At 38.9% G+C, this 144,179-nt stretch overlaps 3 protein-coding genes across 8 annotated transcripts; all 3 read left to right on the forward strand.

Moving 5' to 3' along the window:
• Positions 1-17,589: 17,589 nt before the first annotated feature.
• Positions 17,590-62,896, forward strand: LOC109687195 (TRPM8 channel-associated factor 1). Of its 5 annotated transcripts, none has more exons than XM_074061436.1 (10): positions 17,592-17,742; positions 32,096-32,237; positions 39,150-39,783; positions 51,479-52,473; positions 52,745-52,842; positions 53,779-53,992; positions 54,295-54,534; positions 55,555-55,892; positions 57,297-57,547; positions 60,320-62,896. In XM_074061436.1, exons 3-10 carry the CDS (start codon positions 39,164-39,166, stop codon positions 60,327-60,329), a joined length of 2,766 nt encoding a protein of 921 aa, XP_073917537.1. In that variant the 5' UTR covers positions 17,592-17,742; positions 32,096-32,237; positions 39,150-39,163; the 3' UTR covers positions 60,330-62,896. The 5 variants fall into 5 exon arrangements, with proteins under 5 accessions (XP_073917532.1, XP_073917537.1, XP_073917546.1 ...); XM_074061445.1 differs by having other exon boundaries at positions 17,599-17,742; positions 32,045-32,237; XM_074061431.1 differs by lacking the exon at positions 32,096-32,237 and having other exon boundaries at positions 17,590-17,742.
• An 11,690-nt stretch (positions 62,897-74,586) lies between these two features.
• On the forward strand, positions 74,587-92,698 carry LOC109687194 (TRPM8 channel-associated factor 2). 2 transcript variants are annotated; one of them, XM_020164991.2, is made up of 8 exons: positions 74,587-74,657; positions 76,678-77,314; positions 85,236-86,227; positions 86,797-86,894; positions 87,839-88,052; positions 88,354-88,593; positions 89,612-89,949; positions 91,274-92,698. In XM_020164991.2, the coding sequence occupies exons 2-8, from the start codon at positions 76,692-76,694 to the stop codon at positions 91,526-91,528; spliced, it is 2,760 nt and encodes a 919-aa protein (XP_020020580.1). In that variant the 5' UTR covers positions 74,587-74,657; positions 76,678-76,691; the 3' UTR covers positions 91,529-92,698. The 2 variants fall into 2 exon arrangements, with proteins under 2 accessions (XP_020020580.1, XP_020020581.1); XM_020164992.2 differs by having other exon boundaries at positions 74,622-74,657; positions 76,681-77,314.
• Positions 92,699-111,244: 18,546 nt separating this feature from the next.
• On the forward strand, positions 111,245-124,717 carry LOC109679143 (TRPM8 channel-associated factor 3-like). Its single transcript, XM_074055258.1, has 7 exons — positions 111,245-111,867; positions 116,251-117,218; positions 118,043-118,140; positions 118,844-119,057; positions 119,377-119,616; positions 120,566-120,903; positions 122,721-124,717. The coding sequence occupies exons 1-7, from the start codon at positions 111,245-111,247 to the stop codon at positions 122,967-122,969; spliced, it is 2,730 nt and encodes a 909-aa protein (XP_073911359.1). The 3' UTR covers positions 122,970-124,717.
• Positions 124,718-144,179: the final 19,462 nt, after the last annotated feature.

The following is a 144,179-nucleotide window of genomic DNA, read 5'->3' on the forward strand; positions in this document are numbered from 1 at the left end:
AAGGCATGAAAAAAAGATGACATGTCATGATTTATCCATTAATTTTTTGCCCAGCATCTATATGTTCCTTTTATGTTAGAGGCATCCTCTGTTAGGAGAGACCAAAATGTTCCCAGCATCCCTTGCAGTCTCTGTTCCCTGGTGCTTTCCTGCCAGAATTTGGCATAAAAACTAGGGACACAGAGATGGAGTAACAGCTCAGAATTAAATTTGGCAAAGCTGCAACTTGAGGCAGGAGAGAGTTCAGTTTCCAGAATCAGTAGTGGCAACAGTTCTAGGAATGTGCAGTATACTAGGAGTTATCAGTCCACCACACTCTTTGGGCCCAGAAGACACTACAGTGATGCCTTCATGGAACCAATGATGTAGAATGATTTTTAAACATTTTTTTCAACACTGGTCAATGTCAAGCCTGATTTTTAAGATAATATGGGCTATTTAGTACTCTTTAACAAATGGATTTTCTGCTTCAATTACTCAGTGTTTGCATCTGTTGCCTGCAACTGTGAATCCCAGATGGTGGTGATTTATGGAAACTTGGAAAATAACATGAGTGGTGTAATGAGGTTGTTTTTCTTTTCATTTTCCTGTTTATAACTGTCAAAATGGATGTGGGGGAAGGCAGGAATCAGTTTTTGGTTGTTCATCTGATTTTTTTAATAGCTTGGCCCAGGCTATCCCCACAAGGAGAAAACCTTCAGAGAATGCTTGAAGAATTGAGCCCTTGAAACTTCCAGGCATCAGGATCAACTCCCTTTGCTGCACTGCCCATTTGCATCAGCTTTGCCCTATAAAAAGATGACTCATTGCAGATAAGCAGGGCAAGGACTTCAAGGCTGCCAGCAATTGCCTCTCTGGACAGTTTTCAAAGCCAGGCCCCTGTCTCTGTCAGTCAATTTTCCTAGCTGAAGCACTTAGACCTAATTTTAAAAGATACATTTGGGTTGCTTTTCTAGCTACCTTTATTCTCTGGAGAATTCTCAGAATTTCCCTTCTTCTCAATTCCCTCAATCTTTTTGCTGCACTGTCCTGAAACCCAAAGGGAAGCTTCTTAGCTTTGTGGAGGCATACTATGTCTAAAAACACTAATGCATCCATCCAGTTCTTTCCAGTCCTAAAAGCTATTGGGTTTTCTTCCCATTTCTTTTTTTAAAGAAATGAAATGTAGAACCTTTCCTTTGGATTTTTTTCTGACCCCATATGACAAAAAGTTTCTTGGCATTTAAGAACAATGCTTCTCAAAAGTATTAGTAACCAATGACTTCTGAAATTTTTTCACAATAGTACTTCTGTGAGAGATCTATCTAAAATTTTGGTTCCTTCTATATAACAAAGAATTCTAATATACTATTCAGATAGTATTTTAACATTAGCAGATTCAATTTTATTTCCCTAATTTCAAGAACAGAAACTCATGACAGTGAATATACATAGCTTATATTAATGATATACCACAATTATAAGCAATAAACTAAAAGGCTATAATATGAAAATTCTACATCCCTGTGATGGGTGTCAGGGATATTTTTTCCTGAAAAATGAACTTGTGATCTGACATCTAAAATATAAGCAGTAAACTTGGTGTTGTATATAGTGTGGGGTGTGGGGAAGCACTTGAGAATGAAGGAATGAGAATGAACTTGATTTCTGATCAAGGCCGGAGCCTCTGTAGTCCTTGCCGTGAGAAGGTTTGCCAAGCTGTGTGCTACCCAATGAGCATGGATATGTGGGTTAAATCAGAATTTGTAGGTGATCAATATTTTTTACTTTTAATGACCAAAAGGACATGATTATTTGTGCCTAGTGAAAACTGGATTGTTGAATACAGGAGTGAATGTGGGGCCATGCAGGTAGGTGTGATGGTCCGTGGGATGTGTTAGTAGATTGGACTATAAGGTAAGGCAGTGGGATGGAGAGAAGTGAATGGATTTGAAATCTGTTTAGAAGGTGGAATTGATATTAATTATGCATCAACCTAAAGGTCATCAGCAAATTATCTTCTTGAATTCTTTCCCAGCTTTTATCTTGGATAATGCTGTGCACACTTGTTACCCTAGTGGTTTTCCCTCAACTCTTATCACCTTCCTCTCACTCCTCCAGCTCTTGCTGTTCCTGGTGATGGGTAGCACTCCTTCGTTCAAGTGCCTCTGAACTGGAGGATCCTTAAACTGAGAGCTCTTCCACAGGTTGACTCCATGTAGCTCATTCCATACCTTTTTCCTAAACATCACCTTCCCAGACAGAAGGTCAATCAAAATCATCCTTACCTGCTGAAAATCTGATTTTCCTAATTTCCTTTATTTTTATAGACTTCATCTTCAACCCACCTTAAAACTTACATATACTTACTTCAATTTTTATTGTGCTTATCTGTCTCTTTAAAAGAGAATGTGAGTTCCATGGGAAATGGATTTTAGTTTGTTTTATTGACTGCTCTATCACTAGGTACTTAAAATGTCCATTGCATAGATAAGTGCAAAATAAACAGTTGATTAAAGAATGACTAAATGAAGGGAAAATGTCCTTTTTCTTTATTATCCCCGATGTCCTGGGAATGAGACTGTCTAATACTAAAAATCTTTTTTTACCTGCATATCTCCTCTAAACTGTGTTTACTTGGTGTGCTTGTTTTCATATTTCTGATCTTCACACATGTTGAAGATAAGTGCCAACATTTTCTCAAGCAGAAAACAAACTCAAATTTTACAACATTGTTTTCACTTTGCTAAATCCTTTAATTCAAAAATTGAGGAATTTAGTAATAATGTTTTATACCCTATAAGAAAAATTAAGGTCAAAATGTAAGTCCATTCATGAATGAATTAATTCAAGGCTGTGTTTTAAATGTGCATATGCTGGATACTACATAGTGAGCTATATCATTTTGCTTGTTTTTGTTTTGTTTTGAGGTTGTTTTGTTGGTATGGGATTTGAACTTGGGGTCTGTCACTTGTTAGGTTATCATTCTACCAACTGAGCCACAGCCACAGCCTTTTTTGTTTTAGTTATTCTTTTGATGGGGGTCTCTTGTTGCCCACAGCCAACCTCAGACCTACATTCTCCTGCAGACCTGGGATTACAAGGGCAAGTTTAGTTGATTTGTTGAGATGGGATCTCTCTAACTTTTTCGCCTGGCTGGCCTCGAACTGCTGTCCTTCTGATCTCTACTTCTTGGATAGTTATGACTGTAGTTGTAAGCCACCATGCCCAGTTCTTCATCTTGTTTTTGAGTCACAACACAAGATGGTTTACATCATAACACATTTGAAAGATTAGTTCTAGACTCTGAAACCTAAAGTTTAAATATTCACCATATAACTAATTATTTGCCTATCTATGACTATTTTGAACATTTTAACCTAATGTTCATCAGTAGCTTGAGGATTAATATTAGCTAAATGTTTCCTGCTACTGCACATTATTTATAAAAATGAGTAATGTATGGATTAAATGTATGGATTTTGGCTGTTCAGCACTGTGAGTTTTGACATTGTGCAGAACTATATATTCTCAATCCAATACAAGATGCAAACATTTCCAGCTCCCAAAACTCCCCTTGGGCCTCAAACCCCTTTCCTGCAATACTTCCATGTGGCAACAACTTTCTGATTCTTACCACAATAGATACTAATCTTCCTAATTTGATAATTCATACAAATGGAAAATATGACATGCATTTTGGCCTCCCTTTACTCTGTCAATGCAAGATTTTAAAAACCTATCCCATGTCATTGTATTAGTGATTTGTTCCTTTTCATTGCCACATATTGTTTTATTTTAAGAGCATACCGTACATTATTTATCTTTTTCCTGAGGAAGACTGTATAAATATATAAATAAATTAGGCACAGACATTTTTGTTTGAGTCTCTATGTAGACAAATGCTTTCATTTATTTTGCATAAAATTTAGAGTGAAATTGCTGACTCCTAGAATATATGCATGTATCTATGTACATATAAATTTTCATGTCCAGATAGAGATGAGAATTCATTCATAAGAACCTGGTTAAGTACATTACAACAGGCTGGTGCCATTTTACACTCACATCAGGAATATTCAAAAGTTACAGGTATTGCTCACACCTGCAACCATGTGAAGATATTGTTGGTCTTTTTCCATCAGCAATTCTCATGAATGGAGATTGCATCTCATTGTGATTTTAATTTGTATTTCAATTTGTATGTGAAATAGCTCTCCTTGTTGTACTTCTTGGTTATTTTTAATGTATTCTTTCTTTTTTTTTTTATTTCCCCCCTGCCCCCACCCCCTCCCTTTAATTTCTTTTATTATTCATATGTGCATACAAGGCTTGGGTCATTTCTCCCCCCTTCCCCCACCCCCTCCCTTACCACCCACTCCGCCCCCTCCCTCTCCCCTCTACCCCCTCAATACCCAGCAGAAACTATTTTGCCCTTATTTCTAATTTTGTTGTAGAGAGAGTATAAGCCATAATAGGAAGGAACAAAGGTTTTGGCTGGTAGAGATAAGGATAGCTATCCAGGGCATTGACTCACATTGATTTCCTGTGCATATGTGTTACCTTCTAGGTTAATTCTTTTTGGTCTAACCTTTTCTCTAGTTCCTGGTCCCCTTTTCCTATTGGCCTCAGTTGCTTTTAAGGTATCTGCTTTAGTTTCTCTGTGCTAAGGGCAACAAATGATAGCTAGTTTTTTAGGTGTCTTACCTATCCTCACCCCTCCCTTGTGTGCTCTCGCTTTTATCATGTGCTCAAAGTCCAATCCCCTTGTTGTGTTTGCCCTTGATCTAATGTCCACATATGAGGGAGAACATATGATTTTTGGTCTTTTGGGCCAGGCTAACCTCACTCAGAATGATGTTCTCCAATTCCATCCATTTACCAGCGAATGATAACATTTCGTTCTTCTTCATGGCTGCATAAAATTCCATTGTGTATAGATACCACATTTTCTTAATCCATTCATCAGTGGTAGGGCATCTTGGCTATTTCCATAACTTGGCTATTGTGAATAGTGCCGCAATAAACATGGGTGTGCAGGTGCCTCTAGAGTAACCTGTGTCACAGTCTTTTGAGTATATCCCCAAGAGTGCCATTGCTGGATCAAATGGTAGATCAATGTCTAGCTTTTTAAGTAGCCTCCAAATTTTTTTCCAGAGTGGTTGTACTAGTTCACATTCCCACCAACAGTGTAAGAGGGTTCCTTTCTCCCCGCATCCTCACCAACACCTGTTGTTGGGCCCACCCCCTCCCTTACCACCCACTCCACCTCCTCCCTCTCCCCCCTACCCCCTCAATACCCAGCAAAAACTATTTTGCTCTTATCTTTAATTTTGTTGTAGAGAGAGTATAAGCCATAATAGGAAGGAACAAGGGTTTTTGCTAGTTGAGATAAGGATAGCTATCCAAGGAATTGACTCACATTAATTTCCTGTGCGTGTGTGTTACCTTCTAGGTTAATTCTTCTTGATCTACCCTTTTCTCTAGTTCCTGGTCCCCTTTTCCTATTGGCCTCAGTTGCTTTTAAGGTATCTGCTTTAGTTTCTCTGCATTAAGGGCAACAAATGCTAGCTAATTTTTTAGGTGTCTTACCTATCCTCACCCCTCCCTTGTGTGTTAAAGCTTTTATCATGTGCTCAAAGTCCAATCCCATTGCTGCGTTTGCCCTTGATCTAATGTCCACATATGAGGGAGAACATATGATTTTTGGTCTTTTGGGCCAGGCTAACCTCACTCAGAATGATGTTCTCCAATTCCATCCATTTACCAGCCAATGATAACATTTCGTTCTTCTTCATGGCTGCATAAAATTCCATTGTGTATAGATACCCATTTTCTTAATCCATTCGTCAGTAGTGGGGCATCTTGGCTGTTTCCATAACTTGGCTATTGTGAATAGTGCCGCAGTAAACATGGGTGTGCAGGTGCCTCTGGAGTAACCTGTGTCACAGTCTTTTGGGTATATCCCCAAGAGTGGTATTGCTGGATCAAATGGTAGATCAATGTCCAGCTTTTTAAGTAGCCTCCAAATTTTTTTCCAGAGTGGTTGTACAAGTTTACATTCCCACCAACAGTGTAAGAGGGTTCCTTTTTCCCCGCATCCTCGCCAACACCTGTTGTTTGTGGTGTTGCTAATGATGGCTATTCTAACAGGGGTGAGGTGGAATCTTAGCGTGGTTTTAATTTGCATTTCCTTTATTGCTAGAGATGGTGAGCATTTTTTCATGTGTTTTTTGGCCATTTGAATTTCTTCTTTTGAGAAAGTTCTGTTTAGTTCACTTGCCCATTTTTTTATTGGTTCATTAGTTTTGGAAGAATTTAGTTTTTTAAGTTCCCTATATATTCTGGTTATCAGTCCTTTGTCTGATGTATAGCTGGCAAATATTTTCTCCCACTCTGTGGGTGGTCTCTTCAGTTTAGAGACCATTTCTTTTGATGAACAGAAGCTTTTTAGTTTTATGAGGTCCCATTTATCTATGCTACCTCTTAGTTGCTGTGCTGCTGGGGTTTCATTGAGAAAGTTCTTACCTATACCTACTAACTCCAGAGTTTTTCCTACTCTTTCCTGTATCAACTTCAGAGTTTGTGGTCTGATATTAAGATCCTTGATCCATTTTGAGTTAATCTTGGTATAGGGTGATATACGTGGATCTAGTTTCAGTTTTTTGCAGACTGCTAACCAGTTTTCCCAGCAGTTTTTGTTGAAGAGGCTGCTATTTCTCCATTGTATATTTTTAGCTCCTTTGTCAAAGACAAGTTGGTTATAGTTTTGTGGCTTCATATCTGGGTCCTGTATTCTGTTCCACTGGTCTTCATGTCTGTTTTTGTGCCAGTACCATGCTGTTTTTATTGTTATTGCTTTGTAATATAGTTTGAAATCAGGTATTGTGATACCTCCTGCATTGTTCTTTTGACTGAGTATTGCCTTGGCTATTCATGGCTTCCTGTGCTTCCATATAAATTTCATGGTAGATTTTTCGATCTCTTTAATGAATGTCATTGGAATTTTGATGGGAATTGCATTAAACATGTAGATTACTTTTGGGTGTATAGACATTTTTACTATGTTGATTCTACCAATCCATGAGCATGGGAGATCTCTCCACTTTCTATAGTCTTCCTCAATCTCTTTCTTCAGAAGTGTATAGTTTTCCTTGTAGAGGTCTTTCACATCTTTTGTTAGGTTTACACCTATGTACTTGTACTTGTACTTCTTGGTTATTTTTATGTATTCTTTCATAAAATGTTTGTTAAAACCTTATTTTTATTGGGTTTTCTTGTTGTTGTTGTTGTTTTGCTTTTTTGCATTGATTTGTTGGGGTTATACTTTATGGATATGTCTACATTTTGTTGTTCAAATAGGTAGTTATAAATCTATACATACATATATCACAAATATTTTTCTACCACTGCAACTTTACAGTTCTCTTTCTTTACAGTCTTTTTGAATGAGCAGAAGTTTTAAATTCCGATGAAGTATCAACTTAATAATTTCTCTCTCTCCTTTTCTTTTGTGGTACTGGGGTTTGAACTTAAGGCTTTGATCTTTCTAGGTAGGAGCTTTACCACTTGAGCCATTCCACCAGTCCAACAATGTCTCTTTTTAATCACACTTCATACATCCTTTCTATAAAGTGTTTCTGCCCACCCATCTTAAAGATATTCTCCCATGTTTTATTACAAAAGTGTCATAATTTTTGCTTATCTTTAGACCTACAACCAAATTCCAAATAAATTATTTGTGTGTGGTATCATGAAATAAATTTTCTTTTTTTTTTTTTTCAGTACTGGGGAACAACTTTTAGGGCCTTAAGTTTGCTAGGAAAGCATTGTACCACTTGAGCCATGTCCCCACCCACAACTGTTTTTTCAAAATGTTTTCCTTTCCCCATTTAATTGCTTTGAAAGCTTTGTTGGAAATCTATTGCCAGTATACATACAGGTGTATCTATTTAAGGACCTTTTAGAAATACCACACTTTCTTTTTTTTGTTCATTTATTCATATGTGCATACATTGTTTGGGCCATCTCTCCCCCTCACTCCCCACCCCCTCCCTTTCCCCCCTCCCCCCTCACTTCCAGGCAGAACCTATTCTGCCCTCTTCTCCAATTTTGAACATTTTCTTGATTATTGTAACTTTATAGGACGTCCAAAAGGCATATAACACCAAGCCTCCAATTTATGATTCCTTTTCAAGTGAGTTTTTGTAATTACAAACACTTGCAAAATACTTGAGGCCAGAAAGAAACCATCTAAAAGACTTAGAGGGAATAAAATTCCATACAGTCATCCCTGGTGTCTAAAGGGGACTAGTTCCAAAATCCCAGGGATACTAAAATGTACAAATGCTCAATTCCCTTATACAAAATGGCATAGTATTTGCCTATGTAACCTACACACATCCTCCTGCTTGCTTTAAATCATCTCTAAATTACTTATAATACTTAATGTAATATAAATGCCATGTAAGTATTTGTTATTTTGCCTTATTTAGGGAACAATCACAAGAAAAGTCTGTATGTGTTCAATACAGATACATTTTTTCCAAATATCTTCAAGTCACAAATGATTGAAATCCTTGAATGTGGAAGTCTATAGATACTGAGGACTGACTTTACTGCAAAGAACCAGAAGCCATGCCTGCTCCAATCAGTCAGACCAGAAAGATTATAATTTGTGAGCAACTGCATAGAATACTCAGAGAATCCTGAGGAATTAGCCCTAGAGTAAATGCTACTTTAGTCTTACCTAACAAATCTGAAAAGCAAGACCTAAAATAATCAAACTAATTCCAAATAATTTAATTGCCTCCCAGAACAAAGCTGATGGCTATTTAGAGGGCTACAGAAATATCCAACGCTCAAAACAATAAAATTCATAGAGTTGGCAACCATGTGTAAAAAGAGCAGGAAAATATGACCAATTTTAATAAGTAAAGAGAAGGGTAGTGATATCATATAACACAGGGAATAGCACTACAGGCTCTGCCATAACTCACAAGACAGGAAATGCTTTTAAAAACAATGCCTCACTTAGCTTGTGGCCTGGATATCCACCAAAAACCATTATGCACAAATTAAAAATAGCATGCTAAAAGAACCAGTAGTAATGTGGAGTAATACTTCTGCTCTAAGTATTAAAATGTTTTAAAAAATATTTTAGGAACTGAGAGCGGGACTCGGGAGGATCTATGGCTCATGGCTAGCCTTGGCAAATAACTTCACGAGATCCCATCTCAACCCATGCTTTAAATTGTTTATTTTCTGTCTCTTCTTAATAAAGCAGGGACTTCTGCTTACTCATTTATATGGTGCTTTCTTAGTGCCCAGAGCACATCCTTGTACAAAATGCACAAAAATTACATGTTTGCAGCTTGAAATGTAGCTCAGTAGCAGAGTCCAGCATGCATGAAGTCCTGGTTCCAATAACTAGTTCTGAAAAATAAAAAAAAAATGTGTTTTTAGGAGTGTGTGTGGCTATTACAGGTAATATGGAGAATCTTGTGATGGGAACAGTTTGATATTTTATGGTTGTTACACAAATCAAAATACATGATAACATGATGTAAAACTGCACCTGCATAAATAATACAAATGATTACATTGAAAATTATGAAATCCATATAAGCTCTGCAGCTTACACCAGTGTCTTTTTCTTGATTGTGACATTTTCTATAATTACTCAAGGTATTACAACTAGGGAAAACTAGGTGAAGGTACATAGGACTTCCCTACACATTTTTTTGGCAACTTCCTGTAAAATTGCAAAATCCAAAAATTCAAATTTAAAAATTTTTGTAAGTTTTGAGTAAATTAATAAGCAATTTGCAGCTCTTTTTTTAATCTAAAGGAAGAAATAAATATTTAGTAACGTTAGCAGTTTTCTTTGACGCACATAAAGAAGAGATTTACTTTTACCTTTCTGTTTAAATTCTTAATGGAAAAACTTGAAAGTTGGAATATTTCATTTGTTCCCTTATTATTCCTTTAGTTATTCATCTAGTCTCCTACCACAGGAAGAGGCCTTCGGATAATCCATGATATTTAAAGGCACAGACTCTTCAACAGCAGCATGTGAACTGAGCCTCTCTCTCATTTGCACTAAGGTGAGAGAAAGTCTATGGAAGGCAGTGAACCATGTGGATAATTAAAGAAATTGCTTCAAATTTTCTGATAATAACAGCCTATCCAGAATGCATTTGTAAAATGCCTGCCTCCCTTCTGCTGTTGCAGTAGGCTATTCCGTCTTGCTTAGGATTTAAAGCTCACTGAAAAAAACAGATTTGTGTTGTTTCATAGCTACTTCGCCAAAAGGAAATATTTTCTCCTTGTTCCACCCACCTGAAGCAGAAAGAGATGCTTTGTGGGCATGTGACAGCATGGGCTCCCCAGGCCATTGCAAAACCCAGACTCATTACTAACTTTTCCCATTCTTAGAAGGCAGCTCAGCTTTTAAAATTGTGTTTATTTCTTTTATTGTAAAACAACCTCCTTCCTTTGTCTTTGTGCTTCTTTACCTAATGGCTACTTTGTTTTAATTTTAAGTCTTTTGTAAGAAGTAACTTCCAAGGATGTCTCTGATAGCCTTCCATGGAGAAGACCAAGTCAGAACCAATGCTTAAGAAATAATTCCATCAAGAAAAGCACATTTAAGCAAGACTAAGAGATTTCTAAGTGGTTTCAAAATTTCTCCTCTCTACTCTAAGAATTTGAGCTTTTATGCTTATAAATTTCACCTACAAACATCAAAAGTAGTCAACAGTTTATCTAAGCCTGAAGAAATAACCTTCTGCACAATAGGAGATATGTTAAAGTGAGATGTGGGAAACTTATGTTGCAATGCTCCTATACGTAAATTAGGAATGAGTAATACTGTATATCAAAAACAATAATGTTCTAATAATCAAATAAAGGAGACCAATATGACACAAAAACTGTGCATCTGCATTAAAGCCAAGTTGGTGGCCTTAGTGATCCCACTGCCACCACATTGAAAATATGAGTTTATGGGGCTACTGGGTACTAGCATGCACTAAATTAAAGGAGCATTGGAGAACTAATGAGAAGTTATTGATAATGAAACAACTTGTCAATTTCTTGGCAGACACCACTTTCATAAAGTAATGAGCACACACAGCATTAGTCATGGGATAAAGTGAGGTCACTTGACACCCAATAGAATGGAAAGCTCAACAACACTTCTAGGAGACTCCTACAAAAAACATAACCCAAAACCAGTCAAGGAAACACCAAGAATATCCAAACTAAGGATCTGCAGTCTTCAAAAGTGCTTAGGTCACCAAAGTCAAGGACAGACTAACAAACTGTTTCAGACTGAAGACTAAAGAGACAGAGCAGCAGGACGCTGGTGGCTCACTCCTATAATTCTAGCTACCCAGGAGGCAGAGATTAGGAGGATCGTGATTCAAAGCCAGCCCAGGCAAATAGATCACAAGGCCACATCTTGAAAACATCCATCACACTAAAAAAAGGCTGGTGGAATGTTTCAAGGTGTAGGCCTTGAACTCAAGCCCCAGTACCATACACATGCACACACACACACACACACACACACACACACAAAAGAGACAGAGCAACCAAACATAACATGCGAACTGGACTAATTACTATTGTCATAAATGCCATTATTGAGACAGTTGATAAAATTCATTTGGGGTCTGAAAATAGATGGTAAGTCTTATTGTGATAGTTTTACTGTGTTTATGAAAGAGAATTTCCTCAATGCTCAATGGTGAGAGGGGAATTATTTTAACAACTTACTCTCAAATTTGAGGATGGGGAGCATTCTCTGCACTTCAAATTCCTCTATAATTTTGGCAGTTTTAATAGTTTTGATTGCTTCTGTACAGTCCCATTTTACAGACCTATTTGTTCTATATGTTTCTAATAAAATGGTCATTGATTTTTTCTCCCCATTCTAAAGCATCTATTCCTAGATGGTTTCTCATAACCAAGGTAAAAAAAACCTGCTGTCTTCTAGGCAGAGGGTAAACTGTGATAGAGTCTTTATTGAATTTGTGCAGAAAAGTGGGCCTTAATCTCCTGCCTTCTTAGTTGCATTTCTCATAAAGACAACAATTTTAGCTACTATAACTGAACATAATTCAGCTGTAAATCAAAATTTTAAATTAAATTCAGAAACAAATCTAACTATAGCTAAAATTTCTATAGAGATATTGCTGTGAAACTCAATTTTAAATAACAATTGTAATTGAAACTGGCATTCAATTTGCAAATGAATAGAAATTCCATGTGAATTTACTTATTTATTATTTTTCTTTTTTTGGTGATACTGGAGTTTGAACTCAGGGCTTTGCACTTGTTAGACAGGTGCTCTGTCACTTGAGAATGTCTTCAGTTTATTCCAAGTGAATCTGTAGGATATAATCCAAATGAACAACCTGTGTGTGAATGCGTCTGTGTGTGTACATACATACCTATACGTATATAAAGAGACTAATTATGAGGAATTGACTCATGATATTATGGATGCTGGCAAATCCCAAGATCTTCAGGGTAAGTCAACAAGTTAGAGACCCAGAGAGCTAATGGCTTAGTTCCAACCAGAGTACAAAGGCCAAGAACCAGGAGAGCTGATGATGTAGGACTAGTCTGAAGGCCAGCAGGATCAAGACCCAGGAATAGCCTTTGTTTCAATCCAAGTCTAAAGGCAGAATAAAAGCTGAGGTCCCAGTTAGAAAGCAGTTGGACAGGAAGGACTTCCTTACTCAGTGGAAAGCCATCATTTTTGTTTCATCCATCATTAGGTAGGGCCATCTGCTCTCATCCAAAAATGTCCTTACAGAAACAGCCAGATTAATTCCTTACCAAATATCTGGGTGCTACATAGTCTATCAAGTTGATAAATAACATCAGCCATTGCAGAGGTTATGTAGCAGACAAAGCTGACCCTTAGAAAGCATAGCACACTAGCTTCCTCCCCAGAGTGAGATCAAACATCATTGTCTGAACGCAAAATGCTAGTGCACTGGAGCCCAGTGTTCCCCAGCAGACTACCTCTCTCACCTTGGGGAGCACTGGCCTTGTACCACCAGTTGGACAACTGGGTCTACTACACCCCTCCCAGAGCCAAAGACTGTAGTGTGAGCACCTGCCAAGGAGAACCTCTAATGTTAAAAGCCCACAGAGACACACAATCCCTGATCTATAAACTTCTTTCAGGGGGGAGTCCCCAAAAGGTGTATCAAGTGTTCTTGTGACTCTGCCTTCCCTTTCTCAACTCAAGTTGCCACACTGCAGGAATCCCTTTCGCCCCTCCAGGAGGATAGTATGTGGGACATCGCTATAAATTCAAACAGCTACAAAGGTCAGACAGTAATGTAAATGAGTGAAGAGGGCCTAGTGTGACTGTTAGGAGGTTCTGCAGAGCGTGATAAATAGAATACTCTTCTAAAGCAAGCCTTTGATTGTTGTGCCATGAAAATGCAGGTCCTCTGGTCCTCCATTTTCAGAGGATTCAAGAAAAGCTGGGAGTTTGGATCCCTATGTAAAGCCTTCTGATTTCTTAAGTGCTGAAAATTAAAAAGATTTAGACTAAACACAGGGCTAGGGACCACACCTAGACCATGGTTCATAACAAGTCTTGTAGGTAAATTTGGAAAAGTCTTTCTGCTTCTTCATGCAGTATGTATTACTCTCAGCTGAAAAGTTGGCATGAATAAAACAAAAATGATTTTGTTATTTTTCTTATAGCAACTTAATTCTGATGCTGAAATTTTATCCCACTGAGTTAACAGAAAATTCTACCATAGTCTACACCATTCCTTCTGAGGTCTGCCAGCCCCTTGGGGTACCACAAGACATGCCTGTTACCATTCTCCTAGGGGCCACAAACCTCATTCTTCATCTCTGAATTCTCTTCTCTCTGCCTTGCTGGTTTTCCAAGGTTCTCTCTCTCTCTCACCTCCCTGTCTTAGCTCCTTTAATAACCTATTTAGTGGCTCAGGGTTTGATTAAAGCCTACCTTCTCCAGGATGTTGGCAGGAACAGCTGCATAATTGGAGAGCCTACCGCAAAATTAACATAGAGCCTCTTGTTCATAACTTATTAGAATTTTCTAGATGATACCAGCAGAGGAGTAAACTGAGCTTGGAGTCCTAGGTATGGGACTTCCTGAGTATGGTGCCCTGTGTGACTATATTGATCACACATTTGGGAAGTTGACCTTACACTTTGCTTCCCTCATTAGTAAAATAACTGAGGCAAAAATTTTCAAATCTTAGCTACCTGAGAGGTAAGGGATGGAAAATGAACCGCACTGCAAAATTTAGTTCATAGCTGGAAAAATTCCCTTACAGCATTTTCAAGAGGGTCCAGGTACAGAGTTCCTAAACTGTAGGCGAGACTACAAACTGCAAATTTCTTAAAACTGGGAGGGGCTTGCAGACTACACATACAGGCAGGTCACCAAAGGTGGCTCTAGAATTCATCCCCAACCCTCCCCAGGAGGAAGAGGCCAGATAGGTCTTTAATCTCTATCTCTGTCTATTGATTTGTCTCCCCTACCACCACCACCACCACTATTCTCACACACTCTTTTTCTTTTTTTTTTGTTGTTTGTTTGTTTGTTTTTTATTTTTTTTAATTTTTTTTTCATTTTTCTTTTATTATTCATATGTGCATACAAGGCTTGGTTCATTTCTCCCCCCTGCCCCCACCCCCTCCCTTACCACCCACTCCACCCCCTCCCGCTCCCCCCCTCAATACCCAGCAGAAACTATTTTGCCCTTAACTCTAATTTTGTTGTAGAGAGAGTATAAGCAATAATAGGAAGGAACAAGGGGTTTTGCTGGTTGAGATAAGGATAGCTATACAGGGCATTGACTCACATTGATTTCCTGTGAGTGTCACACACTCTTTTTCATGGCAGCGTTCTAGGAAGTGCAGTTACCTCAGGTCACCAAACCCGAACATTCTTGGCATCCCAATCCAGCATGAGTTGCAGGGGAACATGAACAGCCATGAGACTCTTTGCCCTGGCCTCATTTACTCTTTGGTTTTCCAAGCTGTGGTCCTCTCCTCACTTCCTTGGAGTCTAATCTCCCTCAGAACTCCCGTAACAATCTGGCTCAGGGTCAGAGGATGTAGCTTGCTTCTCAAAGGTTTCTAGAAGTGAGCTAGCTGAACGAAGTGTGGGAGGAGACCTATAGATGTAGATGGGTGTTTAAGAATTGCCCACAGTTCAACAGACCTGGGGCTCCTTGCAGCTGATCTCTCTCTCTCTCTCCTCTCTGTCATTTTCTCTGCCAAGACAACTGCATTTCTCTCATGTCATTCCCCTCCTCCTCTCAGATGCTGATAAACATCAGGACACATGCCTGCTGGCTGGCTCCTCTCTCCCCAGATACATACATCACCATTTTTAGTTGTTTTTGCTGTGCAATTGGCCACAGAGTCTCAGACTAAAATGTCTCATCCAGTCTTTTTTTCTGTAGAGAAAGGAACACCAAAATGCAAGCAGCAGAAATGGTTCACACAGGCAGAGTTGGAGTGTGACCTTGAAATTCAGAAGTGTTCTTTCCATACAAAATCCCTGCCTGAAATCACTGGGCAGGCCTCTACTCTAGAGGGCTCATGCCATGCATATATGTGTGTGTGTGTGTGTGTGTGTGTGTGTGTGTGTGTGTGTGTGTGTGTGTGTGTGTGTGTTTGGTGTGTAGTGGCAGGTGGGAGGTTTGATAAAGCCAGTGTGGCTTGTGAACCTTCCCCAACCACAAGTGAGCATCCATGAGTGAGCACCCACAGACTACACTGTCCTCTGCCAGCAAGGCCCCTGCCAAGCCCAGTACAGCATTTCCTCCTCCCTCCTTCTTCCAGACTCATGGCGCAGGCCTCCTCTCTCTCCCCAGGATCCATTCCTCCTTTCACATCACCCACAAGCTCTTTACTGACTGGCTCTGGGCCTGGCAAGAAAGCAGGGGAGATGGAAGCCAGTCCAGGCTCCAAACTTCCTACTGACAGCCCTGGGAGTTGAGAAAGACCTTTCTTACACATTATCTCCTGTGTTACAATTCTGAAAAGCAGCAGACTTTTAAGTGGTAAGTGGAAAAGACAAGTATTTTGTTGATAAAATCTTCTCCCACTACACTTTCTACCTGTAAGGCACCAAATTATCTAAGAGAGGAAGATGAACAACACAAATGACAGAAGGTGAGCAAAATTACCTGAGGGAAGTAACTATTAAAAATGAAGCAGGACTTTGAATTGGGGGAAAAGGCCTGTTGGATTCAGGGCAGAAAGGGATCAGGTCACACTCAAAAGAGAATGGGAAAGGTTTGCTGTTGACAGAGATGTCAGTCCCTTGAAGAAAGACAGAACCAGCAGTGACTGTGAGGTGACCTATAATTCAGACTTGTAGTACAGTGAGCCACTGAAGAGACTCGTGGAGCAATCTAGAAAGATCTGTTCATCTCTGTTCATAGGGGACATTCAGTGTTTGCCATGTGCCAGGTACTGCTTAAATGCTTTACCTATATTAAGACATTTAATTCTCATCACAATCCTGTGAGTAGAGATGATCACCAGTCAGGATGTACATGAGGACAAGGAGACAGGGGCCAGCAAACTCTCTGTGATAGGCAGAAACATGACCCTGACTTTCGGAATTGATGAATATGCAATGTTACAAGGCAAGGAAAAATTAAGGATGCTTCTGAACTGACCTTGAGCTGAGAGATTAGTCTGGATCACCTGGATAGGCCCAAGATCCTTCTAGGTAACAGAGGGTGACAGGAGATTCCCACCACACGCCAAAGTTGGAGTGATGAGCTTGTGGCTCGAAGATGAAGGAAAGGGTGCCAAGTCAGGCAGATTCTGAAAAATGGAGAAGTGAACAATAAATTCTCCCCTAGAACTTCTAGGGAGGAATACAGGTCTGCCTCCACCTTGATGACCCACTGAGACCTGTGCTGGACTTGTTATGTACAGAACTGTGTGATACCAACTTTGTTGTGATGTAAATATGTGGTGATTTGTTACAGTAGCCATAACAAATTCATACACTCCCCAGCTTGGAAATAGAGCATATGGCAACTTCAAAGTCCACGCTTTGTACCAGATTCACCTTTCAACCTTTAAATACCTCACTGCTTTGCTAAACTTATAACACAATTGTATGCACTGTTTTAGGCCAATTCAGGGGCTGTGAATTTAAGAATAAATAGCTAACTTCTTCACTATTAGACCTACCTCTTATTTAAGCACAGAAAAAAGTGTTTCTTTATAAAAATGTAATCACAGTCTCCATTTTAGGGCAACTTGATTTTTTAAATGAAAATACATATGTGCATTTGCCGTGGAGTCAACAGTCGTGTACTATTTTTTATAAAAATCTGCTCACAGTGGTATGGATTAAAATAAAAACCCACACAACTAATCGCCCCGCTGCACCCTCGGAGGTGGAGGAAGGCCTTCTGGATTTCCATCCTAGATCTGGGGCCGCAGACATCCCGGGCAGAAACTGACACAAAGCAGGGCCTCTGCAGTCTGGCACCCCGGCCGAACTCCGCCCACATCCCGGGATAGCCAATCGGATCCCGACACCGCCCCTTTCTCGCCCCCACCCCCTTCTCAGCCTCAGACCCAGTCCCCCCGCCTGGACTCCACCGCCCGCAGCCCCTTCTAGGGTGAGAAGCTCCTTCTTCCCTTGGGAACCACTGGTGCTCCCTCCTAGCTGGTCTTTCCTGCCCCGAACCCGCGCTGCAGGGACTAGCGGGGCAAAGGGTGAGTGGGGACAGCAGTGGGGTCTAGACCTGGAAAGGCCCGCAGTGACAAAGGCCACAGCCCGGAGGGAGGGGTGCCCCGGGTGCAGAGAGGGGCGAGATGTGAATGTCCAGGGAGAGGGTGGAGATCGGTGTGGGGCTCTGTGAGTGCCCGAGGGTGGCAGAGATGTTCTACGGAGGTCGCCTTCTTTTCTGTCCCTTTCCTGATTTCTACCGCAGCTTGATATCTACTTCATTCTCGCTGCATTGTTACGCCTTTCTGCTAGCCTGGATGCGGACGGCCCTTTTTTCCTTGTGGTTTGTTTTGTGCTCCTCAAGGAGCCATTGGGATTTGATCAGAGGATGCTATGTTATCTCACCTGCGAAAGGCTTGATACTGAACTCTTATAGGGTAGCTGCTCTCTGCTTAGCCCCTTCCCCCACACCCAGGTAAAATTCTTCTCCCCTCAGTGCTGTGGGCACCCAGAGCTCTGAGTGTGTTTGCACTGGGGGAGGGAGATGCGGGTAGGGTGGTGCTGAGAGTGGGTGCACGGGAGAACATTAGCTTGGAATGTGTTCCGTCCCAAGCAGCAAGTGCTGGAGTATACAGTTCCCAGATAAACAGCCCACAGCTGGCCGCTGAGTTGGCCCAACCTGCAACGCAGGGAGGGAGAAGGCCTTAAGGACAGTATAGGAGAAAAAAGATCTTTGCCAATTGGAAAATCATCGAAACTTGGAAGAAGCACAGCTGTAACTAGACATAAAGAACAGAATGTCTCTGTCTACAGGCTGAGCAGCCAGCCGTCTGTCCATCCTTTCCTCCTCCAAACTATTTGCCAATTGATTGCATTTCTACACTTTGCTTTCTTTTTCTTTTTCTTTAAAAAATGCAAAACAGTATGCATCTATGAACAGGCTGAAGAATAATGAAATGAATGCCTGACAAATTACAGATCAAGAAATAGGGTTTTGCAGTACCTTTGGGGAAGAGGGACCGCCCCCTCTGCCTTCCGGAAGACATGACATCTGTCACGATTTTTGTTTTAATCATTCCCTTGCTTTTCTTTATAGTTTTACATTCTCGTGTATATTCCAAAAACATATATATGTGTTGGTTTTCCTCATTTTTATTTTCATATTATGAATATTATCCTGTATATACTTAAATATTTGAGATTCATTCTTGTCGACACTTCTTTCATTTACATTGTTTGTGTTTTAATATACTATAATTGACTCATTCTGCTGCAGATGGACATTTGGATTGTTTCCAGTTTGGGAGGCATATTATTTGTCTACAGCTACATGACAAATTTTCCCAACATCTAGCAGCTTAAAGCCAAAAAAAACAAAAAAAAAATTTTAATGATAAAACAAGCCAAGCAAAACAAACCCTGTTATCTCACTGCTATCTCATGGTTTTGCAGATCTGAAATCCAGTGGTGGATTAGTTGTGCTTCTGACCCAAGGTTGTCACAGGCTGTAGTTAAGGAATCAAGGTGTTGGCTCCAGCCAGTCATCTCCAGGCCAGGAGTGGGGGCTGGGGACTTCTTCCAAGCTGACTCATGGGGCTATGGTAGGCTTTGGGGCCTCCCTGACTTCAGCTGGACACATCCAGTCACAGGGCTTTCCCATAAGGCCCTTTAGAGAGGCCCACCACAACATGGCAGCTTGCTGTTCCCCAGAGTGAAGGCTCCCAGAGAGAAAGACAGAAACCAGACTCTTTTTGTCGCCTAATCTCAAAAGCAACATACCATCATTTTTGTCATTTTTTGTTCAGTAGACTTGAATCACTAGGAAGGGATTTCACAAGGGCATAAGCACCCAAGGGAGTGACTCCAGGACCATTTTAAAAGCTGAGCTAGCCTTTGATAATGGTGGTCTCTAACTTTCATGTACATGTGTGCAGGAGTTTCCTTAGAGTGTGAAAATAAAATAGAATTACTGGGTTAGAAGATTTGTATGTATGACCCAAAATAAATTTTTCCTCCTGTTTAAAATAAAGTGTGCATATTGGATTTCATTAGGTCATTAGGTCATTTCCAAGCTGCTTCCAGTGTTGAACCAGTTTGTGCTCCATCCAGCAAGGGATGAGAGCCTTGCTGCTCTATATTCTTACCATAATTTGGTCTTGTCAAATTTTCTTTTCAGTCAATCTAGCAGGTATGAAATAGCATTCCACTGTGATTTTAATTAGCATTTCCACACAATTAAAGAGGCTGGCTATCTTTTATATGGGTTGACCAAGTATGGTGTTTTCTGTCTGAATTTCTATTTCCGGTTTTACACTCATGTTCATATTAAATTGTTTGTCTTTTTCACATTGACTCACTGGAGTGCTTTCTTTATATAACCTGGATACAAACCAGTCCTTTACTAGCTATATGTACTGCAAATCTCTGCTTCCAGTTTGCTTCTGAGGTTTTCTCTTTCTGTATCTGTCTCAATGAGCGTATGTTAGGAATTTTAATTTCAAGCTACCAGTACTTTCTTTGATAATTTGTCTTGTTTGAGAATTGTGTCTTTAAGATCATAAATTAATTTTACTATATTGTCTTCAATGGCTTCTAATGGCTGCTAATGGATTTGCATTTGGTAAGTCATCTTACTCTACCTGGTAATTGATTTTTATATTGTTTATTCTGTATGGATACTCAGCCATTGAAGAACCTGTGATCTGCACAAATCAAGGATTCTACATGTATGTGAATTTAAGCTCCTATTCTCATTATCTAACAATGCACCAGTACTAAATAATTTTAACTACTGTAGCTTTTAAATAAGGCCTGAAATCTGGTAGGAAAACGTCAGCCACCTGTTTATTCTTTTTCAAGAGTATTTCTTGGAACTTTGACCCTCCATATAAATATCTAAATAAATGTTTCAATTTCTCCAAACCAAAAACAAGCAAGGAAATAAACATGTTGGAATTTTCATTGATACTGCATTAACTCTATGACCCAGTCTCCTTTTGTGCTACAGTAATAGAATATCTTAGTCTGGGTAGTTTATAATGAAGACATTTATTGGCTCACAGTTCTGGAGGAACAGAAATCTAAGATACAGGGGCCAACATCTGCTGAGGGCATTATTGCCTCATCCTATGGCAAAATGGCAACGAGAGAATGAGAGAGCAAAAGGTACTTCAAGTTGCTTGCTCTTTTATAGCAAACCCACTCCTATGATAATGGCATTGGTTCTTTCATTTCACCTTTTATTAGACCTCACTTTTCAACACTGTTATATTGGAGATTAAATTTCCAACACATGGTTTTGGGGACACATTCAAATATAGTGCTCTGTAAACAACCTGGGAAGAAATGATTTCTTGAAGATACTGAGTCATCCTATCTGTGAACTTAGTATATGATGCTATTTACTTAGGTCATCTTTAATGTTTTGAACTATTTTCATTGTTTTCCTTTTACTTGTTTTTTGTTGAATTGATCTTTAAGTGTATTACATTTATACTGTTATTGTAAATTTTTTTTATAAAACTAATAGCTTATTTTTGCTGGCATAGGAATCTGATTGCCTCTTATATATTATTTGTCATTAAATTTGATAGAATTAAACATTCCAAATTTACCTGTAGATTCTTGCATATTTTCTACATAGGCAATTATATTATCTGAAAGTAATGACAATTTTTTTCTTCTTTTTAAGTTCTTACACCTTTAATTTCTTTTTTCTTGTCTTACTGTATTGGCTGGGACCCCTAGTATGATCCTAAATAAAAGAAGACAAGGGATTTAACAAAGAAAAATATTTTACCATATAGACTTTAAACATAGCATTTTCTATAGATATTTTGTAAATTATGTGTTTTCCATGAGAAGGAAGTTCATTTTGTCTTTCAGCAAGCACTTTTATCATGAGTGGATATCTTATCAAAAGCTTCTGTAGCTATTGAAAGTAAATAATAATGTTTTCCTTTAAATATATTAATATGTCAAAGCATAGCATTTAAGTTCTAACAGTAAACCAGTTTGTTTCTTAGAATAAAGCCTCTGTGTTATATATTTAATAACTTTTATGTGTAGATATCGTTATAAAGACAAACATATATTTGCATCTAACTGTGTGAGTTGATGTTAGTCTCTAATTATTCTTCTCTAAACTATCTCACTAGTATGGGTATAGTCATAAAACAACATGTGTAGAATTCTTTCATTTGGTATTTTATGGAAGAATTTGTACAAGAATAGAATTTATCTGGTCCTTGAATACTTCTTCAAATAACCTGCAAACCCTCCAGGACTGGAGATTTTATTTTTTAAATTTTTTTTGTTTTATTATTCATATGTGCATACAAGGCTTGAGTCATTTCTCCCGCCTGCCCCCACCCCCTCCCTTACCACCCACTCCGCCCCCTCCCTCTCCCCCCCCTCAATACCCAGCAGAAACTATTTTGCCCTTATTTCTAATTTTGTTGAAGAGAGAGTATAAGCAATAATAGGAAGGAACAAGGGTTTTTGCTAGTTGAGATAAGGATAGCTATACAGGGCATTGACTCACATTGATTTCCTGTGCATGTGTGTTACCTTCTAGGTTAATTCTTTTTGATCTAACCTTTTCTCTAGTTCCTGGTCCTCTTCTCCTATTGGCCTCAGTTGCTTTTAAGGTATCTGCTTTAGTTTCTCTGAGTTAAGGACAACAAATGCTAGCTAGTTTTTTAGGTGTCTTACCTATCCTCACCCCTTCCTGTGTGCTCTCGCTTTTATCATGTGCTCATAGTCCAATCCCCTTGTTGTGTTTGCCCTTGATCTAATGTTTACATATGAGGGAGAACATATGATTTTTGGTCTTTTGGGCCAGGCTAACCTCACTCAGAATGATGTTCTCCAATTCCATCCATTTACCAGTAAATGATAACATTTCGTTCTTCTTCATGGCTGCATAAAATTCCATTGTGTATAGATACCACATTTTCTTAATCCATTTGTCAGTGGTGGGGCATCTTGGCTGTTTCCATAACTTGGCTATTGTGAATAGTGCCGCAATAAACATGGATGTGCAGGTGCCTCTGGAGTAACCTGTGTCACAAGGACTGGAGATTTTAAACTTATTGGTTCAATTACATTAATGATTATTAGACCAGTTAAGTTTTCTTACATAGTCAATTTTGGCAAATTTTGTATGTGCATGTAGCTATGTGTGTGTGTTTACTATATGCAAAATATTCTTCACAATTAACAGAATAAAATTGTTCATAATCTCCTGTCATTATCCGTTTAAATCTTTCCATTATCTTCTTGCTATGACTCTTTTCATTAACTATATGTACATATTTTCTTTCACTTTTTTGCTTTGATTAATTTTCACAGAACTTGATCTACTTTCTTTGCTTTTGTATACATATGCATACATATATAACTTTGTATTTTTTCTCATTGGTATATACTTATTTTACTACTTCCTTCTTTCTTTGCATTTTTAAGCTCTTACATTATATACTTAGCTCATTAATTTTGGCCTTTTCTTCCTACATAAGGTTTGAAAGTTTGGTCAATGCTTTTTAGCTAGATCCCAAAAGTTTTGAGATGAATATTTTTATTATGCAGCTTTAAGTGTTTATAATCAACATCATTGCTTTTGTTTGAGCCATGAATTTCTTTTAGAAATGCGCCTTTTAATTTCTTTGACCAAATGAAGTTTCTTTTGTTATCTTGTTGAAAATGTAGCCTAACTAATTTATATTGGAGTCAAAGTATACTTGAAAGCAATTCCTTTGAATTTATTGAAGCTGGCTTTAAAACTTTGTTTTCTTTTCATACTTGAAAAGAATGTGTAGTGTCTCATTATATGATGTTCTATTATACTTTTAAATAAGTGCATTAGATTTACAATCCAATAGTACTTTTTTTTGTCAATATTTTGTCTTCTAGAACTATCACTTACAGAAATAGGTATGTGAAAATTCCCCAGTACGTTGATGGGTTTGGCAATTTCTCATTGCAGATCTGTATATTTTTGCTTTATTAATATGTCATAATGTGGGGATCCTATGTTAGGGGTACTTATTAATACTTTTGTTTTAAATTTTTAGTTTATTTAGACAGTAAATCAAAGTTTCTTTGGAATAAACACTCATTTCTATTAGACATACATCTAAAAAGACTGAGTAGATAATTGCCAACAGTTTTGAAAATGGCTATCACAGTTTGCCTACTCACCAGAAATGTAAGTTCCAGTAGCTTCAGATCCTTGTCAACTATAGATATTGTCACATTAATTACTTTTAGCCATCCTCAGTGGATATAGATGTCTTATGGAGGTTATACATTGTTATGATGACTAATTACATGAAGCATCTTTTCATTTTCTCTACTGGCTATTTGAATATCGTCAGTCATGAAGAGCATGCTCACACTTTTTGTCCATTTGAGGCTAGGCTTTTCAATCAGTTTTGAGAGAGTTTTTAAATTATACTTTAGATACTCATGCTCATTCTTTGGCATATTGATGAATTGCAGATATCCTTTTCCAAACTGTGACTTACCTTTTCATTTAATTAATGATTTCTTCTAATAAGAATATCTGATTAACTTACTTAATTTCATGATATCAATTTTATAGCTAAATCAAAAACACTTAGTTTTAAGAATTGAGTCCTATTTAAGAAAAAATTTTGCCTACCTAGTGAAATTTACTCAAAGATTAGTTGTTTTATTATTCATATTTAAGCTTGTATTTTATCTCAAATTACTTTTTGTGTATGATCTGATATATAGGTCACCGTTCATTTCTTCCACACAGTACCTAATCAATCAAGTTTTTTTTTAATTAAACAGGTATCTGGACACTATTGCATTATATTAGGTACTTTATTGTAAATCAGGTAACTGTATAAATATGAATTTGTTTTAGACTCCATTCCTTTTGTGTATCACTGAATTTGAGTTGCTGTTATTTTGTCTGGGACTTTTGAACATGTTTATTTGCTAATAGTTTGATTAGGATTATTGATTCTATGCTTATTGAGAAATATCAGTCTCTAGTTTTTGTTCTTGTATTGTACATACCAGATTTTGGTGTCAAAATTATGCAAGAAATTCTTCTCTTGAATATTTTTATGATATTAGTATTATATTTGTTTCCCATGTTTTGAAAGTTATTTCAGAAATCCTTCTGGGTCTGGATCTTTTTTGGGAATGTTTTTATTTTGAGTAAATTTCTTTAATAGATATTTTATATTTTATATTCTTCTGTGTCACTTGGTTTCTTCTCTGATTCAAGGGTTGTTTAGAAATATATTCTTTAATTTCTAAACACGTGGGAATTTTTTAATTATTATTATTTATTTCTATTTTAATCCTATTATGATGCAAATTTTTGAATTTCTTGAGACTTCTCTATTCCCAATATATGATCTTTTGGGGAAAATGTTTATTTTGCCCTTAGATTATGTAGTGTGTGGTTTAATATGTATATGCACCATATATATTCGTAGGGTCAAAGTCATTAATTATGTTAGTGGAATCATTTATCTTCTCACTGATTTTTACACTTGTTTTATGAGAATACCAAGAAACATGTATTTAAATCTTCAACTATATTTGTGAATTCATCAATTACTTCTTTTATTACTCTAAACTTTGAATTATGTTAGTAAGGATACAAATTTAGGATTGTCCTGTTGATTTATGGAATTAATCCTTGTATCATTATGAAGTATTTTTTATCGCTATCCAGTAGCACTTGTTGCAGTAATGTTTACCTGCTATTAATGTAGTCTCATGGACTAGCTTTTGGTTATTATTTGCATAGTGTATTTTTCCAACCTTTCCCTTTTTGTTATTGGTCATCTTTTGTCACCATAACGCATACTTTTTAAATTTTTTTGGTGGTACTGTAGTTTGAACCCAGGACCTTGTGCTCATGTGCTCTACCACTTGAGCCATGTCCTTTGCTCTTTTGCATTTTTTTACAAATAGGAACTCATGCTTTCTGGCCTGGGCCAGCTTCAAACTGCGACCTCCTATCTATGGCTCCCACATAGATGGAGTTACAGGCTTGAGATAATCAACTTATAAAGAAAAAAGTTTTGACTCACGGCGTTGAAGGTTTCAGTCCATGATTGATTAAACTCGTAACTTTTGGGTCTATGGTAAGGCAAGGCAGCACATCAGACATCATGTAGAAGAGCAAAGCCCTTCACCACATAGCCAGGATAAGAAATAGAAAGAGGAAGGGCATGGGTTCCATTGTCCCCTTCCCACAGTGACAGAAGCCTCCCACTAGGCCTCACCCCTTAAAGTTTCCACTGTCTCCCAACAGCACTCTAAGGAATAAGCCTTTACCATATGAGCCTTTGGGGGACATTTTATAACACCTTTTATATTTAGAGTATTTCTTTTTTAAAGAGAATTTTTAATCCATTTGCATTTAATTAGATTGTTGATTATTTGGTGTCTTAGTCAGTTCAGTCTACTATAACAAAGAAGCCATAGAACGGATAGCCTAAAACATGGACATTTATTTCTTATGATTCTGGAGGCTGGGAGATTCAAAATAAAAATGCCAACAGATCCGTGTCTGGTGAAGGCCAGCTTCCTGGTTGGTTGACAGCCACTTTCTCACTGCTTATCTCCACATGGCCAGGAGAGAAATTTTCAGTCTCTTTCTCTTATAAGGACACTACTCCAATCACAGGTGCTCCACTCTTAGACATCGTCTAAACCTAAGTCTCTGCCTCCCAACAACTCTGCTTCCTCTGGATGTTAAGGTTTCAGCATATGAATTTTGGAGGACCCCAAACATGTAGTCCATTACAATTAGGCCTAATTTGTTAAGTTGCACATTATTTTCTCTTCATTCAATATCTTTGTTTTTTTTTTCTTGCTTTCCTTTAAATCAACCATTTTACTTTTTGTCTATATTGTTTTTTGAAATCTTAAAATTTTTATTATTTTAATGGTTATTATACATATTACAATTTGCCTTGTTGGCTTATTACAATCTGCCTTGAGTTATTACTTTTACCTATTCTAAAGCAAAACTTTAAAATAGTTTACTCCTATGTCATGAATTTTCTTAAGTGTCAACTGTGTATACAAGAACGTAAGCCTCATTACTATGTTCTCAGAACAGTACAGCTACTGAAAGGAATTCTTAATTGTTTAGTCTTTGGGGCACTATTTCTTGAAAGACATCTTGGGATATCTTCTTGTGCATAGCATTGGCATCACTCAATAGCATAACATAAATTTGTACAAAGATTTTTAGGTCATTTCTCTGGGATTTCTTCATGTCTGAGAAATTTCCTGTGTAGTTCCTCTTGATTTGCTAGTTTTAAACTAGTAAGATTAGCACTTTCTGTTTAGCCTCAACTACTCTGTACTATGAATGGAAAATGTCCAGAAAAGAAAAGGTCAAGGTGAAACGTGGAGATCATGCCTGTGTTTTGTCTCTCGAGGCTTATGAGTCCTCAAGACCTCATCAAAAGTCTGTAATTGTTTGCTTTTCAGAGACTTCAGTTGCTTCCTATATTTTTCCAGGTTTTATCCTCTGAGAAGGATTGAACTGGAAGTCTCTCACCATCATGTGTTACATCTCAGATTATTTATCTCAGATCATCTTCTTTCTTAAGATACATCCTTTAGAATTGCCTTCAATGCAGGTCTTTTGATAAATTATCAGTAGTTGTTGGTTTGAAAATGGCATTTATTAAACATAATAAAATAGTTTGCTGGATATGGAATTCCAGATTGCTGAATTTTTATTTTCTCATTTATGTTTAAAATATTATCTTATTGTCTTTTCTTTCTGCTAAAAAGGCAGTGGGAAGTATAGCCATCAATTATTTGTAGGTGAACTCTTCTTTTCTTCTCTTAGGACTACTTCTGTTTCTAACCCCAATGTTAGTGTCCTCTGTTCTTGAGTTCACTGTGACATACCTAAAAAAGTACTTTTTAAAATTTATTGTGTTTCAGTTTGTTAGGCTTCCTTCATCTGAGGATTAGGGTTTTTTCAAGAAAATTTTTAGTAATTATTTTTGCCAATAATAATTCTTCTATACTTTTTCTTTTATATTGAGTTAGAGATCAGGTCAGACATATGTCATATATTTTTACTGTACTCTCCATATCTTCTATGTTTGTTCATACTTTTCATTCTTTTTCAGTTTTTAGACTGAATAATGAGTTATTTAATCTTCTGTTTATTTAATCTCTCCAATGAGTTTTCATTTTGAATGATTCTGCTTTAGCTATTGTATTTTTTTATTTCTTGTACTGTTTGAAAAGTTCATAAATGTATGTATTTACCGTTCAAGTTTCTAATTTTCTGTTTTATTTCCCAAATGTGTTAAACATGTTATTTTATATTTTATGCTAGAAATTCTAATAGCTGAATTTTGCCTGATTCTGATATCTTATGTTTGGGATGATTCTCATTCATAAAACTTTGTGTCCTGAATGTTGTTTGATTTTTATAATTACTGATGTGAACTGCTCCTGTCACTTTTCTGTAGAAATGTTTCAAGTTAAATTATTTGTTTAGGGTTTTTCAATCCATAGAAGTAGTATGGATTCAGATTGTAAACCTGTATAGGTAACTTACTTGTGGTTAGTTAGTGATTCTCACAGATTTTTTTCCTCCCTTTACCCTCCAGCAAGGTTAAGACAGGCAAGTTGCACTGATTTCTTCTGTGTTGAGCAATTTATTTCTTATTTACCTTACCTTGTCGGAGTATCCCTTTAATGGCTGAATTTATGCAGAGGTGTCCTTTTAAATCATGTATGAGCCTGGTCTCAATATCCTGGGCTATTAACTCCATAGAGTCACTCCCCCTGCATTCTCCAGGGTTTTGCAGAACACCATGATGAAAGCTAGTTATCGTGCTTGCTTCTCTTCTTCTTGGTTTTAATTTGGTTTTGGCTTTGCAAATTCCTTCTTTTCATATCACCCCCTTGATTCTTTTATTATCTTATATAGTTTCATCAGTAGTTTGATTAAGATTATCTAGAACTAAAATACTATTTAACCGCTTATTAACTTGTGACATCTGTGTGGGAATTCAAACATCAATAAATCATAAATGTACAGCTTTATGAATTTTTACAAACTTTTGAATCAGTACCTCAATTTATTTACAAACAAAACAAACAAACAAAAACCACCAGCAATAATCTTGAAGTCTATATGGACTAGTCACTATCTTGCTTAAGGGTAAGTATCATTCTGAGTTTCAATCTCAAAAGTTAGTTTTACTTTTTTTAAATTTATGAATGTGTTGGTCAGGTTTTTGTTGTTATTGTTGCTATGACAAATGCCTGAGTGGTACTATTTAAATGAAGAAGAGTTTGATTTAATGCACAGTTTCAGGGGTTTCCTTGGTGAGCTTACTCCTTTGCTGTGAGCCTGAGGCAAAGCTGAAACACCAGGGTGGAAGGGCATATGGAGGGAGAAAGCTCCTCCCTCATGGCAGCCTGGAAGCAAAGGGTGGCAGAAAGGAAGGGTTGGGGATAATGGCACTCTGCCAGTGACTTCCTTTCTCCCACCTCCTAGTAGCCCATTCAGGTTGAAGTCATCAATGGGTTAATACATTGATGAGATTAGCACCCTCATGATCCAGTCCCCTCTCAATAACACCACCAACTGGAAACCAATCCTTCAATAAATGGACCTTTTGTGTCTTCATATTCAGACCAAAACAATGTAAAGATAATCCTACAGTATGTAATCTTTCATTTCTGTCTTCTTTCACACCATGACATATTGGAGAGATTCAGCTACATTGTGTATAACATAAATCAGTCATTCTCACTGCTTTACAATATTCATGTGAATATACCAGAATTTATTTAAACATTCTTCTATTGATAGTGCCCACACAGTACAGAACTGGGGAGCATAGCATTAGGATAACTTCTGGTTTGAGATTATTATAGATGTTGCTGCGTGTCTTTTAGTGAGCATGTGTGTGCATTCTGTTATGTGCAGAAGTAAGAATGGGATTGCTGAAGTATATTTTTTTAATTTCAAAATACTTTTAGTATTTTTAAATAAAAAAGGTCTAAAAAGAATAACTGTCAACCTTCTCCCACTTTCTAAAATAGCCAGTATGTCCTTATTTTTTTCCGTATTTAAACAAAAATATGCTAGTTACCAGAGGCTCATACCTATAATCTTAGCTACTTGTGAGACTGAAATCATGAGGATCAGAGTTCTAGGCCAGCACAAGCAAATAGTTCACAAGACTCCATCTGCAAAATAACCAGAACAAAATGGACTGAAGGCATGATTCAGCAATAGAATGCCTGCTTTGCAAGCATGAAGCCCTCAGTTCAAACCCTACCCCATACACAAAAAAACTCATAAAATATACATGATAGCATTTTTCCCCGTAAAAGTAAAATCATAAATTTCTCACTGACAATGGGTATTGCGAGTATGCCTTGAGGTATGAATTGAGCTGATCATCTTAAAGAACCGTGGAATCTTTTGGAGTAAGGGTTATTAATAAGTAGTCTACTCATTCACATGCTGCTGAGTACGTCCTATCTTAGTGTCTCAAAAGTTCTTTCAAGGCTTTCAGGATTTTATGGCAGTCTCCCTTACTCAGGGCTACTGAGTATAGCAAACTGGAAAAAAAACAAAGAAACTCAAGGGGAAGTAGAAATAATAAAGGATGTAGGACTTAATATTATGTCTGAGACAGAAATGAGGAAGAACCAACTCACATACTGAGGAAAGAATTGGGAGAGAACAAAACAGCAACAAAACAAAAGGCTTAAAGAAGGAAAGTCCAAAGAAAAAAGCATAAAGGAAGGGAGAAAATGTACAGCAGAGGAAACTTGTGATCAGTTTTCTACAACCAGCTACTGTTGGTTGAGGAATGATCCTAGGGACCTTTCTTAGCCCCACATTCATTTCTCCTATCCATTCTTCTACTATGGAGCAACCCTTTATAACCTAGGTAAAGCAGGTAGTTGAAAGAGAAATAAAGCACAGTACTTGACCTATTTTTCCTATAATTTGGGGAGTTGTAATGAAACTCTTAAGTAAAGCAGAACATCTCATTTTCTCCCTTTTAACCACTCAATCCACCTTCCCCTGGAGGTCCAATCTGAGCACTTTTTGTGGTAAGTGAGAAAGACTTACAACTGTCTCTTCCTGGGGAAGAGTTTGGACTCAGAACACCTTCTCCTTAGATACAGGGTAAAGAAAACAAAAGCAATGATGAGTGGGGAAGAATTACAGGGGATCCACAAATCTCTTTCAAGTCTTTACAGCCAGCCACTAAAAAACACAAGTGGCTCCATACAATCACTACCTTGAGCTCACCAAGCTACATAGATGAAATTCAAGGCAGGACCAGGTCAGGTCCTGCCTACAAGGTTAGATGTTGGATCCTACCCTTGACTAAAATGTGTCAGGACCAGGAGTAAAATTCAAGGCCATGCCTCTAAACAGACAGGGAGAAATCACAGTCATAGACAAGTCACTGTATCTGTTTAAGAGGATTTTAATCTAGATTTTTTTAGTTGGTTAATTTTTATTATAAATAATAAAATGTTAATGAAGTATACAAGGGAAAAATACTTATAAGTAAACCACCTATAATTAATGTTTGCATAAATACTATAGCAATCCACTTTCCTATCTGAAGTAACTGATTCTAATACTTTGATATATGGCTTCTATATAATCTCTCTGTTTATATAAGTATATAAAATGTTTTTTAAATTTTGCACATAAGCCAAAATTCTATTTTAATATCACATTAAATATTAAAATAAAATATAAATACATGATATATGACATACTTTGTGAGATATATACACACACACATATAAACATATATATCACTAATGTTATATAACATTGGTGAGGGAGAGAAAGGGAAAGCAAAAGAGTGCCCAACTACTGGTCAATATATATGGATTTAACCCACCCTGGAAAATCATTGTGTATTATCTTATGTAAAGATCCATCACAGATCAGCGTGGTGGTGGGCCTATAATACCAGAATTTGGGAAACTAAGGCAGGAAGATCTCGAGTTATAGGCCAGCCTGGGCTCCAGAATGAAATATATATATATATACACATATGTATATGCATATGTATAAAGATACTTATATATATATATAACTATCATCTTTACTTATCAAGCGTCTTTGGTTTAAAAAAAAAGTGTCACTTCTTACTTTAAAAAAAATATTGTCTGGTTACACTCCTAGGACGGGCCTGGGTCTCCATTCCGGGTTTGGGGCACATTTGGAGGCAGAAACTGACACAAAGCAGTGCCTCTGGCCCTGGGGATGGGGGGTGGGGGGCGAGGGGGTGCGGTCGGCTAAGCCCCGCCCCCTCTCCACAGCGGCCAATGGGCTCCCAGGACGAACCTCTCCTCTCTCCTTCTGCACTGCAGCTCGCCTCCCTCTACAAACCTCCCACCTAACTCCACCGCTATTCTCCAAATCCCTGGGCCTTCTGCCGGGTGTCCTTGTCACACCCCTACGGAGGACTCCCTTCCTCCTCCCAAGTACGCGGAGTGTGGAAATTGCCCAAAGGTGAGTCTTGTCCACAGAAGGTCTCTAGAACCCAAACAGGCCCAGGCGCCTCCCCCGAGCCCGCGGTGGCTCTGTGGTCCGGTGGGAGAGCAAGGGACCCCGCCGAGGTGCCCCCGAGACGCTGCCAAAGACGCCCGGGTCTTGGCCAGAGGCTGCTTGGGCCCAGGAGGCATATGTTTTTAAAGAGAGCGTTCCCTGAGGTTTCCTGCTGTTTCTACCTTTTTCTACAATACTGGCTCTTACTTGTTCCGTGCTGAATTTCATCTCCCGGGCCCTCACCACCAAACATCTAGTACATTTCTGCCTCTTTCAGGCATTTTTCTTCATGAAATTTTCAAAGCTAAGTAACAAAATCATTCAGTTTATCAAATGCCGACATTTTATCACGTTTGCTTTAGCACTCTCTCTCTCTCTCCCCCTCTCTCTCAACTCTCCTCTCCTCTCCTTCCCACACCCTGCCTTCTCTCATAAGTAATAAACAATTCAAACCTTTTTCTGCACCTAGTCTCACGCTCCCATCCTCAAAGGTAAGTTAGCTTGTATCCTTTTTGTCCTTTATTGTGTATGTTTATGTAATATATGCGTTTTTATTCCAAATTTAACATTTTTCTCCCAATGGAACCCTTAAGAGGCTTTAACCTGCAGTACTATTAGTCCTGACATTGACCATCAGAATGGGCTTAGTGAGCAGTCTGCGGCCTCGTTTAGCTGAGAAGTCCGGAGAAGCCAGGCTATCTTTGCTTGGTAGGATTCTGAATCCAGGTTTTCTTGGTCGTGTCCTTCTCAGCCCCTCTACCTAAACCCATATAGCCCTGTTGGTTGATGCTTTTATGATTCAGTTTGGAGGAAGGGCATTGGGGAAAGGAAGTGTGGCTTGTGTTTGAACCAAAACCCCAGTTAGGACTGAAAGGTGTTCATCTTCCTGAAATACGATATACAAAATCTTAGATTGATTTCAATATTTATTTTATTTAACACTCACACAATGTTACTGTACAGCAGGAATTGATCTGAGAATCAATATTGCTCCCATCTAATTTAAGCTTTGCATCTGTAATAAAGCTATTAGTTCATTGTCCCATTTTATAGGAAATAAAACTGAGGTGCAGATGAGTTAAATAAATTGTTCAAAGTTACACAACTGGTAAAGTGTAGCAATGAGATTTGAATCCAGCCCATCCTGCATTTCACGTGCTAGTGATAGCTCCTGTAACAAGGTGAAGTCACCACACAGCACTGGAACAGGCAATTTATAGAGGGAGGAGTAACTGTGAACTGATTATTATTTGTTTGAAATATGTCATTTTGAAATTACAAGAGCCATACATACAACAGTGCAATTAATACAGTTATATAAAGAGTTGTTCCTCCTCTTCTGCTCAGATTAAACAAGACTGGCAGGTGGGAATGCCTTTACCCTTCTCTCCACCATAATATGTACACAAGCTTTCTCCACCGCCACCACCACCACCACACGCTCCCTTACAAAAACGATAGCTTATCCATCAATTTCTACAGTTCATATTTTTTCCCTCGGCAATAAATAAAGGCTCATTTCCCCCAACACTAAAATAGAGATTTAAAATTTTCAAAGAACCGAATAATAGTCCACAGAATATATGTCCCATGATTTGTTCAGCCTTTTCCTTACTAGTAAGTAGACATGAATTAGCGTTTATGCCCTTAATAAAACACCTATCCTCAGTGCTAGGATGGGACCTCAGGGCTTCCCTAATCCACCGCAATGCCTAGCCGCTAGGGACAGCGACACAAAGAAGCGCTGTCCCCAGCCAAGCACCGCCCCTCGAGCTCCCACTCCAGCCGGGAGGAAGTGGGGAGGAGGAGACTGCTCGGGAAACCCCTCCTCTCCTCTGGCTCGGGTCCCTCCCCGCTCCGGGCTCAAAGCTCGCAGCTCGGCGGCTGGTCAGTGCTCTGCAGGGAAGCCCCTTCCCCGCCAGACTGTGCGTCGCTCGCAGCGGTACGCCCTGTCCCCTCCCAGCTGCCCGGTGGAAATTGCAGGGAAACCTGGTGAGTGGCCCCCTCCGAAATCATCGCGGGCTGGAGAAGGGGCCGCTGGTGGTGGACTCGGCCCAGTGTTGGGGGCGGGCGTGGCGGGAAGGCGGGGGGCCCGGGGGCCCTGGCGACCTGCGGTAGCCGGCGCGCCTCGAGCCTCACCGTGCCCACATCTGGGCCAGGGGCTCCCGTGGCACTGTGTGACCGTGATTTTTCTCTGCTCCGGTGCTGCATCCCCCAGTGTCGCATTGCTCCTGCTTTTCAGGTTCTTGCATTGATGTTTGCGTGTGCTTGCTTTGTGTGGTCGTGTTCCAGACAGGCCTGACCTCGAGAGGCGGCGTGTAATCCACGGCTTTAGTAGATGAGAAAGCCATAGCCCAGGGAGGGGGCTGGGCTTGCTCAGGGTCACACAGGTAGCTGGTGACCAAGCATCACTTCTGTTCCACTACCCTCTGATCTTTGAAAATAGGGTCTCTGGGACTAAGATCCCTCATTCACTTGCACTGTCCGCTGGAGACTGGCGTGTGAGAGAGTGGAGGTGGAGGAAGGGGCAGTGGGCTGCATACCCCTACTTCATACAAGAGCTCGGTGCCAGCACCCTGGAGAATTCGCTGCCAACCAAGCAAAGCTTTTCCCTCCCATCCCCCCAGCCCCTGGCCCCAGCCCCTCCTCTGACGTCACCCACAGCTCTTTACTGACTGGCTCAGAGCAGTGGAGGAAAGGAGGGGAGAGGGGAGCCAGTCCAGGCTCCAAGCTTCCTACTGACAGCCCCTGAGAATTTGGGACGACCTTTCTCACACACTGCCCATTTGGTAACCCTCTTAGGCAACCTAACAAAGTGCTAGGAGGAGACAGCACCTGGACTTGAAAAAAAGCAAAAAATAGATCTCTTCAATCCTGGGCAAGGGCTCCTTAATTATATTGTTCTCCTGAGAGTGAGCCAATGGGAGAAATGACAAATATGAGCAAGAAAAAGACAGAAAGCTCCAGGGAACACATGATTTGAGGAGTATAGTAACATAGAAATAAGAGAATTAAAAAAACAAAGTTTTGAATCCTTACTTCTGTGGGCAAAGGGAGAGGTGAGTGAACAGGGGGCTTCCAAGATATTAGAAAAGGTTTGGGTTCTTGGTTTTTTGTTATTTTAATCTGAGTGGGTAAGTAAATGGGAGTTTGTTTAATGTTTTAAGTTCTTATTTTACTGTCTGTATCCTTCCATGTGCATTACACATTGTTTAAGATGCATGAATTAAACCATTTTTCAAGTTAAAATTAAAGAAGTAATATGTAGAGGGAATGTCTTGGTTTGAATGCAAAAGAAAGGGTTGAATCAGTCCCAATTCTGATTGTAGAAGTTGGTGGCCATTGGACAAGATACTGGATGCACAAAGGAAAAGAAACAAAGGGTTCATGGAAAAATTATGAAGATGAGAATTGGAGATCTGTGTTTTCAGGGTCAGCCTGGCTATTTGCTGAAGGTGTGGTCTTAGGTTTGCCCTTACCTACACATCCATCATTCAATCATCCATCATAAAATACCTATTATTTCTCCTGGGAAATGCAAAAAATAAAATGCATTCTCTAACCTGACTTTCTTTAAGTCTCAGGATCTGATTGTAGCAAGTTCAAAGGGACCACAGGTGGGAACAGGGGAGAAAAAGTAGGAACCACAATTCAAAGGACGCAGATTTGTTTGAAGACAAAGAAAACATTTTACCTCTTCTCTCCCCAATGTAATTAAGGTTAGCATGTTGAAATATGGCCTCCATAGATTTTCTATGCATATGAAGACTGGTATTAACAGATGCTTACGTATGCTTAGTGCCTAAGCATGTGGACTCCTGCAACATATTTCCTGGATCTGGATCCAAAATCCACCACTTACCACCAATGTGACCTTCAGCAAGTAGCAAATATTTTGGCCAGAAATTTGGTGGTTGTTGGTTTTTTTTTAAATCCATTAAATGGGGATAGTGATAATATATATCACATAGGTTTATGGTCAGGAATAAATGACATAAATCATGTATTATAATGCAAAAGCATCAGTAAGTCTGTATTGCTAACACTAATACTACTACCGTTATTGCTACTTTTATTGCCATTATCTTTATCCACATAAAAAATGGGCTCATCCACACTTGGTGAAAGCATGAGCTGAGAGAAGGGTCTAATGGGCAGTTCCTTAGGGAATGTGTGTGGGTGGCTGGAGACATGCCATAGGATGTCATGCTGGGTACAGTGGAGTGTCTGGGTGATATGTGGAATTTAGATAAGTGTGGGATTGGGTTAAAGATCCTAAACCCACAAGAGTTGAAAATGATAGTAGGAAACATTCCTTGTCTTTGATCTGTGTCTAGGCTTTAATTTACCTCTTTCCATTTCTAGTTCCTTACACATATACCTTTAATGTTGCTACATTATATCTGTAAGTAAGGTTTTAGAAGAGCAATGGCTTAGTCTAAGGAGAAGCACATCTTTGAAACCAAATTATCAGGTTACTTTTGAAAGAATGCAGATAGTTTCGGTCCTTAGATTATGACAGTGTCCCCATAGCCTAATAGCATTGGACATCATTAGCCACCTTCACAGTCTTCTTCATCTTCACCTTCTTTTCTGTCTCCTCCTCTTCCTCCTAGTTAATCTTTTTGACAATCTTATGGGCAACATACGTTGTTTTCCATGGCCTTAGTAGTGACATTGGGCATTGTTTTTATAGAAGTGGCCATTGAAATTTCCTTCTCTGTGTATGTCCTCACTTAGAAGAGTAGGATTTCCATAGATAGAAAGATGGGAGAGGGAAAGGGACAGAAAGAGAAGGAAGTAGGTCCTGACCCCAGCTGCCCAGACATCTGAAAGCTGCAGGGAGAGAGGGAGCAGGGGATAAAGCTGGAAAGTTTAAGTTGCTGCTCACCCTTGAGCCTTTCAGACCAGAAGGATGGAGTTAAGATTTTACCCTGTGGGTTTCTCTTTAAGGGCAATAATATGATAAGAGTGGATTTAGAAGAATAAAGGTAGGAACAGACTCTGGTGACTTGGAAACTGGATTGGTTTAGTTCAGACATGAATTATTAAAGACCTAAACTAGGTTGATGGCAGTGCGATTAGAAATTGTGAACAAGTACATCGGCAGGACTTGTGACCAGATGGATATGGGAAAAATAGGAGGAGGGGACATACTGTGATTCTGTACACTTTAACGTCCTGGTAATTTGTAGAGACCAGAACGGACAGGGAAGTTGAGATAAACTTCCCATTAGTCAACTATTGGCTGTATCTTCTCAGTATTCTCTCGCGTGGGTAGGTAGTTAATGCAATTTATCCTGATAGAGATATTTTTTAATTTAGGGCTTCTTTGGTCTTAGGGACTAGCTATAATTGGCCATGTGTTCTTTCAGTGGGGTCTTAAGCTTATTATTTACTCAGGAACAGGATTTTTCCATTAATTGCTGTGGAAGGCATGTTTTCTCTATCAAGGACTTTTTCAAGGGCCACAGAGATATTTAAGAAACCAATATAATTATTAGCACCAGTATTAGCATTAGTCTTAGTATCAGCTGCAAAATAGGAAAATTATAAATTCACAATCAATAGATGCTCACACCAATGTTTGTAAAACCTAACATTAGATTAGATTTTTTTACTTTGCAAAAATTCCTTATTATTTAAAATACTTAAAAGATTTACTCTTTTGTGTTATTTATTTATTATTTATTTATTGTAGCACTGAACCCAGGGCCTCTCACTTGCTAGGCTAGTGCTCTACCATTTCAGCTCCTAGCCCTTAGCAATTTACTCTTAACTGAGTAAGTATAAGCATATATGTGTATGTGTGTGTACATGTAATTAAATACTGATGAAAGATTTTGGAACTCACGGTGAAGAAGAAGCAAAGGATATTTGTGAGTTCACAGAGAGACATACCTTCTCAGCTGTAACCCAGGTGCCAGTAAGACTTTGCTATCATTTCCTAGCTTCTTACCTTGTTCTGGTTGTGTGGGACTTGGATTGAAGCCACAGACAGCTTCCACTTTTCTCTTACTCAGCCTGTGACTTTGACCAAAAAACCGTCTCTTGGACATCTCTTAGTCTCTTAGTCTGCTCAGATTGAATTTCAAAGTGCTCCAAGTTGAGATTAATAAGACCACTGTGGGGTGTAAGAAGGCTGGGACAAGTGTCACCTGTTACACATTGTATTAGTTTCCAGGCTGCCACACCATATGATCAAAACTAGAGAGGCTTTAAACAATAGAATTTTATTCACTCACAGTCTGGAGGCTTAGAATTTCAAAATCCAAGTTTCAACAATGCTGGTTTACTCTGGAGATTCAGAGGCAGGATATATTCCATGCTTCTCTTAGCTTCTGGTTTTGCCAGCAGTTCTTGGTGCTCTTTGACTTATAGACACATTATCCTGTTTTCTGCCTCCATGTTCTGATAGCAATTTTCCTGAATGTCTCTGTCTCTCTGTATCCAAATTTCTGCTTCTTATAATGATATCAGTCATTGGACTAGATCCATCCATATCTAATATGGCCTCATCTTAACTTGATTACATCTGAAGAGACCCTATTTCCAAATAAGTTCACATGCACAAATACTAAGGGTTAGGACTTTGAAGTATTTCTTTAAGAGACGTGATTCTACCTCCACTCTTGTTTGTTTCCTTCTGTGTTAGAAAAGTGTCATACTAATTTTTACCACCAAAAGTTTAAGAGGCCAAGACATGAAAAGGTCTCCTGGATTGTAGACACAGACACTGAAACTTGAATCATTTCAGTGTTTTACTATCCACTGAGTGGCAAGACTGCCCTAGATAGTGAAAAGCCACTTTGCTTGTTTTTCTGGTTTGTTTACCCATTCTTCACCAAGCTGAAACTTTGCTTCTTTTCTCTACAGAAACCGATAGAGCCATGGCGACTCCCTCTGCTGCCTTTGAGGCCCTTATGAATGGAGTGACAAGCTGGGATCTCCCTGAAGATGCTGTCCCATGTGAACTGCTTCTTATAGGCGAGGCCTCATTTCCTGTGATGGTGAATGATGTAGGCCAGGTGCTCATTGCTGCCTCCTCCTATGGTCGAGGTCGCCTGGTGGTTGTATCCCATGAGGACTACTTGGTGGAAGCCCAGCTCACTCCCTTTCTTCTCAATGCTGTGGGTTGGCTTTGTTCCTCCCCTGGGGCTGCCATTGGTGTACACCCATCTCTGGCACCATTGGTCAAAATCCTTGAGGGCTCTGGAGTAGAGGCAAAGATTGAACCAGAAGTGAATGACTCCCTGGGAGTTTACTGTATTGATGCCTACAATGAAACCATGACTGAAAAGCTGGTCCAGTTTATGAAACGTGGAGGGGGCTTGCTCATGGGAGGCCAAGCCTGGGATTGGGCCAACCAGGGTGAAGATGAAAGGGTTCTGTTCACATTTCCTGGGAACCTGGTGACCAGTGTAGCTGGCGTGTACTTCACTGACAACAAAGGAGACACAAGTTTCTTTAAAGTCTCCAAGAAGATGCCTAAGATCCCAGTCTTAGTTAGGTGAGTACCTTACCCCAGTGGAAGTCGGTCCCAGATTAAAAAGCAGACATGGCTTTTATTGCCAGGTTGTTTCCAGGGTAGCAAAAAGGAATTTGAAACTTTGATTTACCACAGGTCAACTAGATTTTTAAAATACTCCAGGGAGCACGGTCTTCATTGCCACTGTCTTCCTAGACCAGACCATTTACCTCTTCAAGAGGAGGAACTCCTTATTGACCATTGTATCCTTCAGAGTCTAGCCTAATCACCATATTGGTGACCCCAAGAGTTGGCATGATTAATTCAGGAAGATACATAGCATTTTTATTTTGACCGAAAAGGAAAACATAGAAAGAAAAAATAAAGGACTCCACAGGCCAAAAGAACTTCCAGCCACATATGGTTAGGATGGGAATAAGAAGCAGAGTATTCAGAAGTTGAAATAGTGAAGTGGATGGTACAAGGTCTATGTGCTAAATGTAGGATTTAGGAGAAATCCTTAAAAAATAAGAAAACTGCCAAATTAATGGAGATAAATATGAGCATGAACCCTCAAGTAGTTTGCAAACAATATCAAGGCAGATATTGTTATTTAGAATGAGGATTCACACATCCCTGGAGATCACTGAGAGTTACATGCTAGATATATGTAGCATAGCATAAATCATAAAATCAAAAGTTGGTTAGTTAAATAATCAATAAAATTGATAAACTGCTGGAAAGACTTATATGACTATATGAGAGATAACACAAATTAAAAATTTCAAAAGTGGGTAATGAGATTTTAATATAGCACCTGTAGACATTAAAAGGAAAATAAGAAAATATTGCAACTTTTATGCCAATAATTTTGTCTATTTAGATGAAATAGACAGAATTCCTGACAGACGCAAATTGCCAAAATAGACACAAGAAAGAAAAAAAAAGAAGAAAAGCATATGCCAAATAAGTTGAATTCTAATGAAAACATCTCAGCACTAAATGCAGTTCAATATCCTGGATTACATCAGCAGAAAAACTGAAATTTATATAAAGGCTAGAGTTTAGTTGAAAGTATTTTACCATTGTTAGAATCTTAATTTTTCCAAGTATACCATATGTTAACACTAGGGAAACTGGGTCAAAGGTATATACAAACTCTGCACTATATTTGAACCTTTGAATTTTAAAATTTCAAAATAAAATTTATTTAAAACCAATAATACCACGAAGAAAACACCAGGCCCTGATAGCATTACTAATGAATTTTACCTAATGTTTAAGGAACAAATTAAATCAACTCTATATCTAAGCTCTACCATAAAGTTGAAAAGGAGGAAAATTTCCCCAACTTGATTTATTAAATGAGCATTTTTCTCATACTAAAACCACAGAAAGACATTGGGAGAAAAGAATCCCTCGTGACATGGATGCGCAGTTCTTTTTTTTATTATTATTTTTCTTTTTTTATTGTTTATTCATATGTGTATACATTGTTTGGGCCATCTCTCCCCCCTATCCCCCACATCTGCCCCACCCTCCTCACTTCCAGGCAGAACCTGTTCTGCCCTCTTCTTCAATTTTGTTGAAGAGAAAACGTAAGAGATAACATAGCATTTTTGCTAGCTTGAGATAAGGATAGCTATACAGAGAGATTCCTAGCATTGCTTCCATGCACATGAATTGGTGTAAATTACAACATGAACTGGTTCATCTCTACCAGACCTCTTCACTACTTCCCGGTCACCTTCCCATAGTGATCTCTGTCAGTTTAAGATTACTTTATTATCTCCTCTACAGTGGGCACATCAAACACTTTCAAATTTTAGGTTTCCTTCCCTTTCCCTATTCCTCCTGTATACATTCTCCCCTTATCATGTGATCTATGTCCAATAATATTACTGCATTTGCTTTGGGTCTGTAACCTGCACATGAGGGACAACATACGATTTTTGGCCTTCTGAGCCTGGCAAACTTCACTTAAGATGATGTTCTCCAGTTTCATCCATTTACTTATGAATGATAAAATTTCATTCTTCTTCATGGTGAGTAAAATTCCACTGGCATAAATACCACATTTTCTTAATCTAGTCATCAGTAGTGAGGCATCTTGGCTGTTTCCATAACTTGGCTATTGTGAATAGTGCTGCAATAGACATGGGTGTGCAGGTGCCTTTGGAATAATCTGAGTCACATTCCTTTGGGTATATCCCCAGGAGTGGTATTGCTGGATCATATGGCAGATCTATGTTTAGCTTTTTAAGCAGTCTCCATATTGTTTTCCAAAGTGGTTTACTAGCTTACATTCCCACCAGCAGTGTATGAAAGTTCCTTTTTCCCTCACATCCTCACCAACATTTGTTGTTGGTGGTGTTTTTGATGATAGCTATTCTAACAGGAGTAAGGTGGAATCTTAGTGTGGTTTTGATTTGCATTTTCTTTATGGCCAGGAATAGTGAGCATTTTTTCATGTGTTTTTTGACCATTTGGATTTTATCCATTGAAAAAGTTCCATTTATTTTGGTTGCCTACTTCTTTATTGGTTCATTGATTTTGGGGGAGTTTAGTTTTTGAGCTTCCTGTATATTCTGGTTATCAGTCCTTTGTCTGATGTATAGCCAGCGAATATTTTCTTCCACTCTGTGGGTTGTCTCTTCAATTTAGAGATCATTTTCTTTGTTAGGCAGAAGCTTTTTAATTTCATGTAGTCCCATTTGTCCACCCTTTCTTTTAGTTGCTGGGCTGGTGAAGTTCTACTAAGGAATTCTTTGCCTAAACCTATTACTTCCAGAGTATTCCCTGCTCTTTCCTGTACTAACTTCAGAGTTTCGGGTCTGATATCAATGTCCTTAATCCACTTTGAGTTGATATTAGTACAGGGTGATAAACATAGATCTAGTTTCAGTTTTCTGCTGGCAGATAACCGCTTTTCCCAGCAACATTTGTTGAAGCAGAGCTCTATTCTCAATTGTATGTTTTTGGTGCCTTTGTCAAAAATTAGGTGGGCATAGCTGTGTGGATTCATATCTGGTTCCTCTATTCTGTTCCACTGGTCTTCATATCTGTTTTTAGGATGCACAATTCTTCATAAAATATTAGCAAATAGAAAATTATGCTATATCATTACTAAATAGGGTTATAATAGGTGTAGCTTATTTAACATCTATTTAACCTGTTTTAACATCTAAAAAACTAATTAATTTACCATATTAACAGAAAAATGAGAAAGTTATGTAATTCAATGGATGCATAAATCCCTGACAAAATAAAATGCTAAATCATGATAAAATTTCAGCTAACTAGAAATAAAATGGAAGTTCTTCAGTTTAATATGAGGCCATCTAGTTAAAAACATCATTAATGGTGAACTACTGAATGTTTTACTCCTAGGATTGAGAACAGGGAAAGGAAAAGTACCTTCTCTCATCCATCTGTTTTGGATTGTACTGAAGCTTTATCCAATTCAATAAGAGAAGGAAAAGAAGGCATAGAGATTGAAAACTAAGAGATAAATTTGTGTTTGTATATATACAATTGTATATACTTATACACAATTTCACACTATACTAGTCCCTCTTATTTCTGGGACTTATATTCCAAGACCCTCAGTGAATGCCTCAAACTTCACATAGTACCAAGCCCTAAATATAGTAATTTTTTTCTTATATACACATAACTGTAATAAAGTTTAATCTATAAAGTAGGTATGGTAAGAGAATAACAGCAACAATAACAAAATGGAACAATTATACAATACGCTCTAATAAAAAGTATGTGAATGTAGCCTCTCTCAAAATACCTTATTGTACTGTACTCATCCTTCTCGTCATGAAATGAGATGACAGTTCTTATGTGATGAGGTGAAGTGAATTAATGGCATAGTTATTAGGATGTAGCATTGCATTACTACTACATAAGGGTGGATTGCACACAAACACCGTGATACCCCAACACTCATTCTGATAACCATGATGGCTACTAAGTAACCAAGGGTGGGTAGAATATGCAGTGGAAACACTGGACCAAGGAATGATTCATGCCCACCATGGAGCAGAAGGTGAAAGATTTTATATTACTCAGAATGGGCACTAATTAAAACATGAATCATGTATTTCTGGAATTTTCTTGTAAATATTTTTGAACCACAACTGAAACTGCAGAAAGTAAAGCAGTAAATAAGGAGAGATTACTGTACATATTTTCTAGAACAGTGAGTAAAAAACACAAGGAAAGTTTGACTCAGTCTTAGAAAATAAATTACAAAGAAAGCAAAAAAAAAGTATTTTAGACATTTAGAAGATTATTAAATGACAAGGTTCATTGTAACATAGTCAGCAAAGCATTTCCTAGAGTAGAACTATTTTCTACTCTAGATGTATGTAAACAAAACATAATCATTTATATTAAAAAAATCTACAGAAAAACTGTTGCATTAATTGACTACAGCCAGGCTGTAGGATACAAAAATCAGTTACATTTTTATATATTAAGCAACTAAAATTGGTAATTGAAAATAAATATGCAATCATTTATAGTAGAACCCAAAATTATGAGATACTACAGGTTAAATTTAACAAAATATGTATCAAGACTTATAGACTGAAAACTATAAAACATCACAGAGATAAATGAAACAAAACCTAAAGAAATGGAGAAATTAGCACTGTTGCTAAGTTGTCAGTTTTTTCCCAAATGACATACAAACCAAATGGAGTCCCATAAAGTTCAAATTCATTCTGAAGTTAATATGCAATATATTATATATTATATATTATAATAGGAGGAAAAACTAAAATAACTGAAACGTATTTTGAAAATGAAGAACAAAGATGGAAGAGCTATATTATCTAATTTCAAAACTTTCTAGAAAGTTGAAATAATCAGCACTGTGATACTGGCAGATCAATGAAATAGAATAGTTTACAGACAGACTCTCAAATTTATGGTCAATTTTTTTGGTTTTTTGAAATAGGATCTTGCTATGTAGCTCAGGTTGGCCCCAAATGTACTATGTAGTCCAGGTTGGTTTTGAACTTACAGTCCTCCCACCTTCGTGTTAGGGTTGGGATTACAGACATGAGCCACCACCATTCTTGGCTGTGGTCAACTATTTTTTGACAAAGTTGCCAAGGTCATTCAATGAGGAAATGACAATATTTTCAACATATGATCCTGAAACAATTTGATACCCTTGTGGAAAAAAATGACTCATCACCTTTATCCTACACCATACAAAACAAATACTTCAAAATAGATATAGACCTAAATGCAAAAACAAAAATTTCTAAATTTCTAAATGAAAGCAAAGTAGTAAGTATCTGCAACCTTAGGTAGGCAATGATTGCCTACATAAGACACAAAAAAGTACATGACCATGAAAGGATATGATTGATAAGTTAATATTTATTTTTAAATTTTTAAAAATTGAATTTTTTATAATGCTCAATTGGTAAGTTGAACTTTACAAAAGTATTGAGTTCTATATGAGCACATGATAAAAGCGAGAGCACACAAGGGAGGGGTGAGGATAGGTAAGACACCTAAAAAACTAGCTAGCATTTGTTGCCCTTAACACAGAGAAACTAAAGCAGATACCTTAAAGCAACTGAGGCCAATAGGAAAAGGGGACCAGGAACTAGAGAAAAGGTTAGATTAAAAAGAATTAACCTAGAAGGTAACACCCACGCACAGGAAATCAATGTGAGTCAATGCCCTGTATAGCTATCCTTATCTCAACCAGCAAAACCCCTTGTTCCTTCCTATTATTGCTTATACTCTCTCTACAACAAAATTAGAGATAAGGGCAAAATAGTTTCTGCTGGGTATTGAGGGGGGGAGCGGGAGGGGGTGGAGTGGGTGGTAAGGGAGGGGGTGGGGGCAGGGGGGAGAAATAAACCAAGCCTTGTATGCACATATGAATAATAAAAGAAAAATGAAAAAAAAAAAAAAAGAACATTTCAATTATAAGAAATGAGAAAATAAAAAAAAAAATAAATAAAAATACTTTTTACTTAGTATTAAGAAAACCAAAAATCTTACTTTTCCAGAGGCTGGAAAAATATTGCAATAATTATGTCTGACAATGGACTTGCATTCAAAATATGTAGAGAGCTCATATGTTCTCAAAATAGTAAGACAACCACTTTTTTAAGGCAAAATATTTCAGCTTACTTCAAAAAAGATGATGTTTGAGAGTTCAAAAAGCCCATGAAATGATTCTCTATATCATTAGTCATTAGGGAAATGCAAATTAAAATCACAATGAAATATTCTATGCCCCTTAAAGAATGGCTAAAATTAAAGACTATATTATTAAATTCTAAAAATTACTACGCCAAGTGTTGCTGATAATGTAGAGCAACTGGAACTTTTATATGTTGGCAGTGAACAATTTTTTATGAGGTTAGCATCTATTCAGCATATGACTCAGCCACTTCATCCCTAAGTATTTATCCAAAGGAAATGAAAATGTGTCCACAGAAAGTCTTGTATATAAATGTTTCTGGTAGCAAGTCCCAAACAAAAGGTTACCCAGATGTCCATCAACAGAAGAATGGATAAACAGAATGTGGAATGTCCACATTATGACATAATGCCCAGCAATAAAAGGTGATAAATTAATGATTGGCTCAACAACATGGATGGTTTTCAAAAAATTATTCTGAATGTAAGAAGCCAAACTCAGGAGTGTATACTTTATGGCTACTTTTATATTAAACTTCAGAAAAGACAAACTAATCTATATACAATCTGATAATGGTTTCTTATCCTGTGTGCGGGGTATGGGGGAAGAAGGCTGCTCAGATAGTAATAGAGAAAAAGGCAGATTTTTTTGGATTATAAGAATTATGAGTGTGTAGTTGTGGTGGTGGTTATTCAGGTATGTAAATTTAGCAAAATTCACCAAGATGTACACTGAAAATGAGTAAATTTTACCACGTCATTATTTTTTAATTCACATGTTTAGGATTTATAGTATATATAATTTTTATATGTATATATTATATACGTTACTGATTCTTTATTGATCCATTGGTAGGCATTTAGATTGTTTTTAAATCTCTACTATTGTAAAAACTGCTTCCTCCGTGAACCTGAGGGTGTAGATGTCTCTACAAGGTGTGACTTCATTTTGTATGGCAGTTCTATGTTTAATTTTTCAAGGAATCTCAATTTTTTTTCTATAATAACTGTACCAATTTACATTCTCACCAAGAGTTTACAAGAATTCCCTCTTCTTCACATCCACACCAACACTTGTTATCTCTTGATTTTTTGATAATAGCCATTTTAATATAAGTGGGTTTTGATTTCCACTTCCCTGATGATTAGTGACATTGAGCATTTTTTTCAGAGATCTGCTGACATTTGCATGTCTTATTTGAAGAAATGTCTATTCAGGTGATTTGCTGATTTTTTAGGTCATATATTTTTTATTATGTTAGTGAGTGCCTAATATATTCTGGATATTAGCCTCTTATTACATGTATAGTTTGAACTTGTTTGCTCCAAATCTAGTCTGCCTTTTCATTTTGTTGATTTTCTTTGGCTGTGAAGAAGCATACTGGTTTGATATAGTCTTGTTTGTTTACTTAATGCTTTTGTTTCCTGAGCTTTTGGTATAGGAACAAACAACAAAACAAAAACATTGCCAACACAAATATGAAGGAAATTTGCCCTATTTTATTCTAGGAGTTTTATGGTTTCACGTTTTCGTGAATTGATTTTTGTGTATGGTAGAATGCTGTTTCATTCTTAGACAAGACATAGAAATTTTGCTTTGCTTTTTCTGTAATACCATTGTACTTGACTCTGAATATACCATAGTTTCTGTAGCATGTGGACATTTATGTTGTTTTTAACATTTTACTCTTACTAGTGATATTAAAATGAATAGCTTTGCATATGTTCTTTCATTCTGTTGGAGGTATACCTTGGGTAATTTTCTAGTGGTAGAATTGCTAAGTCAAAAAAATAAATGAATGTACACTTCTGTTAAAAATTGCCAGTCTTCTCTGTGTAGGTTTGTACCAACTGGTATTCCCAACAGCATTACAAGAGAATGCCTGTTACTCCACAGATATCCAACAGAGCACTTGCCAGACTCAATTATTCTTTTTGCCAGTGTGATAGCCAGGAAAGAGTATTCTAACATAATTTTAATTGGCATCCATCCTTCTTATAATGAGCAAGGTCAGTTATCAGTGTTTTTAATAGCCATTTACTGTTTTTTATTTGTTTACTGCCTATACTATGTTTTGCTGATTTTTTTTCTATTAGATTTTTAGTGCCTTCTTCATTTTAAGACTTCTTTACATGTTAAGAATGTTAGCACTCTGTTTATGGTTTATATTTGCATTTGCCTTTTGAATGTCCTTAGTATTTTGCAAAAGTGCTTTGTATGGTTGATTGTATCAATCTTTTTATTACTACATCTGATTTTCAGTCAGCAAGCTTTCCCTCACACCCAGATTATTAAAAAGGTCACCCTTGTTTTTTCCAGTAATTGTCTGATTTTATTTTAAATTCATATTAGTGATGCATTTGGAATTTTTTCTTGTGTATTTTGTGAAGTATGGATCTAGTTTATCTTTTCTCAAATGGCTAGCCAGTTGTCCTAATACTTTTATGAAAAAACCTATCTTTTCCCTAGTAATCTGGTGTGCATCTTTATTACATACTAAGATATATATTCACCTTGTTACCTTGAATTTTTAGATAAACATATTTTTCTGAGTTGAGAGCTAACTAGTTTTCATAATCTACCTTTCCTTTCCAGATCAGAACTTTTCATTTGTCCCATTCTTCCACCTCTTATGTTTACCCATTTTCTCTCATGTTTTGTTGAAATCATTTGGAATTTTTGTTCCAACTTGCATTGTGCTAATTTTTGTTTGTCTCTTTGCTTTATTTTTAACATCATATCTCTACTACATTGTAATTCTTTCTTATTAATTGCATCAAGTGTTATGGCAGATTTTAGCATGAATTCTGAGTCTTACAACTTGGCTTGCCCACTACAACCTTTTCCGGTCAATTTGCTCCTTTGCTGTATTCATTTCTCTACACCTACTGCACAACCTCAAGGAGCTTTTTTGGTACAACTTCTCATGTTGTAAAGTTTCAGTTCCCTCATATACTAAGAAAATTCTTATGCAGCTAAAATACTTGTCTCTTTGTTGGTTATGTTTATTTTCTTTCTGGGGCCTACAGAGGATTTTTTCTTTGTGTTCGGAGTTCATGAATTTTCCAGTAATTGGACTGCCCATTTCACTTGCCCTGCTGTTCATTCAGATAGCAGTTTCATCCTGAAGATTCAGACTTTTTTATCCAAGGAACTATTCATCTCATTTTGTGCTCCTTTCTTCATCTTTTTCCCTCTCTGTTCTTTCCTTGTGGAAGTTCTACTTCCTAGATGCTAGATCTGCTGGTATGTCCTTTGTCATGTAACTTCTTTCTGATAATTTTTCCAAATCTTATTGCTGCTCTCTGAAGGATCACTTTACTCAACTTTCCACTTTACTCATTCACAGTCTTTCACTGGGTCAAGACATATTTTCTTCCCATGTGTTAAAATTGGGATTAGGTATTGCCAATTACATTGTTACTCTAACTGATGACTTTAGACTGTCCCATTTTTTTGAGGGGGAGTGATAATATATATTAAAACTAGTCAGTAAACACACTTTTAATTTTTCTATTTCCTTGGAAGTTGTTTTTTTTTCCTTGGTCTAGTTTGATGCTTCTCTTTCATGCTGTTAGTCTTCATCAAATATTTGGTAATTCTTGTCTATTTAAATTTTAGATTGCACTGAAATTCTAGAGTGATTATTGGTTTCTGCCATGTATTTTCTCAGGACAAATGATAATCCTGGTTCTGTTGTTTTCTTGATCTTCTCTTTCAGACATCTGCAGTTTCAGATTCTTTTGTTCCTATGGATTTCTGATCTGATTCCATTTAACTTATATCCACTATAAATTGCCCACTGTCCCAGTTTGCTAATTATACCCTTTTCAAAATCCAGTGCTATTAATGAATTTCATTTTTTATGAATTTCTCTTTAGTAACTTTAGTTTTACTTCAGAAAATGGTGAGAAAGAGAAGTAAAATCCAACTGATTTTTTTTTTCAATTTGTGAAACTGTTATGTACCACCTCCTATGTATAAGGCCTGGTTAACAGATCTTGAAACTAACAGACAGATGTCTCTGAAGATGTCCACTGGTTCAGCAGTGATCAGGAACTCAGATAGTGTCATTGCTTAGATGAAATTTTAGGTCTCTGGGTCTGAGTCTTAGCTTTGCAGGACCAGTATCTCTCATCTTGCCATATTAGGCTAGTATAGAAATCCTGATGTGTTAATTAGAATACAGAAACACACTTTTTCACTGACTTCATTTGTAAAAGAATGAGTTGTGGGAAATTTATAAACAGAATTCCTTATGAGAATAAAAACATTTCCCATTTAATTTTATTTGCATATGTAAGATATTAAAAATTTTAAAACCTCAGTTTTAGAATCATCAAATTGAAGATAGACTGTACAAAATGTTGCTTGAGAAAAACAAATGTCATAAAACCAGAACATTTTGCTTGGCCTGTACTGTAATTTCAGTACTGTAATTTCAGATTCACCTTTAAGCAGATGATCCTGAAAAGCAATATTATAATCATAAGGATATTTGGTAAACCTGGAATTAGAGCAGAAGAGCTAGTTGAATGTGTTTTTGTTTTTGGTTTTGGTTTTTTTTTTGGCAGCACTGGGGTTTGAACTCAGGGCCTCACACTTGCTAGACAGGCTCTCTTACCACTTGAGCCACTCCACCAGCCCTAGTTGAATGTTTTTAATGTTAGAGCCTCAAATATAAGAAAAGACATCTCCAAACTCTAAAGAGATAGTCTTACCTTCACCAAAGTGTTCATTGTGAGGACCACGGTTTTCCCTTCAGTTAGAGCTCTGCCAGCCACAGTTAGTCCAAGACCAATACTACAAATTGGCTGTCTAACTGACCCCTATGTTTTGATGTTTCCCCAACGCTACCTCTGACCACACATTTGCCACAGCTTTAGATCTAACAAAATGGCAAAAACCTGTTCTGGAATCTCAGGCTTACAGAAGTCACTCTACTCCCAATAATCACACAAGGGATCCGGTCTTGTTGGTATGCTGAAGTCTTTTAGGAATGGGTTATCCATGAAAAGTAAACACATGATGCTGAGTAAGACCCCATAGCATGGATATGCTTACCCCCTGCTGGGCAGGCAATGAATGGGTGGAGTCCTAGATACAGGCAAACAAGCCCTCTTGGGTCAGGTAACCAGAGCTTCTTTGAACCTGGCCTGCTCCCCTGATTGACTTGTTGAGAGAATAACTCAGCTCTCAAAGACTTTATTTGTAGAAAATTAGCTGTATGGAATTATAAATGAGACTCCTTATAAAATTGAAAGCATGATTTCCTATTCCCTTCTTTATCTGATGTTTAAAGGGCTGAAATAAAAATGAAATTAAGTCTAGAATATTTAATATATAATATTAGGTAAACAGAGCAGGGCTTCCTTTCTGAGAATGAGCAGAGCAGAAAATTAATACTGAAACCTTCTACAGCTCTCCTGCAGGAGCTAAAAATGGGGGTATTAGTTAAAGCATGCTTATGCATCTGTAGCCCTTGCTGTGTACTGGATGCAATTATAGGGGCCCTGCCTTCCCTCTAATCCAGAAAACATGTGTCTTTTGCAGTTGTGAAGACGACCTCTCCGAGGACAGAGAGGAGCTCCTGCATGGTATCTCAGAGCTGGACATCAGCAACTCGGATTGCTTCCCATCCCAGCTGCTCGTGCACGGGGCTTTGGCTTTTCCCCTGGGGTTAGATTCCTACCATGGCTGTGTTATAGCGGCTGCCCGCTATGGCCGGGGCCGGGTGGTTGTGACTGGCCATAAAGTATTATTCACAGTGGGTAAACTGGGCCCCTTTCTGCTCAATGCTGTCCGCTGGCTGGATGGGGGCCGCCGAGGCAAAATCGTGGTGCAGACCGAGCTGAGAACACTGAGCGGCCTGCTCGCGGTGGGAGGCATAGACACCAGCATTGAGCCCAGTCTGACCAGTGACGCGAGTGTCTATTGCTTTGAACCCGTGAGTGACGTGGGGGTCAAGGAGCTGCAGGAGTTTGTGGCAGAGGGCGGCGGGCTGTTTGTTGGAGCCCAAGCCTGGTGGTGGGCCTTCAAGAACCCAGGCGTGTCCCCCCTGGCTCGATTCCCTGGAAACCTGCTCCTCAACCCCTTTGGCATCAGCATCACCAGCCAAAGCCTCAACCCAGGGCCCTTCCGTACCCCTAAAGCGGGGATAAGAACCTATCACTTCCGCTCCACTCTGGCCGAGTTCCAGGTGATAATGGGCAGGAAGAGAGGGAATGTGGAGAAGGGCTGGCTGGCAAAGCTGGGGCCAGACGGTGCAGCTTTCCTCCAGATTCCCGCGGAAGAGATCCCTGCCTACTTGTCGGTGCACCGACTCCTGCGGAAGCTGCTGAGCCGCTATAGGCTCCCAGTGGCCACCCGAGAGAACCCCGTTATCAATGACTGCTGCAGGGGGGCCATGCTTTCCCTGGCCACGGGCTTGGCCCACTCTGGAAGTGATCTCTCGCTGCTAGTCCCAGAAATTGAAGACATATACAGCAGTACCTATCTGCGCCCTTCAGAGTCTCCCATCACCGTGGAAGTCGATTGCACCAATCCAGGTATGGAAGGAGGGTGTGAGCTTAGTGTTTTGGGGACTGGTGGAAGAGGGGCATGTGATTGCCGCAGTTTTTGGGCATCTGACCTCTTGAAGGCCATCTCCATCTATCCTTTGCCATATACTTTCCAGAAGATAGAGGCTGAGGTTTGGGTCCTTTTCAAAGAGTTAAGTCAGGGCAGCACATAAGGGTAGAAGTTTGCAGGGCACAGGAAGGGTTTGTGAAAGTGCTGAAAGGAGAAGGACAAAACCTGCCCTTCCTGTGCTTTTGGCAGGCACCCGATACTGCTGGATGAGTACCGGCCTCTACATACCTGGAAGACAAATTATAGAAGTCTCATTGCCTGAAGACGCAGCCTCTGCTGATCTGAAGGTGAGGCCGTACCCCATCTCCCCCTAGGACAGGGAATCCTAGTGATATTGCCTTCCTAGTCAGCATCTTATTTGGTCCCCATAAAACCATATTGACAACACAGGGCAGGTATTTTTACCCCATTTTTAAACTGCAGAAAAGCGAAATGGATAGATTTGATACATTTCAGAGCTTAGACTCAAAACTAACCAATTTCTGCCTCTAATGTTGTGCTTTTGACTTATAGTGCAGAGCTCTCAAATTGAAGGTATCCTACTCCTCTGTAGGTATTCAGTAAGTCTTAGTTCACTTTTCATCCAGGTATACTTCTCCCATTGTAGCACGAGGTCTTTCTGATTCCAGTCTCTTCTCCACAATACTAAAGTCTGTTCCATAATTGCTCAAGTCCACCTGCTGCTCCATTGCTCCACATTTGCAAAATTAGTCATCCTGCTCTGCCCCTCCCTCTAGAAGGGGGCCCTTGCAGAATAGGTGGCACTTGCAGAATGGAAGGAATTGCTTCAGTCCTCCATGGCATCAGCTGGATCATAGTGCCTCATATTGGGCCCTCTCTCAGGAAAGAACAGGGTCCCCTCTGTGCCACATGCAATGGGCAACCTGGAATTCTCTGTTACAAAGACACCAAAGCACCATTTGTGGGAGTTGGCTGTCCTCAGAATGAGCCTTTTTGATTATACCTATTGCTCCTCTTATTACTCTCTCCCCACAAGCCATTGTGGACTGTTTGAATCCCTTGTGAGAATTTCTGCCCATAATTCAGTGCATATGACCATGAGGAATGCTAATTTCGTGGGTGTATCTCAAAGGACTCATCTGTGATGTGTGAAGCCATGGCCTAATGACCCTTCCTATATCCCTACCTCCTGAGCGCTCCTCTTCCACCCATACTCTCCTTGTGGTGACTTTGCGTGGGGGGGTGGGATTTCTCTGCTCCAGATACAAATTGGCTGCCACACGGATGACCTGACCAGGGCCAGCAAGCTGTTCAGAGGCCCACTTGTGATTAACCGATGCTGCTTGGACAAACCCACGAAATCGATCACCTGCCTCTGGGGTGGCCTGCTCTATATCATCGTACCTCAGAGCAGCAAGCTGGGTTCTGTGCCCATCACCGTTAAGGGGGCTGTGCATGCTCCATATTACAAACTGGGTAAGTGGAAGCTGTGGAGAGCATTCTGGGAGAAGAGAAGAGTTGAGAATGACCAGGCAACTGTGGCTACTTGGTGCAGAAGACAACCATAGACTAGAGGAGGGCAGAAAGTGGCTTCCTTAGATTCTGCTTTGGACCAAGAAAAAAGACCGAACCATATACATGGAGACTTTATAGAAGGACAGAGAGAAGGGCTGGGACTGTTTGTGATGTTGGTGTTTATCTCCTGGGGTCCAAGTTTTATATTTTAATGTAAAGGATTTCAGAAAGTGTGTTTCAAGCTCCATTGCCTTTCTTTCTAGGGGAGACAACCCAGGAAGAGTGGAAAAGGCGTATCCAGGAGCATCCAGGTCCCTGGGGCGAGCTGGCCACTGACAACATCATCCTGACTGTGCCGACAGCAAATCTGCGTGCCCTGGAGAACCCTGAGCCTCTGCTCCGCCTCTGGGATGAGGTGATGCAGGCTGTGGCTCGGCTGGGAGCTGAGCCCTTCCCTTTGCGTCTACCTCAGAGGATTGTGGCCGACGTGCAGATCTCAGTTGGTGGGTGCTCTGAGCGAACTTCTGTGTGCACTGCCCCAAGTGCCTTTATTCTTTCAACAGCCATGCAGCAGGAAGCCAGGAGAGTAAAAGTGATTTGCTAACAAGACATGTAACTGTATTTATTGGTTTTTAAGTGGAAATGAAAAATATGTGTGAAATAAATAACAATTTAGGATAGTATGTTGAGAGATATTACCAAGACATCAAGACTCAGATGTTCCCTGAGTCCCCACAGGGGAATTTTGAGGAGTGAGTAAACATAGCAAAGAGTTTTGACCTACCTCAGAGTTGTTGGAAGGCCCTGAATAAAGAGCTCTTTACCTGTGGGTCAAGGAGCCTAAAAGATGGGACTGGAGGCTATCCAAACATTTAAGAACCATGGAAATATCTCTAGACCCTCATGTTCTTGACATGCATGGATAATCACTGTAAAGTTGTAAATTATCAATGTGGACAACTCTATTGAAATAATGAGAGTAGGAACCACTCTCAGAGAGCTCTGAACATTGAGAAGAGGATATAATGACATAGGTTCATATGAACTAGGTACTCTTATTAAAACAGAAAACTCAAATAGTAGCACAGATGGCCATTTGCAACCTGTCTCCCTCCACTGCCATCCTGGTTCAGGCCAGAGTAAAGATGAAGGCACCATTGCAGAATAAGCATAAGAAGGAAAGCCTGTTAGGTATGGTGGTTCATGCCTATAATCTCTCACTCAAGAAGCTGAGTGAAGCCAGAAGATCAGGAGTTCATGGCTAGTATGGACAGCATAGCAAGTTCCAGGCATCATGGGCAATATAGAGAGTGTATCCAAAAAAAAAAAAAAAAAAAAGGAAAGAAAGAAAGAAAGCAGAAAAGGAAAGGAAGAAAGACTGGGGGTGGTCTGAGTTTATATTACCCTTCCAAGCATTCAGGGTGCCAGGGCCACTGGGGGTTTTGGAAGAGGAAAGGTTCAGAGAACTTTTTGAGATGGTTGGGTGGACCCTGACACTTTTCTCTTCCCTCCTGCATTTCCAGGTTGGATGCATGCAGGATACCCCATCATGTGCCACCTGGAGTCAGTGCAGGAGCTCATCAATGAGAAGCTTATCAGGACCAAGGGGCTGTGGGGCCCTGTCCACGAGCTGGGCCGCAACCAGCAGCGGCAGGAGTGGGAGTTCCCACCTCACACCACCGAGGCCACCTGCAATCTGTGGTGTGTTTACGTTCATGAAACAGTCCTGGGCATTCCTCGAGGCCGTGCCAATATTGCCCTGTGGCCCCCTGTTCGGGAGAAGAGAGTCCGAATTTACCTGGGCAAGGGGCCCAATGTGAAGAACTGGAATGCATGGACTGCACTGGAAACATACTTGCAGGTATTGTGCAAGAGTTGAGGGTGATAGGAGCCCTCTACTGTGGACACCACCAGGGTCATATTGTCAGATGATATTTTAGCAACCCAGGAGAGCTCCCACTGCATCTTTCACACTCAGTCCCATTTGGTGATACTTCTCAATGCATCACTCTGCATGACCTTAAAAAGGATTAATAGCCCCACTCGTATCCCCATATGAGATTAGGTAGAAAGCACTGAGAACTCTTAAAACTGGTAGGGCAAATAGAGTGTTATAAATACACTTACTCTCTCTGGATTTAAAGCCAGGCATACCTGCAGTTGGTGCTGAACTCTTCCATGTGATAGTGATTGACAGCCCTCCTCACATACACTACACATTTATGACCAGTTTGTTTCCTTAGATGAGTATATCATCTCTTGATTACACCTTGGCTGTGCTCTGGATTCTACCATATGTAGCCAATCCAAGATTCCTCACCGCTCTGGACCTGGAGGTTGGCTTTGCCTTTGAACTATTGTTCAGTGCCCCAGTTCCCCGTCTCAGTGCTTGGATCAGGTCCTAGCTCACTCTGGGGAGTGGCATAACTGGGACCCAGGCCAGGCACAGTCTATTCTGGTTCTTCCACCTGCTTGAGTTTTTCTCTGTCTATTCTCACTGCCAGGAGAATGATGTGAAATGGCCAGCGAGGCTCTACTTTCACCTTGTTGGACTGCTTTCCCCAGGAGCAAACATTCCTCATCCAAAACTAAAATAAAGTTGGCCTCAGAGACTGCCCAAGTGCCTCTTAACTCAAAAGCCCTGCCATTCTGGCTAACGTGGGCTCTTTCCAATGGTCTCAGGAAAGCTGCCTCTTTTTAAAATTGTAACTTACTCTTAATTTTAGTTAGATTGCCTATTGTCTTCTGCTTCAACCTGACTCACTTTTCCCCCTAAAGGCCATTTTAGTAGCCTTGTGAAGTCATACAGAACTATAATTAATGAGAATTTCATTATGTCAGGATAGGAGTGAGGGTCTCCCAATTGCTGGGGTTTAACTTCACAACTTTGAAAGATAATAAAAGTGTTTCATGTCTGCAGATTTTAAACCCTCCTGCAGTATTCCCTTACTACATTCATGATCACATGAGATAGATGAATAATGCTATTTGTAGAAAACATTGATACACACATCATTACAATTATTGTTGTAATCAACACTGATTGAACATCTGCTTTGTGCCAAGAGCTGTGTTAGCCCCAAGGGCCTTCTTGAGATTAGAAGGTATGAGAGCAGTGCATGAGACCAGTATGGAAACCAGGAGAGAAGGTCAGGGATGGGTCAGAAGCTAGTTAATGTTCAGGTGTTTAACTACATTAAATTCACTTAGAGTGTTTGCTCTTTTTGTAGATTTGTCTTACCTGCTCGCATCTTTCTCTTTCTAGCTCCAAGAGGCCTTTGGTTGGGAGCCGTTCATCCGTCTTTTCACTGAGTACAGGAACCAGACCAACTTGCCCACAGACAATGTCGACAAAATGAATCTGTGGGTTAAGATGTTCTCCCACCAAGTGCAGAAGAATCTGGCTCCGTTCTTTGAGGCCTGGGCCTGGCCGATCCAGAAGGAAGTGGCTACCAGCCTGGCCTATCTGCCTGAATGGAAGGAAAATATTATGAAATTGTACCTCCTCACACAGATGTAAGGAGTGCCCATCGAGGTGGCAGGTAGAGAGGTTTGGGAAGGTAGGCAGAGGTGGGGATTTACTCCTCTACCTCTGTCCTCTAGGGTTCTGGCCTTGTCCTCTTAGATCAGTGTCCTGTGCCTATTACCAACTTCTGTCTCTAGGAAGTGGGTTGAGTCAGAATTTCTTCTGAACAAGGCCTTTTGTTTATGAGCCCTACTTCTTTGCTCTCAGTTGTCAGAGTCCCTCCTACCTCTATGTTGACCCAGTTCTGAAAGGTTGGGCACCTGTTTTCTATACTGGCCCTTGGTCGATAACCCATAGCTTATAGAGGATGATTTTTATTTTGACATCCTCATTAATCACTTATTCAAAAACCTTACCATAGAAGTCCATGGGAACACAGCTTTACCATACCAACCAGACAACTCCGTGACAACTCATGTATTTAGCATCTTGGGTAGTTTTAAAGCACTTGAAAAGTTACATGATACAGTGGAAATAACCTAGAACTAAGGCTAGCTCTTGGGAAATCATTTGTTCTATGTACTCAGTTTCTTTCTGTGTAAAATGGGACTAAAAATCCATTTTACAGAGTTTTCATGGAAAGTTGGATTGATGATTTTGAAGAATTTTGTGAACCATACAGTGCATGCCGTCTAAGGGACTGTTTCATTCCATGGTGGTCCATAGAATAATGAGCTTATTACTTCCCATTCTTTTCCCATAGCTTAGAGTTTAAGACCTTCATTTCTGCTAGTATACACCTTGTGTCCAAATCCTGGGTCTTTCACCTATTAATTGTATGACCCCGGCAAGTTCTTTAACTTCTCTGTGACTCAGTTTCCTCCTTCTATAAAATGGGCTCTACTTCATAGGATTATTGTGAGGACTTAATTCTGTACTATCTGTGAAAGTGATTAGGGCAGTACCTGGCATTTAGTAGATGTTGAGAAAAATCAGCTGCTGTTTTATCTAACTCAGTATCATTTTAGAGCTAGACTTCATTTTTAGATGGTATTTGCAGATGAAGTCTTTTTTTTTTAAATGGACACATAAAAATATAAAAATTGTACATATTAATGGGGCATCATGATGTTTGATACAGGTACACATTTTGTATTGCTTAAATCAGGTCAAACATCTGTCATTTCTTCATGGTAAAAACATTCAAAATCATCTTTTAGGATGTGTAAGTACATAATTGTTCTCTATCCTATCCCATCCTACGTTTTACACAGTAACCTCTGAAAACATTCTAGTATGTTGCTTTGTGGTTCTAAAGAAGAGACTGTAAATTCACAATGCATTTTTGAGGGACTGTTGTTTGATTATTTTGGTGTTTTGAAACAAGGCCTCACTATGTAGCCTAGGAAGACTTCAGACTCACTTTGTAGCCCAGGCTGGCCTTCAACTTGCAATCTTCCTGCCTCAGCCTCCTTCACAAGTGCTGGGATTATAGGCATATACCACCACTCTTGGTTTCAAAATGAGATTTTTTAAAGCTACTTAGGTTTGGACTCTTTACCCAGTTCTTTCAGGCCACATTCCTTCTTTGATCAAATCTAGAGTGGACATTTTGACAAAAAACAGAACAAGTTGGTGTTTGCCCTTAACAAACAGTAGACATCCCAGTTTCCTTTTGGTGTTTATACTTTCAGAGTGACACAGATTCAAGACACAATAGCTGTCAAGAGACATTTACCACACACATATAGAGAACTTTAATTTGGAATAAGATAATTGGATAGAACTAACCAAAACTTAATTTTGAATGTGGAAACATTCAAAGACTCTCCTGATTTCTGCTACTTTTATTTGGAGCTTCCTTTTTCTTTATAGTTTTAACAAAAGTTGAGTCTCTAAGATTGATGGTGTATACATGCAATTAGTTTTCTTTTAGCTCATTTCTTCTTCTGTATTTATATTAATATACAATTTTATTTACTTAATTGTTAATTGGGTGGGTTGAAGACAATAATTGCTATCAATTATGGGGTGTTGAGTATGTGCCAGGTTCCTTTGTATAGATTGTTTCATTTAATGATCACAATAATCCTATGAGGTGAGAACTGCCATTTTAGGAATGAGAAAACTGAGTTTTATGGAGATTATGGAAATTATCTAAGCTATATTGCTAATAAGTGGTAGATCTGTGATTTGAACCCAGGCATTCTGATTACAAAATGGGTGCTCATAACTACAGTGCTTTGGATGACCAAATAAATGAGTAAATAAAGAAACCAATCAGCAAACAGAAGGACCTTCCTGTCCCTACTTCCAGAGCTTTGACTCTGTATATTCACCCCTTATCTAAGTTTAGAAGAACAAAAAGTCCCTTTATTTATCCCAAATGCCAATACAAAGGAAGAATTTAAGATGTGCTCCTGAATGTGCCCCAATAAGCAGTGCTGAGTGAGCCATTTAGAATCAGGTAAGTCTTTTAAGCTCTGGGTTATTCAGGTTTTAGTAATTCTCTTCTGAGCCTCATAAAAACATTCTCTAGTTTACTAGATATTTGAATAGTGTACTATTTTGGTAAAGTGCCTGACTCCCAAAAGTCCCAGAGACTGCATGTTCTCAGAAAGGAAATTGTGTCCTCAATCTTTTAGAATAAAATTTTATCCATTTTTTTTGTCTCATTTAATCCCATTTTCAGCAGTAAAGGCTGGGGGATCTTTTAAAAATATAACATTACCCATGTTAGTCACCTGTCTAAAAGCCTCCAGTGGGACTTCCAATTTAAGATATGGACTGAACATGTAAGTTTATTTTCTTTCCTTCTCCAGGCCCCACTGAAATTGAAGTCAAGAAACACAAAAGAGAATTGACATGTCTCAGCAAAGAAAACTGTAGGCATTTGGTTGGAGATCTCCACACATTCCTGGAAGAGAGAATGTGGCTGTAGCATGATAATGAATTGAAGAGTGAAGGTACCTTTCAGACAGATGATAAATTGATTTGAACAACGTAACCCCAAAGAGACTTGAGCACCGAAAAAGTCTGTCTACTAAAGAATTGTACCAGTTGTAAATTGATCCCTGTCCTACTCTGCCCCCACCCTTGTGCACAGAACACAGGCAACCTATTATTGGTATCAGTTTATCGTTGTTGTTGTTGTTGTTTGTATAAAGGACTTGAATAAACCACCTGAGGAGAGGTAAGAGTTGGTACTCTAAATAAAATTATTCTTTTTTGGGGGAAATAAGTGCCCCCAAGTCTACCAGGTAACTCTGAACTGAGAGTCCTGACCCCTAGTCAAGTGCCCAGGGCTTCTAGTCACAGAAGAGATGTTCTGTAGAAACAGATCTGACCACACAACTGCATAGGAAACCCATAACAACTGCTATAAAAGTCAGTAGTTAATATTGATGTTTAAATACGAATTTTCAGCTAGGAATTCCCAGCCATGGAAGGGAGGAAGAAAGATCAGGGGAGAAGCATAAGGAAAATAGCTACAGAAAATTAAGGGGATTGAGAAATACTACAAAGTCTGGAAGAAACAAAGTGAATGTGGGAAAAAAAAAACTTAACATTCTGTCTATACGTTCAGAGAGATTCGAGGTGTATTTGTAAGATGGTAATGAGATACTACGAAGAAAGAGAAAACTCTGAGAATAACAAGAACCCTTTGCAAGCAAAATAAGACTACCAAAAGTATTCAGTAGACAGGCTTGAAAATAAAATGAAAGGGATTTCATCAGATAGAGAGTAAAAAAGAAATAGAAAATATCAAAGAATGAAAGAGACATTGACAATCAATAACATCTAACCATTAGGTTTCTAGAAGAGAGAACCTAGAAAACATGGATTATGAAATAAAAAGACAAAGAATTGAACAACAGAAAGAAATACTTCTCCAGACTGAGGGGGCCCAATACAACCTAGATCTAGAACACAATCTTATGAAATTTTAGAATACTAAGGATAGAGAGAAGATATAAAAAGTGCTCTAGCAGGGGGAGGGGAAAAAATTAGGTCATCAGAATTAGCTCAACAAAACAGGGTTAAGAAATAGACTAGCAGCAGATTTCTTATTGGTAGTACTGAATGCTAGAAGTCAAGGGAGCAGTGTGTTCACATAGCTTCTGATTGTCAGAATTCCATAGAAGACAGACTATCAAGAGTAATGTCGAAATAAAGACATTTTCTGTCAGGCAAGTGTTAAAAAAATTCTACCTCCCTTACACCCTTTTTGAAGAAGTACCTTTAGGAAAGTCTCCAGAAAAATGAAAATGAAAACTAGGAAAGAGGAGGAAATGGGAAGCAAACAATGGACCTTACCTAGGATGTGTCACTCTAGAGTGATAGTTATCCAAAGGATGTCTCACTCTAGAGTTAAAGTTATCACAAAGGATATCTTACTCTAGAGTTACAGTTATCCAGTAGACCCATTTTTCATGAGAGCTCATAGTCTTGTTGTGGACTGCCAAAAATGTGCATTTTGTGCCACAGAATCATGGAGAATCTGGGATGATTAGAAATATGAGAGACACATGTTCTTTAGCCAATACCAACCGAAAAAAGATTAAAAAAAAAAAGTCAAGAAATTCAGGTCCAATGATGATACAAAATAAAATGGGGCATGTTTTTGATTACTCAAAGAGTGTAATAAGAGACTCACTTTGACATTGGCAGTAGGTCTCTTCCCTTTACATCAGTGGCACATCATCATTATTTTAGGTGTGTAGGGAAGAAAGCATCTTGACTTCTACTTGGCTTCAGTAAAAAAGCATTTTCATAGCCAAAATAATGTAGATGCCACTTATTGATCTTCAGTGTTCTGCTCTATCAGTGAAGTGAGAAAGGCTTAATTTTTTTTTCAGAACTGAGATTGAAAGCAATGCTGACATGTTAAAGAAAAAGGAGACAAAAAGGTTGAGAATTAGTTGGGAGAATAGAAGCAGAAGGAAGAGTAGGGCTACCTATATTTTCAAAGTGGAAATGAGAAGATTAAGTCTTTTAGGACAAGAACTACATAATTAGTGTGTTGATTGGTGGCATACATTAAACCAGTAGAAGTATTAAAAATACCATTTATCAAACATTTGGAAGAAGATGGGCAAAGGAAAACTGGAGATAGTGTAAGTTAAATCCTTATCTTTTATAACAGAATTATTACAGACGGTCTAAAGTTAATAAGACAAAAAAATTATTGTTCAAATATACTATTTAAATTTAGGAAGATAGTTAGCAGAAAATCCAAAAGTAGATATTGTTAAAAGCATCTAGGGAATGAAAGTAGGAAAGGGTGGTATGGGAAACTGCGTTTTTCATTTCAAGTCCTTCTGTACTATTTAATTTTTTTACCTTGTGCATGTATTACTTTGAAAAAATTTGTAATAAACTCAAATAAAAATCCTTAAGTGGCTTCACATTCACTAAGGCAATTGAACCAAAACCCTTAACATGGCTTACAAGCCCTGAAGCATTTGCATCCACCTGATGTGTCCATCTCAGCACATGGCCCAGTTCTAGCCCATGACTCTCGCACACTTCGCCTTCTCTTGCTTCTAAAGGTGTAGCACAAAAGCAAAGCTCTCTGGTGGTCTCTCCACATCTGGGAATTAAGCTTACTGTCTAATAGGTATACAATATTTGTTGAATGAAGAGCTGATCAAGAGGCTATTGCTAACTAGTGTTCTCTCCCAAGGCCTATGGTGTTTGCTCCTATGCTGGGAAACACTTCAAGAAGAGCCATATGGCACTGAAAGCTTTTCTGTGCTCCTATTCATTTGGTAGCTTTAACAAGTTTTCATTTTACAGGATACCAGCTGGTGTCAGAGGATTTCTATCCATCTGTCAGTCCCTTTGGTATGTTCTTTGTCACTTCCCTGTACACTGAAATCTGTTTGCACTTGAAAAATAGTCATCTATCCAATGGCAATCTTCAGGCTACCAGCTATTTTGTGTGTTTGGCCATACTGAGGTGTGAACTTAGGGCTTTGTGCTTGCTAAGCAGGCACTCTACCACTGAGTCATGCCTCCAGCCCTTTTTGTTTTGGATATTTTACAGATAGGGCCAGCCTGGGCACAATCTTCCTATTTTATGATTCCTGAAGTCACTGGGATGACAGACTTGGAACACTACGCCCAGCTTTTTTCTTCTGAGATGGGATCTTATGAACTTTTTTGCCTAGACTAGCCAGAAACCATGACATTTCCAATCTCAACCTTCCACATAGCTTAGGACAACAGGAATATACCACTGCACCCAGCTTTTGGTTGAGATGGGGTCTCATGAACTTCTTGCCTGGGTTGGCCTTGAACTGCAATCCTCCTGATTTCAGCCTCCCAAATAGTTAGGATTGCAAGTGTAAGCCACTGGTGCCCAACACAGGCTACTAACTTTCTATGTACTATTCTTACTCTCTTGGCATTTCTTCCTTTTCCATTCTCATTAGCATTTCTAGCTGAAGATTATATTCTTATAGGTCTTTTCTTACATGTGTTGGCATCTTCCCTATGTCCCATATATTCTTAAGATCTGGAATGGAGATTTATTCTCACAAATGAGAATGGTTCCCAGATTTTTTTTTTTTTTTTTTGTAGCTCATTGGGTAGAGCACTTGCCTAGCATGCATGAGATTCTGGGTTTGATCACCAGCACCTCTATAATAATAATAAAATAAAAACAAAAGGATATACCAAAACTGTTAAATGAGAATACGCATATGAGCACTTTGCCAGTGACCTATAAGTGGCCTTGCTCACTGTGCTGCATTAATGTATGCTGGGTCCTCAAGTTCCTGGAGATGGCTATGGCTATCCTTGCTGCCCCCTGGGAACCCAAATAACCAAGCTTGACAGAAATAAGGAACAAGCACCTGAGGGGTTTCCCACCCCAACTGCAGAGGCTCCCTTTGGCTCCTGGATTTTCCTCCTGACTTGAGTATACTTGCAGCAGATTTTTATTGTCATAGAAATAACCCAGATTCTTTTATGTCTCTACCATAGCACTCAGTCTGCATTTGAGTAAAAGGAAACTGAAAAATGCTATTCATTGGTTTACTTTCCTCAGCTGTCTGACTCCCAAAATCAACTTTGGTGTCTCATCAGCTTTGAAGCAAAAAACTTATTTGTTGGCTGGGTGCATGCCTGAAGTCCAAACTACTTTGGTGCTAGAGATCAGGAGGATCAGTGCTCAAGGACATCCTAGGGCAAAAAGTTATCAAGATTGCCTCCACCATTTCAACCAACAAGCTAGACAAGGTGGTATATGTCTATAATCCATGCTACTGGAGACTCAGGTAGAAAGATTGTGGCCTGAGGCCAGCCCTGGGCAAAAAAAGTGAGACCATATCTAAAAAAAACTGAAGTAAAAAAAAAAGGGGGGGTAGTGTAGCTCAGGTGATAGAGCACTTGCTTAGGAAGCATAAGTCCCTGAGTTCAAACCCCAGTACCACTCAAAAAACTGTTATATACATTTGTAGAAAAAAGTAACTAATAATAGCTACTGATTCCAAAGGATTGGGACATTAACTTACTGTTTCTCTGTAAGATTTTTCTTAAAGGCTGTTAACTATCCATGACCTCCAATTCCCATAGTCCATCACCACTGCTACCTGCATGGGACTGCATATGAAAATATTTACACCACACTGGCATAGATGCAATGAAAGGACATTGGTGCTGATATTTCAGAGCCTGAAAAAAAGCATCCATTCTTGGTATCCAACTAACTTAATCCCACTGTCTCCCTGACAGTTGAAGTCTTACACAAAACCAAACATCATGTCAGATGTATGGGCGGGAGAAAGAGAAAAGAGTTTAGAAATGTGAGAGGATCCATCCCCTTGTCCTTTACTGCAGGAAGAAACTTCAGCATAGCTATCTCTGTAGGCACAGTGATGCTTTCCAAGGCACCCTCTATCACTAGACTATTCCCAGCTCCCACCAACTGTGTTCCACACCTGTGATACAAGCAGAAAAAAAAATGTAAGCCCAGGTTAATATCACAAATATGCCAGAGGAGAACATGAAAGCTTTCATAACTCTAAGGTAGGGCTGACCACCTGTCAAAAGAAGTAACATATTCTTGCTTCTTTGCTTCTGATCAAGAGACAGGCACAAGCTTGCCCTTGGAGACAGAGTGTGCTATAATTTGAATGAAAGTTATCATAAATGTACTAGGAATGGAAAGGGAAAATGAATCCCCTTAAGTTAATTCTGCCCTTTACTCCTACTGCAGCACAATTTGAATAAATTCACTTGAGAGTTACAATGTGAAGAGTTATAATAGTATTTGAGTTATTCTGGGTCCTTCATGATGCAGAAGCCAAGAAAAGATCAGATGTGCAGGAGATTTATTAAGGGAAACGCCTGTGAGGGAACAGAGAAAGGGAGGGAAGCAAGGAGATGGAGGTGGTGAGCACCATCAGAGTGCAGTATAGGTTTAACCTTGGGAAGGAAAGAGAAGGAAAAACTTACACTTCAGTGAAGGTCTCAGGAAATTTCTTCAAACCCACAAGGGAGTCCTTGAACAGGATGTCTCCCAGGAATGGGCTTGCCTTCTGATCCCTGTCACATTTAATCGCTGGCTGGCAGAAGCCCTTCAGCGCATAGCCTAGGTGTGAGGATTCCAGAGCATACCAGCTGGGGCCGTCTGGCATGCATATCCTGCAGTTGGAAATCTGAGAGCAGCATTTTTGTAGTCTTAAAACAACTGTAGGCACCTGTTCTGGATCATCTTAGTGACTTAGTAAACCTCTCCAGTGACTCAGACCAGTAAATGTACATAGGTGGATTCAACCATCTCTATTCCTAAATTAGAATGTGGCTAATCCTTTCCAGATTCTTAAGGCCCTTAAGGGGAAGGATATACAGGGCCTCAGTAAGTTCAACTCATGACTAAAAATAACTGAAGAAAGAGTCCAGAGACTATTAAAGATAGCCCACAGTTAGAAACCATATGTATGGAGTGGCCCCTGCATTTGGCTTAGTGATAAATTAGAATTACTGCATGGATTGGCCTCTGTTCGACAAAAACGTACCAGTATACCATGGTAACAATAATAACTGGTTTCTCTGTGTCTCTTAAGTATGTAGGACAATTAAGTGTAATATTGTTCATATATATTTATTATGTACAACCCAGAAAAAGCCAGTCATAGTTATGCAAAAGGTGTGGGTTAGAGTTCTTGACTTAAGCTAGTACATGTCTACCCTTGGAACTCAAAATGGTTTCATTTTCTCCTGAACTTCTAAAGGAAGAGGTGGATTGTCTGTACAAAATTGGGATTTGGTTAGAAAGATAAAAGATAGGGGAAGGAAAAGATGCTGAAGAGACAACCACAGTGTTTACTATGTGATGTTTCTAAAAATATCTACAGACTGTAGGATTCATACTCCTTAGTATGGCAATGAAATCCCTCCAAAGCTGGTTGAAATGACTCTTTACAGCTAGCACTCTGCAAGGCCTGTTAACAAGTTTCAGTGTCACTGAACATTTTGTCTTTCTCAAATGAAGCTTTTCACATTCATATCTCAAACTGATACATATAATCTCACACTGTAATGGCCTCCACTCATCTCTGCTCACAAGTATCATATACATTTTTCTAAGCTAAATTTTTGTGTATCCATTTCTGCAAGTTCTTCTCAGATTCCTTGATCAGAAATAACTGTCTCCCTTTCCATTCCCTTGCACTTCATTTGTAGCCAATTCAGGCACTTAGATAAATAGATCTGATATTCTAGTTATGTTCATGTTTCTCCTCTAAATTTATGAATTCACAGACTTATCAATCATAATATCGTATCTGTCCACCAGAATACCTCAAAGGACGTGACCAGTAAGAATAGGTTGACTTGTCTTTGAATCATTCTCATTTTTCTCCTAGGTAGGAGGAAGGGTCTGGAGTCTGCTCCTTTGCATGAGCAGCATGGGTTACATCAGACTTGATGATCTTTGTGCTGTTTCTATATTGTTTTGGTTCCTTTGCTTGGTCAGATCATGCTCCCAAGCGACAGGCATCTTGGTGATGCCAAGCCTGCTTCTGCACTCTGACCCTGGAAAAATCACTTTTTTCTCCAAAAGTAAAGATGTTGAAAGCAACAATAAAACACTCTCAGGAGTCTTTTAAGAAAAGAAATGAGTCTGGTTGTGACACATGCCTATAAAGATCTAGAGTCTAAGCCAACCTGGGCTATTTAGTGACATCCTGTCCCAAAACAAAGACCATAGCAGTACATTACCATAAAGAGTAAGATTGACATAGGTGGAGACTGGTTAAAACCTAAGAGCACCAGCACAGAAAAGAAATGCTGGCTGAGTTTTTGACATAAATTTACTGACTCACTTCTCTGGATCATCTTCCTCTGTCTCTCACCTCAAATCTCAAAAGTCAGTTGTTTCCTGCCATGAAATCTAAAAACTCACGTTTCTTCACCTCACACTGGGTTTTAGCTTAAAATATTCTGAAATTTTAACCTGGCCTCAAACTACAATCCTCCTATCTCTGCCACCCAAGTAGCTGGGAATATAGACATGTACCACCATACCTGGTTCTGTTTTTCTTTGTTTATAAAAATTGTTTCCTTGAAGGGGACCAGGAACTAGAGAAAAGGTTAGATCAAAAAGAATTAACCTAGAAGGTAACACAGACGCACAGGAAATTAATGTGAGTCAACTCCCTGTATAGCTATCCTTATCTCAACCAGCAAAAACCCTTGTTCCTTCCTATTATGGCTTATACTCTCTCTTCAACAAAATTAGAAATAAGGGCAAAATAGTTTATGCTGGGTATTGAGGGGGTGGGGGGGAGAGGGAGGGGGTGGGGTGGGTGGTAAGGGAGGGGATGGGGGCAGGGGGAGAAATGACCCAAGCAATGTATGAACATATGAATAATAAAAAAAAATTTAAAAAATTGTTTCCTTGACAAAAACAAAATGGATTAATAACTAGAGCAAATGAAAAGAAAATGTGCTTTTCTACATTCTCAAGCACTTCAAATTACTTACTAGAGAAGTCACATTTATCAATTATTTCTGAAAGCTTTCAGAGTATTTCCTTGCACACATGCAAACTTGCATGCATTCAAGTGTGTGTATGAGGTCTTTTCCTGTATTAACAAAATGATAGTGTGAACATGGAAGATGGTGGATTAGAGACACCCAGCACCCAGACTCTCCATGAATCTGAAACAAAGCACTGAAAACAGTGTATGGCTGTAGGGAGAGATGAATGGAGTAGAAAGGCAACAGTAAACAGTGGACAGAGACCAAATGAAATCCAGAAACACTGAACATTATATTTATTTAAAAAATAGCAGATGCTGACACAGAGCACTAAGCAAAATTGTAGGGGAAGGAAAGAAGCAATCCCCCCAAGTCCCAAGCTGGACTGCAAGCAGAAGATTAAAGGAAAGTCTCTGGGGACTCCACAGCACACATGATGGCACTCTACAAATATAAAGTTTAGTATAGACAATCCGTGTCCCATTCAGCAAGCAGATGCTAGAGAAGGGGCCTCCTGCACTTCCTAGCTTGCTCACTGGTGCCATGGAGGAAATCCTCTCAGAAGAGTTCTTACAATCAAAACTTTGGACTAGGGAGAGCAAAAGATCCAGGATTTTTATATCTACAAAGGTCAAAATCCTCCCCATCTCCACTGGCTAAGCAAATGGCTACCCCAAAATGAGTATGGATCTAGAAAACTGGACTCATATTCACAGACACAGATCTATTTGGTTGGGAAGTGTAAACAACTCTGAACAAGGAAGACAACTGTTTACCCTTGTTTTTGAGGAGCCACAGCCCAAACTCTAGGAAGAGGAGAGAGACCAGCTGTTTATAAATAAGAGTGGCAGTGCTAGGACAAAGAATTGCTAAGCCAGGGCACACAGGTTCAGTCAGGGACCATTCCCTCACCAGCCAGCACAGACTTCTTTGGCCTGACTGTCTACTTTCAGAGAGCCAGAGAGATTTGACGGAAAGCACCCACTTCTTAGAAATTTCCCATGCCAAGCCCACACAGGCAGAGGACCTCTAGTGTAGGGAATATTGAATGGGTGTGGGAGGAGAAGGTCTTCTGGGTCAGATGATAGGACCTATTTGAAGGCAGCTCCTGTATTCCCCACAGTTGCAGGCCCGCACACAGGAAAACACTGACAGGAATCCAGCCTAGCAAGAAAGGCAAAATGGGGCTCAGCCTGCAAACAACCCTTTCTGATCTAATTTGTTTGGACTTCAGAAAGAAAAACAGCTGCCCCCCGCACCCCCCCACACACAAAGTAAACTGTAACTCTACAATGAAAACTAGAAAACACTGAAGAAAGAAATTGATGATTTAAGAGATGAAAAGATCTCCCATGTTTGTAGATTACCAAAATCCTTCTACTCAATGCAATCTCCATCAAACTTCCAAGGACATTCTTCACCAAACTACAAAAAACAGTCTGAAAGATCATATGGAAGCAAAAAAGACTCAGAATAGCCAAACAACCTGGGGCAAAAAGCACAATGCTGAAGGAATCACAATATCTGACTTCAAATTATACTACAGAGCTATAATAATAAAAACAGAATAGTACTGGCACAAAAACACAATGGGACATAATAGGAGAATCCCCCCACCAAAAGAAAAAAAAATCCATGTAGTTGCAGCCAACTGATTCTAAACCAAGATTTCAAAAACGTATGCTGGAGAAAAGTCAGCCTCTTTGACAAATGGTGCTTGGAAAATAGGTATCTACATGTAGAAAACTGAAACTAGATTCCTATCCTTCAATCTGTACAAAAAAAAAACCAGAATAGACCAAAGACCTTAATATACAACCTGAAACTTTGAAACTGCCAGAGAAAAACATAGAGACAAATAAATAGCTTCTGCCCAGCAAAGGAAACAATCACCATAGTAAAGAGACAACCTATAAAATGGGGAAAAATCTTTGCCAGCTATTTATCTCACAAGGGATTAATATCCAGAATATATAAAGAACTCAAAAACTAAACACCAAAAGAACAAATAACTCTAGCCTTTAGGGAAATGCAAATCAAAACTATATTGTAATTCCATGATACCCTCGTCATAATGGTTGTCATCAGGAAAGAAACAAATGCAGCAAGGATGCAAGGATACACTGTTGGTAGGAAAGCAAATTAGCCCAGCAATTACGAAACCAGTATGCAACTTTCTCAAAAAACTAAAAATAGAACTATATGGACCAGCTGTACCATTCCTGGTTATACATGCAAAGGAATTAAAGACATCATGCAATAGATATGCATGCACACCCTGTTTATTGTTGCACTATTCACAACAGGCAAATTATGGGGACTGGAGGAATGGATAATGGAATCAGCCAACATGCTCGCCAGCAGATGAATGGATAAAGAAAATGGGATGCATATGCATAATGGAGTAATAATGAAATCATGTCATTTGCAGGAAAAAAATTGATGCAATGGGAGATTGTTGTATTAAACAAAAATAGAATGGAGATGAAAATAGAATGGAGATTATTTGATGAACCAGTGAGGACTGTTTGAAGAACCATTTGGAGTGGGGAGAGAAACAACAGAGGATAATGGGGGAGAGGGAAGAGAGGGCATGAGGGTGGATGTTTGTGAATTTGATAGAAGTACATTGTAAACATGTTCAAAATTTCATAATGGAAGCCTTTATTTTATGTAAACATATTATGCATACTAACCAACATATATTAAACATTAAACTTGCAAATACTTCCACATTATTACTCACAGATCCACTTTACTCCTTTCAGTGGTTGGAAAGTGTTCCGTTATATGGTATATCTTAATGTCACCATTAACTTACTGATAGTTTGAACTTTTGATTAAGTAATTTTGTGTTGTCTTTCTATTTAAAATAAATTCTGCAATGAACATCTTTTCGTGAATAACCATCTACACTTTTACATGGAAGACATATCTGAAGGTGAGATTGCTAGGTCATAGCGAAAACAGATAGGGGTATACAGACTGTTAATGTATATGTACATATATATATATATAATTCACATTTAATAAATACCTATGGTTCATTTTGGGGAGACTTGTATATTGTCATATTCTCACCACCAATAGTATTTGTTTTTTTAGGTTTTATTTATTTACTAGTTCTTTATGGGAATAAATGAAAGGAACATGTGACCTTGTTGTGAAAGTAAGATTTCCATGCGTATTTTTTACCCTAAAAGCAGAGCTATTAATGGGTGCAGGTTGTTTCTCTAAAGTAAGTTGCAGAGTCTACACAAACCCAAGCTATGATTCTCTCTGAGGTAGTTACTTGACTTCTCTGAATAACATCTCTTTAAATTTGCTTCCAGGGAAGGAATAGGAGACATACACTCATTTGCTAAGGCGATCATAACAAAGAATCACAGATTGGTGGCTTAACCACAAACATTTGTTTTCTCATACTTCTAGAGCCTGGAAATCTAAGATCAGGGGCAAGTAGAGTTTGGTTTCTTCTGAGGCCTTCTCCATGGGTTGCAGACACTGCCTCTCACTGTATCCTCACATGGTCTTTCCTCTATGTTCCTCTCTCTCTCTCCCTAGTTGGACACCAGTCATACTGGATTAGGTCCTTTTAATGACCTTGTGTTAACTTAATCATCTCTTTAAAGATGTTCTCAGCCAGCCTGTGTTGGTACATGCCTGGAATCTCAGCACTTGGGAGACTGAGGCAGGGAGAGCTTGAGTTCAAGGTCAACCTGGTGGACATAGCAAGACAATCTCAAAATAAATAAATAAGGATTTATTTCCAAATACAGTTATATTCTTAGATATTGAAGGTTGGGACTTCAGCACAAGAATGGGAGTGGGACACAAGTGGGCTCAAAACAAGAAGCATTTCACAATGTATTAAGGTATCAGAATCTCATTCCCCCCACTTGAAAAAAATTGCTTTGAAGTTTTAAATGAAAAACTTTAAATAAACAACAAAATTTATTTGAGCAATGTGATTCAGGAAGGAGGCAGCACCCAGAACCAGGAGTAGTTGAAGGAGTCCTTCCCACTACTGAGAGCTTGTGGTATTTACAGACAGAAAGAGGGTGTTCTCTACAGAGCAGCCTGATTGTTACAACTGAACTTTGCCTAGTATCAGTCTGTGATTAACTAAAGCTCAGCAACTACGATTGTTAGAATACAACAAGGAGCGTTGGTTGTAGTTTGGTTGTAGTTTGTTCACATAAGAAGTCAGGTTGTAGTTTACAAGAAGTCAGAGTAAGGACAGCTTTAGATGGTATTTAATTCAACAGCTGAGAGTATAGTTTGTTAAAGTTCCAAAGAGAGGTACAGTAACAACATGGCATTATGTTAGTTTAAGAGAATCATGGAGTGAAATGAAAAGAGTCAACACTGCCAAGCGTGAACTGAAGTCAAAGAGGGAGGATGCAGTGTAGGTCTGGGTGGGAGTCCACTGGAGGCCGGGAAGGAAATAAACTGGTAGAAGCAGGCGTAACAAAGAGTGAACCGCAGGAAAGAATGACCTGGGTACACACAAAAGCAAGAAAGAATCATAAGTATATTGTTAGTTCGGGAAAAAAGAATGGGCAACTGGACAGCAAGGTCCTGGAGGAGATGCTACTTACTTATAAACAGCATGGGCCAGAGAATCAATCTGGTGAAGAACGACTTGACAAGCTAGAGGACAGAAAAGAGACTTACGAATGAGAAGACCACTACACGTTAAAATCCAGTGGAGATATGTGTGGGAAAAAACTGCTGCTTTTAAGAGATGCTTAAAGGTACAGGTCACGTACCCGTTCCTTAAAAATAAACACGTCTAACAGTTTTATAAGCACAGCAATGATTTATACGTATCACCAGTGCTAACCTCAAAAAGCAGCTAGAGAAAAACGAGACCAAAAAGTCCCTTCTTCCTAGGAATTCTAGTCATAATATCTTCCTGCCCTTTCCTGCATCCTCTGTCTTCCCCCTCAAAAAAGAAAAACAAACAACACGCTACCAAAAAAAGTACAGTTGCTATGCAAAACTGTGCAAAAGCAGATTTGCGACAAAGCTCCGATTCCGTATCCTTCTACCTTCACATCTGACCCCTCTTGGGTAGAAATTCAAGCAGCAGCTACTCTATAGCTGTATCTTAACTTTTCCAGTCGAGGTCCTGGTTTGGGGACGTCACAGTCACCTTTCTTTCCCTGTAACAATATCTCTGGGCCAGATTTCAGTGCATGCCCCCAGACCAAAATGTCAGGGCTGGGTCCTCCGGGTTGTTTCCCAGAGGGTGAACGGCAGCTGCTGAGCACCGCCGTGAGTTACACTGTTGTTGGGGCTTGTGCGCCCTGAATCTGATGATTGGAGACTTGGAGTTTGCTTTCGTCACAAACTTTGCAGCGATCCTTCACCCCTGGATGCTAGGGCCGCGCTCTAGCCAGGCGTCCCGCCACCCCGCAGCGCCGCCCCAGGTGAGGCCAGCCCGGGAGACAAGAAGCGATCGGGGGCGATGGCGCTGCTCCAGGTGTGGTCGCTCCACCCCGCCCTGCTCTCAGGATGGTCCCGCCTTCAAGACCGACCATGGGGCAGCACGGTCCTCTCAATAGCCCGCCTCCGGGACAGTCCTGCCCCGGGACAGCCACGTTTCCGGAACAGCCCGCCTCTGAGACAGCTCCGCCCCTGGAAAGCCAGTCCCTGGGACAACCCGGTCCTCCGAATAGGCCGCTTCCAAGACAGCGCCATCCCGGGACAGCCCGCCTTACGAAGAGCCCCAGCCCTGGATAGTCTCGCTGGGGGTCCGCCCAGCCCTCTGAATAGTCCGCCTCCAGGAGAACATCGACCCTGGACAGCTGGGTTTCCTGGATAGCCGGCCTCCGAGACAGCTCACTCCCTAGCCAATCCCACACCTGGACAGCCATTTTCAGAGACAGCCCCGCCCCTGGACAGCCGCTAGCCTCAAGGACTACCCCGCCTTTAGGACAGCCCTACCTCTGGAAAGCCCCGCCCACGGACCGCCCACCTATGAAAGCCCCGCCTCTATGAGGCACCTCCGCCGAGAAGTCCCGCCCCCGTAAGCCCCGGCCCTGAACAGCCCCGCCCTTAGGCCGGCCCCGCCCCGGGAAAGCCCCGCCCCGCCCCGCCCCGCCCCCGGAAAGCCCAGCTGTGTCTGCGCCTCCAGTCCCCAGGGATCCTGACAGCTGTATGGTGAGTTTTTCACTTTGTCCTAGGTTGGGGACGGGTTGCCAAGTACTTGGGGGACAGAAAAGGGGCACCCTAAGAAGATGTTGGATGCCATTCCCGGAAGTCGGGGTTTCTTCTCACAAATCCAGGCTTTCCTTTTGTTTCCCTGGTTTGGTACTATTTGCTGGTTGTCTCGACACACTGTTCTCTCCCTTCTTTGAACTTGAGTCACGATTTAACAAAGATGTGTGTGTCCGCGCGCGCAAACACGTCTTGTGATAGAGTGGTGGGCTGGCGTTCTTACACAGGTTACTCTTAGACAGGTTTTTGGTTTTCCACGTCAAACTAGGAAGAAGACGAGGACTTTGCTTATCTTCACAGAGGTATTTAGTAGGATCTCGAACTCAGGATTTCTGATCTCTCTCGCGCCCGCGCTCGCTCTGTTGCCTTTTACCCCAAGCTGAAATCACCCACATGCTGTCCTGTGAATTCACTCTCCTAGGAGTGATATTATGAAAGAGATGGAAGATAAGAAGGGAAGTGCGGTGAGGAGAGGAGATAGAATTCAACAGGAAACTCAGGGCAGGCTAAGGGATACCAAGTCTGCTAGAGTTCATAGGAAAAAATCTAGTGTCAGACCTGAAAGCCTTAAAAATAAGGGTGAAGCACTCTTCAAATTTCACCTCCTGGGGAGCGAATGAAAAGCAAGGGTTCTGTTAAAGTTTTTATGCAAGAATATTGTAGATTAGAATACATCCTGCAGACTCCAACCAAGTCAGTTTAGTCTGGACATGAATGTGAACTAAAGGGAGAAAGAGATGATGAGAGACCTGCAGGGAGGAAGAAAGGAGAGAAATGTAGCTCAAGGGTTTGGAATCTGTTTTAGTTGAGGTTATTCCCCAAAGCAAGTAGCTTATTTGAGCAGAAAGCCACGTGAGGATGAGGGGAGAATAAGACAAAGAAGGAGGGAGCTCCCCAGCAAGGACTTAAGCTGAAGCAGTGGAGCCCAGTCCCCCAGGGGCTCTTTGGGGGACATCTAGAATGCACCTCAGGAAGGCACTGAGCATACTGTATACATGGCTCCCCTTACTGGGGATGTCAACTCACAGCCACTTCAGGACTGCCTGGCATCTGTGGAGGTGATATGGACAGGAAAGTCCCTGTCCATAAGTCCTTCAGAGGTGTGGCAAGGAAGCCACACAGGATGCCTGGAGCACCAGTTACACTGCCATGTCACTCAGAGAAACTAGAAGGGGCAGCTGAGGGACACGCACAAGTGTTTACTCTGCTCACTGCACCTGTTCCATTCATATCTCCTAATCTTCAACAACAGTCTAGAGGTGTATTTTCTTTTTAGAAATGGGAAAACCAAGTCCTAAATAATTTATCCAAGAGGAGCTGTCCTGAAGGGTGTGCTGTAATGAGCTCAGTTTTCAGCACACTTGATTTTAAGAGAATTTTAAAATTCCTCTAGAAACTGTAAGATGCCACCCTAAAATGGAATTAGGGACCTGTCCATTAGGGTAGATGTGATAAAATTAAAAGGCAATTCCAACTCATATGGTCGAAGCTGTCAGAACTACTGCAGAATTCTGCCTCTCCTGTCCATGTCAGGTCCTATTTCTCCCTGCCCATGGCTCTCAAGCCGTTCTGATGTTTCTGTTGCTGAAATGCTCTTCCACATAGCATTTCAGATTCAGCTTCAATGTCACTTTGCCATAGAGGTCTTTTCTGTCATTCAATCTCAGTCTTCCAGTTGTTCCATATTTCATCACCATGTGTCATTTTCATCATAATGATTACTAAATGCTGGATTATTTATCTACCTATTTATTCATAGTCATTTCCCCTTCTGAAATCTTTGAGTCATGAAAAGGGTGTCCTTGTCTGTTTTGTTCCTTGCTTTACCCCCAGTGCTAGAGCAATGGTTGACACACAGTGGGGAACTCAATAAAACCTGGGAGGTAAATGTATTTAGTTGTTTGTTTTTTCCATTTGTTCTTCCATCTGTTTTGACTAACCTGAGTTTTTGTTTTATCTGCAGCAGCTAACAGAACCATGGCAACAACTCCCACTGCCGCTTTTGAGACTCTTATGAATGGAGTGACAAATTGGGATGTCCCCAAAGACCCCATTCCCTGTGAACTCCTTCTTATTGGAGAGGCTGCCTTCCCAGTGATGGTGAATGACAAGGGCCAGGTGCTCATTGCTGCCTCCTCCTATGGTCAAGGCCGCCTTGTGGTTGTATCCCATGAGGGCTACCTGCTGCATGATGGCTTGGCACCATTTCTTCTCAATGCAGTGGGCTGGCTCTTACCCTCCCCTGGAGCTCCTGTAGTGGTGCACCCGTCACTGGCATCACTGGTGAATCTCCTGCAGGACTCTGGAATTGAGGCACAGATTGGGCCACAACCTGGAAAACCCTTGGGGGTTTACTGCATCAGTGCCTACAGTGACCCTTTGACTGAGATGCTGATCCAGTTTGTGAAGCATGGAGGGGGTTTGCTCATCGGAGGCCAGGCCTGGTATTGGGCTAGTCAACATGGCCATGACAAGGTACTATCCAGGTTCCCTGGGAACCAGGTGACAAGTGTGGCTGGAGTGTACTTTACCGATGTCTATGGGGACATAGGCCATTTCAAGGTCTCTAAGAAGGTGCCCAAGATCCCACTTCATGTCAGGTGAGTGTGCACTCTCCCGTTAAGGAGTCTGAGTGGTGAAGCAATGGAGTCCCCTTTTCAGTGAGCTTCCATTTCAACACAAATAATTTTTATTCTCAGTTTTGGAATCACCACAAATAAAAAACAAGATTACTGAAATGTACCAAGACACAAGAGAGGCTGTTCCTCACTGCCAATTCCTCCTGTGGCCAAAGCAATAATCTGCTTTATAGAAAAGCAAATCTTACTCACCAATCTGTCTTCATATCTAGTGCCTGCAACATAATGCTTATCAGTCTCTTAAGTAAATGAAAGAACATTTGTGTGTTGGGGAGGAGGGGAAGGCACGTACCATTGGGCCAGGCTCCATTCTGGACACTGGGAATGCAGCAGAGCTCAAAGCAGACAAGTCGTACTGTCCATGAAGTTTGTATTCCAGTGGAGAATTAGTTAGTTAAAGAAACAAATTAATGAGTACTCTGTCAAGTGTCAATAAGAGGTACAAGGGAAAATTAAGTAAGATATGCAGTAACATGAAGAGGAGAGAAGTGGAGGTATTTTATTTAGTATCTTCATGGAAGTCATCTCAATTAAGTTGACTCAGGATTCAGTGGTGTTTCAGAGGGATTTAGGGTACAAAATTGATGATACAGCTATGGAAAAAGCAAAGACCCACACAAGACAACCATGACTTTAACTGCAGCAGGACAGACAGAAAAGGTGTAACCTTGGTGTTGTGGCCCCCTGGTAGACTCTGGAGCTGTGCCAGGACTGTCCAGTGGGGCTGGGACACCAGAAGGGAGGTCTATCTGGTGGGGGCTGGAGTCTCAGAGAAGACCCACTGGTTACTAGACATACAGCCTGAAAAGGACACATGCCTTGGGTCCTTCTTCCTTCCTGCTTTCAGTCAAATACCTCTCCCTCCCATGGGCCACACCCACCAGGATCCAGGTGGTAAGGGAACTCAGAAAATGCAGCTCCCTGATACACAAAGGAGGACCAAGAAGAATGGGCCTTAAGTGCAAACATGCACATGGCCAGCTTGTAAGGCTTCTCTGGAAGGTAACATTTGAAAAGAATATGCTCATTTGAGGGAATGAGCTCATTTAAGGGAATGCGCTATGTAGACAACCTTGAGCAGAAGAATCCAGGAAGAGGTTCAGTTGTGAGCACACTTCCAAGGTAGGACCCAACAGTGTTGGCTGATGGATTAAATTTGGAACAAGGACAAAGAGGAGCTGAGTGGTCTAAGTAACTTAAAGATGGGTCCTGCCATTTCTTGAGCTATGAAAGGCCATGAGAACACAGCTTAAAGGAGGTCAGGAGTTCAAGTTTGGATATGTTGGCTTTGAGATATTAGTGAGTAATTGTGTTTGTCCATATATAATGAAAGCCTTACTATGGTGGGTGGATTAACCATGTCATATTTTGAGTCTCTCATGTAGCATGAAACCCTATGGCAGTGCCTCCATGATGTCCTAGGTTCATTCTCTCCCTCTCTGTCCCTTTCTGTTCCCTATCCTATTGTGGTGTGTTGCTTCTATCCTTATTGCAACAAGATACTCTAGGCACTATAATTTTACTTAGGCAATAATTAGCTGGAATGGATACACCTGCTGGGTCTGTCTCTTAGTTTAAAAAATCATATATTTTCTGGAATGCTTAGCATTAGACCTCCATTTGTATTTTGGAGGACAGAACTAGCTCATGTGGCCAACCTTAGCTACCAGGAGGTCTGAGGGCCTGGTTATTTTTAAATGGGCATTGGCATCTCTGAAAAAATTAAGACCCTGCTACAAGGAAGAAGGGTCATGACAATATTGAGTGAGCAGCTAATAGTGTATACTGGTACCCCAGCCCTAAGCTGGGCACACTTGAATTCCTTCCCTTCTGAATGGATTGAGGAGGTGATCTGATTGTCAGGAACATTGGGGTGAATCTGATTTGCTCCAGTGGTTTTGATTCTAATATTAAGGAACAAACAGGTCAAATTCCATCCACCACATGATCCTCCTAATTACCCTGAGAGACTCCCTTGCTCAAAAGCCTAAACCTGTTTTTTTTTTTTTTCTTCAACACCTACATTTTCCAACTCTGCCACTGAATCCAAGGTTTGTTTTGTGGGATATTTTTTACCTTTTAATTACAGAAAATTTCAAATGTATGCAAAAGTAGGGAGACTATACAATGAACACTTAAAGAGTCATAACTAAATCCCAATAATAGTCAACTCATGGTCAGTCTTATTCCATCTGTAGCCCCAACCCAGATTATTTTGAAACCAATAGCAGACATCATATCATTCCATCTGTACTTAAAAATATATCTCTAAAGATATGAACTCTTGAAAACAACCACACACACATACAAAAGGACCATTATCACACCTAAAAGAATAATTCCTTAATGTCACCACTCATTTCCATGACTCATTTTGTGTTGGCATTTAGTATGTAAATAAAGATCACAGTATTTTGATTTCTTTATAAGACTTTTATGTCTCTTATAAAGATATGAATTTCTAACTTTTTCATCTCTTGCTGTTTTTCTTTTCTTTTTAAGATACCAGTTTCCTTCAGTCTGAATTTTGCTGATTGCATTGTTGTGGGGTTGTTTAATATATTCCTTTTTTTCTTATGTATCCTGTAAAGTGGAATTTATATCTAGATTCTACATTAGGATTCACAAACTAAGGTCTGTGATCCAGCCCCTTATTTTTGTAAATAAAGTTTTATTTTGGCACAACCATGCCCATTCATTTCCAAACTGTGACTGCATTCGAGCTACAATGGCAGAGATGAGTTCTTTGCCTAGAAATCCAAAATGTTGATTTTGGATCAAGAGTTGTCCCCCAACTCTTGATCTAGAGGCTTGATCAGATTCATGTTGGAATTTTTGGCCTAACTACTATGTGAGTGGCAGAGTAAACATAGTCATTGAGTAAAGTATAATATACATTTCTTCTCAATGTCATGTTAGCAGTCATGAATAATTATTGGTTAGTCCTAGTTCCATTAATTCATTAGTGGTTATAAAATGATGGCTTTAAATTTCTAGCATTTCTGCTACAATAGTTCTGTAAAGAACTATTAGAATAGTTCTATAAAGCAAATTTTCATACATCAGCAAGCTGCTCACTCTCAAGTATAGTTACAGGCAAGAGAAGTGCTTAATTATCTTCTTCGTTCCATTTTGAAATCACTTTTCAAAATATTGAATTCATTCCCTAGTATTTTCCAAAGGTCACTGAGGTGATTTTTTTAGTACAATTTTGGAATCATGATTGAAGCACAATGTGTTTCATTTATTACATTTTTGATGCTGATTATCCTATAGTTAGCATTTTAAGGCATTTCGAATTAACTTCTGAATCTTTTTGACTCAACTATGATAAACTACCTTTCTTTTTTGGCATAATAAGAGGTGTAAGGCTCTTCTTGTACACTTCATGTTCTAGGTTGATTTCAGGCATTTTTCTAAGGATCCTTGTTTCTTTTAGTGGTAAATGATTTTTTAACACTCACAATCTGGTGTTAGAGGTGTTCATTGCTACTAAGTTGATCATTGTTTCTAGGCCTTCTGAGTGAACAAAGCTAAGAAATAGGTCTTTTTCTAAAGAAAAATACATTAAGAACTCATAATGATACTTTTCATTTTAATTCAGGGCAACAGTGTTTTCATTAAAGTTCAACAACCTTACATCAATGTTTCCTTTTTTTCCCATTTTGTAAGACACCAACATAATGAACTATTTGTTTTATCTTGAAATATACATATAACAGCTGCAAAAATTCAAGTAACAATGCTACTATCAGCAATATGATTACTGTAACGGTTGAGGATTGTTCTCAGTGCCTTTTTATTAGCTATATATAAAGTCAGATTACCATCCTTTTAAGTCCCTTAGAATAGTCCCTCTCTCTGTGGTCCACTAAGTGAATATAAATGTCAAGTCACTTGTTTATTTTATTTTGACTTTTGGAATTGCTTTTGTAATTTAATTTTGTTTATAATTATATAAAATATTATGATGGATTCAAAGTAAATTTTTTTTCTTTGGGCAGAACTGGGGTTGAAACTCAGGGCTTTGGACTTGCTAGGCAGGCTCTCTACCACTTGAGCCATGCCTCCAGCCCCTTTCATCCTGGTTATTTTTGAGATAGGGTCTTGATTTCTGCCCAGGCTGGCCTGAACCACAGTCTTATTTATGCTTCCCACAGCAGCTAGAGTGACAAACACCTGCCACTGTGCCTAGCCATTGGTTGAAATGGCAGATTTTTTTGCCTTGTCTGGTCTCGAACCTCTATCTTCCCAATCTCTGCCTCCCAAATAGCTATTATTACAAATGTGAGCCACTGATACCCAACTCCAAAGTAAACTCTTAAGCCTATATTCTGTCCCTATTCTCTTCATACAATCTTCCCCCTTTTTTAATGGATATTAATCCATTATTTGTTTATGTATAAGCAGACACAGATAAATAGCCTTATCTTTCTTGAATAAAAAAGATGCACTACACTCTACACATTTTTCTCTACCTTACTTTTTCCACTCAATATTATCTCCTAGATATGGTTCCACAACAGCATATAAAGATGTACTACATTATCTATTATACGACAATGTGTGGATGTAATGTAACTTATTCATAAGTTCCTTATGACAGACATTTGGGTTTTCAGTTTGCATTTTTATTTTTCCAGGATTTTTACTATTACAAAGATGCTGCAATGAATACTCTGGTGCATGTATCTTCAAATTTTGGCTGTATCACTGGGAGTGAGTTTGCTGACTGACAGGGGATATGTATAGGTATTTTGCATGCATTGCCAAGTTCCTCTTCCTGCAGCTTGAGTTCCTGAGAAACTGACTCAGAGAGATTAGTGTGCACGAAGTTCACTAAGGAGTGATCTTAGTTAAGGAAGGCAAGAAAGAAAGATTAAGCAAAGAGATGGGCTATGAGGCAAATACTTGGTAACAAAACTTTCTTGACAATATTTTGACTATTAAGTGAAATACTGAAAGAAATATACCATCTGCAATAGAAGAGTCTTAAATAATGTATGGTATAGCCTGCAGTTGTAGAGTGAATAATTATATAGCCATTAAAAATCATGTGTTCAGATACTCCTTAAAGGAAAAGGAAAAGATTCATGATACAATGACAACATTAAGATATAAAGCTTTGTTAAAATGATGCCAGATTCATTAAAACAATATAGATAGATAACTAGTTTAGTTTTCAAACATTTCTGTCCTCACCAAATTTTTGCCTTTTTAAAACCCTTAAGCAGTAGGAAAATGTTCTCCAGATCACATTACGATGTATATCTTTGACATGATTTCACTTATGTTATTGTTTAAATCTGAAATGCCCCCTCAAGACTCAAGGGTTAAAGGCTTGCTTGCCAGCCAATGGGCTTTTGGGAAGCGATTAGATCATGAGGACTCTGACTTCACCAGTGGATTAATACACTGATAGATTTATAATTTGATGGCATTATTGGGAGGTGGTAAAAACAAGGCAGTAAGTCTTATTTGGAAGAAGTATGTAACTGGGGCATGCCTTATCCCCTGCCTCTTTCTTCAATGGTTTCTGCTTCCTGCTGCCATGAACTGGGCAGCTGTGCTCCTCTCAGTGATAAGGCCTCACCACACCTTAAAGCCATGCAGCCAGATGACCACGGTCTGAAACCATGAGGCAAAATCAACCTTTCCTCTTTTAAGTTGTTTTCTTCAGGTATTTTGTGATAGCAACAAAACGCTAGCACAATTCATATTGTTTTGATTGATTCTGCAGCAAAAAGAATAAAGAAATGGATTTTCTTTATTTCTGTTATTGAAAGAACAATATGATAGTAAAGTAGTTGAATATTTGTAGTTCTCATAATGTCACTAACAAAATATTTACCTTATATATCTTCTATCACATCATTTGCTCATTGTGATAGCATACTCATACTTCTGTTTTTACAATAATGTCCTTAGTGAGAATTTTAGTCATAATACATGTTCTATAACTTTGGCTAACTATTTCCTTTTGTTGAATAAGTAGGTATTTTTTGATTTGGATATTCTGAGGGAAGGAAACTATAATTGAAATATCAACAATATACATCTGTGAAGTATTTTAGCTGTCTACCTGAGACTGTGCATGTGGCTCTTGCCTAGCATGTACAAGCCCCTGAGTTCAGTCTCCAATACCACAGCCAGCACCACAAAGAAAATAAAAATAAAACCTCTCCCTCAGTGCAAAGACCACAACCTGTAACATTAGATTTCTTGCTTTCTCAAGAAATCAAGATGTGACAATATTTGGAAATCTCATTAGTTAAAAATGGCAGCTCAGTGTCAGTGAACTTGACAGCTCTTGAAAGGACAATTAATTCTCCTCATTCAATTTCAACTCTAGCATTCTCAGAGCAGTCTCCTCCTTTGGTCCTATTGAGAGGAGGACTGACCTTACCACATTCCCCATGTGTTCCCTTCATGTTATGGATCATAAGTGTAAGTTTCTCACCTGTTCACTTGCTAATGCCTGTCAAGAAGAATATATTGTTTGTAACATGCGTGGATCTTGCTTGTCATTTTTACTGCTTCTTTATCAGTGGCTGGTATGTGAAAGAGCAGCGGTCAATAAATATTTGTAAATTATATAAATTAGTGAAAAAATATGGATGATACATATACAAAATCATCACAAGAGAAAAGGTGGCATATTGTCCTACTGTTAACCCTGTAGACAACTTCATTTTATGGAATGTGGTGCCAGAGGGCTGAGTTTGAGCCAACAACTGAGCTGAAGCTGACCACACGCTTGAACTCTAAACTCTGAAAAGGTCTCTAACTCAGATTCCTTCCTCCTGAGGGATTCCCACTGAGGGTCTCAGTGAACTTCCCTGCCAAAGAGTCATGGTCAAAAGTCCCTAGACTGACCTAGCAGGTTCCTTTCCTTCAAATCCCTCCTGGAAGTCCCTGATCTCCTTATGGCTGGTGTTCTGTGCATCACTCAACTTTGCCTGCCAAGGAGAGTGGCATTCTCCACAAACCAGCAGAAGACCTCTCTCTTCCTGTCCCCAGGGGCAGCCTATGGTTATGTAACTGAGGCAAGCAGCTGCAGTTTACTTTAATATTCAAAGGCAGGTCCAAAGGCACTGGCTGCTTTTATAACCAAGACAGAAGAATCTGGAGGAAAAGTTAACCTCAACCCATCAATAGATCCCACGCTTACACAGGATATAATCTACAAGTCTAGAACATACTACAAGCTGCTTATAGAAAAGTAAATACACACTGGTAGCTTAGGTTTATGAACCTCTTGAAGATTGCATACTACCTCATTCTACCCTCATGGCAGTCCTTTAGAATAGAAAAGGCTTTGTCCAAAAACTTCAGGTTATCAGCAGCTCAGGTGTGTTTTCACAGTTTGTATTTCATATTAGGCAAGATGGTAGAATTGCCCTTTCTACATGATAAAATGAATGGAAAACAGTACATAAACATCTGAAAGTGGAAGGTTTAATATTGATGCCATACATTGCTGAGCCCTAGCTAAGGACAGGTTAGCTTCTGTAACAAAATTCTAATGGCTGAACAATACAAATTGATCATCTCATATGTTCTGGAAACTAGAAACCTGAGATCAAGATGTCAACAAGGTTGGTCTCTCTTGAACACTGTGAGGAAGAATCTTATTCCATGCTTCTCACAGCTTCTGGTGTTTTGTTGGCAATTTTTGTTTTTCCTTGACTCAGATCTTTGCCTTTGTCTTCATAGGGTATTTTCCCTGTGTGAATGTCTGTGTTCAAGTCTCTCTCCTTTATAAGGACACCACTGTATTGAAACAGAGGCCCGACCTCCTCTGACGTAGCTAGTAAGTTTGCTTGTGTCAGTGGCTCAATAACTCACAGTAGCCTGTTCATTTCTGTTGTTTCATCCCCAGGTGTGGGGAGGAGCTCTTGCAGGATCAGCAGCAACTTCTGGATGGAATCTCCGAGCTCGACATCAAGACAGGGGGAGTCCCCTCACAGCTGCTGGTGCATGGGGCCCTGGCCTTCCCTCTGGGCCTCGATGCCTCCCTAGGCTGCTTCCTGGCAGCTGCCCGCTATGGTCGTGGCCGTGTAGTCCTGGCTGCTCATGAGGGCATGCTCTGGGCTCCCAAGATGAAACCCTTTTTGCTCAATGCTGTGCACTGGTTGGCCAAAGGCCAGACAGGCAAAGTTGGAGTGAACAAAAGTCTTAAAAATCTGCATCCCTTACTAGTGCAGCATGGTGTGAAATGCAGCTTGGAGTCCCATTTGACCAGTGACTTGCTCGTCTACTGTTGTGTGGCTTACAGTGACCAGGAGGCTAAGGAGATACAAGAGTTTGTGGCCGAAGGCGGGGGGTTGCTGATTGGTGGTCATGCCTGGTGGTGGGCATCCCAGAATCCAGGCCGCTCCCCCCTGGCTAATTTCCCTGGTAATGTCATCCTCAACCGCTTTGGCCTCAGCATCCTACCTCAAACCCTCAACCCAGGCTGTTTCTCTGTCCCTCCTCCAGAGATGAGGAGCTACCACTTCCGCAAGGCACTGCTTGAACTCCAGGCCATGTTGAACCACAGGGGTGGGAACTTGGAAAAGAATTACCTGGCAAAGTTGGGAGTCGATGGTGCAGCCTTCCTTCAGATTCCTGCAGAGGGGCTTCCTGCTTATACATCCTTGCACCGGCTCCTGAGGAAGATGTTAAGACAAGCTGGCCTCCCAGCTGTGAGCAGGGAGAATCCAATAGACAGTGACTCCTGTGAGGCCACAATACTCTGTCTGGCCACAGAGCTAGCACGCTCAGGAATGGACTGCTCGCAACTGGCTCAGGGCCTTGGGATCCAGACCTGCTCCTCCAGGCTGCTCCCCTCTGAATTCCCCATCACTGTGGAGATCAATGGGACCAACCCAGGTAGGAGGAAGCGGAGTGCCCAGAGTATCATAGGTCTGGGGGAAGGTGAGGTGGTCTGACTTCACAGGACCTTGCAAGTACTGAACCTCAGGAAGACCAGCTACTTGCTTTACCAAGAAGATGAGGTTGGGGTTCTATTTAAGATTTAGGATATGAGAGGCAGAGATCAGAAAAACCATAGTTCAAGGCCAGCCTGGGCAAAAAGTTAGCAAGACTGCATCTCCACAAATAAATTATATATGACAGCATAGTAATGTCAACTATGGGAGAGGATAAAGATTCAAGGCCAGTCTTGGGCAAAAACAAAAAAATCCTATCTGAAAAATAACTAAAGCAAGAGGTCTAGGTGTGTGGGTCAAGTGGTAGATATCCTGTGTAGCAAGTATAAGACTCTGGGTTCAAACTCTGTTGCCACCACCAAATTTTTAAAAAAAAAAAGACTTAGGAAGAATGAGTACAGAAAGTATAGATGAACTGGGACTCACCATGGGAAGCTAGGAGGTCTGGGGGGACCGAATATGGAGTCATGTAAGAGCACAGAACTCAGCCTTCAATATTCCTTTTGTCAGAGAACAGTGATTCCTGGGTGAGCACTGGGCTCTACCTCTTGGAAGGACAAAGTGCAGATGTCTCCCTGTCTGAAGCTGCTGCATCTGCTGGCCTGAAGGTAAGACCAGACACCCTCAGCCAGCACCTCCCCAAATCACAGGGCTGCATGCTTCTCATCCACTGTTTCCATCCAGGGCTGGGAAGTGCTGCCAGGAGCACAGGGAGGGATATTCTGCCCATCTCAGATTTCACAGGTACCCCAGTATGTGACTGAAGGTCCCAGCTACTAATATAAGATCCAGGACTTGATCCTTGGACTGATTTCCATGCTTGGCAATTTTACCCACTGACATATCTATATCTGCCCCTTTTCCTGATAGCATAGGTCTCACTTTGAAACCCAGAGAATGCATTTAATCTCATTGCTTGCATCCCCATGAAATATACCCTATGTGGAGACTTTAAATTCTTTTGCATCCTCAACTGAGAGTCGCTTCCCACCAGTTAGGGACTCTTTTGTGTCTGCATCCTCTCTGGGGGTCACCTACATTTCACCTAAGGAAAAGAACCCCAATATTCCAGACAGAGCCTGAAGGGGAGTGCTGGAGAAAGGAAAAAGTACCAGTCCTCTGCCACCAGGCCAGACTTCACACCTGCTGGATGGGTCTCCTGTCTGTTCACAAGGGGCCAGCCAGAGTGCCCTGGCTCATTTCCAGCAAAGGAATCACCTCACTGCATAGGCCTGGTGTAAGGGCCTAGGATTCTGCCTGATAGAAAGACAACCAGCCCCTCTTCAGTCTCGATCTTGGGTTATGCCTGGTGTCTCTCTAACTCATGTTTGATAGAGATCCACAGTAGAGCTGCTTACATCCCTGGAAGAGAATTACACGAGCACTTCAGTCCCTATGACTTTGGAGCGCTACACCTGCATAGATTTCCTTGCATCATTCATGAAAAAAGGAAGTTGAAGTTTCACATCTAATTCCCTCCCTCCACACTCACCTCCCCCCCACCCATCTCAGGGATTCCAGTTCCCCAAACATGGTGGACTCATCTGTGCAGGTACAGGTTGGCTGCCACACTGATGACCTGACCAAGGCCAGCAAGCTGTCTCGAGCCCCCAGGGTGATTCACCAGTGCTGCATGGACAGGACCCAACAGTCAGTCCCCTGTCTCTGGGGGGGACTCCTATACATCATTGTGCCCAAGTGCTCTCAACTTGGCCCTGTGTCTGTCACCATCAGGAGGGCTGTACCTGCCCCATACTACAAGCTGGGTGAGTACACTGGGAGTTGAGGGAAATGAAGAACTGCAGATAGTTTGCTGACTATGAGCTTAAAGTGGGAGATGAAGAATTATTAGAGGTGAGCATGCAGATAGGAGATAGAGAACACCCTGTGTCCGTGGATACTTCATAGTAGAGAGAAAGGTCTGGAAGCTTGTCCTTCATCCACAGCTTGTAGACCCATGTGATAGCAATTCATTATTTCAGTGTTCTCCTCCTGAAGTTCAAGTTGTATTTTTCAACTCAAAGAGAAATTGGGTAAGAGGGTGGCAGATTCCATGTTTATTCCCAGGTAAGACATCCAAAGAGGAGTGGAAGAAGAGTATCCAGGAGAACCCAGCTCCCTGGGGAGAGCTGGCCACAGACAACATCATCCTGACAGTGCCAACTGCAAATCTCCAGGCCCTGGAGGATCCCACGCCTCTGCTCTGCCTCTGGGATGAGATGATGCAGGCTATAGCCAGGCTAGCTGCCCAGCCTTTCCCTTTCCACAGACCTGAGAGGATTGTTGCTGATGTGCAGATCTCAGCTGGTGGGTACTTCAGGGGCGGGAGGAGAGGGGGGCTTCTAGTCAGTGGACATCATTTAGTTATTTTGTCTTTGTTTAAGATTCAAGATAGGTAAAGAATAATCTTATTACTAAGGTACAATTAAGGGGAAAAAGACATAAGAGACACAGACCATGATGGAGCTAAAAGAAAGGCTGACAGAATGGCTCTAGTGGTAGCATGTCTGCCTAGGAAGCATAAACTCTGATTTCAAACCTAATATTGTCAAAAATTGTGGAATAATAGAGATAAAAGATGTTTAGGGGTTAAAGGTAAATCATAGGTAGCTACAAGGTGAGATTTCATAGGACTGTAGAACATTCTCAGAAAATTGGTGTTGGGAGGTCACCAATGTCAGTGAGGGTCATTTCAAGGAGAGGGTACAAACTGAATTGTTTTCTTCAAATGTAAGTCAGTTGAAAACAAAGAGGGGAATTGAATAAAGAAGTTTGTGCTAGGTACTGGGTAGTCTAAAGGAAAGAATATAGGAAGAAAATTAACAACTCTGCTCCCCATGTGAAGATTTTCTTACCTATAAAAAAGGACAAAACTATTTCTGTTATAGAAACAAATCTGGACAACAGTGCAGGTTTGGGGGAAAGAAAAACTGACACTGTTATAGCCTTCAGGATAGCAGACCCAGACAAAGAACATAATCTCACAGACTCACATGCAAAGGAAGCACATGTGCACACACACCCATGCACACACATACACACACGTGTGCGTGAAACATCAAATTCAACAAAGACAATTGTGTTAAGTATACCTCTGTTCTTCAGGGCCAGAGAGAAGAGAAGAGCAAAACTCAGGTAGGAGAGGTTGAGAAAGGGACTGGGTTATCTATAAGTCACTCATCTACTTTCCATTCAGCACAGAAGTTCTGGGAGTATCAGAGATGAACAGGATGGTGAGTTAAAGTTCCACAGTGGAGAGAAGTGAAGGAAAAAAGTTTTGATGGGCACTGCTTTCATGCTCCAACTTTTCCTTCCGCATTCCCAGGCTGGATGCATTCAGGATACCCCATCATGTGCCACCTGGAGTCAGTGAAGGAGCTCATCAATGAAGCAAGCATGAGAAGCAGTGGTCTGTGGGGACCCATTCACGAGTTGGGCCACAACCAGCAACGGCAAGAGTGGGAGTTTCCCCCACACACCACGGAGGCTACCTGCAACCTCTGGTCAGTCTATGTGCATGAGACTGTCCTAGGGATCCCCAGGGCTCAGGCCCATCCTGCTCTGAAACCTTCAGAACGAGAGAAGAGAATCAAAGCACATCTGAGAAAGGGAGCACCCCTGTGTGACTGGAATGTGTGGACAGCTCTGGAAACATATCTACAGGTACTGAGCAGATATTCAGGGAGACAGGGTCTCCAGACCCCTCAGTCACATACGTCCTGGCTCCCAGGACCTCTCCTCCTTCTTGAACCCCACCAGCCTGGGGCCACCATATCCCCTACATGTGGGACTCTCGGCTGCATGGTGTTGCTGCTCATTATACACCCATGTGAGAATGACTCCTGTCCCACACTCTCCTTGTGATTTTCAATGTAAGAGGAAATAAAAGTATTATGGAAAAATAAGATGGCATATTTATAAACATCTAATATATTGGTGAAGAGCAGAAACCCTGAGTCAGACATTCCTGAGATTGAATCACAACTCTTCGACTCACTGTTTTTTATCCCTTGCCCCCTAATAAGTGTTCCATAAAAGTCACTGTTTTGTTTCTTCACCTTAGTTTTATGGGTTGAGTGAGTATTAGCATCCTTGTATAATGTCAGGGACATGTCTACAGGGCAACTGCATTACAGTAGGGCATTGTGGGATATAAATGCACTAACAAGGGTCTCAGACTTCTACCACCCACTTGAACCAAAAATATTTTGAAATAAATAACTGACCAACCTAGTAGGAGAGCACAGAAATCATGAAGCAAGTCTACTTCTATGAAATGAGCACAACTTTCTGTTCCCCCACCACATATATGAGGTGGTGATGGAGACTGAACCCAGGATATCACACACAGAATTCCATATTCTCATATAACCAGCCTGAGGGCTTACAGGACAACAGACATTAATGGTAGACAATGAAAAATAAATTAAAGCCCTGCTTCTGCCCCTCCCACCCACCTACCTACTCACTAGTACAGAAAGCTATGGAGGTTCCCATTACTATCTTGAAGCTTGAGACTTCGTTCAGGACAGGCAGGCACCTCTGCTTCCTCCACCTTTCCCCATTATTCAGCTGTGGCTGTGTTTGGCTCAGGTCTTCATTAGTCTGGTAGCCTCCTGTGCAGGATATGGTAGGTTCTAATCTCAGTCAAACTCAAACTTGTCCTGATGCTGAAGTAAACACTTAAGATCTGGGGATATAGGGGTTTTTTTAAATTAGATATAATAATAATAACTGTCATTGAATATATACCTCTTTTCATATGTTTGATTTACCATAAGCCCCTGTGCTAGAATGAGGGTTATTGTTTCATGGAGTGAGCCACCAAATTTGCATTTATGTGTAGGGGCAGAGTTGGGAGATAGGGCCCACTGAATAGGAGTGAAGCTAATGAAGAAGGGGAAGAAATCACTGTAAATGAAGTGTACTTAAGAACATGAATGCTTTGCCAAACTTAACCTTCCATTCTGTTCCTTTCTCTCTGTAGCTCCAGGAAGCCTTTGGGTGGGAACCATTCACCCAGCTCTTTGCTGACTACAGGACTTTTTCTGGCATCCCCCAAAACAATACCGCCAAGATGAATCTATGGGTAAAGAAGTTCTCTGAAAAAGTGCAGAAGAATCTGGTTCCTTTCTTTGAAGCCTGGGGCTGGCCTGTCCAGAAGGAAGTGACCGATAGTCTGGCCCACCTGCCATGTTGGCTAGAACACCCCATGCGAGAGTGCATGGGTACAGAAGAGTAAAGGTGTACAGCAGGTGGGGAAAGAGAAGCGGGAGATTACAGTGTGGTCTGACTGATGACACTTGGTGCCTTGGACCATTTTTTTTCACCCATATGCCTTTCAACCATAGTATTATTTGTTTTCAATATCATTCCAGCTTTGTGAGAGTAGAGGGCTCCTCATGAGGAGAACTAACCTAGAAAATGTCCTTCCGAATCCCATCTGCACACTCTTCCCAGATCCCGGATAAATTTCTTTTATCTCACTAGTTTCCTTTGTTATGTGCTCAGGAAATATTTGTTAAGTGAAAGAACAGTAATGACCCCTTAGGCGTAATGAGCAGTCAGTGTGTCCCAGGCATCATGTGTAGTGTTTGCTATGAGTTATCACAGGTAATCTTTCCAAAAGACCTCTGAGGTAGGTAGCCATTGTTATTATCCCACTTCATAGATAAGAAAATCAACACTTAGGTAAATAATTTTTCACAGATCACAAAGCTAATAAGAGGAAGAAGCAGGGCTTGATTGAAATCTACAGCAATAAAAAAATTGGAATTTTTCCTCCCCAAGTGATTTACAATTTAAACAAAATTTTATCTAGAAAATAGATGAAGTTCAGAGAGTTCTGATTTTCCCGTGTTCACTACTGAGTTTTTATTCAATATCAAATTCAATCTCTAAGAGGTTGGTATCTAATTTTCTGATTTCCTCAGCATGTGATTAGTCTACTTCTGGATAATCTGACCTTGGCTAGAGGAAGGATTTGAACCCAGCCAGTTGAACTCCAGAACTGGTGTGCTTAACAGTGATGGTGGGTTTAATAGGTTGCCTCAGAGACAAAGTCAAAACCCAACTTTACCCCCACCTTCTCTCTAATAGGAGTGGTTCTTCCTCTGTTTTACAAATAGACTGTGGCTTTGCCTCTTGTTTTTAAGCTTACTGCTAATTGTAACTGAAATACTCACAGATTACTATTGAATACATAAAAACTAATGTGCTGCCAGTGGTAAATACAATTCCTGATTTTGGAGACATTTACTGCCATTATTTTATACTTCTAGGTCTAGAAAATTGTTAGGAGAAAAGTTCTGTTGAATAATAGTATAGATTTAGCTTGAATCTAAAATCTAACTTGTCTAGCTCTGGACTTAGTTGTTATGGTTTCCCTTAAATTATATATTTTTGTCCATTTGCTATGTGTACAGGACATTGGTTTGGTTTGGTTTGGTCTTCTTCCTCATGAATTACTTTGTTACTTTGACAAAAGTTCTATCAGTTTTCCTTTGACATCACCAACCTCAATACAAAGCATCCCCTTGGTCAGGAAGGGATAGATCCACAGTGTACCAGGAGCAAGCACAGAATCCAGGCCTGACTCACCTTCCATCCATACCTTCTGACCTTGGTTGGTTCAAGTGATGGGAAGATGGTCATGCCAGAATGATCGAATACATGCCACAGACTTTTATTGAATACACATTTCCTTTGATGTTGGATAATCAAAGAGGAAAATGTAATAAGATTGACAAATGTGGATAATTATTATAGCTAGGTGAAGGGAAACTGGAAGAATCACTACTCAACTTTTGCATGTGTCTGGAAATTTTATAATAAAATTGTAATGATACAAGGATATTGTTTACAGATACAGAAACAAAACAGAATTTAATAAGGAAAAAAATAGGAAGAGTGGAACTAAAAGAGTAGGGAGATAGAGAATATGAAGGGGGAGAAGAATTTGGATGGACTGCTGTTGTTTTTGTTTTAGCAACTCGTTAATATTTTACTTATTTTATTTCTACCATACACTACCCTGATACTGTTTTTTTAACAAACTAAGTTTAAATTATACTCATTTTCAATCAGCATAACACTGATATAGTCTTCCATGAGTTGGTCCCTGCATTTTTCCTTTATTTGTGTCGTAACTTGCTCCCTTGCTTTCCTTTTCTTGGCTGTTACGCACATACTTCAATAATGCTCACTTGCCTCTCTTTCTCATCTCTAGAAACTTTGCTCCTGGATCATTTCTTGCCTCTACTTGTTCATTCTTTCACTTCACAACAGCATTGTACAGAAGTTTCAGGGATCTGGACTTCCTATCTGGCAGAACAACAATGAAAGCAAATCAACTAGCATGTGTTCTTTTTTTAGAATTATAGTTTCAGAGGTAAAGAATCACAATATATAACTTATATTTATCATAGCAAATTGGAACTTTTTTCTCTTTTCTTGTTAAACCTTTAACCAGTCTATTTCTTGAAATGTAAATCATTTCAACTTCTAGCTAAATACCAGTGAAATAATCAGTCCTGTGTAGTGTTCCATTTAATAAAAATAAAATACTACCCTATGTAGGAGGGACCTGATGTGAATGTGCTGTTTGGGCCCCACAAAGCCACCAGACCAAAGGGCCATGACTGGTTGGGGCACCCATCCAGTTAGGATGACAGAGCAGCTTTCTCTAATTCACATAAAGGCATGCTGTGAGCTGATGATGGCTTTGGGGGCTGGCCTTCTCTATATTAATCTGGATTAGTGTATCAGTACTTTCAAGGTTTTCTTCTTTAGATCTTAGCCTAAAGATCATTTTCTCAGACCATGTCCTAATGCTTCTTGGTGCCATACAACCTGTGATTTCCTTTATAAGTCAGTTATCACATTGGTAATTACCTGTATAATGTCTCTTCCCTACTGCAGAGAGACTTTATAAGGTCAGGGACCATGTCTGTCTTACTCACTGAGATACCTGCCACCCCATCACAGGCCTGTCGTGTTCCAGCTTTGCTGTGGGTATCGCTTGCGTTAGCACATTCTGAGTAAGAGTGTAATTAACGGGAAAAGACAAGGTGGTGGTTACCAAATGGCTGAACTTGTTTGCAGTCTTAAAATGGCCTTCATTATCAATCTTTATTCAGGAAAATGCTTTCACTTTACCAGAAAGAAACCTCAGTGTGACACTAACCTTTATTTTTAGCTTCTGAATGCAGGCTGCATTCTGGGCATGAACTTCCCATCAATTAGTGCTTCTTTTTTTTTCCTCCTGGGAACCTAGGTCAGAGAACAGAAGGAGCTATTTTCAGGAGTTTCTTTCATATTTTTGAGAAACAAGCCATTATATTTTGGGGGAGAAATAATCATTTATTTATTGAAATTTTCCATGCCCTGAAATTTCCTGCACTCTGTACTACATTTCTTTGTATATTCCTGTCTTCTACTACTGAATAATTCTAGCCAAAGTTAACTCTAATATAAATACTTTATTTCAAATTAACACATTTCCTATTCTGCCATTTGATTAGGTTCTGGCCCATGGATTTAGCCCACAATAAGAATCATGCAGCCAGATGCCGGTGGCTCTTGCCTATAATCCTAGCTACTCAGGAGGCAGGGATCAGGAGGATCATGGTTCAAGGCCAGCCCCAGGAAAATAGTTCGCAAGACCCATCTCCAAAAATCCCATTAAAGGTTGAGAGAGTGGCTCAAGTGGTAAGAGTGCCTGCCTAGCAAATGTGAGGCCCTGAGTTCAAACCCCAGTGCCAAAAAAAAAAAAAAAGTCAAATTAAGACCAAGAAGAATTCAAATCCTTTTTAAGGCTTCCCATGTCCCCCACTCCCAGTGGCTGAGGTGTTTATTATTAGCTTCACACAGGTGTCTCTGTTCTAATCTGCTCATCTCCATTTCTGTAGAAGAAAGCAAAAAAATAGTATTAGCTTGCATCCTTTTTTTTACATAAGATGTAAAAGCAGAGAATATAAGTACATGTATTGAAAACTGTTCAAAAACGGGGCAAGGGAGATAAAGGGGTAAGGGAGAGTATTGGAAAGGATTGAACAGACCAAAGTAAAGCACACCCACAGAGGGCATACATTGAGACACCCCTCTGAACATCAACTTAAATATTAATAACAAAAATCAGGACTAAAAAATAAGCAGTGTGTGCAGGGGGTAAAGTGAGAAGGGAGAAGGTGAATGAAGGAGATTAATGTGACAAGTATATGGTTGATGGACTTCTTACACCTACATGAAACAAAACAAATAACCTCTTGCAATTGCTTTAAGTGGGGTGGGGAAGGGGCTGAGAGAGAGATGATGGGAGCAATGTAAATAATGTATAATATAAGTCTAATCAGAATTGTCACTATGAATCCCCCTATATAATAAATATACCCTAATAAAAATTTATAATAATAAAAAAGAATCAAATATAGTGGAAAAAATAGAACACTATGATTGGTCACACTAAATGGACCACCAAAACTACTGCTGGCAGATAACGTTAAAATGAGAAAACAAACACTGCTGAAGGGAATCAAAGTAATTTCTATCTTGAATGAGCCCTAGAGAATCTAGAGTCTATGTCACCTCTGGTGCTCTTTGTCTCTCCTTTGTAACCACTTAAAAAACCTTACAGTTCTTGCCCATCAACTGAAACAGGGAACTTGTTCCCATTATGGCAAATTCAGTTTCTTGTCCTCATTTTAGTTAAAATATCCATGTTTTCACACCATTGAAGCAACTGATTGTTCAATATCCTCTTCACTTTTGCTAGCCCTAAAAATTTTCCAAATCAATTTTCTTTTAGCACGAAGGAAACATGCACCTACTCTTTAGGTCATAATATTGTGTTAAAATGGATGTAGATTCTTGACATACATCAGAGTTTTGTCTTCACCAATTACATATATGAAGTTTTAATTGACATCTCATTAAATTTATGACCTCTAGAAATAAATTTACTAAAAGTATAAAGCCCAAGAACCTTCCAGAGCAGATACCTTTTTAGCCATTGATACATCTAAACTGCAAAGAAGTATCCCATCCCCCATACACAAGTAACTCTCAAAGCAAATATTCTTTTTCTCACTTTAAACTCCTCTTCTAAAACACAGAGTCTGGAATACTTTTTAACAAGTAGAGGTAGCCCATTCACTAGTTAGGCAGACTTCTCTAATCTAATCCTCGAGGGCATGCATCTTTAGTTACCTCACATTGGAGAAAAAAAGTAGTAAGATGCTCACAAGTTCTTCAGGCCACAATACATACCACTTCTCCATTCCACCTCTGCCACACAGAGAAGGACACGGGCAAGTTGGAAGCTCTCTTGGACTGAACCTCATGCCTCTGCTCCATGTTTAACAAAATAAAACAAAACAACTCTGTTCACAGAAGGACACCAAGTATGTATTAGTCTGTTTCTTCTTGTTACAGAAAAACACTGTAGGCAGCTACTGTATAAAGAAAAGAGGTTATTTGGCTTACAGTTTTGGAGGCTCAAAGTTAACAGGCTACATCTTGTGATGGGTGGTCCAGGGCCTCACATGGCAAAAGATAAGGAGTATATGGGGGTGGAGTGTATGGTATCAATCTCTCTCTTCTTACATGACCACCAGGATTCAATCACCGGGACTTTGCCTAATAGCTTTATCTACTCCTAGTCACTTCCCAAAGGTCCCACCACTAAATACCATAGTTGGGTTAAGTTTCTAGCCATTTAATCTCTCACAGTAGAAATTAAATTTCAACACATGAACTGTTGGGAGACAAACAAATGTCCAAACCACAGCAAAGGGCTACAAATTACCAAAACCTCATACCTTTAACCCCACCTATTTAGGAGGTAGAGATTGTGAGTTAAAGGCCAGACCAGGCAAAAAGTTAGTGATATTCAATCTCAACAAATAAAGTAGGCACAGTGCCTCATGTCTTTAATCCTAGCTACATGAGAGGTATAGATAGGAGGCTCCAAATTTCAAGACCCTATCTGAAAAATAGCTAAAGCAAAAAAGGGTTGGGAGCATGACTCAAGTGGTAGAGCATCTTTCTAGCAAGTACAAGGCCCTGAGTTCAAACCTCAGTACTACCAAAAAAAAATGAGCTGTGGGTCCTGGCATGGTAGTTTGTACCTATAATCTCAGCTACTTAGGAAGCAGAGGTAGGATAATCATGGTCCAAGGACAATCCAGAGAAAAATCACTATATTCTACCTTAAAAACTAAAGCAAAAAGGGCTAGGGGTATGGCTCAAATGGTAAAGTACCTGCCTAGCAAGCTTGAGGCCCTGAGTTCAAAACCCAGTACTGCCAAAAATACTAAAAACAAAAAACAAATCCATGATTTGTGACAGGTTCTCCCAGAAGGTGGATAAGACTAATAAGAATTCTGTCCAAAATACAAAACATACATTAGGAAATAAATATAATAAAACTCAATTCATCAGTAATTTCATCGATACTAGGATCAATAATTACTTCACCAAATTGGAGCCATAGTCAGAGAATTCTGACCCTACCTTAAAACCGGAGTCTGTCACCTCATGGGGCCTTTTGAAAATCTGTTCTCAATCTTTTTGTCAAGATAGAATGTACAAGAGATTCTCTTACTGACCAGAAGAGGGGAGCAGCACTAGAAGCAGTGTCTGTGTCCTACCTGGGGTTGTGGCCAGGCTATTGAACCAAATACTTAGGGACACAGAAAATTCCTGCACCATGTCCAGTGATCCTATCCGGATCAAGCCAGAAGCAACTGGAATATTGGATCCAAACTAGTGTAGAGCATATCAGTAGAAAAGCACTGGAGAAATATAAAAATAAAGTAAAATTTTAGTCTCACGTATTGATGCTAAGCAAAGATGTGTGTACATACATACATACATACATATGTAGTATGAAGAGTCTAAACAGAACCATGTGGTGGATACTTTCATTGAAGATATTGTCACATTGGGAGTCCTAGCCACTCCACTGATGGTAAGAGATTAGTTTATGAATGTGAATGGGTGGTTGTCCTTAGAAGGACATGAGACAAGTGTCTCCTCAATTATACACAAATCCTATGTTAAGTTGGGAAAGGACAGAGAAAAAGATGACATCAAGAGATATTCCACTCTAGTTTTCTTTCTCTTTCATTGGAGCAAAATTCCTTGGTTTAGGCAGTTCTGAATTGAAGGCAATAAATGTTTTGAATTTGGCTGAGATATTATAATCTCTTCTTAAAATTATTTAATTATCTGCTTGTCCCTGCAGATTTTGAAACCCTGGGGGTAGGAACTGGGAGTTTAAAAAATGCTTTTGAAAAGAACAAACAAAAAAGAAAAGATGGGAAGTATTTAAATCTAGGATAGGACCAGCAATTTGAGGGAAAAAGCAGTAAGACACAACTCAGAAGTAGGCAGAACTTGGAACTTGTCACAATTTGGTTGTTATAAAATGGACTTCAGAAACTTGGAAAAAATACTTTGTTCTCTTTCTGAATATTGTCATGGTCCCTACACAGGTTATAACATAATCTAAAAACTAAAGTTGTATTTTTTAGAGTCAGAAGATGCAACCCAACAATATTCTTTTATTATAAAATATATCATGCTCCCAAAAATATGCCTAGGGTATATGTACAATTTAAATATTTGTAAAATGAACCATCAGACGACCACCATTTTATGAAAGATTATTGTTGCCAATAATCAACCCCCCCCTCCATGTAGCCCTAGGCATGGTGGCTCAAGCCTGTAATCCTAGCTACTTGGGAGGTGGAGATCAAGAAGATTGCAGTTCAAGTCAAGTCCTGGTAAAAAGTTCCAGGACCCCATCTCAACCAATGGTTGGGTGCTGTGGTACATGCTTGTCATTCCAGCTACGTGGGGCAGCACAAGTAGGAGGATCACAGATCAGGCTGACGTAGGCATAAAGCAAGACCCAATCTAAAAATTAACCAAAAGCAAAAAATGCTGACTGGCTCAAGCAATAGAGTGCCTGCCTAGCAAAGGTAAGTCCCTGAGTTCAAACCCCAGTAATGTGTAAAAAAAAAAAAAAAAAAGCTGCCTCCCCAACATGTCCTCTCAAAATCACAACCCTATCCTCCCACCAAATAGAGCATTTGACTTTGGACCATTCCTTTGCTTTCCTTTATAGGTTTACTACCTATGTATACAACCTTGAACAACACAGTTTAGTTTTAATTGATTTTAAGTTTTATAAAAATATGATAAGATTGTATTTTAATAGAATCTTTTATGACTTCCTTCTTATGCTAAATATTGCTTTGAAATTCTTTTGAGTTGACACTTAGTGCTATAGTTCATTTTTGTCTCTGACTAATATTTCCATTGTATGAACATAATTCACTCAGTTGATCTATCTTGCAGTTTAAACATACTTGATTGTTGTAGTTTGGGGACTTTTTCTGTTATAACCATTCTCTTGGCGCATATATACAAGATTTTTCCTGGTCTACCCTAGAAATGGAATTGCTGCATCATGGAATTTGCACAACTTCAACTCTGATAAAGTTGAAGCAAGTTGTGGTATTTATGTAACTGCAAACACCTGTATGTGTGGCCAGTAGCTTCCCCTTCTGCTCTGGGGCTGGCCTGTCACTATTCCTGTCACTAAATTTTTATATTATTATCCAAACATCTTATAATTTTTCTTTCATGTTTAAATCTGTCCTTGAATACTGTGTGTCACATAAACTAGGAATACAACTTCAATTTTTGCAGATATGGATTCCTAATTATAGCACTGGTCACTAAAAAAATCCATGCTTTCTCACTCATCTGCTGAGTCAAGTATCAAATGTGTGTGGGGCTTTTTGGAGGCTTTTCTCTATTGATTTTTTTCTATGTCAATATAATACTATCATATTAACTTTATAATAAATCTTATTATTTTTTTCTAACTTTTTTCAAAAATTATTCATCTGTTTTTTCATTTAAAAAATTTTAACTCTCCACTAAAACAAATAAACAAGGTACTATCACAACATACCTATCAGAGCTTTGATGACAAGTGACTGTTCTTCACTATAGATCAATTTATAGAGAGCTGATATTTTAAAAATTAGTTTTTCTCTTACACTCCTACACTTACTTTGGTAACTTTCAGTGATTTTCTGTATGCATCTGGAATTTCTTCCAGAAAAGAATAGAACATTTTCTAGATTTCTTACTTTATTCTAGTCATTCATACTTTAAGATGTGTGCAAAATTTTCTATTATTATAAATTAATACAGGGATGGTGGAGTGGCTGAAGTGGTAAAGTGCTTGCCTAGCAAGTGTGAGACCTCAAGTTCAAGTCCCAGTATCCCCCAAAAAACATAAATTAATACAAAATTATTTTACAACTGCTGTATTGTTTACGTAGAGGAATGTAGTTAATTTTATATATTGATAATGTCAGCAATATTACTACCCTTTATTGGTTCTCATATGAGAATTGTTTCATATTTTTTACTTACACATTCATATCACCTGCCTATGTCAACAGTTTTTAAAAATTAATTTCCAATTCTTATAACTGATTTGCTTGTTGATTGATTTATTTATTTTGACCTTACTGTTCTACACTGGATGGAACTTTTATTTATTTAGCATTTATGTCTTTATTTACTTGTGGACTTTTTTGTTGGTTTTGCTTTTTTATTGTAAAGTCTTTGATTTAAGTATGGCTGTTCCTGCTTTCTTTTATATTCCTTTTACATGAACTATCTTTTCTCCATTTTCTTTCTTTCTTTCTTTTTCTTTTTTTCTGAGAAAGAAAAGTTTGGGGCTAGCTTCAAACTTACAATCCTCCCATCTCAGCCCTCTGAGCTCAGGGACTGCAGGTGTGTACACCACAGCAGGCTGCACGGAACGTGTTTGTCCGTCCTTCACTTTCAGTCTATGCGTGTCTTTCCCTAAGGAAAGCTGTGCTTTAGCAATGAAGTGATATAAAGTCTTTCTAAGTCAAATAAAAACAGAAAATTCATCACCAGAGCAGCCCTACAATACTTGACTAAGGGACTCCTACACTAGAAGCAAAAGGGTGTTAGATATCATCATGAAAACAGGCAAAAGTACAAGGCTCACTGGCAGAGAAAATACACAAAAGAGGAAGAAGAGAAGACAGACAAACATTAATACAGAAAACTACCAAACCAACAGATGGTTAATTTAACAAGAAAGGAATAAAGGAACAAAGGATACACAAAGCAACTAAAAATATTTTAAATGAAAGATTTGTCTTTATCTTTTAATGAAAACAATGAATATAAACAGATTAAATTACTCAATTAAAAGATTTAGACTGGCTGAATGTTTAAAAACAAGACACAATGACATGCAGCTTAAAAAAAACCCTCTTCACTGATAAAGATACATATAGGCAGAGAGTGAAGGGATGGAAAGATATATACCATGGAAACCAAAAGCAAGTAGGAGAAGCTATACTTATATGGGACAGAATTTTCTTTAAGTCAAAAATTTTTTAGAGACACAGAAAGTCACTATATAATGATCAAGGGATTGATTCTACAAGAGGAAATAAATATTATAAATATAAATGCATCCCAAACTGGAACATACAATTATATAAAGCAAACATTCTTAGGCCTAAAAGAAAAGATAGACTCTAATACAATAACTGAGACTTTGATATCCAGACTTCTCCCCAAAATGATGCAACCCAATATTTACTATTATAAAAAACTATTAAGATCAGAGCATAAATAAATTAAACAAACCCTAAAAAGTATGAACAATAAATGAAACAAAGAGTTGTTTTTTAAAAAGATAGTTTTAGCTCATCTAACTAGGATAAAAGAAGACTCAACATAATAAAATTAGATCCTTTCATGATTAAACATGAAAAAGGAGACATTATAATTGATATCACAGAAATGCAAAATATCATTAGGGACTATTAAGAACAATTGTGCACCATGAAATTTAAAAACCTAGAAGAAATTAATATGTTTTTGAACACATATAACCTACAAAAGTTGAACCATGAAAACTTAGAAAATCTAAACAGACCAATAATAAGTAATAAGATTGAATCAGTAAGAAAATGTTTCCAAACAAAGAAAAGTCCAGGACTGAATGTCTGCACTCTGAATTTTGCCAAACTTTTGAAGAATACCAATTCTCCTCAAAATGTTCCTAAAATGGAGGGCACCATTCTAAACTCAGTCTATATTGCCAGCATTATGACCCTGATACCACAATCAGATAAGTACACAGGAACAATAAAAAAGAACTACAGATCAATATCCCTGATGAACATAAACAAAGATTCTCAACAAAATACTAACAAATTGAATAACAGCATTCCAAAATTATACACCATAGTCATGTGGAATTTATTCCAAAGATGAAAGATGTTTCAAAATATACAAATCAATAAATAGACTACATCACATTACCAGAATGAAGATTTAAAGCCATGTGATCATCTCAATAGATGCAGAAAAATGATTTTATAATATTCAGTATCCCTTCATGATTAAACAGAAGCCCTCAAAATTTAGGTATAAAAGGAATGCACCTCCCCACAATAAAAGCAATATTTGGCAAGACCATAGCCAACATAATGCTGAAATCATTTTCTCTAAGATCAGGAACAAGGTGAGGATGTCTACTTTTACCACTCTTATTCAAATGATATTGGATATCTGATCCAGAGCATAAAAAGGAAAAGAAAAAAAAAACATGCAAAGAGGAAAAGAGGATGTCAAATTATCCCTGCTAGCAGACAGGTTTTCTATCTTAAAACCCTAAAGACTTCACAAAAAAAAAAAAAAACCTGTTAGACCTTCAATGTGGTGCAGGATACAGAATCAACTTATAAAACTTAGTAACATTTTACTCACCTATAACAAAGTTACTGAGTAAGAAATTAAGAAAACAATTTCATTCACAATAGTTACCAAAAATTCTGAAAGTAAATTTAACCAGGAAGTGAATGATGAAAATCACAAGATAATGATCAAACAAGTTAAATATGACATAAAGAAATGCAAATACATTCTTTTATGGATTAAAAGAATTAATATTATTAAAATGCTTATATTACCTAAAGTGATATGCAGACCAATGCAATTCCTATCAAAGTATCAATGACATTCTTCATAGAAATAGAAAAAAACACTCCTAAAATTTGTACCAAAACACAAAAGACACCAAAAGCTAAAGTAATCCTAAGCAAAAAGAACAAAGCTGGAGTTATTAAAATTCCTGATTTCAAAACACACTACAAAGTAGTATTAACCAAAATAGCATAGTATTGACAATCAAAAATGACACATAGACCAGAATAGAGAGCCCACTAATAAATCCATGTATTTATAACTAACTGATTTTAATAAGGGGACCAAGAACATACATTGGATAAAGGAAAGTCTCTTCAATCAATGATGCCAGGGAAACCAGACATCCATTTGCATAAGAAGTAAACTAGACCCTCCTTCATCTCTCAATAGTCACAAAAATCAATCCAAAATTGATCAAAACCTTAAATGTAAGATCAAAAGCCATAAAATTACTAGAAGAAAGAATAGGGGAAATGCTTTATGTCATTGGTCTGAACAAAGACTTTGGTTTTAACCTCAAAAGCACAGACAACAAAAGAAAATATGGACAAATCTGATTATAGTAAATTAAAAATTTCTGCACAGTAAAGGAAAAATCAGCCAAGTAAAAAGACAACTTAAAGAATGATAAAAGGTATTTGGAAATTATTCATCTAACAAGGGACTAATATTCAGAATTCATAAGAAATTCAACTCAACCGCAAAAAAAGTTCAATTTAAAAATAAGCAGATGACCTGACTAGTCATTTCTCAAAAGAGGGTATACAAAAAGCCAATTAATATGTGGAAAAAAGTTCAACATCACTAATAATCAGGGAAGTGAAATCAAAACCACAGAAAGATGTCATCTCACCCCAGTGAGAATGGCTGTTATCAAAAAGACAAATGCTGGTAAGGATGCAGAGAAAGGGGAGCTTTTAATACAGTGTTAGTAGAAGTGTAAATTGGTATAGCCATATGGAAAACAGTATGGAGGTCCCTCAAAAGAAAAAGCTGAACTGCTATATAATCCAGCAATTCCACATACACATATATGTGATATCCAAAGGAAATAAAGCCAATGTGTTGAAGAAACATCTGTACTCATGTTTATTGCAGCACTTTTCACCATAGTCAAGGTTTAGGTTCAACCTAGTGGTCCATCATTGGATGAATGGATAAAAAATGTAGTACATATACATGACTGGAGTATTAGCCATATAAAGAATGAAATTCAATCTTTTATAGCAACATGGATGCAACTGGAGGACATTATGTTAAGTGAAATAAATCAAGTACAAATTTATTCCATACTTATACATGGAAGTGAAAAGTTGATATCAAGGGTTGGGGATGTAGCTCAGTGGTGGCACAGTTGCCTAGAAAACACAGTGCTCTGAGATTGATCCCAAGCACTGCCAAAAAAAGGAAGAAAAAAGCAATGGTCTCATAGAAGCAGAGAATAGAATTGTGGGTATCAGGGTATAGGGGAGGAGATGAAGAAAGGAGATCAGTGGGTTCAAGGGTATAATTGAATGGGAGGTAACTTCTAATATTCTCTAGCAGAGTAGGATAACTGTTAATTGAATATTTCAAAATAGCTAGTACAGAAGATTTTGGATATTCCCAATACAAAGAAATGGTATATGTCTGAGGTGATAAGCATGCCAATTACCCTGATGTGATCATTATACATTATATATGTGTGTGCTTTGAAATGTCATTATGTGCCTCCTGAATATACACAGTTACTGTGTCAATTAAAAGTAAAAATACATTTTATAGTGGTAAGAGCACACATCTTTATCTTTTTCTGGGCTCAATGGGAAGTATTTGAGCATTTCATTATTTAATATATATAAATATTTACACATATGCATCATCAAATAAGAAATTTGTTTTTCTTTTCTATCATATTTTATTGAATGACCTTTGATTTTAATAAAAAGTATTGTCCACATATTGAAATGATATGTTTTGTCTCTTTTCATCTGTTTACGTCATCAATTGATTTTTATAATGCTAAACCAACATTGAGTCCTCGTATCAACCCAATTAGTCATGTACTTTATGATACATATAAATCATTGTCTAAAGTATAATATTGTTCTTAAGATTCTTATACCTATATTTACAGATTCGATTGGCCATAATTTTCCTTTTGTAGGATTCTTACCATGTTTTTATATCAAACTCACATCCTTCTTCATAAAATAAGCTACTGGATGTTCCTTCCTTTGTTTTCTTTGGAAGGTTTTCATAGATTAAAAGTATTTGTTCCTTGAATCTTTGAAAGAATTCACCAGACATTGTGTCTGGAATTTTCTTTATAATAAAGTTTTTTATATACTGATAATATTTCCTTGATAGTTACAAGTTATTAGTCAACTATTTTTCAATTCAGTTTTGGAAGTTGTACCTTTCAGTAATCTGGTTATTTTGTCTAAATTTTCAAATGCATTAGCTTAAAGTTGTTCATAACATTTTTACATTATTCTTCAATCACTGCATCACCTGTAACTTTGTTCCCTTTACAATTCAAACATGATTTTTGCTTCTCTTGCTCCACTTTTTCTCCTTGACTTTGTGTGTGTCTAGAGGGTGTGTGGGATGTATTACTTGGGTTTGAGCTCAGGCCTTGCTCTTGTACGGCATGCCCCCAGCTTTAGTTACTTTTCTGGTAGGGTCTCTATTTGCCCAGGGCCAGCCACAGACCACAATCCTCCTACCAATCCCCACTGCACAGCTGAGATTACAGATGTGCACCACCACACCTTGCAGATTTCACTTTTCAAAGACCTAATTTTGAGTTTGGTTATTTCTACTCTCTCTTTAAATAATATCTACTCTCAGTTTCATGATATCCTTCCTTCTGCTTTTGGGAAGAGGTATATTATCTTTTTCTGACTGCTGAAAATAATATTTAGCTTGATTTACTTTCAGTCACTTTTCTAATATTAACTTTTAAACATAAGCATCATTCAATTCTAACTCCTTATCTGTTGCCAAGCAGAGTTTATTCTCTGACTCATTTCTCTCTAGCTGAAATAGCAAGGCTTTTGCAAACAGAATAACTGAAAATTCTTTTAGATGCAATCATAAATTGAAATACAAACCAATCCAAACATAAACTAGATAGATATTTTCACAATCCATTAAAATATGACCCTTATTTGTTACAAAGTGCTTCACATTACACAAATAGCTAAAAAGAGCAAATAAACTCAACTAATTTGTCACTAGGCATGCTAGCCAATGGACTGGCAAGTGGATTCCAGCGAATGGATGTTTAGCATACTGGCTCTTGTTGAATTGACTTTTACTGTATGACACTTGCCAGATCATAAGCCTTGACCCAGGAATCTTGTGTGGGGCCACAACCATAGCTAGCCATCCCCTAAACCAGGGAACATTGCTTTGTGACTCTCACCAGAGGGGTAGTCACCCAACTCATACCATCCAAGATGGCCCCAATCTGGTCAGTAGTAATACTCCAATTTCTTAACCTAGGATCAAAGCACAGATGAAAGTCAAAGACTGAGTTTCCTCCAAGAAAACTCTTTAAGGACTTGTCCAGAGTACTCATAGACCTTACCACTTTTGCTCATTTTGCTAAAGACTTTGCCTCAATCAGCCAATATTTCTTGTAATATTTATCCATATTTGCTACTAAATGTGACAGAAATTTGGCAGAGATTCTGTTGCTCACCACAGAGATATACTATCATACAGAACAAAGGTTGACTACTGTCAAAACATTTGATAAGATTAGAAAATATTAGACCATAATTCCCTGCAGCCTGGGTACCAAACCCAGACCCCAAAAGAAGTGGTTCAGGGACTTACAAGAAGCAAAACTTGAGCATCCCTCAGGTGTTCAGGGACGTCTCTGAGCCAAGTACCACCTTTCCAACAGGAAGCAGGAAGAAGGATATACTGAAAAGTAATCACACTTTCTTTCCTATATATAGAGTCTCCAGACCATCCACTTGTTATTCTACATAGACGTTTCTTCTCTCCCTAGAGATCTGAGCTACAGTAGAAGACATCCAGGTAAGCATCTCTGACTGTTTCTAGGATGCATTCTGGGATATTTCTGCAGTATTTTCCTGCTATGCAGGCATGGAGATCGGAAAGTGTTATGAACATTTCTTCCTTGTTTGTTGGAATTGGAAACTGTGTGCCTTAGGCTTGTAGTAACACTGTCTCTTAGTATGTTTTCCATTTACATAATAAAATTCTCAGATAATAAAATATCTGAGAATGGGTGATATATAAAGAAAAGAGGTTGATTTTGGCTTACAGATATAGAGGTTGGGAAGTCTAAGATTGAGCAGCTGCTTTGGTGAGGAACTTGTGCTGCCTTAACTGACGCTGGAAAAAGGGAAGAGCAAAACAAGCCCATGCAGAAGACAGAGTATGAAGAAAAGGCCTCACTTTATGAAAAAGAACCCAGTTCCTGGAGAAAGGCATTAGTTTCTCTTGAAGACCTGATCTCCTCTTAAGAGCAAATACCCCGTCAATAAGGTTATAATAGGAATCAATTTCAGCATGAGTTTGGAAGAACAAAGCATATTCAAACCATAGCACACTGAAAGTGTGCAATTTAAATGCATGTGGCTTAAATTGATTCTCCAGGTACCCAAAGTGCATAAGAAGCTTTATTGTTCATTTCTTTTCCATTTCTAATTTCCTTGTACCCTGATTCTCTTTCCTTTGTTTATGCCACAGTTATCTTTCTTAAGTATTGTTGTAAAAGAATCTCATTTGGTCTTTTTTGTGGCTATACACAGAATATCAAAAGTGGGATAGGGCAGGGATTTAGAGATCACACCATGTTGTTCTGTAAGTGAGAAAACTCTAACCCAGGAAAAAAATGGAAGAACATGCTCTACATCACTAAAACGTTTGAACCCAATGGATAAAATATGACAGCAGCCAAGGAGAGACAGCAAAAACAACAATAAAATTACTTTAAAAGAATTTTCATGTTTGATATTTCCAAAAGAAAATTAATCACCGGAGGGAAAATCAGAATTATTTTTGTTTTTCTTTTGTAGTTTAGTGTATTGGGGGGATCAATTACATTTGAAACAGATATAGAGCACACCATCCAGTGGGTTCTTTAAATATTATTCAGTGGCTCCATGTTTCACACACAATAATGGAGCACAATCTGTTCTTGTTCTTGTTTCTTACTCTACAACCCCAAGAGGGAAAGAAATGCCACATACTATGCCTTCTTTCAATCAAATTAAATTCTGCTACGCCAAGTTACCTCTTATTAAACTAGCAAGAAAATCACTATCTGCTAAACACTGCGGATCTTTCAGTTCCAGCTTGAAATTTTGCGAAAGTGCTTTGGTTAGGCAAAAATATTCAGCAAATCTTCTCTGGTCTTTGGTCTACTCTGGCCACAGTTGAAATGTCTACTATTTGATGTGCACTTGAAATGTACACTTCATGGTCCTTTGACATCTAGTGGTTCTTCATAGAGAATGAAAACCCCAGGGACGGGGTCTAATTTCTTTACACATAGCACCAAACCCTTCTTCTATAATTGTCTGAACATTCAGCCTCTATATACTCCCACTTCTCTGAGTACCCTTCACAGAGTCTAGTCACTAGCCCTTATGCCATAGAACTCATAGTACCCCTTTACTTTCTCAGTGATCTCCTACTCCCACTCACATCTCTTCCTCCCTGACCACTGGAAAGCTCAAACTTTCAGAAAGTACCTAGAAGAGGAGCTGTCTGCAGATAGTTTTTTTTAGCTTTGTAACAAAACATCATCCTCAGATACATTGTGACTCATTTTTTAATAGAAACATGTGCTTTTCCCCAAACATAAATCTCTACCCATTGTCCATCATCCTAAGAATCCTTGTCCTGGTCCCCCACTTACAGATGTTCAGGTTGGTATATTGAGTGCAGAATATCTGCCCCATTATGGCCACCTGGCATCAATAATTAAGTTGGAGACTAGCATGTTCTTCTCCCCCATTCTGGATTCTGGCTTCCTGGGATGAAGGAAAGTGAATGTCAACTACACCTAAAATCTTTGATGAAATATCATAATGGGTCATTGTCACTTAATGCTCTCTGTTTACCCAAGATCTCCTCTAGCCAAGCATCCTTGGCTTCTTCTCAAGCAAAGTCAGAAGATAATTTATCTTTCTCTAAATAATTATTGTCTCAGAAATAATTCTTTCTGAGCCTAATCAGTATCATTCTGGAATTTGTTAGACAAAACAATCTATTGCCCTTGTTCAAACAAAGGTTTCTTTGTATATGCCTCTGGCCACCTCACTGACAATGGATGAAAGAACATATTTACTAGACAGGGTGTTACCTAATCTGCAGGCACTCAAAGAGCCCACAGAGAGAAGTATGCTTATTCCTGTTTGTCATTAAACTTGCAAAGAGGTAACCAGATCTTTTAACTATTTGAAAACCAATCAGTTACCAGAGCTCACAGAGTGAACTAGTGCTGAAATTGAAACATCTTCCCAGTCTCCTTGCTTCCCAAAATGAAAAAAGTTCCCCTTCTCTCTCTTTACCATGCTCAATGGTTAGAAAGGTGTCATTCAGTTGAACTGAGAAGTTAGCAGAGCATGCCTCTCTCAACCACACACCTGCTCACATAGGGACTTCAAAATATCTCATAGCCTATTTCTTTAGTAAAGAAGGCTCTGACTTTAGAATAACTAGTGAATGTCTTTCACCTGCCTTCTATTAGTAATATAAGATATTTAAAAATAAGAAAAGGCATAGAAAAAAGGGAATAAATGAAATTTAGCAGGGAATGATCTGACAATAACTAGAACTCACAGGTCACACTCACATTTTCTGAGTAAAACAAAGTCTTTATTGGGAGAGACAATAGAAGACAAGGCTGAAAAACCATGACAAGGCAGAACCCACCAACCTCCACTATTAGGCTGAAAAAAGTGTCATGTCTTACCAATGGTGAAGCTTTGGAGGTTTCTTAACAAGGGGGTTTATGTGAGAATTGGAGATTCCAGATTTTGTCTAGGCAAGAATGAAGTATTAAGATCCTGGACAAAGCTTAGTGGCAATAGGAATGGAAACTGATATGACTGACTTATGATAGAGTGTGATGACTGAGTAGGTAGTCACAGAGAAGAGAGGAAGAGAACCATCATTATTGTAAAGCTGTGGTGCTCCATATCATTCTAACAAACCAGGAAAAATTATAAACATATAGGAATTTGCTTTTGATATTTTCAACTGCCAGTTTCTGAACAAATGCTTGACTTGAGTTAATTCCATAAATCTTCACATTAAAACTTCTCAAGGTTGATATTTCTTCCTTATACAGATAGGAAAAGTAAGCTTAAGGATTTGATCTAAGAGTAATTTTTGAAAAGGTAGAAATGAATTCAATTTCTCAGAAATAGAGTTTGAGTTGATAATTGTAACACTCCATATGTTGATAAAAGTAAAGAATTTATATCCATAAGGGAAGTCCAGGCTAGGGACAAAAAACAAAAAAAACCCAAACAAACCAAGGATCATTTACAGTTGCTGGAAATGAAAGACTACTATCATGGTAACCTCTGATGGACAGCATGGGGCTAGGAAGAGAGGAGAGTGAACTGGTGGAAGAGAGCTTTGGAGAGCATCTGGGTTGGTGTCAGTAAGGGAGGGATATGAAGTAATGTCTGGGTAATGAAAATAATTCTCAACAGTGAAACTCCTTAGAAATCATACATATGACAAGGTCTAGAGCCCAGAAAAATCAACAGAGAGGTAAGTAACTAAATAGGCCTGGTCACAGGCTCTATTGGCAGGACACTGTGGAAGAGAAGGACATATTGCCTTTATCTACTTAGTTTTTGTTCATTCATTCATCATATTGAATCTTCGTTCCTCTGCAGAAGCTGACAGAACCATGGAAACATCTCTCACTTCTGATTTTCACACCCTTATGGATGGAGTGAAAAGCTGGGATTTACCCAAATCCCTCATTCCCTCTGAACTCCTTCTTGTTGGAGAGGATGCCTTTCCAGTGATGGTGAATGACAAGGACCAGGTGCTCATTGCAGCCTCCCACTATGGCCAAGGCCGCATCGTGGTTGCATCCCATGAGGGCTACCTATTCCAAACTAGCGCCTCCACATTTATTCTCAATGCAGTGAGCTGGCTCTGCCCCACTCCGGGGAATCCTATTTTAATACACCCATCCATGCAATCGATAACTAGCATCCTGCGTAACTCTGGAATTAATGCAGAGGTTAAGGCAGAACCTGGAGAGCCCCTTGGGGTTTACTGCATCAGTGCCTACAACGAGGACTTGATTGAGAAACTGATCCAGTTTGTGAAGAAAGGAGGGGGCTTGCTCATTGGCGGCCATGGCTGGTACTGGGCTGGTCAGCATGGTCATGACAAGGTGCTGTCCAATTTCAGCGGGAACCAAATGATAAGTGTGGCTGGAGTGTACATCACTGGCAACCAAGGGAACAGAGACCAATACAATCTCTCTAAGCTGATTCCCAACCTTCCCCTGGATGTGAGGTGAGCAATGCTTCCCTTAGGGAATTAGGGAATCTGATCCATGTTAAATATCATCCCTGTTCTATTGTTGTTGTCATTGTTGTTTAAGGAGCTTTTCATCTAGCAAAAGAGAAATTGGTCACTATAGAATGGAATCATTACAAGTTACTAATGTAATTATCGCCTGTGATAGTTAAGGGACAGTATCTTTGTTCTCTACTATGAACTGAGTATTAAATGCCTTGAGGGCAGGGAATTTTTCTGTTTTATTTACAATTAAGCCTCTCAGGTATGAATATTAGGAAGAGGTAGTAAGAAGAGAAAAGAACTGCGTAGTTTTAGGAGGTAAGAATTATGTCTCTTTTGTTTACCATTGTATCACTACTGCATCATATGATACCTGATATTGTAGGTGGTAAATAAGCATTGAATGAATAAATGAATGAATGAAATGAGTGTCAATATATTTCAAGGATAGCAGGAAAATGCAAAATGTGTAAATCATGTAGCCTTATATCCAGTAATTTCTCTCCCTAGGAACAGAGGGGATCATTGGAAAAATTTTGTCTTAGTTGAACATGGAAGGGCAATGTGGCAATACAGCTGGAGTCCTGTAGCATCTCCTTCCATAGTGGAACAGGGTTCTCTGTAAAGATTAGAGAAAAACTGGACAGTGGGTGGGTGTCTCATGACCATAGGATTGGATTAAATGTACTACAACTGTCCTTTGCTTTGAATCCCAATAAGTAGTTAAGTCAAAGTTCTTCCTCTTTAAACTAATTCTCCTGTATATATAAATATATCTTATCCTTTGTCATAAAAGAATAGTATTCTAGAGTGTTGATTGCAAATTTATTAACAGTGGAAATTTGGATTACAGCTAATATTTGCTGTTACTTCAAATTTCAAAATGAGTTACCTGTATGTCATTGTATATGAGTACAACAGGATTTTCGGCATATAGTATAAGAAGGTGAATCACAACTTCAAAAATATTCATTTCTGAAATTTTGATGGATCCTGACAAATTGCCATTTTAAAAGGCAATAATAATTTACACTCACAATGAAAAGATAGCCCCAGACTGTTGCTACTAATGGATTACTTAATTTTTGTTTAACATTATTATCAGTAAGCATTGTGTAACATCTTATTTTAATTTCTATTTCTCAGATTGCAAATGCAGAGGATGTTTTGCATATTTATAGTCATTTATATTTTTTGAAATGTCTATTTTGTACTTTATTTTTATTTAGTTTTCACCTTTCTGTTATTGATTACTATGTGCCCTTTAGGTATTACAGATTTCAATTCTTTTCTTTTATTTGTCTATTTTACATGTTGACAGTACTAGGATTTAACTCAGGTCATTGCACTTAGCAGGCAGATACTCTACCACTTGAGCCATTTTTGCTTTTAGTTAGCTTTGCCAGGGCTGACCTGGACCTCACTCCTCTTACTTATGCCTGTGTGTAGCTGAGATGACAGGCATGGTGCCATCTCGTGATACATTTATCTCACTAACATTTTGCCCAGACTGACCTTGAACTACTAACCTCCCTATCTCTACCTCCCAAGTAACTGGTATTACAGGTGTGAGCTACCATGCCCAGCTTCATCATTAGTTCTTTACCTTTACTTTGGGTGTGACAAATATATTTTATATCTGCCATGATCAATTCTGTCAGTCTTCTTCCTTTACAACATACTTTATTGTTTATAAAACCAATACCATTGCAAATTTCTTAAAATGTTCTTTATCTTTTCTTCTATAGTTTTTACAGTTGCATGTTTTATGTTTAGGTATTAAATCATATATTCTATGATTTAGTATATTAAAGATATTATATTATATATTATTTCTAAATCTATGGTCAATTATGACATCATATATTGTGAAGTCACTATTTTACTGACTTTTTAAAAGTTAATTTTTCATATACTAAGCTTCTGTATGTATATGAATTTCTTTTCCAAATCTTTCCTCTGAACCATTGACCTTGTTTAATTTTGCATCAACCATTCTGATTCTGTTGCTACAGCTTTGAAGTACGTTTTCATCCAGGAAATCAAACTCTTATACACATCCCTATGCTACGTCTGCATATTCCAAATTTTTATGTGTATTTGGATAATTACATTTACAGATTATAGTCCATTTATCAAGATCCTTTAAAATATGTTGATATTTGGGCAGAATTATACTCAATTTAGAGGTGACTGAGATAGTTAACATCTTGAAATATGGAATCTATTCAGCTAAGAGCAACATATGTGCCTTCATTTATTGAAATATTCCTTTATATTCTTTGTCAAATTTTAATGATTTCATCAAAAGGATCTGCATAATTCTTACTAGGATTATTCTTGGCACTTTCATATTTTGTCACCATTATAAAATTACAAATCTTATAATCATTTCTGATTAAAAGGACAATTATTAAATTTTGTGCTTTTCTTGAATTCAAATTCCACACTTAGCTCTTCTCCTAGTTATAATAAATTGCTTTAATTCTCTTAAAATTTTTTTAATTGATAAAATTTTTACAGCAAATAATGGATTTTTTTCTTATCCCATTGTAATATTTTAGTTTTTTCATTAGCTAGGACATCCACTATAATTATGACTAGCAGCAGTAATTATTTACTCATAAAACCAAGTTTCCTTCCATTTATAATTTTTTAATTTTGTTTTTAAATCAGGAGTATATTTGTCAAATTCTTTCTTAATAGCTATAGGATGAGGACATCGATTTTGTGTTCTGAATAATATTAACAAAAGAGTCAGAATTCTTAACCTCTAAGCTATATTGCTATATCTTACAAGCCTGTTCTTGCACCACGCCCCCCTCAAATTCATCAAGAGTTGAAATGAAAGAAATTGTGTATAATTAGGCTTGATATTTTGTTAACAGCAACCTCCTTTCTCTGGAGATTGTAACTTGATCTCTGATGTTTCATTTTATAAGCAGCAATTGAGTTCACTCATAGAAAATTGCAACCATAAAGTTTATCTTTAAAGCTTTCTATTTCAAAGACATCAACCTGAAATTTACTTATGAAATGTTTGCACAGATCAAGAAACCTATAGGTAGAATTGGTGCTTGAGATAAAATGCTGTGCTTTGATTTGAAACTGGGAAGAAAAAGTCAAAATGTTTTCTTGATTTTATGCTAAAAATGAATTGAAAAGTAACTTACCATGCTCATTTTCACCGCATTTGATGAAATCAATATATGAAAAAATATACACATAGGGATTATTTTTTCTGATTGTGAAAGTAAATTTAGAAAGATGCAGGAAAGAATAAAAAGAAACAAAAATCAACTATAGTTGATTCTACACAGAGCTAATTGCAAATAACAATCTAATATATACCCTTCTAACAATTTTTGCAGTTTGAGTAACATTTTTGGTATTATTTTGGACTTTTTGTACACATTGCTTTTATAATTTGACTTTTTCATTCATTTTATGTTGCTGCATTTTAACATAACTGTGCCTGTACAAAGTGTACTTACTCAATTCCCAGCTTTGTTGAACAAAATTTAATACAACATTGAAATGCCTTAGCTGGCAGTTTCAAAATATGGTAACACTTTTTACCTAACTTTACTGATAACAAGAAATGGGAAAACAAGTTCTTCTCCATATTCTGATATCACATCTGCACATTTTCAAATGTCTTCTCCATATGAAAATTCCAGAGGCTTTATTAAATAATTCTAAAAAGTTGAAGGGTAGAAGTATTGGGCAGTGGTGGAGTACTTGCCTAACATATGCAAGTCCCCGATATCAGTCTCCAGCATGGCAATAAATAATAAAAAATATAAAAGAAGATAGTCCAGAGCTCAGACAAGAATAAGTTGAGAATTTCATAGCCTTTTAAAAAAATTTGTGTATATGTATGTGTGTACAGTGGGTAGAATTCATGCCTCCCAGGCTTATAATTAGAACTATTCTCCATAGACGTGACAGGCTGTTTTTCAAATTTGATTTTATTTCATGCTTCTAATGAGTCAAATAAACAATCTATAAGTCAGAATAGCAAACAAATTGTTCACTGAGACAGCAGTTTATCTTGGGAAATTTCACTGGGAGAATTTATATACACATTTCAAGAATTTCCAGATATATTGTGTCAATAAATAAAAAGCTCACAGTCTTGTGCTATTAAATACCTGTTACAGGATGGGAATGTGGCTCAGTGGTAAAGTGCTTGCCTGGAATGTACAATGTCCTGGTTTCAATCTCTTAAAATTGATTTGAATATGTGCTAGGTAAAGTTAAACTAGCAGTCCCCTCTGTTTCCTCTTGAAGGTTTTGTATCAACTGAGTTCAGGTCTTGGGTGTTCTCTGCTGCCTTATTCCACAGGCACTAATGTGGGAAATGTCTCTTTCCAGTTGTGAGGATGAGCTCAAACAAGACCAGAAGCAGCTGCTGGAAGGGATCTCTGAGATGGACCTCCGGTCAGGGGGCATCCCCTCACAGCTGCTGGTGCATGGGGAACTGGCCTTTCCCGTGGGATTGGATAGCTCATCTGACTGCTTTCTTGCAGCTGCCCGCTATGGCCGTGGTCGTGTGGTGGTGGCAGGCCATGAGCTAGTGATACTTAATCAAAGGATGCAGCGCCTTGTGCTCAATGCATTACAGTGGCTGACAGAGAAGAAAAAAGGCAAAATTGGGTTAGATTTAAAAATGAGAGCTCTGGGCCCTTTGTTATCCAAAAACAACTTGGAGTGGATCAGCACAGATCGTCTGACCAGTGACTTGAGTGTCTTTTGTAGTTGTTTCACTCTTGCCCAGATGAATGCCAAGAAGGTGAAGGAATTTGTTGCAGAAGGTGGAGGGTTGCTGATTGGCAGACAGGCATGGCTGTGGGGCCTCAAACACCCAGGATCTAAATGTATGATTCAGTTTCCAGAAAACAAGATCCTTAGATGCTTTGGTCTTGGCATCACAGATCGGGGAGGTAAACGAGGCTGCTTCCCCATCCCCAAATCTGAGATGTTGACCTACCACTTACGCAAAGCTCTAGCCCAGCTTGAAACCTCGCTGCTCAAAGAACAGGGCAACTTAGAGCAGAGTTGGGGGGAGAAGATGATAAAAGACTGCTCCTATATGTTTCAAATCCTACAAGATGATATTCCCATCTATCTGTCTGTGAAGAGACATATCCTGCAAATGATCAAATGGGAAGGCTTACCACCAGTGAGTAAGGAAAGCCCAGTCAAAAAGGGCAGCCCTCAGGCCCTACTGATAGCCTTGGCCCAAGAACTGGTCAAATCCGGAACAGACAGCTCTCTGGTGCTGGAGCATCCCACCTTTCTACCTCCCACGGAATCTCCTATCACCATTGAGATCCATGCAGGTATGGAATGGAGACCAGGAACTTGTAGGGACTGGGGGAATGAGTTTCCCAGCATCATTTGAGGGACCTTTCCCCCTCAAAAGCCCATATCCTTCCTTCCCCATGAACATTTAAGAAGATAGAGTGTAGAAATTGTTTTTCAAAAATTACTGTTATTGTTGTACTGGGGGTACATTGTGACATTTCCAAGGTTCTTACAATATATCTTAGTAGAATTCATCCCATCTATCATTCTCCTTTATCACCCTCCCCTCATTCCTGGAATAGTTTCAAAAGGTCTCATTTTTCCATTTACATACATGTGTACATAGCATTTCCACCACATTCATCCTCCTACACCCTTTCCTTATATCTTCCACCCTCCCACTCATACCAACACCAGACAGAACCTATTTTGCCTTCCTGTTCTTTATTTTTGTAAAAAAAAAAGACATTTTTGTGTGTTTAAGAGAGCTATACAGGGAGTTTCACTGTGACTTTTCCATGTATCTATGTTTTATAACATGAACTGGTTCATTCCCTCAATTTTTTTCCTTTCTACCTTAGTCCCCTTCTCATGGTGATTTCAACAGGCTTAAAAATTCTATGTTCATTTTTATATAGGAAGTACATCAACCATATTCACCTTCTTAACTTCATTCTTTTACCCTCCCTGTCCCGTATGTGACCTCCCCTATTTTCATAATATTGGTTGTATAGGAATTCTAAGTGAGGTATGGGCAGCCTTCATGAGTTAAGAAGTGCCCCGAAGATCCATAGCTCTGCAAGGGTCTCTGGGAATTCTGAGATGGGGATGGAAATGTCTTTCTTATGATTCTTCTCAGAAAACTGCAATTCCTGGGTGAGCACTGGACTCTACTTACCTGAAGGGCAGACTGCAAAAATAACACTGCCTGACCATGCTGTAGCTGCTAAACTGAAGGTAAAGCATTCAGTCCCCTAAAGTCAACTTCTGACATTTCCTTGTACCTTTCCTTCCTTTCGCAATAATCTTTGGATTCTCTAACCACTCCACCAGACAGGCAGGAAAGTACCACAGTCATTTTATGGACAAGAAAAGTAGTCACAGAAAAGCTGAAGTATGTACTGAGCTATAAGAGGGGTACAGAATATGAGACACTTGGCAGAGCCTAGCCCATAAGAGATGATCGAGAAACAAGATGCTTTTCTTTATCTCCTCCTCCTCTTTTGCCCAGGATCAAAACCCAATGACTACTTGCTCTTTCCTGTAGAATCTGAAACACTATCCAAATATCCATGCTCTAGCCCAACTGTAAATATTAGAATCATTTCCACAGATATCTCCTACCCAAGACCCATAGGAAATGTGAGAGGCACAGTCACTGAGTCAGTTATTTACCTGGGAACTGGTTTTGTTTAAATAAAAAATATTCCAAAGCTCTATGAAAACAAGGAAAAATTATGATCAGAAAGGTGTACCCTGGAGAAAACAAATAAATAGAAGCAATCCTGTATTCATTCAAGAGAGACTTGTCACCCTAGGACATTCTGTTTTCCACCCCTACTACAATAAGACAGTCCCTTCAACATACACATGCATGTCCATACACAGAGAGCGAGAGATGTTCAGTCATTCCTATGATGACTTGTGCTCACTGTGACAGGTCCTCATTGGCTGCCACACGGATGACATAAGCCCAGCAAAAACTTACTTCCGCCCGCCTGTGGTGACGCACACGTACCAGTTAGATACAGTAAAGAAATCCTTCTCCTGGCTCTGGGGTGGCCTCCTCTACATCGTGGTGCCTCCTAACTTCAAACTAGATGGCGTGCACATCACCATTTCTGGGGCTTCCTTCGCCCCATACTTCAAACTGGGTGAGTAGGAGATTCAGTTTCAGTGAGGTTGAGTCATAAAGCAGAGGCAAGTCTGGAAGGGGAGAGGGAGCTGGGTTGAAGAAGGAATGGAGACTGAGTGAGGGAAAGAAAGAGGATGAGACTAAAGGGCAGAAAGTGGGCTGAGCATATGAAAACACTGTCCTGGAAAGTCTGAGAGAAGAATAGGAAAGGACGGGGGTTTGTGTTTCATGTTAAAGCAAAAGACATGGTTCATTACCAGATTATCTCTTAATTTGATCGAAGAGCTTGAAACACAGAAAAAATGGTTTGGGACAAGGTATGTAATCTTTATTCCCAGGTAAGACATCCCAGAAAGAATGGAAGGATAGTCTCCTGCAAAATGCAGCTCCCTGGGGAGAATTAGCCACGGACAACATCATTCTGACAGTACCAACTACAAACCTGCAATCCCTAGGGAATCCAGAGCCTCTGCTCCAGCTCTGGGATGAGATGATGCAGGCTATTGCCGGACTGTCAGCTGAGCCCTTCCCTTTAACCAGACCTGAGAGGATTGTTTTTGACGTGCAGATCTCAGCTGGTGAGTGATCCAGATCTCTAAAAATGTATTTTCTTTCTTTTTTTTTTTGTCACATGAGTGATAAGTAATACTATACTTGGAAAAGGGACTTTAGTCCACTTGCCTCTTACTTTTTTTTTCTTTTTATTATTCATATGTGCATAGAAGGACCTAAGCTTTGTATGCACATAAAAATGTATTTTCTAATTGAACAGACATAATTGAATTGCAAAGCATAAGTTTATAGGGATTGGAAGGAGGAAATGGTACATAATGATCCTTACTACTCTGTAAACCATATTTACGTGCAAAAAAGGTTAATCATCATTTAAATCTCCAAGAAGTGAGAGTCATAGGATAGTAAGAATGGAAAAAAAAAATAAGTGTGGACTGTTCACCTCTGCCCCCATGGAAGATAGAAGTATTGAGTAAGGTCAAAATTGGCAATGGAAAGAGGCAGGAGAAGGGTACTGGTACCTGTAAGCAGAGTGAAGAGAACTTGTTAAAACTTGATAAAACTGGAGAAATTTTAAGCATTTGGAAAAACTGAAGAAGACTGATTGCCATCTTCAGGCTTTCAAGATTATTCCATAAGCTATATTAAGACTAAATTGGAGAAGGTAGACTCTTACTGTTTTCCCCAAAGTCCCACATCTAGAACATAAAGGCAGGACACACTACCCACCTATACATGGGAGAACAGATGAGTGATGACACTCAGAGTTGCATGCTATGTGCACTTACACTTCAGGGTCAAATAGGGACGAGAATGTCAAACTCTGTCGAAGAAACTGCAAGGGAGGCCCATTAGGCTGCAAGTGAGTTTGGGCAGAGAGTGAAGCCAGACGTTCTTCTGATTAGTGTGGGACTACTCAATGTGTTCAGAGGCTTTCAGGATGGCAGATACAATCTACAAAGAATATCACCCATCGTCATCTCCTCATCTCTACCTTCCTGTCACCTTTTTCAGGATTCATGCATGCTGGATACCCCATCATGGGCCATGTCCCGAGCTTACTACATGTCCTTAACGCAGCAAGTATAAGAGCAAAAGGTCTTTGGGCTCCCTTACATGAGGTGGGCCACAATCACCAGAAAAGAGGATGGGAGTTCCCTCCCCACACTACTGAGGCCATCTGTAGCCTCTGGGCAATCTATGTGCATGAGACAGTCCTAGACATCCCCAGGGATCGGGCCCACCCTTCTCTGAAGCCTGAAACCAGGAAGCAGAGGATCCAACAGCATCTGGCCAAGGGAGCTCCCCTGCGTGAATGGAGTATGTGGACAGCTCTGGAAACCTATCTCCAGGTAATGAGCAGATATGGAGGAAGATGGGGACCACAGGGTCCCACAGCTGTATAACTTTCTGATGATCCCGAAAGCCCTACAATTTCTTCACCAGTCCCACTAACCTTGGAGTGCATCTCCTTCTTGGACACAGGAGACTGGGACTCGGGCACTACACATCTGAAGTGGATGATGTGTAGATAATGGAATGTGTTCCTCTCATCTCCACCCCTCTCAACATTGAGGTGGCAATAAATAAAGATGAGTGGGATGATTGAGATAAGTATACTGGAGTAACATAACTCCAGACAAACAATCTTGCAGTACAATCTCATATTTGCCAAATATGAGCAGTTTCTCTTGAGCTGTCTTTATATCTGAAAAGACACCAACATCACCTAACTCTACCAATATGTATGGTGATAGAGTGTAGGGATAGTGACCTGGAACCAAGTTACTCAAAAAACCTCAACTTTAAGCAAGTTCTGCTTTCATTATAAAATAGAAAATATGTGCAGTGTTTTATAGCTTTTCAAAATCCTTCCCTTCCATTTTATCACCCGCTGTGGGGATACATTAAGAAAGTGTTATTTCCATAGTTCATATTTCAGGACCCAAAACCCCCGGTTAAAAGACATGAGTGCTGGGCACCAGTGGCTCACACTTGTAATCCTAACTACTTGAGAGTCTGACATCAGGAGAATCTTGGTTCCAGGCCAGCCCAGACAAGTATTTTGCAAGACCCCATCTCCAAAATAACCAGAACAAAATGGACTGAAGGTGTGGCTCAAGTGGTACAGCACATGCTTTGCAAGCATAAAGCCCTGAGTTCAAACCCCAGTCCTACTAAAAACAATAAAAAAGACACAAGCAGTTTGGTAGTAGTGTTATAATTAGTTAGAAAGATCAGAACTAGAACCTAGTTTCAGCATCAGACTCCCATGTTTTAAGCACTATAGCACACTGTCTCTAGGTTTTCACTATGTCTTCATAATTCCAAAGGGATTAATTTTGGGCTATGACATTTTTCTTATTAATAAGTAAACTGCCTGAGCATCTGTATGACATAGGCAGCCAGAAGTTTGATATCCAAGTTCAACACAAGGCCCTTGGGAACAGAATTCCTTCTCTGCTCTTGGTGAAGACTTCTACCACTCTGGGATCAGAGACTGAAGTTCAGGCCAGGCATCCACTTTCCCAACGCCTCACTTTCCATTCCCATCAACATGGCCATAATTTAACTCCCCAGCACTTCTCACACAGACTGCTCCAATCCCTTCTTTGGTGCCCCTACATCTATCCCTGATTCCAGGTGATCATCTTCTAGAATGCTGCCCCAAAGAACAAATTTCAGCCTATCATTCACCAATAACTCCGTATGCCTTCAGGTAGAGCACCCCACCTTACAATCAGGCTCAGCCTTATTCTCTTGCCTTACCCAAGGTCATAGATTTCTAAATGATGGGCCAGGAACCTGTCCCCATTAGCTCTAAAATTCTACAACTGTCCATTTCCAATGTTTACACAAGACTAGAAGATATCTTAGGAGTAGGGGGAAATAATACTGAAAGTAAAAATTTACAAAGAACCTGCTAGGAATCAAGTGATGTGCAAGTACAAATTTTGTCTCTTGAGATTGGATTGAGGCTGAATAAGATATGACAGCCATCACAGGAATAGGCTTGTAGAAGATGAAGAAGGAGAGAGTCACTGACAAGAATTAAATTAGCTTTATAGGGTGGATTACAACTAAAAAACATAATGTTATTTTATATGTGTGCTGGGACATGACTGTTTCAGGGTGTATACTTCACTCTTCCCCTTCTTTCCCTTTCCAGCTCCAGGAAGCCTTTGGATGGGAGCCATTTACACAGCTCTTTGCTGACTACCACACCCTCCATGGTATCCCCAAAGATAACACTCAGAAGATGAATCTTTGGATGAGGAAGTTCTCTGAAGCAGTGCAGAAGAATCTAGTTCCTTTCTTTGAAACCTGGGGCTGGCCTATCCAGAAGGAAGTGGCTGAAAGCCTAGCTACTCTGCCAGAGTGGGAGGAAAACCCCATGAAATCATACATATCTTCATGAAAAATGAAGAAATGAGAAATGTTCTCTCTGAAACAAGAGAATTCACTGGATGCAACAGACAAATGCTCATTTAAATTTTAATCTTAGGGGATTTTACTCAGTCTTATGCAGTATCATCTCAATTCTTTAGTAAGGAAGAAATTAAATTTGACAGTGATTTTCAAAATCAGCAATATGGATAACTCAATCACTTTCCTCTAGATTAAGTGTTTAAAACCTGCATGATTTGTTTCTTGAGTTATTTGGTTAGCATTTTGCATTTTCCTTACAGGGTTTCCAGGAATTGCTCAAATTCTGAGACTTAATCCAAGAAAGGTCTTTCTTTGAATCCATTTAGAGCATCTTTCTCTTAATCCTAAATTTATTTCACAAATATCATTTGTCTGAGTAACTTAAACAGAGTAGGAGGTCAACAAACACTTCTTGAAAATGAATAATAACTACCTGGAGAGAACTCACTATGTATCAGTCTACATACTAAGCATACCTTAACTGGGCTAAGTTGTTCCCCTGTTGTAGCAACCCACTTAATTAGGACCTATTACAGGCAGGCCTGTTTCAAATCAGTGTGTTACTGGAAATTAAAGCTCTAATATGACAGGCTAAACTTCATGGAGATATATTCCATGAATGTATGGGAGGATATCGATTCATATACTTGCCTTCGCAATATTCTTTAGAATTATTTCTTTATCCTGTGGCTTCTGCCACATACACCTACTTCACCTCTACAGGTGAGAACTGCCACACAGCCTATCAAATAGCCCATGTCCTTTCTTTGAGAAATAATGGAATGATTTATGATTACTCACAGTTAAAAGTCTATGATCCTAGAAAATTTGATGTTAATGTAAGAAAGGTAGATCAAGGCAAGCAAACAAAATAAATATCGGCTTGTGCCACACAAACCAATGAAAGCTCTAAGCTGTGCTGAGATGTTTAGTTCAAGAACTTATACTAGAATCTTCTGTGCTAAAGGATCAATGACATTGCAAATTCACAATGCATGGGCACAGCTGAAGCATGTGTATATGTAATACATAATCTCCACTGACACATGCAGAGACCTAAATTTTAAAGTGGCAAGCCAGTGAGTGGTAATGCAAGAATGTAAAGAGAATTGGATGCTAGATCTAGTGCCCTTAATTGGAGAACTATCATAATTATCCTTATACTTACAAGAATCCGAAGTATGCTATAGGTCCCACCTATGATATGTCCTAATTATTGTGTACGTGAATTTGTCTCTCTTTGTTGGATTTCTTTACTTTTTCATTTGTTTTATGAACCTTCCTCTAGAGACTTGTCGTAATTGTCTCTGTGATTGAAATAGGACTAGTAAAAAAGGGTCCCTAGCATCCTTATCATAAAAGTAGGCATGAGACCATGAGTGACTAATCAAGGTTCTCTATTCCTTGGACCTAGTGACTTTACTGTGAATTTTCAGAAGACCTGAGTAGACCACTCACTCTCCTTTTTTGATGAGTCATAAAGGCACTGTGGGGAAAAAATATTTTCTGAGATTGTGGTTTTATGAATCATATATACCTGGAATTGTCTTGTATCACTGTCTTCACACAAAGAGGATTAATAAAGAAACCCACACAAAGGAAAATGATGAGAAAGCAAAGACAAAAAGTTATGTCACCAGGCATGTTTTTCAAGAGTCTAGATACAATAGTGATTCGAGCTCCAGGTCAACACCCAGATTTTTGTATTTACTGAATCAATAAATTGCTTCCTTTTGCTTCTACCAGTTTAAGTGAGTTTCTATCATCTTCCAACAAAAAAGTTCAACTAAAATATTGTCTCCTTCCTCAAGTTCTTTCCAGTGTGCTGTTTGAGCAGTATGGCCATGTCTTTTTTCATGGAGGATCTGCTGTGGGATAGACTCTCTTGATTTCATGTCTCTTTCCTCTTCTCATAGTGAATGGGCTACAGCACAGAACTCAGGACAGTTAAACGTGAGCTAATTCACCAGCAATGACAAAGAGGTCACCAAGGCTTCCACCTAAAATCTCATGATTATGAGACCATACACTCATTTATTTTTATTTTATATTTAGTTTCTTTTTTGCAGTACTGGGATTTGATCTAGAGCCTTGTGATTGGTAGGCAAGTGCTCTGGCACTTGAGCCATACTCCAGCCCTTTTCACTTTAGTTATTTTTCAACAGTGCCTTGCATTTGTGCCAGGACCAGCCTGAACCATTGTCCTATTTATGCTTCCCCTATAGCTGGGATGACAGGTGAGCACCAACATGGGGTCTTATGAACTTTTTGCCTTGGCTGGCCTTGTCAAACTGTGATCCCCTCAATCTCTGCCTCCAGAATAACTAGGATTACAGGCATGAGCTATCTCACCCAGCACTCTTTTCTATTTTTAAAGGTATTTTTGGATAAGTAAGATAGATATAGAATTTAGTTGGGCTTTTTCCCCAACTTTAGAAAAACAAGTCTAATCAGGAAGTCTGACTAATGGTTGTTTATCTCCTCTTTTAGGTCTCAATTTAAAGAAACTTCTTTTCTTCCTTCCTTCCTTCCTTCCTTCTTTCCTTCCTTCCTTTCTTTCTTTCTGTGGTGCTAGAGATTGAACCCAAGGCCTTGAGCCTAGATTCTAGACAAGTACTCTACCCATTGAGCTACATTCCCAAGCCCTGAAGATAATTTATTAGGGAAATTATAACCATCTTTGTTCTAACAATGCACATTGTTTATCTGTGGTCACTACTTGTCACCACACAGTTGATGTCTGTTTAATGGTCTCTTACCCACTAGACAGTACACTTCTCAAAGGCAGAACTGAAATCTATATTTCTTAGAGCCAAATCCCTAATACATATCACAGTACCTGGAACATCAAATCTTTCCATAGGTATTTGTGGGATACATGAAATTATATAAGACTAATCAAGGATCTCTAACTCCTGTCCCTAAAGAATATCCTATAGAAATCTATGATATTTAATGAAATCCAAAGAAATTTTGCTCTTCCTCTACATGGAAGTTGCAATGTGAATTTAATCTTTTCCCCATTTTTTTCACCCTAATAACAGGCTATGTAATTTTTTTGGTCACATTGCATTTGACAAAGAACTTTTCACGGAGCCCCTCTTTCCCTTTATATACATGTAAGTGTCAGTTCTTACAAGAATTTTTCAGCAATATTTTGTGACAGATGATGACAGAAACTTTCAAGAGAAATAACGAACTTTTAATTAAATTCCTTAAGCCTTAACATTTTACGGTTTCTGCTTTCACATCTTCCCAACCCTGTTTTTTTCCCCCTCTCCTCACTTGAATTTCAGCCAATGTTAATTTTGAAGAGGTTCTTCTTTCTCTGAATCATCATCACCCCCTGTTCTGCCATGTGTCATTGAATTTTGGATCAAAGGGCATTCTTGTAAGTCAGGAGGATCACCAGATCTCTTCATATCATCAACCAAAATAACTTGAGCCCTTTTCTGTCTTTCCTCAAGATGGCACACTAAGCACAGACTCCAGCCTCTTCTGGCCCTAAATTCTGAGAAAGATGAGCTCTTTCCTTATTAACACGGCAGGTTCTACCCAGAAAGCAGGCCCACCCTAAAAGATCCAGACACAGTATGCCATGTAGGGGAAAATCAAGAATCTGCCCAAGATAAGGAGCTGCAAAGAATAGGAGTAACCATGAAAGGTCTTAAAAGGTCTTAGAAGAAAAAATGGATTAGGGGAAAAGACAAATGAAGGGTTGATGAAGCTCTAGTGCATCTAGACAGGCATTGAACTCACAGGTTACAAGGAAATAACTTATGATCATGGCAAAAAACAGGTTGAAAAATTTAAGTTCCATTCATGATTAAACTTATACATCATAGTAAAACAAAGAAACAGTAGCAGCACTCACATTAAATTCAAGAAGAAAGGATACTACCTTCAGCTTATCCCCAGTCATCCTCATCAACTCATTAAGACAAGAAAAATAAAGAATCTAGGGAGAAAGAGACAAAACTGTCAAGTTTTTGATAAAACATTATCCTCTGTATTTGGGAGGTAGACCTACTAGCCTTAGATGCTGAAAGGAATGTGAGGGGGTCAGGTAAGGAGAGCAAGGATACTTGGCTTTTGGCTTGAGCTATCAGTATTATAAACACCTTTAATAGAGATAATAGTGAGAGAGAGGATGAAGTAGACACTGATATATGCGAATGGGCTGTAGAGTTTCAGAGGGCAGAATTAAGAGATGTCAGATAGACAGATGAACTGGTAAGTCTAGAGTATGAGCAGAGGGCATGTCTGCGAAACAAAATCAGAGGTCATCAGACTATGAATGGTATTCAAAGCTTTGGGACAATGGAGTTACTTAAGAAGAGGACACTGAGAATGCTGCAGGCTGACACTTTGAGGCAAGCAAATGAGATCAGGAAGGACTTGTTCCATGAGAGAAGAGGAAAGCCCAAACTTACTGTAGTATCACTGAACTGAGGGGGGAGGGAGGTTGTTTGTTTGGTGATACTGCAGTTTGAACTCAATGCTGAATGCTTGCTAAGCAAGTGCTCTACCACTTGAGCCATGCCCCTAACCCTCATTTTCTTTTAGTTTATTTTTCAGATAAGGTCTTGTGCTTGTTGCCAGGCTGGTCTTGTACTGTGATCCTCCTTCCTATGCCACCTCTTTGCTGGAATTTCATATATACCCCACCACACATGACTTATTTGTTGAGACAGAGTCTCATTAACCTTTCTTTGGAGAGAGACCTGGGCTTACCTCCTTGATCCTCCCAATCTGTGCTTCCTAAGTAGCTGGGATTACAGCTATGAGCTACCGTGCCTTGCCCCATTGTTTTGGTTCAAAAAAATGGGATGAAGGGAATAAGTTAACAGCCATGTGCTACTACTGAATGCTGAGAAAATCATCACTATGAAGGTGGAAAAGTAACCTTGACATGTATACAGGTGGAAGCTATTGGTAAGATGGGTGGTGAGTTAGAAAACCAGCTGGGTTGGTTTAGAACAGGAGGTAAGGAATTTGAGACAGTGCATATTCAAAATGCTCTTAATACATTTTTTGTAGAGAAACTGGAGAGACAAATGACCAAAGGAAGAGACTATTTTGAAAGGTGATATGACACTAAAGAATATTTATATAGAGATGTAAATAATCCAGTGTGGAGGGAGAAAGGAAAAAAGTAAATTAAATTTAGTTTTATATGAAATTATAAAGTAGTTTTCAATGAAAAAGAGTTAGGCAGAATATGATCAATAGGATGAGTAGACAAATTAATTAATTATTAACACAATTATATTTGAAATTTGTTATGTAGTTGACTTTTAAGAGACCAATAAGATAAATAGTTTTTACAGAAAATCTCTAGCTTAGAGATTATTTCATAACAGCAAAATATCTGGTATTTTCCCCCTCGATATTAGCACCTTACTTCTCAAGATATCTTTGGTGTCTGCAATATATCTATGTTGAACTAAAGCTTATTAATTCAGAACTAAAAACCTGTCAGTGAAAAAAGTATAAATATTACTGGAGAAATACAGACTGTCTATCTGCATTCAAATCATGTGCCTGTTTAATTTTAACCAGACAAGGGTACTGTTTATAGTTTTCTCTTTTTTTCTTCTCTTTTGTTTCTGTTTTTGGCTGTTCAGCATTTGGATTCTGATTCTGTTGGGGGGACCTTTCAAGCAGTCTGAATCTAGGTAGAAGATAGGTCTTTCTTCTCAGTGCAATGGCTGAAAATGACAAACATACATTCTTCCTCTCAATTCTTGTATCTAAAGTGTGGTTAGCCCAAGTTCATTAAGATGTTGGATTTTATTAGAAATAAAGGCAAAATAGTTTCTGCTGGGTATTGAGGGGGGGAGAGGGAGGGGGCAGAGTGGGTGGTAAGGGAGGGGGTGGGGGCAGGGGGGAGAAATGACCCAAGCCTTGTATGCACATATGAATAATAAAAGAAAAAAAAAACTAAAAAAAAAAAAAAGATGTTGGATTTTCATCGGATGATACAGCAGAGCATAAAAGCATAGGATCCATCCTGTCAATGACTTCCAGTGGTAGTGGACACAGCAGCAGAGTAATTTTGTTGCATTTCTGAACCTCTAGATCCTGCTTCCTAAAGCATTCACTCAGATCTCCTCACACTCCCTCAATGATGAAAGCTCTGTACGTCCCTGCGAATAAATTCCTTCCCAGTGGAGTTAGTGAAGGTCTTCTTTTTTGTTTCTTGCTCACCAAGATCCCTAAGTAATACACCAGGTGCACTCACAATGTAGCATCCTCAGCACAGCCTGACAGCTTCTGCCTTTCAGAATTCTGACTAACTCTTGGAATCCATGGAAATCCACATAGTACCTACAGTCTTTCCTTTGTATTAGGTCCTATTTGGCTCATAAAGGTCTAAATCTCGACCAACTCAAGTTGTTTTTAGAATCAGGCAGAGGAAATGAGAAGAAAGTATGAGTATGAGAATATCCATATCTAGAATATGTATCTCTGGAAAATCAGAATTCATTCCTGTTTCACCTTTGTGTGCCACCTTCCCCACTGGCTAACCAATGAAAATAGAAGATTTGCAGTAAGTATTTATTGAACAAATAGACACAGGAAAGAACTGGAAAACAGCACAGAAGAGTGGAGAGAGAGCTGAAATAAGGGTTAGGAAGTAAAACAGCCTATTAGCTTTTCTATTTAAGACATTCTCTGGATATCATCTTATTTATTTGTAATATGAAGATGCAGACTAGGTCTAAGCAACTTTAAGCTCAGAAATCTTTTGATTAGGGAATAAATACACTTATGATTGAGTACTAGGATTCCAAACTCTGCTGTGCAAGGTAAAAATAATAATGCTTTGAAGAGAAAAAGTAGGATCAGGTCTCATTTATTTTTTCCAGCACACAATGGAATAAATGTAGGTTTTATTCATTATTAAACTGAAAATTCCAATGTGTTCACACTGGTGCACCCAAGCAAGATCCCTCACAGTAAAGGGATAGTACCCAATGTCTGTTGTAAATTCTCTGAGGACAACACAAGCCCATATTCCCACAACTTTCCTAAGGCTGTGTTTTTGCATCCCACGGTTATCACTGATGCAAATTGCTCAGATGGGTTTTAATTAAATCTCTTCTCCTACTTTCCCTTGGGGTTTTCTACCATATATACTTCTCTTCCCTCTCTTTCTTCCTTCATCCTCTCTCTTTTCCCTTAACTTCCTCCACAGAGGCCCCCGGTGAAGAGAGCCAAAAATAATGAGGCCCTAGAAACTGGATTAAAGCCTGCTATAAAACGTTTTAAATTAAGCCCTCAAGAGTTTAAGAGTTTTAATTATGGTGGATGGTTTGAAGTGACCTAAGGTAACCCTTCCATTTGGCTGGCATCTTCCTATGCTCAAAGGTCTACCAGGCTCAGGGAGCCAGTGCCCTGGAGAGATGGTATTTCCAGTCATTGATCATATAGCCTCAAGAGTTGGCAATGTTCTCCTTGAGCTTTTGAGAATGTCCCTAGTTCTCCTCTGGATGAACAATAGTTTGCTTTGATGACAATCTATAAGGATAAATCTTCGTATTTGTGAAAATTTCCTCAAAATACATTCCCAGAAGTAGAATTAAAGAGTGAAAAGATATGAATATATTAAGGACTCATTATAAATACCAAATTGTTGGAGACCATGCGGTGTAATGAATATCAGAAGTTCATGAACCTGTGGCCAGACTACTTGCAAGACCAAGTTTCTGGTTATGGGTTGTGATACTGAAGATGGTGTCCTCCTAGCATTGTTCTGAGAACCATGAATTCCTTGCATGCATGAGTATTCTGACATTCAATAGTGCTATGTGACATTTTGCAGAGCACAGAAACTGAAAAATATATCCTGTTTTGCATAGAAGTTAACTGTTAAACCGCACATGCTTCATAATCAATAGATATGCACAGCAATGCAATAAATACTGAGGAAGTTGGGCATTCAGGGTTTAAGTCTTTTCTTAGAATCCCAGCCTTCCCCCTCCCTTTCAAATTTTAACTTGAATCTGAGTCTGTCTTTTAATACACATGCCAGCCTTCTCCCTCTAGGTCCGTGACACCAAATCCCTTTCCTTTCACTCATTCATACAAACATTTATTGAGCACCTGCTGTGTACTAGGTACTCTCCTTGGTGTTAGAATTTGGCAGTGAACAAAACAGGCAAGGTTTCTGACCTCATGGAATGAATGCTTATTCAAGTGCTTAAAGAAGACAATCAATAAGTAAGCATAAAATACACAATGGAATCCTAATGGTCACAAATGCCACACAAATATTTAAAATGACATGATAGTCACCCTCTTCAACTTGTCATTGAAATTGGTCAGCTTTTATCTTCCAATCCAATCTCTTCTCACCACCCTTCCTGCTAGCTCCCTAGTCCGGATCATCACCAGCTTTGCCTTTCTAATTGGTCTCTCTGCCTCCCTTTAAACCCCTTGAAGGGAGAAAGATTCTTCTATTCATTTGACTGTAGTTGGAGTGATTCTCTTGAAGTCAGATCATATACCTCAGTTGCAAATACATGAATAATAGCTTCCTCTTTCTCTCAAAGTATAATTCAGCCATCCTTATCTCTTATAAAGGAATCCGTGGCCTGGACACTGCTATCTCTCTATCCTGTCTCTATCATTCCCTCCCTACAGGCACCCTCTCCAGTTCCAAGCATGATTCTACTTCAGGGCCTTTACACTGGTTCTTTCCTCTGTTTGGAATGCTGTGTCCCCATTATTTCTCATTCCTTTCGCTTTTTGGTCAAATGTTACCTATTCATAGAAACAGTCACTGACCATCCCAAGCAAAATAGTATGGCACCCCCAGTTTTTTTTCTTTGTTCTGCTTTTTCTTTTTTGCCATTGCCTTTATCATCACTTGACATATTTATTGGTATATCTTGATATTTTTACCCACTAAATTATAAATTTAATAGAAAAGGACTTCTTCTGTTTTATTTACTGTTGTACCCCGTGCCTAAATTGAAACATGGCATATACTATAGACTCAAAATCTGTTGAATTAAGAAGAAAATCACTTGATGCAATGTATGTGAGTTAATAGTTGTGTTTCAACCTAATGAGAGGTTTCCTGGGCTATGCTATGACATCAGATCATGTCCCCTATCTTGTTTTATATTTTTACCAAATGGAACAAGGAATGGTGGACAGTTTCTGTTAATCAGAATCATTTTAAGGAATGTTTTTCAAACTGCTGGTCACAAACTATTATCAAACTGTGAAAACAGTTCAGCAGATTATGAATTAGACTTTTCTTATAAAAAGAGAATAAAAACTCAGGACAGGACAGAAAGGAATTCAGTAGGAAGAAAAAAACATCAAAATGTATCATATATGTATAGTGAGAGAGAGAACAAAATTGTATTAGTGAGTCTGTCTGAAGGGACTATGGGAAAGGGAAAAAAGATTAGTGAATGAAAAATATTGAAAAAAACCCATCTATGTAAGAACACAATATAATGTACTCTACTATGAGTTGTTGAATATTAGGGGAGCATGGTGATAGAGAATGAATAAGTAACAGAGAGGGGAGATGATTTTATTAAAGCACGTTAGATACAGGCCTGAAATACCAAGGCAAAAACCTCCTTGAAGTATCAATGTACATCTAAAGCAAAAATGAAGGGCAGGAGGGAAAAATAGGTCTTTTCCAGGAGTAGTTACAAGAGGAGATGGGTGGGCACAAGAAAAGGGGAAATGAGGGTGAATATGGTGAATAACATTTTGTATCTGTATATGGAAATAGAAGAATGAAATCTGTTGAAATTTTTCTTAGAAGGGGGACATGGGAAGAAGAGGGAGAATGATGGAGGGGTTAAATGTGACTAAGATACATTGTAAGCACATATATAAATATCACAATGTATCTCCTGTACAAATATTATATGCTAACAGAACAATTTTTTAAAAATTATTCTATATGAAGGTGATTTTAATTATATGTAATGGGCATTTTAAGCACATAGTGAGATATACTGTAAAAAGTAGTTCTTATTACAGGTTATATTTTTAAGTTTAAAAACACTGGAGTGTTGATTATTAGAAGTCAACTCAGAATTCTAAGAGAATAATAAACAGAGTAGAAAACAACATTGACACAGAATAACGGTAAAAGAGCCAGAGTTAGAGAGCTGATGAGCCAAAGAGCTGGTCCTTTGCAAAAAGTCAGTAAATTAATTAATAACTGACTAAGCAAATTGGTCAATATAAAAAGAAGGTAAAAATTAACAATCTCAGGAATGAAGGAAATTATTATACATTCCACAGATATTTATAGCCATAAAGGTAAAACAGACATTGTCCTTGAAAGACACATGAGCAAAACTCCTGAAGAAAAAAGAGATACTTTGAATGGCTTAGTATATAATAAATAAATTGAATTTGTGGTTTAAAATCTTCAAAGAAAATTTTATGGGCCCAGATTACTGAACTGACAAATTTCCTCAAACACTTCAGAAAAAAAAACCCACAATTCCACACAATTGTTTTCCAATAAATTAAACAGAAAACAATGATCCTCAAATTTACAAGGCCAGCCAGCATTGTAACAAACACATATGAGAAAACTACAGACCAAGTATCTCTCATGAGCACAAATACAAAAATAGTCAACAAAATATTAGTATTTGCAATCCAATGACAGGTAGCAAAGATAGTATATTATGACCAAGTGAGGTTTATCTCAGCATGCAAGAATTAACAGTCAAAAGTTAATTAATTTGGTTCTTCAATCACATCAGAAATGAAAGAAGAAAACACACTCCTCTCAAGAAATGCAGAAACTCATTTGGCAAATTTCAGAATCCATTCATAACAAAAACTGTCAGCTAAATAACAGAAGTGAACTTCCTCAAACTGAGGAACAGCATCTATGAAATGGTCTACTAACATCAGGGTTGATGGTGAAGGACCATGTTTTACCCCTAATGTCAGAGAATAAGATAGTATGCCCACTCTCACTACTCTTTTCACACAAGAAGTTCTACTAAGCACAGTAAGAGACAAAATAGAAAAAATACATAAAACATACCTAGTGAAATGGGAGAAATAAAAGTATTTCTCTATGAAGATTGCATGATTGTATATTTAGAAAATCCAAAGTAGTTATACAAATTATGTAATAACTAATAAGTAAATTCAGTGAGGATAACCAATACAAAGTCAATATAAGTTCAATGTACAAAATCAACTGTGTTCCATCTACAAACTATATACTACCAATGGAAACTGAAGTTTTCAGATGGTGCTATTATAAGAGCACTGAAAATATGAAACACTTTGGTATAAATTTGACAGAGATGTTTATGATGTATCTACTGAAAACTTCAAAACACTAATGAAGAAATCAAAGACCTAAACAAATAGAAAATATTCCTTGTAATTGGAAAATCTCAACAATTTGACGATGTTAATTTTCTCTCAATTGTTCTACAGAGTCAATGAAATCTTAATTCTAAAATTCCTAGCAGGATTTTTTTTGTAGAAATTCATGAACAAATTCTAAATTTTATGTGGAAAAAAATCAAAGGGATTACAAGAGCTGGAATAATTAGAAAGAAGCAAAACCAAAGGACTTAACTCCTCATTTTGAGGCTTAAATTAATCAAGATGTATAAATCAAGATTAATGTATAAAGTGATATCACCGAAGGCAGTGTAGTACTGGAGAAAGTATTGTCATGTCAGTAAATGCAATGGAATGCAGCCATATGTTGACTCATGCATGCATGAACAGGTTATTTTGACAAAACTACAAAAGAAATTCAATAGGAAAAGGATCTTTTCAACAAATGGTTCTAAAAGAACTGAACACACACAATGCAAAAACAAAGCAAAACAACCATGTCCCACCCCTTAAACAAAAACCCTTAACTTATATCCAACACTATGTATAAAAATTAAACTCAAAAAGTATTAGTAACTTAAGTTTTAAAAAATTCAAGAAGAAAATATAGGACAGCATATTTGATACCTTTAAGCTAAGCAAAAATTTTTAGCTGTTGTGATAACAAATCCCAATTCATGAAAATAAAATTGATAAATAATGGTTCATCCAAATTAAATATTTGTGCTTTTTTAAAGAAAATATTGGAGATCAAGATGGCAACAGGGACTCAGATGCAGACTGTGAGAGCTCCATAAATCAGGGACCTTGCTCAGGCGATGGAGACATGCTTGGCTGAGGTAAAGCACAAGGAATAGCTGAAATTTCGGCACCCTAAACCCCTAGCATGTGGAGGGCTTCTCCATACCATGATTTACTGAAAGAACAGCCAGGCCACTGCCCACCTGGCCTCCACCCCGCAGGCCCACCAAGCCACCACGCTGCAAGCCCACCAAACCCCCACCCCATCGGCCCACCAAGCTGCCAACCTGCCAGGCCTCTGTCCTGCAGATCTGCCAAGTCTCGGCTCCACAGGCCCACCAGGGCTCCACCACACAGGCCACAAGCCCCACTCTACTGGGCCCCTGCCCCGCAGGCCCACCAGAACGTTGCTCTACTGGGCCTCCACTCCGTCAGCCTGCCAAGCAGCTGCCTGCTGCACCACCAGGCCCCCACCACGCAGGCCTGCCGGGCTGCTGCTCCACCAGGCTACTGTCCCACAGGTCTGCCGGACCCTTGCCCCACAGACCTGCCGCTCTGCCAGGCCTCCACCCCACAAGCCCACTGGGCCGCCCTCCTGCAGACCCTCTAGGCAGCTGCCCATCTGCCTGCCAGGCCACCAGCCACTGGCCACCAGGCTTCTGCCCCACAGACCTGCCAAGCCGCTGCCTAGCAGGCCAACCAGGCTGCCACCCCCCTGCCACCCACCACATGAGGGCTCCAACACGCCAGATGCCAGCTCCAAACCTGCCTAGGAGACACAGACAAACAGGACTGTATGTTAAAGAAGTAACACCAGAACAACTAAAACTGTAATTCTACTGTTCCTGAACTGGTGATTTTTTTTTATTCCTTTCTTCAAGGGTTTGGCTGTCTTGTTCTCTGTGTTCTCTGTTTGATTGTCTACCATCTCTCCCTTTGGTTTCTTCAGTTCTCTGTGTTTGTTTCTTTTTTGCCCTTTCTTTTTCTTTTTTCTCCTTCTTTCTTGGTTTTGTTAGTTTTACTATTGTAACTCAAATATTACTAAATTACACATAGTCCAGGGAAAGAAACTATACCAAGTGGAATGATGGGAAGACAAAAAAGGGATGGAAACCCTCTCACCCCAAAAGTAAATTAGTACAGGATTCAGAGGGAAATGAAGAAACGGATACCCAGCCCAGAAGAACACCATGAAGGAAGAATCCTTCAAGTGATCAATGAGAATTTCATAGAGATAATACTAGACATGGTCAACAAAATGTACAGGAGGCACTCAAGAAATTCCAACAGAATTTCAAAACTACAGAATATGAGAAAACACAAAGACAAATAAATGAAATCATAGAAGCCCTAAATAAACACCAAAGTGAAACAGAGAACACCATAAATAGAGATAAAAGAATTAAGTATGCAAATTGACAATATTAAAGAGGAAGTGACCCATGATATGGAAAACAACAGAAAAAAGAATGAAACAGAAATGCAAAACAAAATGGAAGGCCATTCCAGCAGAATAGAACAAACAGAAGACAGAATCTCAGAACCTGAAGATGAAACGGTAATTAAAGAAAAAAACTGAAGAATTGTTAGTCAAAAAACTCAAGACCTGTGAAAGGAATATGCAAGAACTCACTGACTCCATCAAAAGACCAAACCTGAGAATCATAGGTATTGAAGAAGAAGAAGAGATGCAAGCAAAATGGATTTATAATATGTTCAACAAAATAATAACAGAAAATTTCCCAAATCTAGAGAAAACTATGCCCATTCAGGTAGGAAGCCACCAGGACACCAAACAGACTTAACCAAAATAGAACTACCTCATGATATATTATCATTAAAACCACAAGCACAGAGAATAGAGAAAGAATATTGAAGACTGTCAGAGAGAAAAAACAAATAATATACAAAGGTAAACCCATCAAAATCATAACAGATTTCTCAACAGAAACCTTAAAAGCAAGAAGAGCATGGAGTGAGGTCATCCAAGCAATGAATAAAAATAACTTCTATCCTAGGATAGTCTACCCAGCAAAGCTATCATTCAAACTAGATGGAGCAATAAAAGTCTTCCATGATAAGCAGAAGCTACAGCAATATATGACCACCAAGCCACCACTATAAAAGATTCTTTAAGGAATTCTGCACACAGAAAGTGAAAGCAAACAAAACCATGAAAGGACAGGCAGTAAAAAACATAGGAGAAAAGGGAAGAAAGTAGAGAGTAACATTGATTGAACTGCACACAATCAAACCCTTAAACAACAAAGACAACTAAATGACAGGAATCATCACATACCTATCAGTACGAACACTGAATGTTAACGGACTTAATTCCCCCATTAAAGACACCAATTGGCAAACTGGATTAAAAAGGAACATCCAAAAATCTGTTGTGTACAGGAGACCCATCTCAATGACAGAAATAAGCACTGGCTGAGAGTGAAAGCCTGGAAGAAGATTTACCAAAACAATGGCTGCCGAAAACAGGCAAGAGTAGCAATACTAATCTCAGACAAAGTAGACTTCAAATTTACAGTGTTCAAACAAGATAAAGAAGGACACTCCATACTAATAAAAGGGGAAATACACCAAAAGGAAATAACATTTATCAACCTATATGCATCCAACGTCAATGCACCCAATTTCATCAAAGATACACTGAAGGATCTAAAAACATATATAGACTCCAACAAAGCACTAGCGGGAGACTCTAATACTCCCTATCACCAATAGATAGGTCATTCAAACAAAATATCAATAAAGAAATTCTAGAACTAAATCACACCATAGATCAAATGGACCTAGCTGATGTCTACAGAATATTTCATCCAACTACTGCACAATATACATTCTTATCAGCAGCTCATGTATCCTTCTCCAAAATTGATCATATCTTAGGGCACAAAGCAAGCCTCAGCAAATATAAGAAAATAGAAACAATCCCATGCATTCTATCTGACCACAATCCATTAAAACTAGAAATCACTACAAAAACAGCAGTAAAAAACCTGCAAACAATTGGAAGCTGAACAACACATTGCTCAAATGATCAATTGGTCATTGAAGAAATAAAAGAGGAAATTAAAATGTTCCTGGAAGTTAATGAAAATGAAAACACAATCTACCGGAACCTATGGGACACAGAAGAGGCAGTCTTAAGAGGAAAGTTTATAGCCATGAGTACATATATTAAGAGGTCAGAAAGATCTCAAATCAATGATCTAACGCTATAGCTCAAACTCCTAGAAAAACAAGAACAAGCAAATCCCAAAACAACCAGAAGGAGATAAGTAATGAAAATAAGGGCTGAAGTTAATGAAATAGAAACAAAAAGAACCATATAAAGAATCAATGAAACAAAAAGCTGGTTCTTTGAAAAAATAAATAAGATTGACAGACCCCTGGCAAATTTACCCAAATCAGTAAAATCAGAAATGCAAAAGGGGAGATAACAACAAACACATGGAAATCCAGGAAATCATCAGAGACTACTTTGAGAGCCTATATTCTAATAAATTTGAAATTTTTGAGAAATTGACAGATTTCTAGATAGTTACGACAATCCAAAACTGAACCAAAAGGATGTTAATCAGCTGAATAGATCTATAACACAAAACCAAATTTAAGCAGCAATTAAGAGTCTCCCAAAAAAGAAAAGTCTGGGACCTGATGGATTCTCTGCTGAATTCTATCAGATCTTTAAAGAACTGATACCAACCCTCCTTAAACTGTTCCACAAAATAGAAAGGGAAGGAACATTGTGTAACTCATTTTATGAAGCCAGGATTACTCTCATCCCAAAACCAAAGACACCTCGAAAAGGAGAACTGTAGGCTAATTTTCTTAATGAATATCGATGCAAAAATCCTCAATAAAATAATGGCAAACCAAATCCAACAACACATCGGAAAGATCATCCACCATGACCAAGTCAGCTTCACCACAGGGATGCAGGGGTGGTTAAACGTGCAAATCTATAAATGTAATACAGCACATTAACAGAAGCAAAGACAAAAACCACGTGATCATCTCAATAGATGCAGAAAAAGCCTTCGACAAGATCCAACACCACTTCATGATAAAAGTGCTAAGAAAACGAGGAATAGAAGGAAAGTACCTCAACATTGTAAAGGTTAAACTTGACAAACCAACAGCCAACATCATACTCAATGCTAAAAAACTGAAACCGTTTCCCCTAAAATCAGGAATGAGAAAAGGGTGTTAACTCTTTCCACACCTATTCAACATAGAATTGGAATTCCTAGCCAGAGCAATAACACAGGAAGAAGAAATAAAAGAAATACAAATAGGTAAGGAAAAGTCAAACTATCCCTGTTCACAGACAGCATGATCTTATACCTGAAAGACTGGAAAAACTCCTAGATACCATTAACAGCTTCAGCAAAATAGCAGGATACAAAATCAATTTACAAAAATAAGTAGCCTTTTTATACACCAACAATGAACAGATTGAGAAAGAATATAGGAAAACAATTCCATTTATAATAGCCTCAAAAAAAAATACCTAGGAATAAACTTAACAAAGGATGTGAATGACCTCTACAAGGAAAACTACAAACCTCGCAAGAAAGACATTGAAGAAGACTACAGAAGATGGAAAGATCTCCTGTGCTCATGGATTGGTTGAATCAACGTAGTAAAAATGGTTATATTACCAAAAGCAATCCACATGTTCAACACATTCCCATTAATATCCCAATGCCATTTATCACAGAGATTGAAAAATCAACACTTAAGTTCATTTGGAAACACAAAAGACCACAAATAGCCAAGGCATACTGAACAAAAAGAGCAATGCTGGAGGTATCACAATACCTGACTTCAAACTATACTACAGAACCACAGCAATAAAAACAGCAGGGTACTGGTTAAAAAAAAAAACATATATGAAGACCAGTGGAACAGAAAGCCCAGATATGAACCCACGCAGCTACACCCACCTAATTTTTGACAAAGGTGCCAGAAACATACGATGAAGAAAAGACATCCTCTTCAACAAATGTTGCTGAAAAACTGGGTATCTGCATGCAGAAAACTGAAACTAGATCCATGTTTGTCAGCTGTACAAGTGGATTAAGGACCTTGGTATAAGACCTGAAGTCTTGAAGCTAATACAGGAAAGAGCAGAGAATACACTAGAAACAATAGATATTGGCAACGACTTCCTCAGCAGAATCCAATTGGCTCAGCAACTAAGAGACAGGATTGACAAATGGGACTATATGAAATTAAAAAGCTTCTGTACAACAAAAGAAATTGTTTCTAAATTGATGAGGCTGCCCACAGAATGGGAGAAAATCTTTGCCAGTTATGCATCAGAATATACAGGAAGCTCAAAAAACTCCCCAAAATTTAGTGACCCAATGAAGAAATGAACTGAGCAAAGCCTTTTCAAAGGAAGAAGTACAAATGGCTAAAAATCACATGAAAAAATGTTCACCATTCCTGCCCATAAAGGAAATGCAAATCAAAACCACATTAAGATTCCACCTCACTCCTGTTTGAATAGCTACCATCAAGAACACAAACAACAACAAATATTGGCAGGATATGGGAAAAAAGGAACCCTCATACACTTCTAGTGGGAATGTAAGCTACTACAAGCACTATGGAAAACAGTATGGAGGCTCCTTAAAATCTAAAAATAGATCTGCCATGCAATCCAGCAACACCACTACTAGGGATATACTCTAAGGAATGTGAGTAAGGTTACAACAAAGGACCTGCACACCCATGTTTATTACAATACTATTTACGATAGCTAAACTATGGAAACAGCCAAGATGCCCCACTACTGATGATGGATTAAGAAAATGTGGTATTTATATACAATGAAATTTTGCTCAGCCACAAAGAAGAATAAAATTCTGTCATTCTCAGGTTAATGGATGGGAACTGGAGAATATCATCTTGAGTGAAATTAGTCAGGCTCAGAAGGCCAAAAGTTGCAAGTTCTCTCTCATATGAGGAGTATAGACCTAATATAAATGAAGCAATATTTTGAAACATGGGCAAGGCCATGTATGAGAAGGATAGAATAAAAGAAGGAAACTAAGAACTTGAATATGGTTGATCTACTCTCTACACAAGAATGAATATAGAAATCTTAAACTAACTGAAACCACCATAAGGTAGACTGAAGAAAATTAGAGGATAGGGGTTATAATACATACATACATGGAAATACCACAAGGAAACTCCCTATGAAGTTACCTTTATCTCAAACAAGCAAAAATGCCATGTTTTTCTTTTTATCTTTTCTCTTTTTTTCTTCTACAAAATCAGAGGTGGGAGGAGTAGTTCCTGCCTGGGGGAGTAGAAGGGAGATTAGTAGCAGTGGGAGGGGGGAGTTGGTAGGGAAAGGGGGTAGGAGGGTGAGTATGGTACCAAAAATGTACACACCTGTATATAAGTGCAAAAATGATACCTGTTGAAAATAGTCCAGGAATTGGGGGAGGGGGATAAAGGAGAGTGGTGGAAGGGGTAAATTCAAGTATGATATATTCAATATATTGTAAGAACACAATACCAAAAAAAGGGCTGGCAGAGTGGCTCAAGTGGTAGAGAACCTGCCTACAAGCATAAAGCTCTAGTTCAAGACCCAGTAACACCAAAAAGAATTAAATTTAAAATTAAAAATAAGCAAGCTGGTTATGGTGGTTCACACCTGGAATCCCAGCTTCTTGGGAGGCATACATAGGAGGACTGTGGTCCAAGGCTGGCTCCAGGGAAAAAGTGTGAGATCCTATCTAAAAAATAACTAGAGCAAAAAAGGAGCAGGGTAAAGGGTACCTCAAGTGGTATAGTGCCTACCGAGCAAGCATCAGGCCCTGAGCTCAAATACCAGTACTACCATAAAAAATAAAGATAAAGAATCTGAATCCAGAATATATATGGATGTTCAATAATAATAATGAGACAGCCTAATTTTTAATAAACAAAATATTTTATCAGACATCTCACTAAAGAAGATATACAAGTGGTAAACAAGCCACAAGCAAAGACGGTCAGCATCTCTTGTGGTAAAGTTTGCTTCCTTTATACTTTCCTAAATTTAATTTTTTTCTACCATTAAGAAGATTATGTCTTACTTTTATAATCAGAAAAAGTAATTTTATAATTAGCATGAGCAATTTTATAAACATGTTTCAATTTTAAATCATAGGGAGCAAACAGTAAGAAAATACAACATATTTTTACGAATGATATTTTTCTTGTTTCTCAACTTTTATTTGGTGAACATGTGTCACTTTTTTCCCAGAAAACATACAGTTTAAAAAATCAGTTTCATGGAAATTAAATGGGAAAATGATTTTTTTTAATAAATGAAGTAAAAATATCTCTGTGGTGTCTTTAAACTGAAACTTCCACATTGTATTAATAATGCTTTTCCCAGGAACTAATCATCCCCATGCACTCTTCTTATTCATATCACCCCTGGAATAATCTATGTTATTCTGAGCATCATTTCTGCAAGAATGATGACCAGTTCAAGCACACCCAGAGAAGCAGGGATAGGAATAAAAATAATCAGAAAACTATGCTATATCTGAAATACTAAAGTATTGTAGTCTAAAGGAAAACATGAAAATGTTCTCTAAATACTTTTGAAGCTGGTATTTTAAAGAAAAAGAATGTGTTTTCCCAAATGTAATCCTATTAATTGTTAAGAATATCTTTGTCAAATACACATTCAAGAACTGGGAGACTGGCATAAGCATTTGGAGAATTATTGGATGTATTTTTATTTTATTTGTTTGTTGAGTCTCATAAGCTCTTTACCTGACTAGTGGAACACTGTGGCAATTGGTATTCCTCAGGAAATAGTATTAGCTCCAAGCCAGTATCCAATAGTTCCTGGAAGTCTGGGGCATTTTTCCATAGCATATTTAAACTGGGTAACTAGTACTGGATCCCTTTGGTGAAGGCATGGAAGAAATTTCATGTACCTCATTTGTGTTTGTTATGGCAGTTTTACTCTGAGAAGAATCTCTCTTTTAGTTAAGGGAGCTGGGTCTGTGATAACTACATATCTGGTAACTAGAAATTAAAGAACCATGATTCTCCATCTTCCTAGCTCAATGGGCCCTTGTTTGTTAAGATTCCTATTTATGTGTCCTAAAATGTAGAAAGAATTTAATGGTATGCCTGTTTCATTTTTTAGAAACCATAAAATTAGCTATAGCCAGAATCTTCCAGAAGCCAGATGATTTTGCTTATCACCCAAACTGCCTAATATTTCCCTGCCTATCTGACCTCTGATGTTTAAGACACTCATTATCTCCATCATCCTGCCCATCATGGAAGCTAGGACCAGAAAGAAGTGAAATACGAACAATGTATGGAACTCAGAAGTGGCACAGCCAGAAACTGATTCCTTTGGAAATTGATGGACATTTGAGGGCTGACATGGCTCCTCTCTTAACCTAATCGTAAAACAATTCAGTGAGTCCCAGACATTGGTCTCCAACAACCAGGTGGAGTACTTACGCAGTACAAATGGATTGCTTTAACCACCAAATCCCAGGAATGCCTGGGATTATTATTGTACTTTGAGCCTCTATTGGCTCCCCCAAAAGGAGTGGGAAAATGAGAGAAATTAGTTCCTTTCTGTGAAATAATTACTTGGTGAAGAAAAAAATAACTGAAAGGACAGTGCTTATGTGGAATATGTTCTCCTCATGTTAGTAACAGCAGGGCAAGAGGACAAGTCCAACCCCACAAGCAACATTCAAAGTTTTATAATGATCACCTAACCAAGTCAGATGCTAAGTCCCAATCATGGGGAAGAAAAGTGAATTCTACTCTCATGTGTGAGTAGCAGTTTTAATAGTGCTATGTGGAAGTAATAAATCGGTTCCAACAATTAATTCTCCTAAACTGTCTGAAGCACAGACAAATCACCAAGGATCAAGAAAATGGAAGTAGAGATTACAACCACAAAATTTTAAACTTTGCAAAACACACAGGCAGGATACCAGCCTAACAGGTGAAGGAAAACAGAAACCTAAACTGGAAACTGCATATTACTATAAAGTCTGGGGAAGTGGGGAAGAATGGAAGGCGGAATAAC

The sequence above is a fragment of the Castor canadensis genome, chromosome 2 (genome assembly GCF_047511655.1).
Source record: "Castor canadensis chromosome 2, mCasCan1.hap1v2, whole genome shotgun sequence".
Lineage (NCBI taxonomy): Eukaryota > Metazoa > Chordata > Mammalia > Rodentia > Castoridae > Castor > Castor canadensis.

Coding starts and splice junctions, on each gene's coding strand:
- LOC109679143 (XM_074055258.1), top strand. CDS start 111,245: ATGGAAACATCTCTCACTTCTGATTTTCACACCCTTATGGATGGAGTG. Junction 118,141..118,843: donor CTGTAGCTGCTAAACTGAAG/GTAAAGCATTCA, acceptor TCACTGTGACAG/GTCCTCATTGGCTGCCACAC. Junction 120,904..122,720: donor CTCTGGAAACCTATCTCCAG/GTAATGAGCAGA, acceptor TTCCCTTTCCAG/CTCCAGGAAGCCTTTGGATG.
- LOC109687194 (XM_020164991.2), top strand. CDS start 76,692: ATGGCAACAACTCCCACTGCCGCTTTTGAGACTCTTATGAATGGAGTG. Junction 86,228..86,796: donor GATCAATGGGACCAACCCAG/GTAGGAGGAAGC, acceptor TCCTTTTGTCAG/AGAACAGTGATTCCTGGGTG. Junction 86,895..87,838: donor CTGCATCTGCTGGCCTGAAG/GTAAGACCAGAC, acceptor TCATCTGTGCAG/GTACAGGTTGGCTGCCACAC.
- LOC109687195 (XM_074061431.1), top strand. CDS start 39,164: ATGGCGACTCCCTCTGCTGCCTTTGAGGCCCTTATGAATGGAGTGACA. Junction 39,784..51,478: donor AAGATCCCAGTCTTAGTTAG/GTGAGTACCTTA, acceptor TGTCTTTTGCAG/TTGTGAAGACGACCTCTCCG. Junction 52,474..52,744: donor AGTCGATTGCACCAATCCAG/GTATGGAAGGAG, acceptor TGCTTTTGGCAG/GCACCCGATACTGCTGGATG.